The sequence below is a fragment of the Oncorhynchus tshawytscha genome, unplaced genomic scaffold (genome assembly GCF_018296145.1).
Source record: "Oncorhynchus tshawytscha isolate Ot180627B unplaced genomic scaffold, Otsh_v2.0 Un_contig_9030_pilon_pilon, whole genome shotgun sequence".
Lineage (NCBI taxonomy): Eukaryota > Metazoa > Chordata > Actinopteri > Salmoniformes > Salmonidae > Oncorhynchus > Oncorhynchus tshawytscha.
This window is the reverse complement of record NW_024609392.1, coordinates 2,458-146,636: the sequence shown is the minus strand read 5'-3', so window position 1 is coordinate 146,636 and position 144,179 is coordinate 2,458. Positions and strand designations below refer to the sequence as shown.

Sequence of the window (144,179 nt, the reverse complement as noted above, 5' to 3'; positions counted from 1 at the left end):
AGGTATATAGCGGAGGGTTATACACCAGAAGGTAATGGGTATCTGTAGGAGGAAGGTATATACTGGAGGGTCTACACCAGACGTTAAGGGTGGTAGGAGGAAGGGATATAGTGGGGGGTCTACACCAGAAGGTAATGGTTAAAGGAGGAAGGTATATAGTGGAGGGTCTTCACCAGAAGGTAATGGGTATCTGTAGGAGGAAGGTATATAGTGGAGGGTCTACACCAGAAGGTAATGGTTATAGGAGGAAGGTATATAGTGGAGGGTCTACACCAGAAGGTAATGGTTATAGGAGGAAGGTATATAGTGCAGGGTCTACACCAGAAGGTAATGGTTATAGGAGGAAGGTATATAGTGGAGGGTCTACACGAGAAGGTAATGGTTATAGGAGGAAGGTATATAGTGGAGGGTCTACACCAGAAGGTAATGGGTATCTGTAGGAGGAAGGTATATAGTGGAGGGTCTACACCAGAAGGTAATGGGTATCTGTAGGAGAAAGGTATATAGTGGAGGGTCTACACCAGAAGGTAATGGGTATCTGTAGGAGGAAGGTATATAGTGGAGGGTTATACACCAGAAGGTAATGGGTATAGGAGGAAGGTATATCATGGAGGGTCTACACTAGAAGGTAGTGGGTATCTGTAGGAGGAAGGTATATAGTGGAGGGTCTACACCAGAAGGTAATGGGTATCTGTAGGAGGAAGGTATATAGTGGAGGGTCTACACCAGAAGTTAATGGGTATAGGAGGATGGTATATAGTGGAGGGTCTACACCAGAAGGTAATGGGTATAGGAGGAAGGTATATAGTGGAGGGTCTACACCAGAAGGTAATGGGTATCTGTAGGAGGAAGGTATACAGTGGAGGGTCTACACCAGAAGTTAATGGTTATAGGAGGAGGGTATATAGTAGAGGGTCTAAACCAGAAGGTAATGGTTAGAGGGGGAATGTATATAGTGGAGGGTCTACAACAGAAATTAATGGTTATAGGAGGAAGGTATATAGTGGAGGGTCTACACCAGAAGGTAATGGTTAAAGGAGGAAGGTATATAGTGGAGGGTCTACACCAGAAGGTAATGGTTATAGGAGTAAGGTATATAGTGGAGGGTCTACACCAGAAGGTAATGGGTGTCTATAGGAGGAAGGTATATAGTGGAGGGTCTACACCAGAAGTTAATGGGTTTCTGTTGGGGGAAGGTATATAGTGGAGGGTCTACACCAGAAGGTAATGGGTATCTATAGGAGGAAGGTATATAGTGGAGGGTCTACACCAGAAGGTAATGAGTAAAGGAGGAAGGTATATAGCGGAGGGTCTACACCAGAAGGTAATGGGTATCTGTAGCAGGAAGGTATATAGTGGAGGGTCTACACCAGAAGGTAATGGGTATCTGTAGCAGGAAGGTATATAGTGGAGGGTCTACACCAGAAGGTAATAGGTAATTGTAGGAGGAAGGTATATAGTGGCGGGTCTACTCCAGACGTTAAGGGTTGTAGGAGGAAGGTATATAGTGGGGGGTCTACACCAGACGTTAATGGTATCTGTAGGAGGAAGGTATATAGTGGGGGGTCTACACCAGAAGGTAATGGGTTATAGGAGTAAGGTATATAGTGGAGGGTCTACACCAGAAGGTAATGGGTATAGGAGGAAGGTATATAGCGGAGGGTTATACACCAGAAGGTAATGGGTATCTGTAGGAGGAAGGTATATACTGGAGGGTCTACACCAGACGTTAAGGGTGGTAGGAGGAAGGGATATAGTGGGGGTCTACACCAGAAGGTAATGGTTAAAGGAGGAAGGTATATAGTGGAGGGTCTTCACCAGAAGGTAATGGGTATCTGTAGGAGGAAGGTATATAGTGGAGGGTCTACACCAGATGGTAATGGTTATAGGAGGAAGGTATATAGTGGAGGGTCTACACCAGAAGGTAATGGTTATAGGAGGAAGGTATATAGTGCGGGGTCTACACCAGAAGGTAATGGTTATAGGAGGAAGGTATATAGTGGAGGGTCTACACGAGAAGGTAATGGTTATAGGAGGAAGGTATATAGTGGAGGGTCTACACCAGAAGGTAATGGGTATCTGTAGGAGGAAGGTATATAGTGGAGGGTCTACACCAGAAGGTAATGGGTATCTGTAGGAGAAAGGTATATAGTGGAGGGTCTACACCAGAAGGTAATGGGTATCTGTAGGAGGAAGGTATATAGTGGAGGGTTATACACCAGAAGGTAATGGGTATAGGAGGAAGGTATATCATGGAGGGTCTACACCAGAAGGTAGTGGGTATCTGTAGGAGGAAGGTATATAGTGGAGGGTCTACACCAGAAGGTAATGGGTATCTGTAGGAGGAAGGTATATAGTGGAGGGTCTACACCAGAAGTTAATGGGTATAGGAGGATGGTATATAGTGGAGGGTCTACACCAGAAGGTAATGGGTATAGGAGGAAGGTATATAGTGGAGGGTCTACACCAGAAGGTAATGGGTATCTGTAGGAGGAAGGTATACAGTGGAGGGTCTACACCAGAAGTTAATGGTTATAGGAGGAGGGAATATAGTAGAGGGTCTAAACCAGAAGGTAATGGTTAGAGGGGGAATGTATATAGTGGAGGGTCTACAACAGAAATTAATGGTTATAGGAGGAAGGTATATAGTGGAGGGTCTACACCAGAAGGTAATGGTTAAAGGAGGAATTTATATAGTGGAGGGTCTACACCAGAAGGTAATGGTTATAGGAGGAAGGTATATAGTGGAGGGTCTACACCAGAAGGTAATGGGTGTCTATAGGAGGAAGGGATATAGTGGGGGGTCTACACCAGAAGGTAATGGGTTTCTGTTGGGGGAAGGTATATAGTGGAGGGTCTACACCAGAAGGTAATGGGTATCTATAGGAGGAAGGTATATAGTGGAGGGTCTACACCAGAAGGTAATGAGTAAAGGAGGAAGGTATATAGCGGAGGGTCTACACCAGAAGGTAATGGGTATCTGTAGGAGGAAGGTATATAGTGGAGGGTCTCCACCAGAAGGTAATGCGTATCTGTAGGAGGAAGGTATATACTGGAGGGTCTACACCAGACGTTAAGGGTGGTAGGAGGAAGGTATATAGTGGGGTCTACACCAGAAGGTGATGGTTAAAGGAGGAAGGTATATACTGGAGGGTCTTCACCAGAAGGTAATGGGTATCTGTAGGAGGAAGGTATATAGTGGAGGGTCTTCACCAGAAGGTAATGGGTATCTGTAGGAGGAAGGTATATAGTGGAGGGTCTACACCAGAAGGTAATGGTTATAGGAGGAAGGTATATAGTGGAGGGTCTACACCAGAAGGTAATGGTTATAGGAGGAAGGTATATAGTGCAGGGTCTACACCAGAAGGTAATGGTTATAGGATGAAGGTATATAGTGGAGGGTCTACACCAGAAGGTAATGGTTATAGGAGGAAGGTATATCGTGGAGGGTCTACACCAGAAGGTAATGGGTATCTGTAGGAGAAGGTATATAGTGGAGGGTCTACACCAGAAGGTAATGGTATCTGTAGGAGGAAGGTATATAGTGGAGGGTTATACACCAGAAGGTAATGGGTATAGGAGGAAGGTATATCGTGGAGGGTCTACACCAGAAGGTAATGGGTATCTGTAGGAGGAAGGTATATAGTGGAGGGTCTACACCAGAAGTTAATGGTTATAGGAGGAAGGTATATAGTGGAGGGTCTACACCAGAAGGTAATGGGTATCTGTAGGAGGAAAATATACAGTGGAGGGTCTACACCAGAAGGTAATGGTTATAGGAGGAAGGTATATAGTGGAGGGTCTACACCAGAAGGTAAGGGTTATAGGAGGAAGGTATACAGTTGGAGGGTCTACACCAGAAGTTAATGGTTATCTGAGGTAGGAGGGTATATAGTAGAGGGTCTACACCAGAAGGTAATGGTTAAAGGAGGAAGGTATATAGTGGAGGGTCTACACCAGAAGGTAATGGGTATCTGTAGGAGGAAGGTATATAGTGGAGGGTCTACACCAGAAGGTAATGGGTATCAGTAGGACGAATGTATATAGTGGAGGGTCTACACCAGAAGGTAAGGGTTATAGGAGGAAGGTATATAGTGGAGGGTCTACACTAGAAGGTAATGGGTATAGGAGGAAGGTATATAGTGGAGGGCCTAGACCAGAGGTTAATGGTTATAGGAGGAAGGTATATAGTGGAGGGTTTACACCAGAAGGTAATGGTTATAGAAGGAAAGTATATAGTGGAGGGTCTACACCATAAGGTAATGGTTATAGGAGGAAAGTATATAGTGGAGGGTCTACACCAGAAGGTAAGGGTTATAGGAGGAAGGTATATAGTGGAGGGTCTACACCAGAAGGTAATGGTTATAGGAGGAAGGTATATAGTGGAGGGTCTAGACCAGAAGGTAATGGTTATAGGAGGAAGGTATATAGTGGAGGGTCTACACCAGAAGGTAATGGTTATAGGAGGAAGGTATATAGTGGAGTGTGTAGACCAGAAGGTAATGGTTATAGGAGGAAGGTATATAGTGGAGGGTCTAGACCAGAAGTTAATGTGTATAGGAGGAAGGTATATAGTGGAGGGTCTACACCAGAAGGTAATGGTTATAGGAGGAAGGTATATAGTGGAGGGTCTACACCAGAAGGTAATGGTTATAGGAGGAAGGTATATAGTGGAGGGTCTACACCAGAAGGTAATGGTTATAGGAGGAAGGTATATAGTGGAGTGTGTAGACCAGAAGGTAATGGTTATAGGAGGAAGGTATATAGTGGAGGGTCTAGACCAGAAGGTAATGGTTATAGGAGGAAGGTATATAGTGGAGGGTCTAGACCAGAAGGTAATGGTTATAGGAGGAAGGTATATAGTGGAGGGTCTACACCAGAAGGTAATGGTTATAGGAGGAAGGTATATAGTGGAGGGTCTACACCAGAAGGTAATGGTTATAGGAGGAAGGTATATAGTGGAGGGTCTACACCAGAAGGTAATGGTTATAGGAGGAAGGTATATAGTGGAGTGTGTAGACCAGAAGGTAATGGTTATAGGAGGAAGGTACATAGTGGAGGGTCTACACCAGAAGGTAATGGTTATAGGAGGAAGGTACATAGTGGAGGGTCTACACCAGAAGGTAATGGTTATAGGAGGAAGGTATATAGTGGAGGGTCTACACCAGAAGGTAATGGTTATAGGAGGAAGGTATATAGTGTAGCACTAAGCTTGGAATGTGTGAAGTGCAGGGAAGCGATTACATGTGGCAGGCATTGATAAGGGGAGAGAGACATGATGTGATGGAGGGGGTTGAGGTCAGGTCACCTTAGGGGATAAATAAAAGCTTATGGCTCGTATCACTAGTGTCCTGCCGAGCATTAAAGAACGATGCTCGTACAGATCTTTTTTGAGGAGACTCAGACTATGAGGAACGATTAAATATTAGTGCTTGTGTGAAAATGTTTTTGTCAGAATGCAGCAGTATTGATCCTATGGGAAGAATAAACTTGGTTAAACTTTCATAATGTCTATTGAGTGTTTTACTCTGAGTATTAGAACCTAACACCAATAACAGAGGGGGTCTGATCTTTTTGTCCATGTAACTTTCTCAATCATCATCATTCACGACTCATTCATTATTATTCATCATCATGGTAGCATCCACATGAATGTAGAAGTGTTCAGAAACATATTCTATTCTTACTGACAATACAAGTGAAGTGACTCCAAAATGACAGGACATTATTCACCATTCAGTTTCTATTGAGAAAAACATCATCCAAAACACAACCAAGACAAACTGCAAATTAATTCAACAAGTTTTTATAATCACAAGCCTGATGTAATCACTGCAGGCATGGAACATGGGACCAAATACTAAACGTATGACTAAAATAATTTATCCAAAATATTAGAACTTTTTCAAATGGGAGAACTAGATACATCAAGTGTTTTCATTTATAAACAGTAAAATATATATCTATGAAAATACCTTTAAATAAAAGGTGACATTCTGTACTGTCACCTACACATTAATGAATGATTGACAGATCAACTTTACTTGAGGTAAACAAAAACAAATGTACATAACAGGACCACATACACTGAATATGGAGGCCAGGTCTGTTTGATGACTCTGGGAAGACTGACCACTGAGAATCTCTGACTCTGATCTCTCCTGTTGGTTTCTGTGGACAAAACATGAGATTACATCTCCTCATCCAGGGAGTACACACACACACACACACACACACACACACACACACACACACACACACACACACACAGGGAGGGAATGTTGTGTTTGTTTAATATTGTTTTAGGACTATGAAAATGGACAAAAGGATTAGCCTATGGATTATGAAAACAACAACAATAAATGGGAAAATGGGAGAGGAGAAATGACTAGAGACAGTGTTGTTTAACTCACTGACCAGGACCCATGAGTTCTTCTTACCTTTGTTCAGTAGAAAAGTCTCCCTCTCTAAACTCTATAGGTAGACCCATAGACCGGTCACTCTTCATGGACACACAGCTGGGAACAGGGGAGGCTGGTCTCTCCTGCTGGATTGGGCTTCAACACAACAGAGACAAACATTACATCTCTCATCTCCTCTGAGCTCAGATGGGGAAACAGAAGAAGAGTTTCACAAATAGAACGGACTTCCAGACGTTAGTTAATGGCGCGAGCAGTGTGTCATTTTTAATGACGAAATTAATTTATCGTCGCGAGCGTTGTAGTCAGTCTGTCAGCCCCGCTAAAAGGCTGGTGTCGTTACTCTGCTTCTCCGGGGGATGTTGAGGTAAATTTACTAACCGGGAGGGTTGAATGATGTAATTTATTGGAGGGCTGGAAGACGCACTCTCGAGGTTGTTTACTCACAATATCAGATATTAAGATGATTTTTATAATGAATGTAAACTGAGGTTGAGGTTCTGACTAGTGATTATTTACCCGGTGTTCAATAAACACTAAAGTTACCGTCCATCTGGTGAAGAGAGGAGAACCGGACAGAGGTAGCCAGCATCCGTCAACGAGAGAGGGAGAAGCCTCACCGGGATTTAACAGGTGGAAGAAACAAGATGCTGCTGGTAGAGTAGCTATGGTAACTAGGATGCTGCTGGTAGAGTAGCTATGGTAACTAGGATGCTGCTGGTAGAGTAGCTATGGTAACTAGGATGCTGCTGGTAGAGTAGCTATGGTAACTAGGATGCTGCTGGTAGTAACTATGGTAACTAGGATGCTGCTGGTAGAGTAGCTAGCTAGATTACCGAGCTGTACCGACTAGCTTGGTTAGTTAGTTAGTTAGCAGGTCGTTCGTCTGTCTCTCGTCTCGATATGAATCCGGTGAATCACAAAATGAAACAAGGATAGAGAGTGAAAAGGATCTGGCTACACTCACACTGTCCCTGACCGTAAAGAAAAAAGCAAATTGAACAATAAACTTCGGCGTCTCAACACTGTAACAAACTCCGTCGTTATTCCCCAAGATCACCTCAGTCCACTCTGCGCGTAACCGGCTTGGCGCCACACCGAACGGGGACGCGGACAGTTCTGTACGGGGACGCGGACAGTTCTGTACGGGGACGCGGACAGTTCTGTACGGGGACGCGGACAGTTCCAGAACGCGGACATGAGCAGTGGAACACAATCAACTAAACCCAGTCTTTACAGTGGGTTACATTAGTAATATTCATTTTTTATTATTATGAACGCGGACATGAGCAGTGCAACACAATCAACTAAACCCAGTCTTTACAGTGGGTTACATTAGTAATATTCATTTTTTATTATTATGTTAAACAAACATTTAAAAAAAAAATTATAACAACATTTTGAGATCAAACATTCAGTTGTTTTATAACAATATTTTGAGATCTGGGACCATATGGCCAAAGTGTCTCAGAGTAGAAAATTGGTTGCATAATTGCTGAAAATAAAGACATTTTACACTTATGGGTATAAATTACCTAGTTACCTACCCATTACCTAAATTACCTACCCACCTAGTCGGCAGATATTTAGGACACCTCGTGAGCTGTCCTAAGTAGTTAAGAGTTAACAGCAGGTGTCTTGATAATACTATAGAATAATGCAATAATGCAGTGAGTCAATGGTTCCTGTGCCACATGTAATTGCATTGCAGTAGTTAAAAATAATGTTTTTATATTTCTATGTGATCAACCCATAAATAATATAGACCTACATGCAACAGTATGTCTTGTGCTTTTGGCAACGATTTATGTGTAATAATTATGTATAACAAGTGATACCATGTTTGTCTGCATAGCATTTTGTCTTCATTTTGGCAGATTAACTCAGGCTTATTTCTGAAGATTAACTTTACAGTAAGTGCATTGGATTTTAAGATAGCTATTTATTTTGGGTGGAAATAAACTTTATAAATTATTCATAAAATTATCATCTTACCTCTTAGCTTTGGTGTCATGTCCCTCAGAGAGATTAATTTTAGAGGCAGGGCCACCCTTCTTTTCCCTCATTTTAGAGCACTGACCCTAAACAGAGTCCAACATGTTGGTTGTGGTTAACACAGTGACAACTAAACAGAGATCCAACATGTTGGTTGTGGTTAACACAGTGACAACTAAACAGAGATCCAAAATGTTGGTTGTGGTTATGTCAATCACAGTGACAACTAAACAGAGATCCAACATGTTGGTTGTGGTTAAACACAGTGACAACTAAACAGAGATCCAAAATGTTGGTTGTGGTTAACACAGTGACAACTAAACAGAGATCCAACATGTTGGTTGTGGTTAACACAGTGACAACTAAACAGAGATCCAACATGTTGGTTGTGGTTAACACAGTGACAACTAAACAGAGATCCAACATGTTGGTTGTGGTTAACACAGTGACAACTAAACAGAGATCCAACATGTTGGTTGTGGTTATTAACACAGTGACAACTAAACAGAGATCCAACATGTTGGTTGTGGTTAACACAGTGACAACTAAACAGAGATCCAACATGTTGGTTGTGGTTAACACAGTGACAACTAAACAGAGATCCAACATGTTGGTTGTGGTTAACACAGTGTCAACTAAGGTCATTGTTCTCTTTTATTCATTATCTCTTAGAAATAAAACATTTACTAACAGACACATCCAAACAGTCAGGTGATTTAAATGCATCACATGAATATGTAGTTGTGATTTATATTTACAAAATAAAAACCTTTTGTCCAGTAATAATAAAATTTAATAATAATAATAATATGTTCTCTTTTATATAATATATAAATAATATTAACTAATAGAACTAAAAGTCATATTAATAATCATGAATATGTATTTGATTTAATATTTATCACCTATAATAATATAATCATAATGATAATAATAATAATAATAATAATAATATAATATATAATAATATGAATAATAATGTCTTACTTTCTCTTTTAATAATTTCTCTCATTCTAGTGTGTTGCTTTGTTCAACAGGTATGATATTATGATGCTGTTACTGAATTCAGTTCATAATATTAATGTTAAGAAAAGTGTGTTCAGTGGTTTCATACCAAATTACACAGGAAGCAGGAGCTCATTGTAATTTAGAAAACAACAAATGTTCTGATATTCTGAAAGACGACTTACAATTTATACATAAAAAATATACAAATTGTAAAATAACCGCGATATACGAATATAGAAACAGCATGTTTTTGAATGTGACTTGACTACACCCAGTTAGCTATATGAACAACATGTTATAATGTGACTTGACTACACCCAGTTAGCTATATGAACAACATGTTATAATGTGACTTGACTACACCCAGTTAGCTATATGAACAACATGTTATAATGTGACTTGACTACACCCAGTTAGCTATATGAACAACATGTTATAATGTGACTTGACTACACCCAGTTAGCTATATGAACAACATGTTATTGAATGTGACTTGACTACACCCAGTTAGCTATATGAACAACATGTTATAATGTGACTTGACTACACCCAGTTAGCTATATGAACAACATGTTATTGAATGTGACTTGACTACACCCAGTTAGCTATATGAACAACATGTTATAATGTGACTTGACTGTTAGCTATATGAACAACATGTTTAATGTGAAGTGACTTGACTACACCCAGTTAGCTATATGAACAACATGTTATAATGTGACTGACTTATGAACAACATGTTATAATGTGACTTGACTACACCCAGTTAGCTATGATATACTACAGTTATAATGTGACTTGACTACACCCAGTTAGCTATATGAACAACATGTTATTAATGTTGACTTGACTACACCCAGTTAGCTATATGAACAACATGTTTAATGTGACTTGACTACACCCAGTTAGCTATATGAACAACATGTTATAATGTGATTGACTACACCCAGTTAGCTATCTGAACAACATGTTTTGAATGTGACTTGAACTACACCTTCACCCAGTTAGCTATATGAACAACATGTTATAATGTGACTTGACTACACCCAGTTAGCTATATGAACAACATGTTATAATGTGACTTGACTACACCCAGTTAGCTATATGAACAACATGTTATAATGTGACTTGACTACACCCAGTTAGCTATATGAACAACATGTTATAATGTGACTTGACTACACCCAGTTAGCTATATGAACAACATGTTATTGAATGTGACTTGACTACACCCAGTTAGCTATATGAACAACATGTTATAATGTGACTTGACTACACCCAGTTAGCTATATGAACAACATGTTATTGAATGTGACTTGACTCCACCCAGTTAGCTATATGAACAACATGTTATAATGTGACTTGACTACACCCAGTTAGCTATATGAACAACATGTTATTGAATGTGACTTGACTACACCCAGTTAGCTATATGAACAACATGTTATTGAATGTGACTTGACTACACCCAGTTAGCTATATGAACAACATGTTATAATGTGACTTGACTACACCCAGTTAGCTATATGAACAACATGTTATAATGTGACTTGACTACACCCAGTTAGCTATATGAACAATATGTTATAATGTGACTTGACTAAACCCAGTTAGCGCCATTTTGTATGATTGAACTGTCACGTAGCTGTCCCAGGTGAAATGGACTGTTAGATCTGAGTGTTTTACTGTCATTCACTATACTAAAATAACACCAGACATTTAATGTCTCTACACACTTTACAATAATCCCTGGGAAGATTCTTACCTTGTAGCCTGAATTCACAACCAGAACATGTCAAGTCATTGAGATATTTTCCGTTGTGCTGAGAGATCACCTTCCTGATGACAAGTGTCTCTGTATCTATATTCTAGGTACAGTTGATCTTTGGATGCAATAATATCTGGTCAAAGTCTAGTGACACAACACCATAGTATATCATAACCATAACAGCAGTTTAACCTTTGGCCAGTAAACACCATGGCATATTATAACATGTAGAATCATTATGATGATCCAGGTTCATATTATAACATGTAGAATCATTATGATGATCCAGGTTCATACTATAACATGTAGAATCATTATGATGGATCCAGGTTCATACTATAACATGTAGAATCATTATGATGATCCAGGTTCATACTATAACATGTAGAATCATTATGATGATCCAGGTTCATACTATAACATGTAGAATCATTATGATGATCCAGGTTCATACTATAACATGTAGAATCATTATGATGATCCAGGTTCATATTATAACATGTAGAATCATTATGATGATCCAGGTTCATACTATAACATGTAGAATCATTATGATGATCCAGGTTCATACTATAAATGTAGAATCATTATGATGATCCAGGTTCAACTATAAATGTAACTTATGATGATCCAGGTTCAACAATGGGGTAACCCAAAGGATTAATGGGGTCCAAATTATTGACCCATTGATAAAAAAGATTTGTAAAATGATGTTATAAAATAAATCATTCCAAGACTGAGCTATATTTTATGCTCAAACAAAATGGTGAAATTAAATGATTTTCTACTAATACAATATGGCTCAGAGAAAGAGATTGTGTTTAACAAGTAACTTTTTCTCTCTAAAGGTTCGGGGTCAAAATTGACACCCCTTTCAATACCTCACCTTGTGTGGATAACGGCACTGAGCCTTTTTCTAAAAGGTGTTATGAGTTGGAAACACATTGGGAGTGATCTTAGACCATTCCTCCATACAGAATCCTTACCCTAATCTTCCCAACCCCAACTTACCATGAACAAATGACAAACTAACAAAACTGTGTATTAGTCGCCCTCTAGTGGTAGGTGGTGATAATGTCCCTAACTCCCTCCCTCCTTCCCTGTCCCCCCCTACCCTAACCCAACCCTCCCTCTCCTAACCCCCCTAACCCAACTCCCACCCCTAACCCAACCCCCCTCTACAGTCCCAACCCAACCCTCCCCCCCTAAACCCTCTCCCCCCCTCAACCAGTTCTCCCGTCTCCCCCTCTCCCCAACCCAACCCAACTCCCTTCTCCCAACTCCCCCAACCCTAACCCAACCCTAACCCAACCCCTCCCAACCCCAACCCAACCCAACCTCCCAACTCTGTTCCTCTGTCTACAGTCTCCAACAACCCTCCCTGTCCATCACTCCCAACCCAACCCAACCCTAACCCATCTCCATCACTAACCCAACCCCTAACCTCCCAACTCCTCACAAACATAGACTATGACCTAACCGAATGAGCCATCCTGATTAAAGATTCCCAACCCAACCCAACCCAACCCATGTCCAACCCTCCCAACCCAACCCTAACCCATGTCCATCACTAACCCAACCCAACCCCAACCTGTCCATCACTTAACCCAACCCAAAACCCACTGAGAATCTGCCACTAACCCAACCCAACCCAACCCATGATTAAAATACATGAAACCCATGTTCAACACAACCCAACCCAACCATTGTTCTGTCTGTTTACAGGACTAAAGTCTGGTTAAAACACATCAATACAGAATGAACCCATGTCTTCAACCTAACCTCAACCATCACCATAACCCAACCCATCACTAACCCAACCCAACCCAACCCCAACCCATGTCCATCACCCAACCCAACCCAACCCAACCCTAACCCATGTCCATCACTAACCCAACCCAACCCAACCCACTCCACCTCTCTAAAGACCCAGACTCAGCATCCAGACTCCACCTCTCTAAAGACCCAGACTCAGCATCCAGACTCCACCTCTCTAAAGACCCAGACTCAGCATCCAGACTCCACCTCTCTAAAGACCCAGACTCAGCATCCAGACTCCACCTCACTAAAGACCCAGACTCAGCATCCAGACTCCACCTCACTAAAGACCCAGACTCAGCATCCAGACTCAACCTCTCTAAAGACCCAGACTCAGCATCCAGACTCCACCTCACTAAAGACCCAGACTCAGCATCCAGACTCCACCTCACTAAAGACCCAGACTCAGCATCCAGACTCCACCTCTCTAAAGACCCAGACTCAGCATCCAGACTCCACCTCTCTAAAGACCCAGACTCAGCATCCAGACTCCACCTCTCTAAAGACCCAGACTCAGCATCCAGACTCCACCTCTCTAAAGACCCAGACTCAGCATCCAGACTCCACCTCTCTAAAGACCCAGACTCAGCATCCAGACTCCACCTCTCTAAAGACCCAGACTCAGCATCCAGACTCCACCTCTCTAAAGACCCAGACTCAGCATCCAGACTCCACCTCTCTAAAGACCCAGACTCAGCATCCAGACTCCACCTCACTAAAGACCCAGACTCAGCATCCAGACTCCACCTCTCTAAAGACCCAGACTCAGCATCCAGACTCCACCTCTCTAAAGACCCAGACTCAGCATCCAGACTCCACCTCTCTAAAGACCCAGACTCAGCATCCAGACTCCACCTCTCTAAAGACCCAGACTCAGCATCCAGACTCCACCTCTCTAAAGACCCAGACTCAGCATCCAGACTCCACCTCTCTAAAGACCCAGACTCAGCATCCAGACTCCACCTCTCTAAAGACCCAGACTCAGCATCCAGACTCCACCTCTCTAAAGACCCAGACTCAGCATCCAGACTCCACCTCTCTAAAGACCCAGACTCAGCATCCAGACTCCACCTCTCTAAAGACCCAGACTCAGCATCCAGACTCCACCTCACTAAAGACCCAGACTCAGCATCCAGACTCCACCTCACTAAAGACCCAGACTCAGCATCCAGACTCAACCTCTCTGAAGACCCAGACTCAGCATCCAGACTCCACCTCACTAAAGACCCAGACTCAGCATCCAGACTCCACCTCTCTAAAGACCCAGACTCAGCATCCAGACTCAACCTCTCTAACTCCAGCCTCAACAAGGTGAACTGGACAACATCTACTCAAGGAGTTATAAAAAGACCCAGACTCAGCATCCAGACTCCACCTCTCTAACTCCAGCCTCAACAAGGTGAACTGGACAACATCTACTCAAGGAGTTATAAAAAGACCCAGACTCAGCATCCAGACTCAACCTCTCTAACTCCAGCCTCAACAAGGTGAACTGGACAACATCTACTCAAGGAGTTATAAAAAGACCCAGACTCAGCATCCAGACTCCACCTCTCTAAAGACCCAGACTCAGCATCCAGACTCCACCTCTCTAAAGACCCAGACTCAGCATCCAGACTCCACCTCTCTAAAGACCCAGACTCAGCATCCAGACTCCACCTCTCTAAAGACCCAGACTCAGCATCCAGACTCCACCTCACTAAAGACCCAGACTCAGCATCCAGACTCCACCTCTCTAAAGACCCAGACTCAGCATCCAGACTCCACCTCTCTAACTCCAGCCTCAACAAGGTGAACTGGACAACATCTACTCAAGGAGTTATAAAAAGACCCAGACTCAGCATCCAGACTCAACCTCTCTAACTCCAGCCTCAACAAGGTGAACTGGACAACATCTACTCAAGGAGTTATAAAAGACCCAGACTCAGCATCCAGACTCAACCTCTCTAACTCCAGCCTCAACAAGGTGAACTGGACAACATCTACTCAAGGAGTTATAAAAAGACCCAGACTCAGCATCCAGACTCCACCTCTCTAAAGACCCAGACTCAGCATCCAGACTCCACCTCTCTAAAGACCCAGACTCAGCATCCAGACTCCACCTCTCTAAAGACCCAGACTCAGCATCCAGACTCCACCTCTCTAAAGACCCAGACTCAGCATCCAGACTCCACCTCTCTAAAGACCCAGACTCAGCATCCAGACTCCACCTCACTAAAGACCCAGACTCAACATCCAGACTCCACCTCTCTAAAGACCCAGACTCAGCATCCAGACTCCACCTCTCTAACTCCAGCCTCAACAAGGTGAACTGGACAACATCTACTCAAGGAGTTATAAAAGACCCAGACTCAGCATCCAGACTCCACCTCTCTAACTCCAGCCTCAACAAGGTGAACTGGACAACATCTACTCAAGGAGTTATAAAAAGACCCAGACTCAGCATCCAGACTCAACCTCTCTAACTCCAGCCTCAACAAGGTGAACTGGACAACATCTACTCAAGGAGTTATAAAAAGACCCAGACTCAGCATCCAGACTCAACCTCTCTAACTCCAGCCTCAACAAGGTGAACTGGACAACATCAAGGAGTTATAAAAAGACCCAGACTCAGCATCCAGACTCCACCTCTCTAAAGACCCAGACTCAGCATCCAGACTCCACCTCTCTAAAGACCCAGACTCAGCATCCAGACTCCACCTCTCTAAAGACCCAGACTCAGCATCCAGACTCCACCTCTCTAAAGACCCAGACTCAGCATCCAGACTCCACCTCTCTAAAGACCCAGACTCAGCATCCAGACTCCACCTCTCTAAAGACCCAGACTCAGCATCCAGACTCCACCTCTCTAAAGACCCAGACTCAGCATCCAGACTCCACCTCTCTAAAGACCCAGACTCAGCATCCAGACTCCACCTCTCTAAAGACCCAGACTCAGCATCCAGACTCCACCTCTCTAAAGACCCAGACTCAGCATCCAGACTCCACCTCTCTAAAGACCCAGACTCAGCATCCAGACTCCACCTCTCTAAAGACCCAGACTCAGCATCCAGACTCCACCTCTCTAAAGACCCAGACTCAGCATCCAGACTCCACCTCTCTAAAGACCCAGACTCAGCATCCAGACTCCACCTCTCTAAAGACCCAGACTCAGCATCCAGACTCCACCTCTCTAAAGACCCAGACTCAGCATCCAGACTCCACCTCTCTAAAGACCCAGACTCAGCATCCAGACTCCACCTCTCTAAAGACCCAGACTCAGCATCCAGACTCCACCTCTCTAAAGACCCAGACTCAGCATCCAGACTCCACCTCTCTAAAGACCCAGACTCAGCATCCAGACTCCACCTCTCTAAAGACCCAGACTCAGCATCCAGACTCCACCTCTCTAAAGACCCAGACTCAGCATCCAGACTCCACCTCTCTAAAGACCCAGACTCAGCATCCAGACTCCACCTCTCTAAAGACCCAGACTCAGCATCCAGACTCCACCTCTCTAAAGACCCAGACTCAGCATCCAGACTCCACCTCTCTAAAGCCCCAGACTCAGCATCCAGACTCCACCTCTCTAAAGACCCAGACTCAGCATCCAGACTCCACCTCTCTAAAGACCCAGACTCAGCATCCAGACTCCACCTCTCTAAAGACCCAGACTCAGCATCCAGACTCCACCTCTCTAAAGCCCCAGACTCAGCATCCAGACTCCACCTCTCTAACTCCAGCCTCAACAACAAGGCGGTAAGAACCCCCACTGAGCAGCACATCGTCTCCTGCTGAAAACACACACCTGTCCGGTTGCTGCACGCTGTCCTGCCCCTACTAGGGAACGACACCCACCCTAACAGGTATAGGAAACCATGCTGTCCTGCCCCTACTAGGGAACGACACCCACCCTAACAGGTATAGGAAACCATGCTGTCCTGCCCCTACTAGGGAACGACACCCACCCTAACAGGTATAGGAAACCATGCTGTCCTGCCCCTACTAGGGAACGACACCCACCCTAACAGGTATAGGAAACCATGCTGTCCTGCCCCTACTAGGGAACGACACCCACCCTAACAGGTATAGGAAACCATGCTGTCCTGCCCCTACTAGGGAACGACACCCACCCTAACAGGTATAGGAAACCATGCTGTCCTGCCCCTACTAGGGAACGACACCCACCCTAACAGGTATAGGAAACCATGCTGTCCTGCCCCTACTAGGGAACGACACCCACCCTAACAGGTATAGGAAACCATGCTGTCCTGCCCCTACTAGGGAACGACACCCACCCTAACAGGTATAGGAAACCATGCTGTCCTGCCCCTACTAGGGAACGACACCCACCCTAACAGGTATAGGAAACCATGCTGTCCTGCCCCTACTAGGGAACGACACCCACCCTAACAGGTATAGGAAACCATGCTGTCCTGCCCCTACTAGGGAACGACACCCACCCTAACAGGTATAGGAAACCATGCTGTCCTGCCCCTACTAGGGAACGACACCCACCCTAACAGGTATAGGAAACCATGCTGTCCTGCCCCTACTAGGGAACGACACCCACCCTAACAGGTATAGGAAACCATGCTGTCCTGCCCCTACTAGGGAACGACACCCACCCTAACAGGTATAGGAAACCATGCTGTCCTGCCCCTACTAGGGAACGACACCCACCCTAACAGGTATAGGAAACCATGCTGTCCTGCCCCTACTAGGGAACGACACCCACCCTAACAGGTATAGGAAACCATGCTGTCCTGCCCCTACTAGGGAACGACACCCACCCTAACAGGTATAGGAAACCATGCTGTCCTGCCCCTACTAGGGAACGACACCCACCCTAACAGGTATAGGAAACCATGCTGTCCTGCCCCTACTAGGAACGACACCCACCCTAACAGGTATAGGAAACCATGCTGTCCTGCCCCTACTAGGGAACGACACCCACCCTAACAGGTATAGGAAACCATGCTGTCCTGCCCCTACTAGGGAACGACACCCACCCTAACAGGTATAGGAAACCATGCTGTCCTGCCCCTACTAGGGAACGACACCCACCCTAACAGGTATAGGAAACCATGCTGTCCTGCCCCTACTAGGGAACGACACCCACCCTAACAGGTATAGGAAACCATGCAGTCCTGCCCCTACTAGGAACGACACCCACCCTAACAGGTATAGGAAACCATGCTGTCCTGCCCCTACTAGGGAACGACACCCACCCTAACAGGTATAGGAAACCATGCTGTCCTGCCCCTACTAGGGAACGACACCCACCCTAACAGGTATAGGAAACCATGCTGTCCTGCCCCTACTAGGGAACGACACCCACCCTAACAGGTATAGGAAACCATGCTGTCCTGCCCCTACTAGGGAACGACACCCACCCTAACAGGTATAGGAAACCATGCTGTCCTGCCCCTACTAGGGAACGACACCCACCCTAACAGGTATAGGAAACCATGCAGTCCTGCCCCTACTAGGGAACGACACCCACCCTAACAGGTATAGGAAACCATGCAGTCCTGCCCCTACTAGGGAACGACACCCACCCTAACAGGTATAGGAAACCATGCAGTCCTGCCCCTACTAGGGAACGACACCCACCCTAACAGGTATAGGAAACCATGCAGTCCTGCCCCTACTAGGGAACGACACCCACCCTAACAGGTATAGGAAACCATGCAGTCCTGCCCCTACTAGGGAACGACACCCACCCTAACAGGTATAGGAAACCATGCTGTCCTGCCCCTACTAGGGAACGACACCCACCCTAACAGGTATAGGAAACCATGCAGTCCCTTATGAGTATAGTAACGCAGCAACGCAGTAGTAGAGCCCAACAACCCCTTAACAACAGAGTCTTACAACCCCCCACTAATAGAGTCCCACACCCCCCTCTCAGCAGACAGCCACGCCTAAACCAACCCCCTGATGAGGCGACCAGGCAAACATCAAAACTCTACTTCAAATTGATACAGGCCATCCATCATAAAGAAATCATTGGTAAAGCCATCTCAGGCCGAAGGTTCCCTAGTGGCATGATGAGACCGGTGAGCAGACTCACCAATTTGATCAAGCCATCCTCACCCACAGATTACACTGCAACCCAAGTACTACAGAACACACAGCAATGGATGAACAATAACATGAACATATTACAAATACACTACCAGACAGTTATCGAATCACTCACACAACCACCCAATACATTCAACACTCTTGCATTGCACATAGCTGTGGGCTGGGCGCATAAGAGATACACACACAAACTGACACACACTACCATCACTACAGTGGAAACAATTTTGAACCATTCCTTAGAAACTCGCAACAGACAACTCCCTAGGGCTACCCTTTCTTACCCCACTACAGAGCTCCCCTTCCCCTAAGCCTCCCCCCAGCCAATAACCACATTGGCTCCTGGTCCACTGGAACAACAACAGAACCCCTGGCATACAGCCTCAGCTCATTGGCTCCCGGTCCACTGGAACAACAACAGAACCCCTGGCATACAGCCTCAGCTCATTGGCTCCCGGTCCACTGGAACAACAACAGAACCCCTGGCATACAGCCTCAGCTCATTGGCTCCCGGTCCACTGGAACAACAACAGACCCCTGGCATACAGCCTCAGCTCATTGGCTCCCGGTCCACTGGAACAACAACAGAACCCCTGGCATACAGCCTCAGCTCAAATCCAGGCCCCACGACAGTTGATTTCTCTGCCCACCACTTCAGCACCAGTTCCTTTCTCATCCTCATTGGAGGACTTCCCTCCTTTACCCAAGTTCTCTCCTCTAGTTAAGCCTCAGGCTTCTCAAAAACGATCATCATCATTGGGGCCACGCCCTACCCCAGCACAGTGCTCTTTAAACCAGAAGCTAAATAATCAGTATCCTCCTCTTCCTCAGACACAATCTTCTACTGAGATAGGGATCCGTACCTCAACACCCTCTTCCCCTGTTGCACCTTCGCAGACACAGATAGATGTCAGCAATATTGCCCCAAACATCTCCCCATCTCATTCTAAGAACAACATGGCCCCCACTCCCTCCCCATCTCATTCTAAGAACAACATGGCCCCCACTCCCTCCCCATCTCATTCTAAGAACAACATGGCCCCCACTCCCTCCCCATCTCATTCTAAGAACAACATGGCCCCCACTCCCTCCCCATCTCATTCTAAGAACAACATGGCCCCCACTCCCTCCCCATCTCATTCTAAGAACAACATGGCCCCCACTCCTCCCCATCTCATTCTACGAACAACATGGCCCCCACTACCTCCCCATCTCATTCTAAGAACAACATGGCCCCCACTACCTCCCCATCTCATTCTAAGAACAACATGGCCCCCACTCCCTCCCCATCTCATTCTAAGAACAACATGGCCCCCACTACCTCCCCATCTCATTCTAAGAACAACATGGCCTCCCACTCCTCCCCATCTCATTCTAAGAACAACATGGCCCCCACTCCCTCCCCATCTCATTCTAATAACAACATGGCCTCCCACTACCTCCCCATCTCATTCTAATAACAACATGGCCTCCCACTACCTCCCCATCTCATTCTAAGAACAACATGGCCCCCACTCCCTCCCCATCTCATTCTAATAACAACATGGCCCCCACTCCCTCCCTTTCTTCCAAAGTAAAAGGAAAGGAGATTATGAGAACCCCTACCTCCACTTCCCCTCATGACCCACAGAGATTAAACAACCCAGGGACCACTCAGGAGAACAGTATTCAAAGTTTCATTGGTCCGCCATCGCCCACCATAGGCTCCAACCTTGAAATGATAAACACTAACACCTCTAATTTAATCCAGGCCCCAGTTGAGTTCCACCATAGGGCCTGCAGCCAGAAACCCTCAATGTTATAGCAACACTCCCCAATCCCCTGGTTAAAACTCCTAAACACAGCAATGTTTCAGTTAAAATCTTGGAAAGGATTTCACCTCTATCGCTCTCACCAACAGGAGGCGCCACATCAGGGGGTGAGACTAGGACTGGGCAGTTCCAGGGGCAAATGACGATTAGGGACAAAACAATGGGCAACAACCCAAAAACAACCAATCTGAGCCCTCCCAAAAAGACACGATGTCACTGCCAGTCCGAGGCCCCTGTATAACTGGAGCCTCAACATACTCACCCCAGTTTGAATTCCAACCCCAACCCCAGCCTCAGCCTCAGCCCCAGCATCAACCCCCAGAATTTATCTGCCCCCCCCCGTGGAACCCCAATGTTATCAATATATACTCTGTCATCAAAAGACCCAGATGGAGTACCACTTTTCTCCCGTTTGGCTAACTTCATGTCTTGGTGTTGAATGAGTGTGAAAGGCATTCCCAAATGTACAAGGGCCCATAATCCTGTACAATCTGTCGGTAATACTCGGCTATAACGTCATTCCCCCACACAACCACCACCAGATGTGAGCCCTGGGCCTCCTTATCTTACTGAAATCCCCAGATCTCCACCAGCCTGCCAAATCACTCATTCGTCGCATCAGAAGTAACATTATCTGTCCTATTGCAGGTACTGATTTCCCCACATATTTCCCAGAAGTACTGTACTGAATCAATAAGTAAACAGTCTCCCCTCTCCTCTGTGAAAGGAGGAAGCCTAGATTTCAGAGGAACATGTGGATATAAATAGTGTAAATCCATACAACTGTTATTATCTGGCTTTCCTGCTTCCATGAATAGCTTTACCATATAGGCCATTCCCTTAGGTGAATTAATTCCATTTAATGGAAAAGGGATGGTAGTCAACTGAGGTTTGCTGTGGCACAAGCATAGCATTCTTCTTTAGCTATTGATCTGGCCGTATATTGAATCCACGCTAATCAGAGGTTAGAATCCCCATAACCAGTTTTCATCTCAATTACTTCCTTAACCTCTAGCGTCGAGCAATCCCGTATCCGGGAGCGTAATCATAGCCTCAAGCTCATTACCATAACGCAACGTTTCCTATTCATGAAAATCGCAAATGAAATGAAATAAATATATTGAAACACAAGCTTAGCCTTTTGTTAACAACACTGTCATCTCAGATTTTCAAAATATGCTTTAACCAAAGCTACACAAGCATTTGTGTAAGAGTATTGATAGCCTAGCATAGCATTAAGCCTAGCATTCAGCATGCAACATTTTCACATAAACAAGAAAAGCATTCAAATAAAATCATTTACCTTTGAAGAACTTCGGATGTTTTCAATGACGAGACTCTCAGTTAGATAGCAAATGTTCATTGTTTCCCAAAATATTATTTGTGTAAGAGAAATAGCTCCGTTTTGTTCATCACGTTTGGCTAAGAAAAAAAAACGGAAATGCAGTCACTTACAACGCCAAACTTTTTTCCAAATTAGCTCCATAATATCGACAGAAACATGGCAAACGTTGTTTAGAATCAATCCTTAAGGTGTTTTTCACATATCTATTCAATAATCTATCAGTGGTGGCAGCTGGCTTCTCATCAGAAGAAAACGGAAAAATACTGCAGCTGGAGATTACGCAATAATTGCAACGGAGGACACCAAGCGACCACCTGGTAAATGTAGTCTCTTATGGTCAATCTTCCAATGATATGCCTACAAATACGTCACAATGCTGCAGACACCTTGGGGAAAACGTGGAAAAGGTAAGCTGACTCCTAGCTCCTCCACAGCCATATAAGGAGTCATTGCCATGAGGCGGTTTTAAAAAATGCGGCACTTCCTGATTGTATTTTTATCTGGGTTTTTTCTGTAACATCAGTTCTGTGGCACTCACAGACAATATCTTTGCAGTTTTGGAAACGTCAGAGTTTTTTCTTTCCAAAGCTGTCAATTATATGCATAGTCGAGCATCTTTTCGTGACAAAATATCTTGTTTAAAACGGGAACGTTTTTCATCCAAAAATTAAAAGAGCGCCCCCTATATCGAAGAAGTTAATATCTTTCATCTGAACTATCCACACCGGCTCGTGGCTCTGGACAACTCCACAGTCAGTATCTGCTTTGTCAGGGGGACTCTGCTTGTATTCCACTGACTATAGAGCAATTATATGCTCTAACTTTTTCTACCCAGAATGCATTAGATTATCAACTGAAACCCATACTTTCACTACACTCCATCTTCTTCCATACTGTATGTAGATTTATGTAGCCCTCTCACATGATGTGAGCTATAACCTGTTTCCATGAACTACACAGGGACTTGCATAGATGACTTCCATAATGGCTGCTCTTAGTCCTGAACTGCCAAGGAGTCAGAGGCCCCATTTGGTCTACCTAGAACTCCACTGAGACATCCTTCCCAATCCCACTCTCACTTCCTGTTTATCCAGATCAAGTGATCTCTTATGCTTGGTTAATACTAAATCCTCATTGTTTAACTATGTCAATATTACCCTCTGGCCTTCTCAGTGTTCATGGTGTATCAGGAATAAGGCTCCCACAACCAGACAGCTCAGGATGGACAGCCCACCCATAAAGCCCCACCCTCTTCCAGAGAACACATCATTAGCAAGAGCCAGACACACTTTCACTTCTATGAACAAAAACAGGGATGGAATGACGGAAAAGGAAATCTTCATTCGAGAGAAAACAGGGGTGATAGGACAGGGAGGATTACTTCATTAGAGAAAACAGGGCTGATAGGACAGGGAGGATTATTTCATTCGAGAGAAAACAGGGGTGATAGGACAGGGAGGATTACTTCATTAGAGAGAAAACAGGGCTGATAGGACAGGGAGGATTATTTCATTAGAGAAAACAGGGCTGATAGGACAGGGAGGATTATTTCATTAGAGAAAACAGGGGTGATAGGACAGGGAGGATTACTTCATTCGAGAGAAAACAGGGGTGATAGGACAGGGAGGATTACTTCATTCGAGAGAAAACAGGGGTGATAGGACAGGGAGGATTACTTCATTCGAGAGAAAACAGGGGTGATAGGACAGGGAGGATTACTTCATTAGAGAGAAAACAGGGGTGATAGGACAGGGAGGATTACTTCATTCGAGAGTAAACAGGGGTGATAGGACAGGGAGGATTACTTCATTAGAGAGAAAACAGGGCTGATAGGACAGGGAGGATTACTTCATTAGAGAAAACAGGGCTGATAGGACAGGGAGGATTACTTCATTAGAGAGAAAACAGGGCTGATAGGACAGGGTGGATTACTTCATTAGAGAAAACAGGGCTGATAGGACAGGGAGGATTACTTCATTCGAGAGAAAACAGGGCTGATAGGACAGGGAGGATTACTTCATTAGAGAAAACAGGGCTGATAGGACAGGGAGGATTACTTCATTAGAGAAAACAGGGCTGATAGGACAGGGTGGATTACTTCATTAGAGAAAACAGGGCTGATAGGACAGGGAGGATTACTTCATTTGAGATAAAACAGGGGTGATAGGACAGGGAGGATTACTTCATTCGAGAGAAAACAGGGGTGATAGGACAGGGAGGATTACTTCATTCGAGAGAAAACAGGGGTGATAGGACAGGGAGGATTACTTCATTCGAGAGAAAACAGTGCTGATAGGACAGGGAGGATTACTTCATTAGAGAAAACAGGGCTGATAGGACAGGGAGGATTACTTCATTAGAGAGAAAACAGGGGTGATAGGACAGGGAGGATTACTTCATTCGAGAGAAAACAGGGGTGATAGGACAGGGAGGATTACTTCATTAGAGAAAACAGGGGTGATAGGACAGGGAGGATTGCTTAAACAGGGGTGATAGGACAGGGATGATTACTTCATTAGAGAGAAAACAGGGCTGATAGGACAGGGAGGATTACTTCATTAGAGAAAACAGGGCTGATAGGACAGGGAGGATTATTTCATTAGAGAAAACAGGGGTGATAGGACAGGGAAGATTACTTCATTAGAGAGAAAACAGGGGTGATAGGACAGGGAGGATTACTTCATTTGAGAGAAAACAGGGGTGATAGGACAGGGAGGATTACTTCATTTGAGAGAAAACAGGGGTGATAGGACAGGGAGGATTACTTAATTTGAGAGAAAACAGGGGTGATAGGACAGGGAGGATTACTTCATTCGAGAGATGGCCCCCAGAATTCTGTTAATTCCAGTTCTCCTCTCGAACACTGTTATTGTTCGATAGTGTCATTGTGTCTTACCCTCCCGCAGTGTGATATGAATCCGGGAGCTCTTTCAGCTAGCTGTCACCAGGAGTCCTTGGTATTGTCCCCCCAACAGGCCTCTGGGACTGGATTGAGTGACTTCACCTGTAATTCACCTGTAGTGCATAAAATCTTGGACATACAGGTTTGGTTAACAAACAGTTTCTCATTTGTTCTATCTGATTATGTCTTTAATTAAGAAGGTTCCCAGCAAAGAGGATTGTCTGTTATGTAAAGGGTCAGAACCACTGAGTGAACTAAATATTAAGGATACCTTCCTAATATTGCGTTGCGCCTGGTCAGTTTGTCATGGAAAGAAAGGTGGCCTTAATGTTTTGTGTAAATTGCACAATAATTATACATTTATGCATTTTTTTAATGTAGCCTGTTTTCTCTTTTTACAACATGCCTGGGGACTGAGGGTTATGAGAGAACCCCCACATCACAAGCTTCTCTTTATTCAACCTGCCATCTACCCACCTGGGGACTGAGGGTTATGAGAGAACCCCACATCACTAGCTTCTCTTTATTCAACCTGCCATCTACCCACCTGGGGACTGAGGGTTATGAGAGAACCCTCACATCACTAGCTTCTCTTTATACAACCTGCCATCTACCCACCTGGGGACTGAGGGTTATGAGAGAACCCCACATCACTAGCTTCTCCTTATTCAACCTGCCATCTACCCACCTGGGGACTGAGGGTTATGAGAGAACCCCCACATCACTAGCTTCTCTTTATTCAACCTGCCATCTACCCAAAGGGGGACTGAGGGTTATGAGAGAACCCCACATCACTAGCTTCTCTTTATTCAACCTGCCATCTACCCACCTGGGGACTGAGGGTTATGAGAGAACCCCACATCACTAGCTTCTCTTTATTCAACCTGCCATCTACCCACCTGGGGACTGAGGGTTATGAGAGAACCCCACATCACTAGCTTCTCTTTATTCAACCTGCCATCTACCCAAAGGGGGACTGAGGGTTATGAGAGAACCCCACATCACTAGCTTGCATGTTCTGCAGCCTTGTAAAGATAAGGAGGGGATGACTGGGAGGCAGATTGGCATTTATTGTCATGAATCTTGCCCTGGAGGCAGGTTGGCATTTATTGTCATGAATCTTGCCCTGGAGGCAGTTCAGCATAATGGTCACTAACTGGAACAGACACAAAGTAATACAATTTGATTTTAATCCTAACCGTTGCCGGGGTAATCCCGTCAATGTAAATAAGTATTTGTTCATAACTGACTTGCCAAAATAGTTAAATAGACATTACATTTCCATGTTGTTTTTTTCTGATTAAAGAAACAAAAGCTGAAATAAATCATTCTTTCTACTATTATTCTGACATTTCACATTCTTTAAAAAAGTGGTGATCCTAACTGACCTAAAACAGATTTTACTAGGATTAAATGTCAGGAATTGTTTTGCTGGGGGCAGTATTGAGTAGCTTGGATGAATAAGGTGCCCAGAGTAAACTGCCTGCTACTCAGTTGCTAATATAAATATAAAGGTTTTTCATTTATAAACTGTAAAATATATGTATGAATAACTTTAAAAATAATGTGACATTCTGTACTGTCTCCTAATATGAAACTTAATATCTCAAATCCAAAATGCTGGAGCAAAGCACCAAATTTAAAACTGTAAGCTTCACTGTCCAAACACATATGTTGTGGACTATGTGTGTCTCGTAAACACATGTGGATCTGGTGAACAGTTATCACTTGTTGACCAACTACAGGAATACTGAGAGGGGAATGAGTCAGGTGTATGGCAGAGATCCACGAGCTGCAACTGGTGAACGCGCTTCGTGAGTTTGGATTTGTTTACCACATGCGCTAACACAAGAAGCTATTTGGACTTAAATGATGGACATTGTCGAACAAAACAAACATTTATTGTGGAACTGGGATTCCTGGGAGTGTAACGGCTTTCTGTGGAAGAAGGACCAAGATGCAGCGTTGTACGTCATATTTGTTTATTGTCACTGAACACTAAATACAAAAATAACAAAGGGAATAACCAAAACAGTCCTGAAAGGTGAAGAACACTAAACAGAAATTAACTACCCACAAAACCCGTGGGCAAGAGCTACCTAAGTATGGGTCCCAATCAGAGACAACGATAGACAGCTGTCCCTGATTGAGAACCATACCCTACCAAAAACAAAGAAATACAAAAACATAGAAAAAATAACATAGAATGCCCACCCTAGTCACACCTTGGCCTAACCAAAATAGAGAATAAAAGCCTCTATGGCCAGGGCGTGATAGGGAGGGCATTCTGATGACGGTAAGTGAATATTTATAATGTTATTTCTGACTTCTGTTGACTGCACAATATGGCGGACATCTTTTTGGCTTGTTTGGTCTCTAAGCGCCGTACTCAGATTATTGCATGGTTTGCGTTTTTCGTAAAGCTTTTTGAAATCTGACACAGCGGTTGCATTAAGGAGAAGTGGATCTAAAATTCCATGCATAACACTTGTATCTTTGATCAACGTTTATTATGAGTATTTCTGTAAATTGATGTGGCTCTCTGCAAAATCACAGCATGTTTTTGGAACTATTGAACATAACGTGCCAATGTATACTGAGATTTGTTTTATGTAAATATGAACTTTATCAAACAAAACATACATGTATTGTGTAACATGAAGTCCTATGAGTGTCATCTGATGAAGATCATCAAAGGTTAGTGATTAATTCTCTCTATTTCTGAATTTTGTGACTCCTCTCTTTGGCTGGAAAAATGGCTGTGTTTTTCTGTGACTTGACGGAACTAACATAATCGTTTGTCGTGCTTTCGCTGTAAAGCCTATCTGAAATTGGACACTGGTTGGATTAACAAGAAGTTTATCTTTAAAATGGTGTGAAATACTTGTATGTTTGAGCAATTTTAATTATGGGATTTTGTTATTGCCTAGACAATCATGTTGATTCTTCGTATTCGGTGGGGAGCTGCAACTCAATATTAGGAAGGTGTTGTTATTGTTTTGTACACACTGGAAACTGTTGAGCGTGAAAACCCAGCAGCGTTGCAGTTCTTGACATGAACAGGTGCATCTGGCACCTACTATCATACCCCGTTTAAAGGCACTTAAATCTATTGTCTTCACCCTCTGAATGGCACACACACAATCCATCTCTCAGTTGTCTCAAGGCTCCAAAATATTATTTTAACCTGTCTCCTCCCCTTTATCTACACTGATTAAAGTGGATTCACCTGGTCAGTCTAGGTCATGGAAAGAGCAGGTGACCTTAATGTTTTGTACTCAGTGTATATTTGCCAAAAGGATTAGGATACATTTGCCAACATGATATAGAATCAGTGTCAACATGTTTTTTGGTACATTGGAATCAGTGTCAACATGTTTTTTGTGCTTCGTCCTTGTGGCTTGGTGAGCTGCATGTATAAAAGTGTTCCTTTTCTCAAGCTGAACAGAACCATAAGATGAAACTGTGTGAGTTGCTAATCCTGACCATTGCTTAACTAGTTGTCATGGCACATCAGTTAGTCAATGGTAAGATATTATAAACTAGAATAAAGACAATCTCTCAATAACATGAACCTGATAAAACCTTATCATACTGTTAACAATGGTTAACCTTCTCAAACCATTTGTTTCTGAATGGTTTAGATGCAGATAGGGCAGAGACCTCACACAACAATAAGATAGAGAGACCCTCACACAACAATAAGATAGAGAGAGAGAGACCCTCACACAACAATAAGATAGGAGAGACCTCACACAACAATAAGATAGGGAGAGATAGAGAGAGACCCTCACACAACAATAAGATAGGAGAGACCCTCACACAACAATAAGATAGGAGAGACCTCACACAACAATAAGATAGGAGAGACCCTCACACAACAAGATAAGATAGGAGAGACCTCACACAACAATAAGATAGGAGAGACCCTCACACAACAATAAGATAGGGAGAGTCCTCACCTAGGAGAGACCCTCACACAACAATAAGATAGGAGAGTCCCTCACACAACAATAAGATAGGGAGAGACCCTCACACAACAATAAGATAGGGAGAGACCCTCACACAACAATAAGATAGGAGAGTCCCTCACACAACAATAAGATAGGGAGACCTCACACAACAATAAGATAGGAGAGATAGTCCCTCACAACAATAAGATAGGGAGAGGACCTGGGACTGGGATGTTCTCAGTGTCCCAGGCAAGGTCTCCCCGGATCTGGCTCAGACAGATAGTCTGTTATCAAAACACTAGACATATTGTTCCCAAACGTTGATTCTGACTAAATACACACAGTTTTATAATATAATCATCGAATGAGTCTAACACTTACACACATGTGTTATAATAATCTAATGATTCAAATTAATTTCATACAGTCACATGGTATCAGACCTATGGTTTCATACAATCACATGGTATCAGACCTATGGTTTCATACAATCACATGGTATCAGACCTATGGTTTCATATAATCACATGGTATCAGACCTATGGTTTCATATAATCACATGGTATCAGACCTATGGTTTCATACAGTCACATGGTATCAGACCTATGGTTTCATACAGTCACATGGTATCAGACCTATGGTTTCATACAGTCACATGGTATCAGACCTATGGTTTCATACAGTCACATGGTATCAGACCTATGGTTTCATATAATCACATGGTATCAGACCTATGGTTTCATATAATCACATGGTATCAGACCTATGGTTTCATACAGTCACATGGTATCAGACCTATGGTTTCATACAGTCACATGGTATCAGACCTATGGTTTCATATAATCACATGGTATCAGACCTATGGTTTCATATAAACACATGGTATCAGACCTATGGTTTCATACAGTCACATGGTATCAGACCTATGGTTTCATACAGTCACATGGTATCAGACCTATGGTTTCATACAGTCACATGGTATCAGACCTATGGTTTCATATAATCACATGGTATTATGGTTTCATATAATCACATGGTATCAGACCTATGGTTTCATATAATCACATGGTATCAGACCTATGGTTTCATATAATCACATGGTATCAGACCTATGGTTTCATATAATCACATGGTATCAGTCCTATGGTTTCATATAATCACATGGTATCAGACCTATGGTTTCATACAATCACATGGTATCAGACCTATGGTTTCATACAGTCACATGGTATCAGACCTATGGATTCATACAATCACATGGTATCAGACCTATGGTTTCATACAATCACATGGTATCAGACCTATGGTTTCATACAATCACATGGTATCAGACCTATGGTATCAGACCTATGGTTTCATACAATCACATGGTATCAGACCTATGGTTTCATACAGTCACATGGTATCAGACCTATGGTTTCATATAATCACATGGTATCAGACCTATGGTTTCATATAATCACATGGTATCAGACCTATGGTTTCATATAATCACATGGTATCAGACCTATGGTTTCATACAGTCACATGGTATCAGACCTATGGTTTCATATAATCACATGGTATCAGACCTATGGTTTCATATAATCACATGGTATCAGACCTATGGTTTCATATAATCACATGGTATCAGACCTATGGTTTCATATAATCACATGGTATAGACCTATGGTTTCATATAATCACATGGTATCAGACCTATGGTTTCATATAATCACATGGTATCAGACCTATGGTTTCATATAATCACATGGTATCAGACCTATGGTTTCATACAGTCACATGGTATCAGACCTATGGTTTCATATAATCACATGGTATCAGACCTATGGTTTCATGCAGTCACATGGTATCAGACCTATGGTTTCATACAGTCACATGGTATCAGACCTATGGTATCAGACCTATGGTTTCATACAATCACATGGTATCAGACCTATGGTTTCATATAATCACATGGTATCAGACCTATGGTTTCATACAGTCACATGGTATCAGACCTATGGTTTCATACAGTCACATGGTATCAGACCTATGGTTTCATATAATCACATGGTATCAGACCTATGGTTTCATATAATCACATGGTATCCGACCTATGGTATCAGACCTATGGTTTCATATAATCACATGGTATCAGACCTATGGTTTCATATAATCACATGGTATCAGACCTATGGTATCAGACCTATGGTTTCATATAATCACATGGTATCAGACCTATGGTTTCATACAGTCACATGGTATCAGACCTATGGTTTCATACAGTCACATGGTATCAGACCTATGGTTTCATACAGTCACATGGTATCAGACCTATGGTATCAGACCTATGGTTTCATACAGTCACATGGTATCAGACCTATGGTATCAGACCTATGGTTTCATACAGTCACATGGTATCAGACCTATGGTTTCATACAGTCACATGGTATCAGACCTATGGTATCAGACCTATGGTTTCATACGATCACATGGTATCAGACCTATGGTTTCATATAATCACATGGTATCAGACCTATGGTTTCATATAATCACATGGTATCAGACCTATGGTTTCATACAGTCACATGGTATCAGACCTATGGTTTCATACAATCACATGGTATCAGGCCTATGGTTTCATATAATCACATGGTATCCGACCTATGGTATCAGACCTATGGTTTCATATAATCACATGGTATCAGACCTATGGTTTCATATAATCACATGGTATCAGACCTATGGTATCAGACCTATGGTTTCATATAATCACATGGTATCAGACCTATGGTTTCATACAGTCACATGGTATCAGACCTATGGTTTCATACAGTCACATGGTATCAGACCTATGGTTTCATACAGTCACATGGTATCAGACCTATGGTATCAGACCTATGGTTTCATACAGTCACATGGTATCAGACCTATGGTATCAGACCTATGGTTTCATACAGTCACATGGTATCAGACCTATGGTTTCATACAGTCACATGGTATCAGACCTATGGTTTCATACAATCACATGGTATCAGACCTATGGTTTCATATAATCACATGGTATCAGACCTATGGTATCAGACCTATGGTTTCATATAATCACATGGTATCAGACCTATGGTTTCATATAATCACATGGTATCAGACCTATGGTATCAGACCTATGGTTTCATATAATCACATGGTATCAGACCTATGGTTTCATACAGTCATATGGTATCAGACCTATGGTTTCATACAGTCACATGGTATCAGACCTATGGTATCAGACCTATGGTTTCATACAGTCACATGGTATCAGACCTGGTATCAGACCTATGGTATCAGACCTATGGTTTCATACAGTCACATGGTATCAGACCTATGTTATCAGACCTATGGTTTCATACAGTCACATGGTATCAGACCTATGGTTTCATATAATCACATGGTATCAGACCTATGATTTCATAAAATCACATGGTATCAGACCTATGGTATCAGACCTATGGTTTCATACAGTCACATGGTATCAGACCTATGGTATCAGACCTATGGTATCAGACCTATGGTTTCATACAGTCACATGGTATCAGACCTATGGTTTCATACAATCACATGGTATCAGACCTATGGTTTCATACAGTCACATGGTATCAGACCTATGGTTTCATATAATCACATGGTATCAGACCTATGGTTTCATATAATCACATGGTATCAGACCTATGGTTTCATACAGTCACATGGTATCAGACCTATGGTTTCATATAATCACATGGTATCAGACCTATGGTTTCATACAGTCACATGGTATCAGACCTATGGTTTCATACAGTCACATGGTATCAGACCTATGGTTTCATACAGTCACATGGTATCAGACCTATGGTATCAGACCTATGGTTTCATACAGTCACATGGTATCAGACCTATGGTTTCATACAGTCACATGGTATCAGACCTATGGTTTCATACAGTCACATGGTATCAGACCTATGGTTTCATACAATCACATGGTATCAGACCTATGGTTTCATATAATCACATGGTATCAGACCTATGGTATCAGACCTATGGTTTCATATAATCACATGGTATCAGACCTATGGTTTCATATAATCAATGGTATCAGACCTATGGTATCAGACCTATGGTTTCATATAATCACATGGTATCAGACCTATGGTTTCATATAATAACATGGTATCAGACCTATGGTTTCATACAGTCACATGGTATCAGACCTATGGTATCAGACCTATGGTTTCATACAGTCACATGGTATCAGACCTATGGTATCAGACCTATGGTTTCATACAATCACATGGTATCAGACCTATGGTATCAGACCTATGGTATCAGACCTATGGTTTCATATAATCACATGGTATCAGACCTATGGTTTCATACAGTCACATGGTATCAGACCTATGGTATCATATAATCACATGGTGTCAGACCTATGGTTTCATATAATCACATGGTATCCGACCTATGGTATCAGACCTATGGTTTCATACAGTCACATGGTATCAGACCTATGGTTTCATACAGTCACATGGTATCAGACCTATGGTATCAGACCTATGGTTTCATACAGTCACATGGTATCAGACATGGTATCAGACCTATGGTTTCATACAGTCACATGGTATCAGACCTATGGTATCAGACCTATGGTTTCATACAGTCACATGGTATCAGACCTATGGTTTCATAAATCACATGGTATCAGACCTATGGTTTCAAAATCACATGGTCAGACCTATGGTATCAGACCTATGGTTTCATACAGTCACATGGTATCAGACCTATGGTATCAGACCTATACAGACCTATGGTTTCATACAGTCACATGGTATCAGACCTATGGTTTCATATAATCACATGGTATCAGACCTATGGTTTCATATAATCACATGGTATCAGACCTATGGTTTCATATAATCACATGGTATCAGACCTATGGTTTCATATAATCACATGGTATCAGACCTATGGTTTCATACAATCACATGGTATCAGACCTATGGTTTCATATAATCACATGGTATCAGACCTATGGTTTCATACAGTCACATGGTATCAGACCTATGGTTTCATATAATCACATGGTATCAGACCTATGGTATCAGACCTATGGTTTCATATAATCACATGGTATCAGACCTATGGTTTCATATAATCACATGGTATCAGACCTATGGTTTCATACAGTCACATGGTATCAGACCTATGGTTTCATACAATCACATGGTATCAGACCTATGGTTTCATATAATCACATGGTATCCGACCTATGGTATCAGACCTATGGTTTCATATAATCACATGGTATCAGACCTATGGTTTCATATAATCACATGGTATCAGACCTATGGTATCAGACCTATGGTTTCATATAATCACATGGTATCAGACCTATGGTTTCATACAGTCACATGGTATCAGACCTATGGTTTCATACAGTCACATGGTATCAGACCTATGGTTTCATACAGTCACATGGTATCAGACCTATGGTATCAGACCTATGGTTTCATACAGTCACATGGTATCAGACCTATGGTATCAGACCTATGGTTTCATTATGGTTTCATACAGTCACATGGTATCAGACCTATGGTATCAGACCTATGGTTTCATACAGTCACATGGTATCAGACCTATGGTTTCATATAATCACATGGTATCAGACCTATGGTTTCATATAATCACATGGTATCAGACCTATGGTTTCATACAGTCACATGGTATCAGACCTATGGTTTCATACAATCACATGGTATCAGGCCTATGGTTTCATATAATCACATGGTATCCGACCTATGGTATCAGACCTATGGTTTCATATAATCACATGGTATCAGACCTATGGTTTCATATAATCACATGGTATCAGACCTATGGTATCAGACCTATATAATCACATGGTATCAGACCTATGGTTTCATACAGTCACATGGTATCAGACCTATGGTTTCATACAGTCACATGGTATCAGACCTATGGTTTCATACAGTCACATGGTATCAGACCTATGGTATCAGACCTATGGTTTCATACAGTCACATGGTATCATACCTATGGTATCAGACCTATGGTTTCATACAGTCACATGGTATCAGACCTATGGTTTCATACAGTCACATGGTATCAGACCTATGGTTTCATACAATCACATGGTATCAGACCTATGGTTTCATATAATCACATGGTATCAGACCTATGGTATCAGACCTATGGTTTCATATAATCACATGGTATCAGACCTATGGTTTCATATAATCACATGGTATCAGACCTATGGTATCAGACCTATGGTTTCATATAATCACATGGTATCAGACCTATGGTTTCATACAGTCATATGGTATCAGACCTATGGTTTCATACAGTCACATGGTATCAGACCTATGGTATCAGACCTATGGTTTCATACAGTCACATGGTATCAGACCTGGTATCAGACCTATGGTTTCATACAGTCACATGGTATCAGACCTATGGTATCAGACCTATGGTTTCATACAGTCACATGGTATCAGACCTATGGTTTCATATAATCACATGGTATCAGACCTATGATTTCATAAAATCACATGGTATCAGACCTATGGTATCAGACCTATGGTTTCATACAGTCACATGGTATCAGACCTATGGTTTCATATAATCACATGGTATCACATGGTATCAGACCTATGGTTTCATATAATCACATGGTATCAGACCTATGGTTTCATATAATCACATGGTATCAGACCTATGGTATCAGACCTATGGTTTCATACAGTCACATGGTATCAGACCTATGGTATCAGACCTATGGTTTCATACAGTCACATGGTATCAGACCTATGGTTTATGGTTTCATACAGTCACATGGTATCAGACCTATGGTTTCATATAATCACATGGTATCAGACCTATGGTTTCATAAAATCACATGGTATCAGACCTATGGTATCAGACCTATGGTTTCATATCACATGGTATCAGACCTATGGTATCAGACCTATGGTATCAGACCTATGGTTTCATATAATCACATGGTATCAGACCTATGGTTTCATATAATCACATGGTATCAGACCTATGGTTTCATATAATCACATGGTATCAGACCTATGGTTTCATATAATCACATGGTATCAGACCTATGGTATCAGACCTATGGTTTCATACAGTCACATGGTATCAGACCTATGGTATCAGACCTATGGTTTCATACAGTCACATGGTATCAGACCTATGGTATCAGACCTATGGTTTCATATAGTCACATGGTATCAGACCTATGGTTTCATATAATCACATGGTATCAGACCTATGATTTCGTAAAATCACATGGTATCAGACCTATGGTATCAGACCTATGGTTTCATACAGTCACATGGTATCAGACCTATGGTATCAGACCTATGGTATCAGACCTATGGTTTCATACAGTCACATGGTATCAGACCTATGGTTTCATATAATCACATGGTATCAGACCTATGGTTTCATATAATCACATGGTATCAGACCTATGGTTTCATATAATCACATGGTATCAGACCTATGGTTTCATATAATCACATGGTATCAGACCTATGGTTTCATACAATCACATGGTATCAGACCTATGGTTTCATATAATCACATGGTATCAGACCTATGGTTTCATACAGTCACATGGTATCAGACCTATGGTTTCATATAATCACATGGTATCAGACCTATGGTATCAGACCTATGGTTTCATACAATCACATGGTATCAGACCTATGGTTTCATATAATCACATGGTATCAGACCTATGGTTTCATACAGTCACATGGTATCAGACCTATGGTTTCATACAATCACATGGTATCAGACCTATGGTTTCATATAATCACATGGTATCCGACCTATGGTATCAGACCTATGGTTTCATATAATCACATGGTATCAGACCTATGGTTTCATATAATCACATGGTATCAGACCTATGGTATCAGACCTATGGTTTCATATAATCACATGGTATCAGACCTATGGTTTCATACAGTCACATGGTATCAGACCTATGGTTTCATACAGTCACATGGTATCAGACCTATGGTTTCATACAGTCACATGGTATCAGACCTATGGTATCAGACCTATGGTTTCATACAGTCACATGGTATCAGACCTATGGTATCAGACCTATGGTTTCATACAGTCACATGGTATCAGACCTATGGTTTCATACAGTCACATGGTATCAGACCTATGGTATCAGACCTATGGTTTCATACGATCACATGGTATCAGACCTATGGTTTCATATAATCACATGGTATCAGACCTATGGTTTCATATAATCACATGGTATCAGACCTATGGTTTCATACAGTCACATGGTATCAGACCTATGGTTTCATACAATCACATGGTATCAGGCCTATGGTTTCATATAATCACATGGTATCCGACCTATGGTATCAGACCTATGGTTTCATATAATCACATGGTATCAGACCTATGGTTTCATATAATCACATGGTATCAGACCTATGGTATCAGACCTATGGTTTCATATAATCACATGGTATCAGACCTATGGTTTCATACAGTCACATGGTATCAGACCTATGGTTTCATACAGTCACATGGTATCAGACCTATGGTTTCATACAGTCACATGGTATCAGACCTATGGTATCAGACCTATGGTTTCATACAGTCACATGGTATCATACCTATGGTATCAGACCTATGGTTTCATACAGTCACATGGTATCAGACCTATGGTTTCATACAGTCACATGGTATCAGACCTATGGTTTCATACAATCACATGGTATCAGACCTATGGTTTCATATAATCACATGGTATCAGACCTATGGTATCAGACCTATGGTTTCATATAATCACATGGTATCAGACCTATGGTTTCATATAATCACATGGTATCAGACCTATGGTATCAGACCTATGGTTTCATATAATCACATGGTATCAGACCTATGGTTTCATACAGTCATATGGTATCAGACCTATGGTTTCATACAGTCACATGGTATCAGACCTATGGTATCAGACCTATGGTTTCATACAGTCACATGGTATCAGACCTATGGTATCAGACCTATGGTTTCATACAGTCACATGGTATCAGACCTATGGTATCAGACCTATGGTTTCATACAGTCACATGGTATCAGACCTATGGTTTCATATAATCACATGGTATCAGACCTATGATTTCATAAAATCACATGGTATCAGACCTATGGTATCAGACCTATGGTTTCATACAGTCACATGGTATCAGACCTATGGTTTCATATAATCACATGGTATCCGACCTATGGTATCAGACCTATGGTTTCATATAATCACATGGTATCAGACCTATGGTTTCATATAATCACATGGTATCAGACCTATGGTATCAGACCTATGGTTTCATACAGTCACATGGTATCAGACCTATGGTATCAGACCTATGGTTTCATACAGTCACATGGTATCAGACCTATGGTATCAGACCTATGGTTTCATACAGTCACATGGTATCAGACCTATGGTTTCATATAATCACATGGTATCAGACCTATGATTTCATAAAATCACATGGTATCAGACCTATGGTATCAGACCTATGGTTTCATACAGTCACATGGTATCAGACCTATGGTATCAGACCTATGGTATCAGACCTATGGTTTCATACAGTCACATGGTATCAGACCTATGGTTTCATATAATCACATGGTATCAGACCTATGGTTTCATATAATCACATGGTATCAGACCTATGGTTTCATATAATCACATGGTATCAGACCTATGGTTTCATATAATCACATGGTATCAGACCTATGGTTTCATACAATCACATGGTATCAGACCTATGGTTTCATATAATCACATGGTATCAGACCTATGGTTTCATACAGTCACATGGTATCAGACCTATGGTTTCATATAATCACATGGTATCAGACCTATGGTATCAGACCTATGGTTTCATATAATCACATGGTGTCAGACCTATGGTTTCATATAATCACATGGTATCAGACCTATGGTTTCATACAGTCACATGGTATCAGACCTATGGTTTCATACAATCACATGGTATCAGACCTATGGTTTCATATAATCACATGGTATCCGACCTATGGTATCAGACCTATGGTTTCATATAATCACATGGTATCAGACCTATGGTTTCATATAATCACATGGTATCAGACCTATGGTATCAGACCTATGGTTTCATATAATCACATGGTATCAGACCTATGGTTTCATACAGTCACATGGTATCAGACCTATGGTTTCATACAGTCACATGGTATCAGACCTATGGTTTCATACAGTCACATGGTATCAGACCTATGGTATCAGACCTATGGTTTCATACAGTCACATGGTATCAGACCTATGGTATCAGACCTATGGTTTCATACAGTCACATGGTATCAGACCTATGGTTTCATACAGTCACATGGTATCAGACCTATGGTATCAGACCTATGGTTTCATACGATCACATGGTATCAGACCTATGGTTTCATATAATCACATGGTATCAGACCTATGGTTTCATATAATCACATGGTATCAGACCTATGGTTTCATACAGTCACATGGTATCAGACCTATGGTTTCATACAATCACATGGTATCAGGCCTATGGTTTCATATAATCACATGGTATCCGACCTATGGTATCAGACCTATGGTTTCATATAATCACATGGTATCAGACCTATGGTTTCATATAATCACATGGTATCAGACCTATGGTATCAGACCTATGGTTTCATATAATCACATGGTATCAGACCTATGGTTTCATACAGTCACATGGTATCAGACCTATGGTTTCATACAGTCACATGGTATCAGACCTATGGTTTCATACAGTCACATGGTATCAGACCTATGGTATCAGACCTATGGTTTCATACAGTCACATGGTATCATACCTATGGTATCAGACCTATGGTTTCATACAGTCACATGGTATCAGACCTATGGTTTCATAGTCAGTCACATGGTATCAGACCTATGGTTTCATACAATCACATGGTATCAGACCTATGGTTTCATATAATCACATGGTATCAGACCTATGGTATCAGACCTATGGTTTCATATAATCACATGGTATCAGACCTATGGTTTCATATAATCACATGGTATCCGACCTATGGTATCAGACCTATGGTTTCATATAATCACATGGTATCAGACCTATGGTTTCATATAATCACATGGTATCAGACCTATGGTATCAGACCTATGGTTTCATATAATCACATGGTATCAGACCTATGGTTTCATACAGTCACATGGTATCAGACCTATGGTTTCATACAGTCACATGGTATCAGACCTATGGTTTCATACAGTCACATGGTATCAGACCTATGGTATCAGACCTATGGTTTCATACAGTCACATGGTATCAGACCTATGGTATCAGACCTATGGTTTCATACAGTCACATGGTATCAGACCTATGGTTTCATACAGTCACATGGTATCAGACCTATGGTATCAGACCTATGGTTTCATACGATCACATGGTATCAGACCTATGGTTTCATATAATCACATGGTATCAGACCTATGGTTTCATATAATCACATGGTATCAGACCTATGGTTTCATACAGTCACATGGTATCAGACCTATGGTTTCATACAATCACATGGTATCAGGCCTATGGTTTCATATAATCACATGGTATCCGACCTATGGTATCAGACCTATGGTTTCATATAATCACATGGTATCAGACCTATGGTTTCATATAATCACATGGTATCAGACCTATGGTATCAGACCTATGGTTTCATATAATCACATGGTATCAGACCTATGGTTTCATACAGTCACATGGTATCAGACCTATGGTTTCATACAGTCACATGGTATCAGACCTATGGTTTCATACAGTCACATGGTATCAGACCTATGGTATCAGACCTATGGTTTCATACAGTCACATGGTATCATACCTATGGTATCAGACCTATGGTTTCATACAGTCACATGGTATCAGACCTATGGTTTCATACAATCACATGGTATCAGACCTATGGTTTCATATAATCACATGGTATCAGACCTATGGTTTCATATAATCACATGGTATCAGACCTATGGTATCAGACCTATGGTTTCATATAATCACATGGTATCAGACCTATGGTTTCATATAATCACATGGTATCAGACCTATGGTATCAGACCTATGGTTTCATATAATCACATGGTATCAGACCTATGGTTTCATACAATCACATGGTATCAGACCTATGGTTTCATACAGTCACATGGTATCAGACCTATGGTATCAGACCTATGGTTTCATATAATCACATGGTATCAGACCTATGGTATCAGACCTATGGTTTCATACAGTCACATGGTATCAGACCTATGGTATCAGACCTATGGTTTCATACAGTCACATGGTATCAGACCTATGGTTTCATATAATCACATGGTATCAGACCTATGATTTCATAAAATCACATGGTATCAGACCTATGGTATCAGACCTATGGTTTCATACAGTCACATGGTATCAGACCTAAGGTATCAGACCTATGGTATCAGACCTATGGTTTCATACAGTCACATGGTATCAGACCTATGGTTTCATATAATCACATGGTATCAGACCTATGGTTTCATATAATCACATGGTATCAGACCTATGGTTTCATATAATCACATGGTATCAGACCTATGGTTTCATATAATCACATGGTATCAGACCTATGGTTTCATACGATCACATGGTATCAGACCTATGGTTTCATATAATCACATGGTATCAGACCTATGGTTTCATATAATCACATGGTATCAGACCTATGGTTTCATATAATCACATGGTATCAGACCTATGGCTTCATATAATCACATGGTATCAGACCTATGGTTTCATACAGTCACATGGTATCAGACCTATGGTTTCATATAATCACATGGTATCAGACCTATGGTTTCATATAATCACATAGTATCAGACCTATGGTTTCATATAATCACATGGTATCAGACCTATGGTTTCATATAATCACATGGTATCAGACCTATGGTTTCATATAATCACATGGTATCAGACCTATGGTTTCATATAATCACATGGTATCAGACCTATGGTTTCATACAGTCACATGGTATCAGACCTATGGTTTCATATAATCACATGGTATCAGACCTATGGTTTCATACAGTCACATGGTATCAGACCTATGGTTTCATACAGTCACATGGTATCAGACCTATGGTATCAGACCTATGGTTTCATACGATCACATGGTATCAGACCTATGGTTTCATATAATCACATGGTATCAGACCTATGGTTTCATATAATCACATGGTATCAGACCTATGGTTTCATACAGTCACATGGTATCAGACCTATGGTTTCATACAATCACATGGTATCAGACCTATGGTTTCATATAATCACATGGTATCCGACCTATGGTATCAGACCTATGGTTTCATATAATCACATGGTATCAGACCTATGGTTTCATATAATCACATGGTATCAGACCTATGGTATCAGACCTATGGTTTCATATAATCACATGGTATCAGACCTATGGTTTCATACAGTCACATGGTATCAGACCTATGGTTTCATACAGTCACATGGTATCAGACCTATGGTTTCATACAGTCACATGGTATCAGACCTATGGTATCAGACCTATGGTTTCATACAGTCACATGGTATCAGACCTATGGTATCAGACCTATGGTTTCATACAGTCACATGGTATCAGACCTATGGTTTCATACAGTCACATGGTATCAGACCTATGGTATCAGACCTATGGTTTCATACAATCACATGGTATCAGACCTATGGTATCAGACCTATGGTATCAGACCTATGGTTTCATATAATCACATGGTATCAGACCTATGGTTTCATACAGTCACATGGTATCAGACCTATGGTATCATATAATCACATGGTGTCAGACCTATGGTTTCATATAATCACATGGTATCCGACCTATGGTATCAGACCTATGGTTTCATATAATCACATGGTATCAGACCTATGGTTTCATATAATCACATGGTATCAGTATCAGACCTATGGTTTCATATAATCACATGGTATCAGACCTATGGTTTCATACAGTCACATGGTATCAGACCTATGGTTTCATACAGTCACATGGTATCAGACCTATGGTTTCATACAGTCACATGGTATCAGACCTATGGTATCAGACCTATGGTTTCATACAGTCATGGTATCAGACACTATGGTATCAGACCTATGGTTTCATACAATCACATGGTATCAGACCTATGGTTTCATACAGTCACATGGTATCAGACCTATGGTTTCATACAATCACATGGTATCAGACCTATGGTTTCATATAATCAATGGTATCAGACATGGTATCAGACCTATGGTTTCATATAATCACATGGTATCAGACCTATGGTTTCATATAATCACATGGTATCAGACCTATGGTATCAGACCTATGGTTTCATATAATCACATGGTATCAGACCTATGGTTTCATATCAGACATATGGTATCAGACCTATGGTTTCATACAATCACATGGTATCAGACCTATGGTTTCAGACCTATGGTTTCATACAGTCACATGGTATCAGACCTATGGTATCAGACCTATGGTTTCATACAGTCACATGGTATCAGACCTGGTATCAGACCTATGGTTTCATACAGTCACATGGTATCAGACCTATGGTTTCATATAATCACATGGTATCAGACCTATGGTTTCATAAAATCACATGGTATCAGACCTATGGTATCAGACCTATGGTTTCATATAATCACATGGTATCAGACCTATGGTTTCATCAGACACATGGTATCAGACCTATGGTTTCATACAGTCACATGGTATCAGACCTATGGTTTCATATAATCACATGGTATCAGTCCTATGGTTTCATATAATCACATGGTATCAGACCTATGGTTTCATATAATCACATGGTATCAGACCTATGGTTTCATATAATCACATGGTATCAGACCTATGGTTTCATACAATCACATGGTATCATACCTATGGTTTCATATAATCACATGGTATCAGACCTATGGTTTCATACAATCACATGGTATCAGACCTATGGTTTCATACAGTCACATGGTATCAGACCTATGGTTTCATACAGTCACATGGTATCAGACCTATGGTTTCATACAGTCACATGGTATCAGACCTATGGTATCAGACCTATGGTTTCATACAGTCACATGGTATCAGACCTATGGTATCAGACCTATGGTTTCATCAGTCACATGGTATCAGACCTATGGTTTCATACAGTCACATGGTATCAGACCTATGGTTTCATACAATCACATGGTATCAGACCTATGGTTTCATATAATCACATGGTATCAGACCTATGGTATCAGACCTATGGTTTCATATAATCACATGGTATCAGACCTATGGTTTCATATAATCACATGGTATCAGACTATGGTATCAGACCTATGGTTTCATATAATCACATGGTATCAGACCTATGGTTTCATACAGTCACATGGTATCAGACCTATGGTTTCATACAGTCACATGGTATCAGACCTATGGTATCAGACCTATGGTTTCATACAGTCACATGGTATCAGACCTATGGTATCAGACCTATGGTTTCATACAATCACATGGTATCAGACCTATGGTATCAGACCTATGGATTCATACAATCACATGGTATCAGACCTATGGTTTCATATAATCACATGGTATCAGACCTATGGTTTCATACAATCACATGGTATCAGACCTATGGTTTCATATAATCACATGGTATCAGACCTATGGTTTCATATAATCACATGGTATCAGACCTATGGTATCAGACCTATGGTTTCATACAATCACATGGTATCAGACCTATGGTTTCATATAATCACATGGTATCAGACCTATGGTTTCATACAGTCACATGGTATCAGACCTATGGTATCAGACCTATGGTTTCATACAGTCACATGGTATCAGACCTATGGTATCAGACCTATGGTTTCATACAGTCACATGGTATCAGACCTATGGTATCAGACCTATGGTTTCATATAATCACATGGTATCAGACCTATGGTTTCATACAGTCACATGGTATCAGACCTATGGTATCAGACCTATGGTTTCATACAGTCACATGGTATCAGACCTATGGTATCAGACCTATGGTTTCATATAATCACATGGTATCAGACCTATGGTTTCATACAATCACATGGTATCAGACCTATGGTTTCATATAATCACATGGTATCAGACCTATGGTTTCAGTACAATCACATGGTATCAGACCTATGGTTTCATACAATCACATGGTATCAGACCTATGGTTTCATATAATCACATGGTATCAGACCTATGGTTTCATACGATCACATGGTATCAGACCTATGGTATCAGACCTATGGTTTCATATAATCACATGGTATCAGACCTATGGTTTCATATAATCACATGGTATCAGACCTATGGTTTCATACAGTCACATGGTATCAGACCTATGGTTTCATACAATCACATGGTATCAGACCTATGGTTTCATATAATCACATGGTATCCTACCTATGGTATCAGACCTATGGTTTCATATAATCACATGGTATCAGACCTATGGTTTCATATAATCACATGGTATCAGACCTATGGTATCAGACCATGGTTTCATATAATCACATGGTATCAGACCTATGGTTTCATACAGTCACATGGTATCAGACCTATGGTTTCATACAGTCACATGGTATCAGACCTATGGTTTCATACAGTCACATGGTAGACCTGGTATCAGACCTATGGTTTCATACAAGTCACATGGTATCAGACCTATAGGTATCAGACCTATGGTTTCATACAATACATGGTATAGACCTATGGTTTCATACAGTCACATGGTATCAGACCTATGGTATCAGACCTATGGCATAATACAGTAGGCTACATCACATGGTATCAGACCTATGGTTTCTATAATCACATGGTATCAGACCTATGGTTTCATATAATCACATGGTATCAGACCTATGGTTTCATAGGCAGTACATAGACCTGGTTTCATGCCCATCAATGGTATCAGGCCTATGGTTTCATATGTTTTAATCACATGGTATCAGGCTACATAGACCTATTTTCCCATTAATCACATGGTATCAGACCTATGGTTTCTACATAGACCTGTTTATCCATTACCTATGGTTTCATATAACACAGTGGTATCAGACCTATGGTTTCATACCCACATGGTATCAGACCTAGGTTTCATACAGTCACATGGTATCAGACCTATGGTTTCATAAGTCACATGGTATCAGACCTATGGTATCAGACCTATGGTTTCCCATTAAGTCAATGGTATCAGACCTATGGTATCAGACCTATGGTTTCATACAGTCACATGGTATCAGACCTATGGTTTCATACAGTCCATGGTATCAGACCTATGGTTTCATACAATCACATGGTATCAGACCTATGGTTTCATATAATCACATGTATCACATATGACCTATTATCAGACCTTATCAGACCTAAAGTTTCATATAATCACATGGTATCAGACCTATGGTTTCCCATATAATCACATGGTATCAGACCTATGGTATCAGACCTATGGTTTCATATAATAATCAAATGGTATCAGACCTATGGTTTCATATAGTCACATGGTATCAGACCTATGGTTTCATACAGTCACATGGTATCAGACCTATGGTATCAGACCTATGGTTTCATAAGTCACATGGTATCAGGCCTATGGTATCAGACCTATTTTCATATAAGTCACATGGTATCAGACCTATGGTATCAGACCTATGGTTTCATACAGTCACATGGTATCAGACCTATGGTTTCATATAATCACATGGTATCAGACCTATGATTTCATAAAATCACATGTATCAGACCTATGGTATCAGACCTGGTTTCCTACAGTCATATATCCTAAGGAGTACAGAAACATGGTATCAGACCTATGGTTTCATATAATCACATGGTATCAGACCTATGGTTTCATATAATCACATGGTATCAGACCTATGGTTTCATATAATCACATGGTATCAGACCTATGGTTTCAGCTAATCACATGGTATCAGACCTATGGTTTCATACAATCACATGGTATCAGACCTATGGTTTCATATAATCACATGGTATCCGACCTATGGTATCAGACCTGGTTGTCATATAATCACATGGTATCAGACCTATGGTTTCATATAATCACATGGTATCAGACCTATGGTATCAGACCTATGGTTTCATATAATCACATGGTATCAGACCTATGGTTTCATACAGTCACATGGTATCAGACCTATGGTTTCATACAGTCACATGGTATCAGACCTATGGTTTCATACAGTCACATGGTATCAGACCTATGGTATCAGACCTATGGTTTCATACAGTCACATGGTATCAGACCTATGGTATCAGACCTATGGTTTCATACAGTCACATGGTATCAGACCTATGGTATCAGACCTATGGTTTCATACAGTCACATGGTATCAGACCTATGGTTTCATATAATCACATGGTATCAGACCTATGGTTTCATATAATCACATGGTATCAGACCTATGGTATCAGACCTATGGTTTCATACAGTCACATGGTATCAGACCTATGGTTGTCAGACCTATGGTAGACCTATGGTTTCATACAGTCACATGGTATCAGACCTATGGTTTCATATAATCACATGGTATCAGACCTGCTGGTTTCATATAATCACATGGTATCAGACCTATGGTTTCATATAATCACATGGTATCAGACCTATGGTTTCATATAATCACATGGTATCAGACCTATGGTTTCATACAATCACATGGTATCAGACCTATGGTTTCATATAATCACATGGTATCACCTAGTGGTATCAGACCTATGGTTTCATGGAATCACATGGTATCAGACCTATGGTTTCATATAATCACATGGTATCAGGAAGTCCCTATGGTATCAGACCTATGGTTTCATATAATCACATGGTATCAGACCTATGGTTTCATACAGTCACATGGTATCAGACCTATGGTTTCATTAAGGACCTCACATGGTATCAGACCTATGGTTTCATACAGTCACATGGTATCAGACCTATGGTATCAGACCTATGGTTTCAAAGTCACATGGTATCAGACCTGATGATCAGACCTGTGGTTTCATACAGTCACATGGTATCAGACCTATGGTTTCATACAGTCACATGGTATCAGACCTATGGTTTCATACAATCACATGGTATCAGACCTATGGTTTCTTGTCACATGGTATCAGACCTGGTATCAGACCTTGGTTTCATATAATCACATGGTATCAGACCTATGGTTTCATATAATCACATGGTATCAGACCTATGGTATCAGACCTATGGTTTCATATAATCACATGGTATCAGACCTATGGTTTCATCAGTCACATGATATCAGACCTATGGTTTCACCCGGGGCGGTGTCACATACAGTCACATGGTATCAGACCTATGGTTTCATATAATCACATGTATCAGACCTATGGTTTCATATAATCACATGGTATCAGACCTATGGTTTCATATAATCACATGGTCACTGTATTGTATCAGACCTATGGTTTCATTTAGTCACATGGTATCAGACCTATGGTATCAGACCTATGGTTTCTTCACATGGTATCAGACCTATGGTTCAGACCTATGGTTTCATACAGTCACCAGACTTGTGTCTGGTTTCATGACAGTCACATGGTATCAGACCTATGGTTTCATACAATCACATGGTATCAGACCTATGGTTTCATATAATCAGGTATCATGGTTTGCATATAAAAGCATGGTATCAGACCTATGGTTTCCATATAATCAGGTATCAGACCTATGGTTTCAGACCTGGTTTCATATAATCACATGGTATCAGACCTATGGTTTCATACAGTCACATGGTATCAGACCCTATGGTTTCATACAGTCACATGGTATCAGACCTATGGTATCAGACCTATGGTTTCATACAGTCACATGGTATCAGACCTAGGTTTCATACAGTCACATGGTATCAGACCTATGGTTTCATACAGTCACATGGTATCAGTCCTATGGTATCAGACCTGGTATCAGACCTATGGTTCTCATACAGTCACATGGTATCAGACCTATGGTATCAGACCTATGGCTTCATACAGTCACATGGTATCAGACCTATGGTATCAGACCTATGGTTTCATACAGTCACATGGTATCAGACCTATGGTTTCATATAATCACATGGTATCAGACCTATGGTTTCATACAGTCACATGGTATCAGACCTATGGTTTCATTTAATCACATGGTATCAGACCTATGGTTTCATACAGTCACATGGTATCAGACCTATGGTTCAGACCTCATGGTATCAGATGTGGTTTCATACAGTCACATGGTATCAGACCTATGGTATCAGACTGGTTTCATACAGTCACATGGTATCAGACCTATGGTTTCATACAGTCACATGGTATCAGACCTATGGTTTCAATAATCACATGGTATCAGACCTATGGTTTCATTTCATCACATGGTATCAGACCTATGGTTTCATTTAATCACATGGTTATCAGACCTATGGTTTCATCTGTCAGTCACATGGTAGAAACCCCTATGGTATCAGACCTATGGTTTCAGGACTGTAACATTCCAGTCATTTATTAAAACACATTTCCCCTTTTCAATCCACCCTTAAATGACTAGATGATACATCCTGAAACTAATATCCTACAAGGAAACATAACAAATAATCTAAATTAATACAAGGGAATATAATGTATGTACATCAGATATTCATTCATGACTGTTATCGGTCTAAATCCAATTGTAACACTTCCATTAGGATTTGTATTACAAGCTTCATAACAATACGGTCTCATCCCTCAAAAATAACAGTCTCATCCAACACTGGCTCCTCATAGCTGAAAGAAACGGAATCCTCTGCTGGCCCTTGAAGATCGAACTCGTCATCACACAGACCAGCGCTCGAAATCGGTCCATACCTCATCACCATCTGTTGCCCTACCGACCTCTCCAGAGTCTTGATAAGCAAAACTGTCACACAAGGTACCAAACAAACCCCACACAGAACCAAAACACTCATACAGGTGACCTGGTTTTACCCACAACACAGTGATAACTACACATTTTTCCATTTCCCAAACACAATGTCAAACCAATTTGTTAGAGAATTATCGACCCCAGAGTTCTCAGCCAATTCGTGAGCTAGGGTTGTTAATACAGTAGTGTAGACTACAGTAGGCTACGTAGACCTGTTTTACCCATTAATAAAGTAGTGTAGACTACAGTAGGCTACATAGACCTGTTTTACCCCATTAATAAAGTAGTGTAGACTACAGTAGGCTACATAGACCTGTTTTACCCCATTAATAAAGTAGTGTAGACTACAGTAGGCTACATAGACCTGTTTTACCCATTAATAAAGTAGTGTAGACTACAGTAGGCTACATAGATCTGTTTTACCCCATTAATAAAGTAGTGTAGACTACATAGACCTGTTTTACCCATTAATAAAGTAGTGTAGACTACAGTAGGCTACATAGACCTGTTTTACCCCATTAATAAAGTAGTGTAGACTACAGTAGGCTACATAGACCTGTTTTACCCCATTAATAAAGTAGTGTAGACTACAGTAGGCTACATAGACCTGTTTTACCCATTAATAAAGTAGTGTAGACTACAGTAGGCTACATAGACCTGTTTTACCCATTAATAAAGTAGTGTAGACTACATAGACCTGTTTTACCCATTAATAAAGTAGTGTAGACTACAGTAGGCTACATAGACCTGTTTTACCCATTAATAAAGTAGTGTAGACTACAGTAGGCTACATAGACCTGTTTTACCCATTAATAAAGTAGTGTAGACTACAGTAGGCTACATAGACCTGTTTTACCCATTAATAAAGTAGTGTAGACTACAGTAGGCTACATAGACCTGTTTTACCCATTAATAAAGTAGTGTAGACTACAGTAGGCTACATAGACCTGTTTTACCCATTAATAAAGTAGTGTAGACTACAGTAGGCTACATAGACCTGTTTTACCCATTAATAAAGTAGTGTAGACTACAGTAGGCTACATAGACCTGTTTTACCCATTAATAAAGTAGTGTAGACTACAGTAGGCTACATAGACCTGTTTTACCCATTAATAAAGTAGTGTAGACTACAGTAGGCTACATAGACCTGTTTTACCCATTAATAAAGTAGTGTAGACTACAGTAGGCTACATAGACCTGTTTTACCCATTAATAAAGTAGTGTAGACTACAGTAGGCTACATAGACCTGTTTTACCCATTAGTAAAGTAGTGTAGACTACAGTAGGCTACATAGACCTGTTTTACCCATTAATAAAGTAGTGTAGACTACAGTAGGCTACATAGACACAGTGTCTCCTGACCCCTCCTGTCTCAGCCTCCAGTATTTATGCTGCAGTAGTTTATGTGTCGGGGGGCTAGGGTAGGTTTGTTATATCTGGAGTATTTCTCCTGTCCTATTCAGTGTCCTGTGTGAATTTAAGTTTGCTCTCTCTAATTCTCTCTTTCTCTCTTTCTTTCTCTCTCTCGGAGGACCTGAGCCCTAGGACCATGCCTCAGGACTACCTGACATGATGACTCCTTGCTGTCCCCAGTCCACCTGGCCGTGCTGCTGCTCCAGTTTCAACTGTTCTGCCTTATTATTATTGGACCATGCTGGTCATTTATGAACATTTGAACATCTTGGCCATGTTCTGTTATAATCTCCACCCGGCACAGCCAGAAGAAGACTGGTCACCCCACATAGCCTGGTTCCTCTCTAGGTTTCTTCCTAGGTTTTGGCCTTTCTAGGGAGTTTTTCCTAGCCACCGTGCTTCTACACCTGCATTGCTTGCTGTTTGGGGTTTTAGGCTGGGTTTCTGTACAGCACTTTGAGATATCAGCTGATGTACGAAGGGCTATATAAATAAATTAGATTTTATTTTATTTGATAGACCTGTTTTTACCCACCAATCAACACACAGAGAAATAAACAAAACATTATAATTTAATAGAGATATTGGTGATTTTATAAACTAAATCTGATCAAAATTATATTTTGTCAATGAAATGAATGAATGTATTGTGTACTAATCAAATATATTAAACATGTCGTTAAATTAGTAGTGTAGACCTATTCACTGTGCAAATATTATATGTTAATTATGTTCTGACCCACCGACTTTAACTCAGAAAACAATTGTCCCGAAGCCAAACCTAGTTGACGAACCCTGTTTTATAGTATTCCATGGCCTTTACTGGCCAACTGCTGTTATGGTTATGATATACTATGGTGTTGTGTCACTAGACTTTGACCAGATGTTATTACATCCAAAGATCAACTGAACCTAGAATATAGATACAGAGACACTTGTCATCAGGAGGCGCTCCCTCAGCGCAACGGAAAATATCTCAATGACTTGACATGTTCTGGTTGTGAATTCAGGCTACAAGGTAAGACTCTTCCCAGTGATTATTGTAAAGTGTGTAGAGAAATTCAATGTCTGGTGTTATTTTAGTGTAGTGAATGACAGTAAAACACTCAGATGTAACAGTCCATTTCACCTGGGACAGCTACGTGACAGTTCAATCATACAAAATGGCGCTAACTGGGGCATAGGCAAGTCACATTCAATAACATGTTGTTCATACATCGTATTATGCGATTCGTATATTGTGGTTATTTAGTATCATAGTTCTAAATCATTTTTCATAATATCAGAACATTTGTTGTTTTCTAAATTACAATGAGCTCCTGCTTCCTGTGTAATTTGGTATGAAACCACTGAACATACTTTTCTTAACATTAATATTATGAACTGAATTCAGTAACAGCATCATAATATCATACCTGTTGAACAAAACAACACACTAGAATGAGAGAAATTATTAAAAGAGAAAGTAAGACATTATTATTCATATTATTATATATTATATTGTTATTATTATTATTATTATTATTATTATTATGGACAAAAGGTGATAAATATAAATCACGACTACATATTCATGTGATGCATTAAATCACCTGACTGTTTGGATGTGTCTGTTAGTAAATGTTTTATTTCTAAGAGATCATGAATAAAAGAGAACATATGACCTTCAAGAATTACTGTGAATTAGTTGTTACTGTGTTAAACACAACCAACATGTTGGATCTCTGTTTAGTTGACACTGTGTTAACCACAACCAACATGTTGGATCTCTGTTTAGTTGTTACTGTGTTAAACACAACCAACATGTTGGATCTCTGTTTAGTTGACACTGTGTTAACCACAACCAACATGTTGGATCTCTGTTTAGTTGACACTGTGTTAACCACAACCAACATGTTGGATCTCTGTTTAGTTGTCACTGTGTTAACCACAACCAACATGTTGGATCTCTGTTTAGTTGTCACTGTGTTAACCACAACCAACATGTTGGATCTCTGTTTAGTTGTCACTGTGTTAACCACAACCAACATGTTGGATCTCTGTTTAGTTGTCACTGTGTTAACCACAACCAACATGTTGGATCTCTGTTTAGTTGTCACTGTGTTAACTAAAAACATGAATCTCTGTTTAGGGGAACCAGAAAACATGTTGATCTCTGTTTAGGTCCCTGCCTCTAAAATGAGTCTCAACATGTTGGAGTCTCTGGGGGAGAGAAAGGAGGCATGGTCTCTAAAATGAGTCTCTCTGGGGAGAGAAAGGAGGGGTCCCTGCCTCTAAAATGAGTCTCTCTGGGGAGAGAGAGGAGGGGGTCCCTGCCTCTAAAATGAGTCTCTCTGGGGAGAGAGAGGAGGGGGGCCCTGCCTCTAAAATGAGTCTCTCTGGGGAGAGAAAGGAGGCGGTCCCTGCCTCTAAAATGAGTCTCTCTGGGGAACATGACTCCAAATCTAAGAGGTGAGCTGACAGTATTGTTTAAGAACTTTGTTTCTAAAACGTTATATCAACAATTTTTTCACATCTATTATTTTTAATCAGAAATGATTGGTTATGTACCTTTATGTGTCTGTAAAATATTGTTGTTTAAGAATTATTCAAGATTTATGTTTATGAAAAATGTTAAATACACAAGACATCTATAGAAGTTTTGCATGACACAATCATTTAGCCTACTATTAATTATTGCCTGATGTGTCATCATAACCTTGTTGTTTTGACTCATTCTGATCGTTGTTACAAGCTGAATTCTGACATTATTACCATCAACACTCTTCACTTTAATTATATCAACCAATCAATCATTATCAATCATCTTCCTTTAATATACAGAACCACTATATAGAACCCTTTATAGGGTTAGTTTTAGATCTATCTTCCTTTAATATACAGAACCATATATAGAACCTATCTTTATAGGAACCACTATAGAACCCTTGATCTATCTTCCTTTAATATACAGAATACTATGTTTTATCTATCTTCCTTTAATATACAGAACCACTATAGAACCCTGACCGATCTATCTTCCTTTAATATACAGAACCACTATAGAACCCTTTATAGGAGGTTAGGAAGTGTCTGAGTATACAGAACCAGAATATATATAGACCCCTTTATAGGAGGTTTCCTGAGTATACAGAATATATAGAATATATATAGAACCCTTTATAGGAGGTTTAATGTCTTAACCAGTATATATAGAACCCTTTATAGGAGGTTTTAGGAAGTGTCTGAGTATACAGTATATATATCTCCCTTTATAGGAGGTTAGGAAGTGTCTGAGTATACAGATATATAACCTGATATATTCATAAAACCCTTTAATCTAGGAGGTTAGCCTGTCTATCACAGTATACAGTATATATAGAATATATATAGAACCCTTTATAGGAGGTTACCTGTCTGATACAGTATATATAGAATATATATAGACCCTACAAAGCATAGGAGGTTAGGAACCACTGACTCATACAGTATTATAGAATATATAAGAACCTGCTTTATAGGAGGTTAGGAAGTGTCTGAGTGTCCTAAATACTATAGGTGGGACTAGAATATATATAGAACCCTTTTTAGGACCCATAGTGTAAAATGTCTGAGTTATTCTCAGTATATATAAAATATATCTGAGACACTTTGTAGCCGAGGTTAGGAACATATTGTTATAAAGAACTGTCCGCGTCCCAGAACTGTTTGTTTTACTTCCGCGTATACAGAACTGTCCGCGTCCCCGCAAGAACTGTCCGCTATTACAGAACTGTAACCCACTGTAAGAACTGTCCGCGTCCCCGTTCCGTTGAACTGTCCGCGTCCCCGTACAGAACTGTCCGCGTCCCCGTACAGAACTGTCCGCGTCCCCGTACAGAACTGTCCTCGTCCCCGTACAGAACTGTCCGCGTCCCCGTACAGAACTGTCCGCGTCCCCGTACAGAACTGTCCGCGTCCCCGTACAGAACTGTCCGCGTCCCCGTACAGAACTGTCCGCGTCCCCGTTCGGTGTGGCGCCAAGCCGGTTACGCGCAGAGTGGACTGAGGTGATCTTGGGGAATAACGACGGAGTTTGTTACAGTGTTGAGACACCGAAGTTTATTGTTCAATTTGCTTTTTGCTTTACGGTCAGGGACAGTGTGAGTGTAGCCAGATCCTTTTCACTCTCTATCCTTGTTTCAATTTGTGTTTCACCGGATTCATCATCATCTTCGAGATGAGGGACAGAAACGACCTGCTAGTTATCCTAGCTAGTCGGTACAGCTCGGTAAGCTAGCTAGATACTCTACCAGCAGCATCCTAGTTACCATAGCTACTCTACCAGCAGCATCCTAGTTACCATAGCTACTCTACCAGCAGCATCCTAGTTACCATAGCTACCACTACATCATCACCGGCTGTCTGCATTTCTTGTGGACCGATGGAGCTCCCCGGTTGTTTCTTCCACCTGTTAAATCCCGGTGAGGCTTCTCCCTCTCTGGTTGACGGATGCTGGCTACCTCTGTCCGGTTCTCCTCTTTCACTAGATGGACGGTAACTTTAGTGTTTAAACCCTCTGTGTCCAAGGACCAAACTTTTGAATTTATTTTCAGGGCGCCTCAATAGCAGGTATAAAATGAACCCCGTTTTTTTCTGATAATCACTAGTCAGCACCTCAACCATGTATACATTTCATAATAAAAAATAATCTTAATTTCTGATATTGTGGTAAACAACAGGGCTGGAGCCCTTATTTTAGCATCATTTTTCAACCCTCCAGCAGCATTAGTTGTATTGAGCATCCCCGTGAGAAGCAACTCACCTTCTGAACCAGCAATCTATTTACCCAGATCAGTTCTCAGTCACAATGGCAGCTATGCAATTGTTATCAATGAGACCTGCCGAAATGATTGATTTTCTAAAATGGTCTCATTACTTTAGTTACCTATATATCTCCTATTAGCCCTGTGTTGTTTTGGGAGAGCAAATAAAATAGTGACTATAGCACATTGAACCCTGGTAAATAATCACTAGTCAGAACCTCAACCAGTATACATGATTATAAAAATCATCTTAATATCTGATATTGTTAATAGAAACAACCTTGTAGATCTCCTTCCAGCCCTCTAATAAATTACATCATTCAACCCTGTCATCTTATTTAGTAAATGTAAACATAACTTAACATGACCATAACTTTTTAGCTGAGTAAAAGCTCATTTAGCAAACGTTTCTGAAAATGGATGTATAGCTTTTTTGAGGAATTTGACAATGAATGTACCTGGAAAATATGTTTTTCAACCATCTGAGCTGAATTAATGAGATCAGGCTTATTGTCTAATCGTTATAGTAATGAAGTATAAATTCAAAACATAACATAAAAATAATAATAATAAACCCTGAATGATCATTATATTACTATAGTATCTTTAAATGCTTTTTCACTCCTTCCTCTTGTGTTAGCAGTGGTAAGGGACAGAAAGGCACACAGGAGTCAGTGAGTTAGGACAACACTGTGTATCCAGGGAGAAAACTTAACAATTTCTGAAATGTCATTAGTGATCTTATGCTCCCATCTATTGGAATTATATAGTTTGCAGTAGTACTGAATATTGTGTAATTCTTTACTAAAGTAGTACTTAAAACTTCTTCCTTAAACCAGCGGATCCGGTATTGTGACTACAGCCATCAAGCTCAATACCATAACGCAAAATGAAAATATTCTTAGAAATATGTAACCTCCACACATTAACAAGTCCAATAGCTCAAATGAAAGATAAACACCCTGTTCATCTACCCAGCAAGTCAGATTTCTAAAATGTTTTACGGCGAAAACATAGCACATATTTATGTCAAACCACCACCAAGTTGAGCAAAATATGCAATAAACAAACGTTTAGGATAAAAAGAAAAATAATTCACTAACCTTTTGAAAATCTTCATCAGATGACAGTAATAGGACATGTTAACAGTCATTTATGTTTTTTTTCAATAATATGCTATTTATATCCATAAATCTCTCAGTACAAACTGACCATGTTCAAAAACTGGACGCAGTCCGGAGAACATTATGATAGCACCGGCAGATAATGTCAGATAACAAGCAATACACATCCTTTGACTAAATATAGAACTACTTCTACCATAGATAGAAAGATACACGTCTTCTTAATGCAACCGCTGTGTTACATTTATTTCAACGTTACAGAATTCAGACTAGGCTATAATACTGACACAGCAGCTCAGAAATTAGCATTATGTCTCCTCTGGTTTGGAGTCCACAGAAACCCCAAAATTACCACATAAATATTCCTCAGTTTGATGTTCTTCGAGCAGAAGATGGGAAGGAGTCATACTTACCAAAAACTGCATTTGGTTTTCAAGTCTGTGTCTTTGAGGTCAAACCCAAATTCACGGTTGACCAGCAGCCAAACTGGACCAGCGCATCAAAACTTCAAAATTACATATTATATGTCGTAAACTGGTCAAACTAGTGCAGAATCAGCTAGAATGTCTATAAGCAGCACAAAGTTATCAGCCTGAACAGACAAGTTCATATTTGGTGAAACCAACAAAGACTCCAGACCAGGCACATCAAGGTACATGTATTTTCTGCGTGACCCGAAGATTTTAGCCACCAAAGGGCGAAGGAGCCGACTCAAAATGAAACGCCCCATTGAAAGGACACATCCCGCTGAAGAGATAGAAACTGTTCCCAGATCCGTCATGGTCTTCAGGTGCAGATGACGTCAAAACTGGCCCAACTTTTCTGATGACTAGAGTAGAGTTTGGGAGAATGGCTGCCCTGAGAGTTCTTAGTTCTGCTTTACATACAGACATAATTTAAACGGTTTTAGAAGCTTTAGAGTGTTTTCTATTCAAAATAATTATTATATGCATATCTTAGCAATTTTGGACAGATTTTTGTTCTGTTTACTCATGGGCAGACCCTCCGAAACTGGAGTATTCTGCACAATCCCCATGTTCTAGTTCATTTTACCAATTACAAATATAAAATAACCATTTATAGCATAACAAACAATGAAACTGACATAAACCAACAACACCATACAATTAGTTAATTATATCTGGAAAAACTACATTCATATATTCTTTAAACAGAAAAGCTAATTTACCAACAGTGGATGAGAGATGCAATGTTTGTCTCTGTTGTGTTGAAGTCCAATCAAGCAGGAGAGACCAGCCTCCCCTGTTCCCAGCTGTGTGTCCATGAAGAGTGACAAGTCTATGGGTCAACCTATAAAGTTTAGAGAGGGAGACTTTTCTACTGAACAAAGGTAAGAGGAACTCATGGGTCCTGGTCAGTGAGTTAAACAACACTGTCTCTAGTCATTTCTCCTCTCCCATTTTCCCATTTATTGTTGTTGTTTTCATAATCCGTAGGCTAATACCATTTTCATAGTCCTAAACAACATCAAACAAACACAACAAGGTATCCCTGTGTGTGTGTGTGTGTGTGTGTGTGTTCATGTGTGTGTGTGTGTGTGTGTGTGAAACTGGACCATTTCTCCTCTCCCATTTTCCCATTTCTTTCTGTTGTTTTCAAATCTGTAGGCTAATCCTTTTGCCAATTTTCAGTAGACCAGTAAAACTGGACAAACACAACAAGGTATCCCTGTGTGTGTTTGAGACAGAGACAGAGACAGAGACAGAGACAGACCAGAGACAGAGACAGGAGAGACAGAGAGCACAACAAGGTAGAGAGAGAGAGAGAGAGAGAGGTCAGAGAGTTCAGATCCTCAGAGAGACAGAGAGACAGAGAGAGACAGAGAGAGAGAACAGAGGTATCACGTCTGGTGAGAGAGAGAGAGAGAGAGAGACCAGAGAGAGACAGAGAGACAGAGAGACAGAGAGACAGAGTAGACAGAGAGAGACAGAGAGAGAGAGGTAGGTAGGTAGGTTGGTTGAGACAGCAGGTGTGAGAGTTCAGAGAGAGAGAGAGACCAGTAGAAACTGGAGACAGAGAGACAGAGAGGGAGACAAGGTAGACAGAAAGACAGAGAGAGAGACAGGTCAGAGTTCAGAAAGACAGAGAGAGAGAGAGAAACTGGATCAGAAAGACAGACAAGGAGACAGAGAGAGAACAGGACAGAGAGAGAGATCCTCAGAGAGACAGAAAGACAGAGAGAAACTGGATCAGCAGAAAGACAGAGAGAGAGAGAGAGAGAGGTGAGAGACAGCAGGTTCGGGACAAGGTAACACATCGGGTGATAGGATCTAAAGAAGGGGATCGCTGCTCTCTGATCAATTTTATCCATTCAAATCTTTCCTTAATGTGAGAATATTTTTAAGATGAATACACAACGTAGATTTTGAGAGGACGAGAGTACTAGTGTACTAATGGTCAATAGCGAATTGTAAATAGGAGTTGTACATCTGTACATCTGTTAGAATCTGTGGAATGTCACTCCTGAACTCAGAGCTACGTGCTACGTGGGCCACGATGTCATCTGTCTGTACATTGAGTCAAGGATACATTCTAAATGGCCATTGGCCAAGTTGTCCTGCAAGGACATAAAGATTTCACTAAATCACAGATTTAGCACGTCATTGCGTACATGTTGTAAAATATATTATAATATAATATAATACAATTGTCAACTTTGTTTTTGTAGTCAAATTCGTTCTGAATTAATCTCCAGTCACAGAGAGACTGATAAACCATGTGATTCTATGTTTAGCAGAGATCTTCTGTGTATAAAGTCACGTGGAAGGGCAAAAAAACATTTAACAACACAATCAGCTGTTCTACGAGTGGTGTTAGATTACTCAGCTGTTCTAGTGGTCTGAGGCAGGTGTTAGATTACTCAGCTGTTCTAGTGGTCTGAGGCAGGTGTTAGATTACTCAGCTGTTCTAGTGGTCTGAGGTGTTAGATTACTCAGCTGTTCTAGTGGTCTGAGGCAGGTGTTAGATTACTCAGCTGTTCTAGTGGTCTGAGGTGTTAGATTACTCAGCTGTTCTAGTGGTCTGAGGCAGGTGGTAGATTACTCAGCTTTTCTAGTGGTCTGAGACAGGTGGTAGATTACTCAGCTGTTCTAGTGGTCTGAGGTGTTAGATTACTCAGCTGTTCTAGTGGTCTGAGGCAGGTGTTAGATTACTCAGCTGATCTAGTGGTCTGAGGCAGGTGTTATGTTACTCAGCTGATCTAGTGGTCTGAGGCAGGTGTTATGTTACTCAGCTGATCTAGTGGTCTGAGGCAGGTGTTATGTTACTCAGCTGATCTAGTGGTCTGAGGCAGGTGTTATGTTACTCAGCTGATCTAGTGGTCTGAGGCAGGTGTTAGATTACTCAGCTGATCTAGTGGTCTGAGTCAGGTGTTAGATTACTCAGCTGTTCTAGTGGTCTGAGACAGGTGTTAGATTACTCAGCTGATCTAGTGGTCTGAGGTGTTAGATTACTCAGCTGTTCAGTGGTCTGAGGCAGGTGGTAGATTACTCAGCTGTTCTAGTGGTCTGAGGCAGGTGTTACATTACTCAGCTGTTCTAGTGGTCTGAGGCAGGTGTTAGATTACTCAGCTGTTCTAGTGGTCTGAGGCAGGTGTTAGATTACTCAGCTGTTCTAGTGGTCTGAGGCAGGTGTTAGATTACTCAGCTGTTCTAGTGGTCTGAGGCAGGTGTTAGATTACTCAGCTGTTCTAGTGGTCTGAGGCAGGTGTTAGATTACTCAGCTGTTCTAGTGGTCTGAGGCAGGTGGTAGATTACTCAGCTGTTCTAGTGGTCTGAGGCAGGTGGTAGATTACTCAGCTGTTCTCGTGGTCTGAGGCAGGTGTTAGATTACTCAGCTGTTCTAGTGGTCTGAGGTGTTAGATTACTCAGCTGTCCAGTGGTCTGAGGCAGGTGTTAGATTACTCAGCTGTTCTAGTGGTCTGAGGCAGGTGGTAGATTACTCAGCTGTTCTAGTGGTCTGAGGCAGGTGGTAGATTACTCAGCTGTTCTAGTGGTCTGAGACAGGTGTTAGATTACTCAGCTGATCTAGTGGTCTGAGGTGTTAGATTACTCAGCTGTTCAGTGGTCTGAGGCAGGTGGTAGATTACTCAGCTGTTCTAGTGGTCTGAGGCAGGTGTTACATTACTCAGCTGTTCTAGTGGTCTGAGGCAGGTGTTAGATTACTCAACTGTTCTAGTGGTCTGAGGCAGGTGTTAGATTACTCAGCTGTTCTAGTGGTCTGAGGCAGGTGTTAGATTACTCAGCTGTTCTAGTGGTCTGAGAAAGGTGTTAGATTACTCAGCTGTTCTAGTGGTCTGAGGCAGGTGTTAGATTACTCAGCTGTTCTCGTGGTCTGAGGCAGGTGTTATATTACTCAGCTGTTCTTGTGGTCTGAGGCAGGTGTTAGATTACTCAGCTGTTCTAGTGGTCTGAGGCAGGTGTTATGTTACTCAGCTGTTCTAGTGGTCTGAGGCAGGTGTTAGATTACTCAACTGTTCTAGTGGTCTGAGGCAGGTGTTAGATTACTCAGCTGTTCTAGTGGTCTGAGACAGGTGTTAGATTACTCAGCTGTTCTAGTGGTCTGAGACAGGTGTTAGATTACTCAACTGTTCTAGTGGTCTGAGGCAGGTGTTAGATTACTCAGCTGTTCTAGTGGTCTGAGACAGGTGTTAGATTACTCAGCTGATCTAGTGGTCTGAGGTGTTAGATTACTCAGCTGTTCAGTGGTCTGAGGCAGGTGGTAGATTACTCAGCTGTTCTAGTGGTCTGAGGCAGGTGTTACATTACTCAGCTGTTCTAGTGGTCTGAGGCAGGTGTTAGATTACTCAGCTGTTCTAGTGGTCTGAGGCAGGTGTTAGATTACTCAGCTGATCTAGTGGTCTGACGCAGGTGTTAGATTACTCAGCTGTTCGCGTGGTCTGAGACAGGTGTTAGATTACTCAGCTGTTCTATTGGTCTGAGACAGCAGGTGTTAGATTACTCAGCTGTTCTAGTAGTCTGAGGCAGGTGGTAGATTACTCAGCTGTTCTAGTGGTCTGAGGCAGGAGGTAGATCAATCAGCTGTTCGCGTGGTCTGAGGCAGGTGTTAGATTACTCAGCTGTTCTAGTGGTCTGAGGTGTTAGATTACTCAGCTGTTCGAGTGGTCTGAGGCAGGAGGTGTTAGATCACTCAGCTGTTCGAGTGGTCTGAGGCAGGAGGTGTTAGATCACTCAGCTGTTCGAGTGGTCTGAGGCAGGTGGTAGATTACTCAGCTGTTCTAGTGGTCTGAGGCAGGTGTTAGATTACTCAGCTGTTCTAGTGGTCTGAGGCAGGTGTTAGATCACTCAGCTGTTCTAGTGGTCTGAGGCAGGTGGTAGATTACTCAGCTGTTCTAGTGGTCTGAGGCAGGTGTTACATTACTCAGCTGTTCTAGTGGTCTGAGGCAGGTGTTAGATTACTCAACTGTTCTAGTGGTCTGAGGCAGGTGTTAGATTACTCAGCTGTTCTAGTGGTCTGAGGCAGGTGTTAGATTACTCAGCTGTTCTAGTGGTCTGAGAAAGGTGTTAGATTACTCAGCTGTTCTAGTGGTCTGAGGCAGGTGTTAGATTACTCAGCTGTTCTCGTGGTCTGAGGCAGGTGTTATGTTACTCAGCTGTTCTAGTGGTCTGAGGCAGGTGTTATGTTACTCAGCTGATCTAGTGGTCTGAGGCAGGTGTTAGATTACTCAGCTGTTCTAGTGGTCTGAGGCAGGTGTTATGTTACTCAGCTGATCTAGTGGTCTGAGACAGGTGTTATGTTACTCAGCTGTTCTAGTGGTCTGAGACAGGTGTTATGTTACTCAGCTGTTCTAGTGGTCTGAGGCAGGTGGTAGATTACTCAGCTGTTCTAGTGGTCTGAGGCAGGTGTTAGATTACTCAGCTGTTCTAGTGGTCTGAGGCAGGTGTTAGATTACTCAGCTGTTCTAGTGGTCTGAGAAAGGTGTTAGATTACTCAGCTGTTCTAGTGGTCTGAGGCAGGTGTTAGATCAATTAGCTGTTCTAGTGGTCTGAGAAAGGTGTTAGATTACTCAGCTGTTCTAGTGGTCTGAGAAAGGTGTTAGATTACTCAGCTGTTCTAGTGGTCTGAGGCAGGTGGTAGATTACTCAGCTGTTCTAGTGATCTGAGGCAGGTGTTAGATCAATTAGCTGTTCTACCAGTGGTTGTAGATTACAAGCGTTTTAATTGCAACGCTAATATTATTACATCCTGATGTCATATTACTGTATTGAATAATTGTTTTTGAATTCTTAAATATTGATGTCACACGTGTATCATTTGTACAGTTCTTTATTAAAAATGCAGTTATTTGTATAAAACCTAGCAGAACTACTGATTCCTCTGAGAGTGAGGCAGATATATATTATTACTGTGTAAAACCTAGCAGTACTACTGATTTCTCTGAGAGTGAGGCAGATATATATTATTACTGTGTAAAACCTAGCAGTACTGCTGATTTCTCTGAGAGTGAGGCAGATTGAGGCAGTGAGGCAGACCACCATCATTTCCGACGCCGACAGAGATGGCCGTCTCGCTTCGCGTTCCTAGGAAACTATGCAGTTTTTTGTTTTTTTACGTGTTATTTCTTACACTAGTACCCCAGGTCATCTTAGGTTTCTTTACATACAGCCGAGAAGAACTACTGAATATAAGATCAGCGTCAACTCACCATCAGTACGACCAAGAATATGTTTTTCGCGATGCGGATCCTGTGTTCTGCCTTACAACCAGTGTAACGGAGTGGATCACATGCAGCGACCAAAAAAAAAAAAAGACTCAGAAAAAGAGGGAAACGAAGCGGTCTTCTGGTCAGACTCCGGAGACGGGCACACCGTGCACCACTCCCTAGCATTCTTCTTGCCAATGTCCAGTCTCTTGACAACAAGGTTGATGAAATCCGAGCAAGGGTAGCATTCCAGAGGGACATCAGAGACTGTAACGTTCTCTGCTTCACGGAAACATGGCTAACTGGAGAGACGCAATCCGAAGCGGTGCAACCAGCGGGTTTCTCCACGCATCGCGCCGACAGAAACAAACATCTTTCTGATAAGAAGACGGGCGGGGGCGTATGCCTTATGGCCAACGTGACATGGTGTGATGAAAGAAACATACAGGAACTCAAATCCTTCTGTTCACCTGATTTAGAATTCCTCACAATCAAATGTAGACCGCATTACCTACCAAGAGAATTCTCTTCGATTATAATCACAGCCGTATATACCCCCCAAGCAGACACATCGATGGCTCTGAACGAACTTTATTTAACTCTCTGCAAACTGGAAACGATTTATCCGGAGGCTGCATTCATTGTAGCTGGGGATTTTAACAAGGCTAATCTGAAAACAAGACTCCCTAAATTTTATCAGCATATCGATTGCGCAACCAGGGGTGGAAAGACCCTGGATCATTGTTACTCTAACTTCCGCGACGCATATCAGGCCCTGCCCCGCCCCCTTTCGGAAAAGCTGACCACGACTCCATTTTGTTGATCCCTGCCTACAGACAGAAACTAAAACAAGAAGCTCCCACGCTGAGGTCTGTCCAACGCTGGTCCGACCAAGCTGACTCCACACTCCAAGACTGCTTCCATCACGTGGACTGGGAGATGTTTCGATTGCGTCAGACAACAACATTGACGAATACGCTGATACGGTGTGCGAGTTCATTAGAACGTGCGTTGAAGATGTCGTTCCCATAGCAATGATTAAAACATTCCCTAACCAGAAACCATGGATTGATGGCAGCATTCGTGTGAAACTGAAGGCACGAACCACTGCTTTTAATCAGGGCAAGGTGTCTGGTAACATGACTGAATACAAACAGTGCAGCTATTCCTCCGCAAGGCTATCAAACAAGCTAAGCGCCAGTACAGAGACAAAGTAGAATCTCAATTCAACGGCTCAGACACAAGAGGTATGTGGCAGGGTCTACAGTCAATCACGGACTACAGGAAGAAACCCAGCCCAGTCACGGACCAGGATGTCTTGCTCCCAGGCAGACTAAATAACTTTTTGCCCGCTTTGAGGACAATACAGTGCCACTGACACGGCCTGCAACGGAAACATGCGGTCTCTCCTTCACTGCAGCCGAAGTGAGTAAGACATTTAAACGTGTTAACCCTAGCAAGGCTGCAGGCCCAGACGGCATCCCCAGCCGCGCCCTCAGAGCATGCGCAGACCAGCTGGCCGGTGTGTTTACGGACATATTCAATCAATCCCTATACCAGTCTGCTGTTCCCACATGCTTCAAGAGGGCCACCATTGTTCCTGTTCCCAAGAAAGCTAAGGTAACTGAGCTAAACGACTACCGCCCCGTAGCACTCACATCCGTCATCATGAAGTGCTTTGAGAGACTAGTCAAGGACCATATCACCTCCACCCTACCTGACACCCTTGACCCACTCCAATTTGCTTACCGCCCAAATAGGTCCACAGACGATGCAATCTCAACCACACTGCACACTGCCCTAACCCATCTGGACAAGAGGAATACCTATGTGAGAATGCTGTTCATCGACTACAGCTCGGCATTCAACACCATAGTACCCTCCAAGCTCGTCATCAAGCTCGAGACCCTGGGTCTCGACCCCGCCCTGTGCAACTGGGTACTGGACTTCCTGACGGGCCGCCCCCAGGTGGTGAGGGTAGGCAACAACATCTCCTCCCCGCTGATCCTCAACACTGGGGCCCCACAAGGGTGCGTTCTGAGCCCTCTCCTGTACTCCCTGTTCACCCACGACTGCGTGGCCATGCACGCTCCAACTCAATCATCAAGTTTGCGGACGACACAACAGTGGTAGGCTTGATTACCAACAACGACGAGACGGCCTACAGGGAGGAGGTGAGGGCCCTCGGAGTGTGGTGTCAGGAAAATAATCTCACACTCAACGTCAACAAAACTAAGGAGATGATTGTGGACTTCAGGAAACAGCAGAGGGAACACCCCCCATCCACATCGATAGAACAGTAGTGGAGAGGGTAGCAAGTTTTAAGTTCCTCGGCATACACATCACAGACAAACTGAATTGGTCCACTCACACAGACAGCATCGTGAGGAAGGCGCAGCAGCGCCTCTTCAACCTCAGGAGGCTGAAGAAATTTGGCTTGTCACCAAAAGCACTCACAAACTTCTACAGATGCACAATCGAGAGCATCCTGGCGGGCTGTATCACCGCCTGGTATGGCAACTGCACCGCCCCCTCAACCGTAAGGCTCTCCAGAGGGTAGTGAGGTCTGCACAACGCATCACCGGGGGCAAACTACCTGCCCTCCAGGACACCTACACCACCCGATGCTACAGGAAGGCCATAAAGATCATCAAGGACATCAACCACCCGAGCCACTGCCTGTTCACCCCGCTGTCATCCAGAAGGCGAGGTCAGTACAGGTGCATCAAAGCTGGGACCGAGAGACTGAAAAACAGCTTCTATCTCAAGGCCATCAGACTGTTAAACAGCCACCACTAACATTGAGTGGCTACTGCCAACACACTGTCAATGACACTGACTCTACTCCAGCCACTTTAATCATGGGAATTGATGGGAAATGATGTAAATATATCACTAGCCACTTTAAACAATGCTACCTTATATAATGTTACTTACCCTACATTGTTCATCTCATATGCATACGTTGATACTGTACTCTATATCATCGACTGCATCCTTATGTAATACATGTATCACTAGCCACTTTAACTATGCCACTTGGTTTACATACTTATCTCATATGTATATACTGTACTCGATATCATCTACTGTATCTTGCCTATGCTGCTCTGTACCATCACTCATTCATATATCCTTATGTACATATTCTTTATCCCCTTACACTGTGTATAAGACAGTTTTTTTGGGAATTGTTAGTTAGATTACTTGCTCGTTATTACTGCATTGTCGGAACTAGAAGCACAAGCATTTCGCTACACTCGCATTAACATCTGCTAACCATGTGTATGTGACAAATAAAATTTGATTTGATTTGATTTGAGATATATATTATTACTGTGTAAAACCTAGCAGTACTACTGATTTCTCTGAGAGTGAGGCAGATATATATTATTACTGTATAAAACCTAGCAGTACTACTGATTTCTCTGAGAGTGAGGCAGATATATATTATTACTGTATAAAACCTAGCAGTACTACTGATTCCTCTGAGAGTGAGGCAGATATATATTATTACTGTATAAAACCTAGCAGTACTACTGATTCCTCTGAGAGTGAGGCAGATATATATTATTACTGTATAAAACCTAGCAGTACTACTGATTTCTCTGAGAGTGAGGCAGATATATAGCATTTGGAAAAAAAACATGATTATTTGTCTCTCTGAAATGAAACCATCAAACTAATACATGTCTGTCATTGAACAATCCCATGCCGTGATTAGATAGTGGAAAAACACCAATCTTTTCATAATTTCTCTAAACAATAAAAGCTAATTGACCAACTTTTCTGAAAATGGATATATAGTGTTTTGGAATGAAAACGTTCAATTGCTTAGTTCATTCCCAACATTTACTATGTTGTATTTTAATAAAAATATATGTCATAAAATGTGGAACCCTGCAAAATGCAGAGCACCAGGCTGGAAACCACTGATCTTAAGCCTTTAGGATTTTCAGGAATGCACTGTGGGGGCACTGTGGGGACAATGTGGGGACAATGTGGGGACACTGTGGGGGCATTGTGGGGACACTGTGGGGACAATGTGGGGACACTGTGGGGTCACTGTGGGGACACTGTGGGGCACTGTGGGGGCACTGTGGGGACAACGTCACTGTGGGGACACTTGGGGACACTGTTTTACTGTAACTGTGGGGACACTTTGAGGTCACTGTGTGGACACTGTGGGGACACTGTGGGGACACTGGGGACCTGGCATGTTTTATTAACTAGTGACCTGGTATTAGTGACATGACATCATCTTTTAGTCTACATTAGACTAGAGACTGAAGGTCTGTGTCTGTTGTCTTGAAGCCCAATCCATCAGGAGAGACCAGACTCACCCAGCTGTCTGTCCATGAAGAGTGACGGGTCTATGGACCATTTCTATGATTGCGAAGATGGAGACTTTTCTGCATTTACAGGGTAAGTAGTACTCATGGTACATACCAGGTATGTATTCACAGAGAGACAGCAGTCTGTCCATGAAGACTCCACTCTATGATACTGCCAATTACATGCAACAAGGGAGACATTTCTTCACCACAGAGTAAATACTCCTGTTATATACCAGGTATCTACAAATCCTAGGGCACAAAACGGACAAGGTTTTAAAAATCTAACTTTTAAAAGTTTGGATTCTGTTAACTCATACCCAAATAATCAAATCAAATCAAATGTATTTATATAGCCCTTCGTATATCAGCTGATATCTCAAAGTGCTGTACAGAAACCCAGCCTAAAACCCCAAACAGCAAGCAATGCAGGTGTAGAAGCACGGTGGCTAGGAAAAACTCCCTAGAAAGGCCAAAACCTAGGAAGAAACCTAGAGAGGCACCAGGCTATGTGGGGTGGCCAGTCCTCTTCTGGCTGTGCCGGGTGGAGATTATAACAGAACATGGCCAAGATGTTCAAATGTTCATAAATGACCAGCATGGTCGAATAATACGAAGGCAGAACAGTTGAAACTGGAGCAGCAGCACGGCCAGGTGGACTGGGGACAGCAAGGAGTCATCATGTCAGGTAGTCCTGGGGCATTGTCCTAGGGCTCAGGTCCTCCGAGAGAGAGAAAGAAAGAGAGAAGGAGAGAATTAGAGAACGCACACTTAGGAAAAGGACAGGAGAAGTACTCCGGATATAACAAACTGACCCCAGCCCCCCGACACATAAACTACTGCAGCATAAATACTGGAGGCTGAGACAGGAGGGGTCAGGAGACACTGTGGCCCCATCCGATGACACCCCGGACAGGGCCAAACAGGAAGGATATAACCCCACCCACTTTGCCAAAGCACAGCCCCCACACCACTAGAGGGATATCTTCAACCACCAACTTACCATCCTGAGACAAGGCTGAGTATAGCCCACAAAGATCTCCGCCACGGCACAACCCAAGGGGGTGCCAACCCAGACAGGATGACCACAACAGTGAATCAACCCACTCAGGTGACGCACCCCTTCCAGGGACGGCATGAGAGAGCCCCAGTAAGCCTGTGACTCAGCCCCTGTAATAGGGTTAGAGGCAGAGAATCCCAGTGGAAAGAGGGGAACCGGCCAGGCAGAGACAGCAAGGGCGGTTCGTTGCTCCAGAGCCTTTCCGTTCACCTTCCCACTCCTGGGCCAGACTACACTCAATCATATGACCCACTGAAGAGATGAGTCTTCAGTAAAGACTTAAAGGTTGAGACCGAGTTTGTGTCTCTGACATGGGTAGGCAGACCGTTCCATAAAAATGGAGCTCTATAGGAGAAAGCCCTGCCTCCAGCTGTTTGCTTAGAAATTCTAGGGACAATTAGGAGGCCTGCGCCTTGTGACCGTAGCGTACGTGTAGGTAAGTACGGCAGGACCAAATCAGAGAGATAGGTAGGAGCAAGCCCATGTAATGCTTTGTAGGTTAGCAGTAAAACCTTGAAATCAGCCCTTGCTTTGACAGGAAGCCAGTGTAGAGAGGCTAGCACTGGAGTAATATGATCAAATTCTGTGGTTCTAGTCAGGATTCTAGCAGCCGTATTTAGCACCAACTGAAGTTTATTTAGTGCTTTATCCGGGTAGCCGGAGAGTAGAGCATTGCAGTAGTCTAGCCTAGAAGTGACAAAAGCATGGATTAATTTTTCTGCATCATTTTTGGACAGAAAGTTTCTGATTTTTGCAATGTTACGTAGATGGAAAAAGCTGTCCTTGAAATGGTCTTGATATGTTCTTCAAAAGAGAGATCAGGGTCCAGAGTAACGCCGAGTTCCTTCACAATTTTATTTGAGACGACTGTACAACCATTAAGATTAATTGTCAGATTCAACAGAAGATCTCTTTGTGTCTTGGGACCTAGAACAAGCATCTCTGTTTTGTCCGACTTTAAAAGTAGAAAGTTTGCAGCTATCCACTTCCTTTTGTCTGAAACACATGCTTCTAGCGAGGGCAATTTTGGGGCTTCACCATGTTTCATTGAAATGTACAGCTGTGTGTCATCCGCATAGCAGTGAAAGTTAACATTATGTTTTCGAATTACATCCCCAAGAGGTAAAATATATAGTGAAAACAATAGTTGTCCTAAAACGGAACCTTGAGGAATACCGAAATGTACAGTTGATTTGTCAGAGGACAAACCATTCACAGAGACAAACTGATATCTTTCCGACATATAAATCTAAACCAGGCCAGAACTTGTCCGTGTAGACCAATTTGGGTTTCCAATCTCTCCAAATAAATGTGGTGATCGATGGTATCAAAAGCAGCACTAAGGTCTAGGAGCACGAGGACAGATGCAGAGCCTCGGTCTGATGCCATTAAAAGGTAATTTACCACCTTCACAAGTGCAGTCTCAGTGCTATTGCATTTTGTATACATTGTTTGTCTGCAGGAAGGCAGTGAGTTGCTGCGCAACAGCCTTTTCTAAAACTTTTGAGAGGAATGGAAGATAGTTTTTATATTTTCTCGGTCAAGGTTGGGCTTTTTCAAGAGAGGCTTTATTACTGCCACTTTTAGTGAGTTTGCTACACATCCGGTGGATAGAGAGCCGTTTATTATGTTCGACATAGGAGGGCCAAGCACAGGAAGCAGCTCTTTCAGTACTTTAGTTGGAATAGGGTCCAGTATACATTTTGAAGGTTTAGAGGCCATGACTATTTTCATCATTGTTTCAAGGGATATAGTACTAAAACACTTGAGTGTCTCTTTTGATCCTAGGTCCTGGCAGAGTTGTGCAGACTCAGGACAACTGAGCTTTGAGGGAATACGCAGATTTAAAGAGGAGTCCGTAATTTGCTTTCTAATAATCATGATCTTTTCCTCAAAGAAGTTCATGAATTTAATACTGCTGAAGTGAAAGCCATCCTCTCTTGGGGAATGCTGCTTCTTAGTTAGCTTTGTGACAGTATCAAAAAGGAATTTCGGATTGTTCTTATTTTCCTCAATTAAGTTGGAAAAATAGGATGGTCGAGCAGCATTAACGGCTCTTCGATACTGCACGGTACTGTCTTTCCAAGCTAGTCGGAAGACTTCCAGTTTGGTGTGGCGCCATTTCCGTTCCAATTTTCTGGAAGCTTGCTTCAGAGCTCGGGTATTTTCTGTGTACCAGGGAGCTAGTTTAGAGAAATGAGAGAGAAATGAGAGAAATGTTTTTAGTTTTTAGGGGTGCAACTGCATCTAGGGTATTGTGCAAGGTTAAATTGAGTTCCTCAGTTAGGTGGTTAACTGATTTTTGTCCTCTGGCGTCCTTGGGTAGACAGAGGAAATCTGGAAGGACATCAAGGAATCTTTGTGTTGTCTGTGAATTTATAGCACGACTTTTGATGTTCCTTGGTTGGGGTCTGAGCAGATTATTTGTTGCAATTGCAAACGAAATAAAATGGTGGTCCGATAGTCCAGGATTATGAGGAAAAACATTAAGATCCACAACATTTATTCCATGGGACAAAACTAAGTCCAGAGTATGACTGTGACAGTGAGTAGGTCCAGAGACATGTTGGACAAAACCCACTGAGTCGATGATGGCTCCGAAAGCCTTTTGGAGTGGGTCTGTGGACTTTTCCACTTTTCCAAAAATTAGAATATTATCTGCTATGACTACAAGGTCCGATAGGAATTCAGGGAACTCAATGAGGAACGCTGTATATGGCCCAGGAGGCCTGTAAACAGTAGCTATAAAAAGTGATTGAGTAGGCTGCATAGATTTCATGACTAGAAGCTCAAAAGACGAAAACGTCATTTTTTTTTTGTAAATTGAAATTTGCTCTCGTAAATGTTAGCAACACATCCGCCTTTGCGGGATGCACGGGGATATGGTCACTAGTGTAGCCAGGAGGTGAGGCCTCATTTAAAACAGTAAATTCATCAGGCTTAAGCCATGTTTCAGTCAGGCCAATCACATCAAGATTATGATCAGTGATTAGTTCATTGACTATAATTGCCTTTGAAGTAAGGGATCTAACATTAAGTAGCCCTATTTTGAGATGTGAGGTATCGGGATATAGCCCACCTATAATTTAGCCCAAACAACTACCTCTTTCCCAACTGTATTTAATTTATTTTTTTATTTTGCTCCTTTGCACCCCATTATTTTTATTTCTACTTTGCACATTCTTCCATTGCAAAACTACCATTCCAGTGTTTTACTTGCTATATTGTATTTACTTTGCCACCATGGCCTTTTTTGCATTTACCTCCCTTCTCACCTCATTTGCTCACATTGTATATGGACTTGTTTATACTGTATTATTGACTGTATGTTTGTTTTACTCCATGTGTAACTCTGTGTCGTTGTATCTGTCGAACTGCTTTGCTTTATCTTGGCCAGGTCGCAATTGTAAATGAGAACTTGTTCTCAACTTGCCTACCTGGTTAAATAAAGGTGAAATAAAAAAATAAAATAAAATAAAATATGGTCACTAGTGTGGTGAGGCCTCATTTAACATAGTAAATTCATCAGGCTTAAGCCATGTTTCAGTCAGGCCAACACATCAAGATTATGATCAGTGATTAGTTCATTGACTATAATTGCCTTTGAAGTAAGGGATGTAACATTAAGTAGCGCTATTTTGAGATGTGAGGTATCATGATCTCTTTCAATAATGACAGGAATGGAGGAGGTCTTTATCCTAGTGAGATTGCTAAGGCGAACACCGCCATGTTTAGTTTTGCCCAACCTAGGTCGAGGCACAGACACGATCTCAATGGGGATAGCTGAGCTGACTACGCTGACTGTGCTGGTGGCAGACTCCACTATGCTGGCAGGCTGGCTAACAGCCTGCTGCCTGACCTGCACCCTATTTCATTGTGGAGCTAGAGGAGTTAGAGCCCTGTCTATGTTGGTAGATAAGATGAGAGCACCCCTCCAGCTAGGATGGAGTCCGTCACTCCTCAGCGGGTCAGGCTTGGTCCTGTTTGTGGGTGAGTCCCAGAAAGAGGGCCAATTATCCACAAATTCTATATTTTGGGAGGGGCAGAAAACTGTTTTCAAGCAGCGATTGAGTTGTGAGACTCTGCTGTAGAGCTCATCACTCCCCCTAACTGGGAGAGGGCCAGAGGCAATTACTCGATGCAGACACATTTTTCTAGCTGATTTACACGCTGAAGCTATGTTGCGCTTGGTGATCTCTGACTGTTTCATCCTAACATCGTTGGTGTCGACATGGATAACAATATCTCTATACTCTCTACACTCGCCAGTTTTAGCTTTAGCCAGCAGCATCTTCAGATTAGCTTCAACGTCGATAGCCCTGCCCCCTGGTAAACAGTGTATGATCGCTGGATGATTCGTTTTAAGTCTAATACTGCGGGTAATGGAGTTGCCAATGACTAGAGTTTTCAATTTGTCAGAGCTAATGGTGGGAAGCTTCGGCATCTCAGACCCCGTAACGGGAGGAGTAGAGACAAGAGAAGGCTCGGCCTCTGACTCCGACTAGCTGCTTAATGGGGAAAACCGGTTGAAAGTTTCTGTCGGCTGAATGACCAACACTGGTTGAGCTTTCCTACAGCATTTCCCTCCAGAAACCATGAGAAAGTTGTCCGGCTGCGGGGACCGTGCGAGGGATTTATACTAACGTTACCATCTGTACTTACTGGTGGCACAGACGCTGTTTCATCCTTTCCTACACTGAAATTACCCTTGCCTAACGATTGCGTCTGAAGCTGGGCTTGAAGCACAGCTATCCTCGCCGTAAGGCGATCGTTCTCCTGTATATTATGAGTATAGCGACTGCAATTAGAAGGCATCATGTTAATGTTACTACTTAGCTTCGGCTGTTGGAGGTCCTGACGAACCATGTCCAGATAACGCGTCCGGAGTGAAAAAGTTGAATGGGGAAAAAAGTATAAGGGATGGAAAAACCAAAAGTATAAACGGTAATTAAAAAGTAAAAACCGTAAAGTTGTCAGGTAGCAAAGTAAGTACATAAAACAGAAAGGAGCCGGTCGGTCACATTTGACTCTGTAAAACCAATATATATTATTACTGTGTAAAACCTAGCAGTACTACTGATTCCTCTGAGAGTGAGGCAGATATATATTATTACTGTGTAAAACCTAGCAGTACTACTGATTTCTCTGAGAGTGAGGCAGATATATATTATTACTGTGTAAAACCTAGCAGTACTACTGATTTCTCTGAAAGTGAGGCAGATATATATTATTACTGTATAAAACCTAGCAGTACTACTGATTTCTCTGAAAGTGAGGCAGATATATATTATTACTGTGTAAAACCTAACAGTACTACTGATTCCTCTGAGAGTGAGGCAGATATATATTATTACTGTGTAAAACCTAGCAGTACTACTGATTCCTCTGAGAGTGAGGAAGATATATATTATTACTGTGTAAAACCTAGCAGTACTACTGATTTCTCTGAGAGTGAGGAAGATATATATTATTACTGTGTAAAACCTAGCAGTACTACTGATTCCTCTGAGAGTGAGGAAGATATATATTATTACTGTGTAAAACCTAGCAGTACTACTGATTTCTCTGAGAGTGAGGCAGATATTATTACTGTGTAAAACCTAGCAGTACTACTGATTCCTCTGAGAGTGAGGCAGATATATATTATTACTGTATAAATCCTAGCAGTACCACTGATTTCTCTGAGAGTGAGACAGATATATATATATATTATTACTGTGTAGAACCTAGCAGTACCACTGATTTCTCTGAGAGTGAGGCAGATATATATTATTACTGCGTAAAACCTAGCAGTACTGCTGATTTCTCTGAGAGTGAGGCAGATATATATATATATAACATTTTGCAAAAAAACATGATCATTTGTCACTCTCAAGTGAAACCATCAAGTAATAGATTTTAAACAAATACATATCTGTCATTGAGCAACACCATGTCATGATTAAGTAGTGAAAAAACACAACAATCTCTTTCATATTTTCTTTTAGATAAAAAAGCTATTTTATGAACGTTTCTGAAAAATGGATATGTAGTGTTTTGTAATTGAACTATTCTTCTGTTTCCCCATCTGAGCTCAGAGTTGATGAGGGATGTAATGTTTGTCTCTGTTGTGTTGAAGACCAATCCAGCAGGAGAGACCAGCCTCCACTGTTCCCAGCTGTGTGTCCATGAAGAGTGACTGGTCTATGCGTCTACCTATAGAGTTTAGAGAGGGATACTTTTCTACTGAACAAAGGTAAGAAGAACTCATGGGTCAGTGAGTTAAACAACACTGTCTCTAGTCATTTCTCCTCTCCCATTTTCCCATTTATTGTTGTTGTTTTCATAATCCATAGGCTAATCATTTTGACCATTTTCATAGTCCTAAAACAATAATAAACAAACACTGTCACGCCATAGACCAATGAGAGCCATTTATTCTCTATGTTGGTTAGGTCGGGGTGTGACTAGGATGGGTCATCTAGGTGATTATATTTCTATGTTGGCCTGGTATGGTTCCCAATCAGAGGCAGCCGTTTATTGTTGTCTCTGATTGGGGATCATATTTAGGCAGCCATTTCCCCTTTGTGCTTTGTGGGATCTTCACTATGTATAGTTGCCTGTGAGCATTATAGCAGCTTCACGTTTCATTTTCTATTTGTTTTCTTTGAGTTTCACTTCATATTAAAGAGGATGGAACTAAACAACGCTGCATCTTGGTCTACTGACTATAACGATCGTGACAAACACAACATTCCCTCCCTGTGTGTGTGTGTGTGTGTGTGTGTGTGTGTGTGTGTGTGTGTGTGTGTCTGCATGTGTGTGCTCTCCTTGGATGTTGTGTCCACAGAAACCAACAGGAGAGATCAGAGTCAGAGATTCTCAGTGGTCAGTCTTCCCAGAGTCATCAAACAGACCTGGCCTCCATATTCAGTGTATGTGGTCCTGTTGTGTACATTTGTTTTTGTTTACCTCAAGTAAAGTTGATCTGTCAATCATTCATTAATGTGTTAATGAGAAGCATTTAGTCTCTTGCTTAACTGATTTATTTAATTACTTCAGTTGCTTGAAGAGAATATTATGACATTTGTGAAGAATGAGCTGAAGATGTTCAAGAGGATTCTTAGTCCAGAACTCCCAGAAGGCTTTGAGAGTCAGAAGCAGGACAAGGAAGTGGTGGATCCTGAAGATGAGAAGCAGGAGAGCAGTGCCAGAGAGGGGGCTCTGAAGATCACACTGCACATCCTGAGGAAAATGAACCAGAAGGAGCTTGCTGACACACTGGAGAAATGTAAGATCTGTCTGCCTCATGTTGAATGATGTTTTATAACATTTAAAAGCTGTAGCTAAAGTACAGCTAAAGTAGCTGTGTAACTCAATGATATTGTAGCAGTCTTAACGCAACACCTAGTGACCTCAACAAGTAGCAGCAGGAATGTGTTGTGGTGATTAATTTAGACAGAGAACAGGAGAGGGAGGGAGAGACAACATAAATAATACAATCAATAAGAATCATAAAACACGGGATGAGATGTTAAAAACTGTCCATTGTGCCAATAGATGGAATGCACTCGCATGAGATTTGCCGTGATGTTGACAGAGTGGCATGGGAGGTTTATTTCTTAGACTGGGGTAAGATGTCAATTTTTGGGACACATCCTCAGTAGTGTGCCTTCGAATCAGTGGGTGTTTCGGCCTTTAATCACTAAACACCCTCATCAAAGGTGGCCAGCTAAAGGGTGATCAAGCCTTAGCTTGTGTCCCATGCCCAATTAAGATGTCCCACGGGACTATGCAAGGCAGGGAGTCCTCTTCCCTGAGCCAGCCATACAGCTGACCGCATACCTCATATGCCCTCCTCAAGTTGGAGGGATCTGAATTGGGTTCTCAGGTGGGGGTGGGGGTCACGAAGTTATAGCCCAGCAAGGGTCCTTCCGTTTGATCCAGATCCACTGGCTGCCTCTTTCAGCTGCTTGAGAAACTGCTCTGACGGTCTGCCGCAGAGCCTGTCCATGGATTCCAAGTTCTTTCAGCAACCTGATGATGGAAGAAGCCACGAATCCTCTGCATCAAACTTCAACTGGCCAGACTTTTGCATTCCAGCCACGCTGAGTTGCGTCTGCTGCCAACTCTGTGTAACGCAGTTTCTTACGCTCGTAGGCCTCTTCAACAGAGTTTTCCCACTGGACTGTGAGCTCTATGATGTACACAGCCTTTCGTGAAGGGGACCAGAGTACCATGTCTGGCCTAAGGCTGGTAGAAGCAGTCTCAGGTGGAAAAATGAGTTGCTGGCCAATATGGACAAGCATCTTCCAGTCCCGGGCCATGGCTAGGTGTCCAGTTTCTGGCTTTGTAGGAGGATACTTGGGCCTTTTCTGTCCCTCCCGGATGAATGTTGTTGTTTTGACGGGATTGCTTGTTTTTGGAGGTAATGAATTGGTTGCACTCCTCTTGGTCTCAAGTGCTGCAGCCAGGCTCTTGAGGACCTGATTGTGCCTCCAGGTGTAGCGGCCTTGTGAGAGGCTGGTCTTGCAACCTGTCATTATATGCCTGAGAGTCGCTGGAGCTGGGCAGAGGGGGCAGGTCGAGTCCTCGCCATACCATTGATGTAGATTTTTGGTGATGGAAGCACATCATAAACAGCTCTTATGATGAAGCTGATGTTGCTTGCCTCCATTTGCCAAAGCTCACTCAATAATACCAATAATAATATAATCAGTCACACCAGTCAAAATAATAAATGATTAAATTAAAAATGTTATAACAGTCCAAATATACTGTAGTTATCAAAACAGACTAATATTAATATCCTCTGTGTTATTTCTAGATTCAGATGAGCTTGCTGTGATTTGCCAACGTGAACTCAAATCTAATCTAAAGAAGAAGTTTCAATGTGTATTTGAGGGAATCGCAAAACAAGGAAACCCAACACTTCTCAATAAGATCTACACAGAGCTCTACATGACAGAGGGTGGAACAGGAGAGGTCAATAATGAACATGAGCTGAGACAGATTGAGACAACAACCAGGAAACAAGCAAGACCAGAGACTGCAATCAAATGTAACGACATCTTCAAACCCTTAACTGGACAAGACAAACCTATCAGAACTGTGCTGACAAAGGGAGTCGCTGGCATTGGAAAAACAGTCTCTGTGCAGAAGTTCATTCTGGACTGGGCTGAAGGAAAAGCAAATCAGGATGTCCAATTTGTGTTTTCATTCCCTTTCCGGGAGCTGAATTTGATGAAAGGGGACAAACACACTTTTATTGAACTTCTTAATCACTTCTCAATGGAGACCAAACAATCAAGAATCTCCAACCTCGACAAGTACAAAGTGCTGTTCATCTTTGATGGTCTGGATGAGTGCCGACTGCCCCTAGACTTCCAGAAGAACAAGATCTGTTGTGACCTCACAAGGCCAACCTCAGTGGATGTTCTGCTGACAAATCTCATCAAGGGAAATCTGCTTCCCTCTGCTCTCCTCTGGATAACTACCCGACCTGCAGCAGCCAATAAGATCCCTGCAGCATGTGTTGACCAGGTGACAGAGGTACGAGGGTTCAATGACCCACAGAAGGAGGAGTACTTCAGGAAGAGATTCAGTGATGAGGACCTGTCCAGCAGAATCATCTTACACATAAAGACATCAAGGAGCCTCCACATCATGTGCCACATTCCTGTCTTCTGTTGGATTTCTGCAACAGTCCTTGAACACATGCTGAAACACAAGAGAGAAGAGATGCCCAAGACTCTGACAGAGATGTACACACACCTTGTGGAGTTTCATACCAAACAGAAGAATGAAAAGTATATTGGGAAAGAAGAGACAGGTCCACACTGGAATAAAGAGAGCATTCTGTCACTGGGAAAACTGGCTTTTCAACAGCTTGTGAATGGCAATCTGATTTTCTATGAAGAAGACCTGAAAGAGGCTGGCATTGATGTCAATGAAGCCTCAGTGTACTCAGGATTGTGCACACAGATCTTTAAAGAGGAATGTGGGCTGTACCAGGACAAGGTGTACTGCTTCGTGCATCTGAGCATTCAGGAGTTTATGGCTGCTGTATATGTGTTCCTCTCATTCACCAACAACAATGAGAATCTAATGGCCAAACCTCAATCAACATCCAGGAACCTTTCTGTGCTGTTCAGAGACAAGCATAAAGTTACTGTCTACAAGAGTGCTGTGGATAAAGCCTTACAAAGTGAGACAGGAAACCTGGACCTTTTCCTCCGCTTCCTTCTGGGCCTCTCCATGGAGTCCAATCAGAAGCACTTACGAGGTCTACTGACAAAGACAAGAAGCAGCTCACAGAGCCATGAAGAAACAGTCAAGTACATCAAGGAGAAGATCAGGGAGAATCCCTCTCCAGAGAGGAGCATCAATCTGTTCCACTGTCTGAATGAACTGAATGACCATTCTCTAGTGGAGGAGATCCAAAGCTACCTGAGCTCAGGAAGTCTCTCAGAACCCAACCTGTCACCTGGACAGTGGTCAGCTCTGGTCTTTGTGTTGCTAACTTCAGAAAAGGAGCTGGATGTGTTTGACCTGAAGAAATACTCCAGATCAGAGGAAGGTCTTCTGAGGCTGCTGCCAGTGGTCAAAGCCTCCAGAACTGTTCTGTGAGTAAATAAAATGACATATAATAACTAATCATCAGGAAGAAATATTCAGTTTAGAGAAAAATATGTATTGTAATATGTATATATTATTATGTTGGAAAACATATTGAATAAATTAATTGATTTTCACATTAGTTGTACAATATGACCATACAATTCTAGGAGACGGAAGATTAATCTATATCTTGTTTGAGAGAATAAACCAAATGCATCTACCATTGTTCTTCTACACTACTGGTGTTAAATTAACAGTGTGTTTGTGAAGTCATGATGATATCTTTGTCAGGCTGTCAGGCTGTGGAGTCACAGAGGAAGGCTGTGCTTCTCTGGTCTCAGCTCTGGAGTCAAACCCCTCACACCTGAGAGTGCTGGATCTGAGTAACAATGACCTGAAGGATTCAGGAGTGAAGCTGCTCTCTGCTGGACTGGGGAATCCTCACTGTAAACTGGAGACGCTGAGGTCAGTATTCCTGTAGTTGGTCAACAAGTGATAACTGTTCACCAGATCCACATTCACCAGATCCACATGTGTTTATCAGACAAACATAGTCCACACCATATGTGTTTGGACAGTGAAGCTTACAGTTTTAAATGTGGTGCTGTGATCCAGCATTTTGGATTTCAGATATAATGTTTCATAATCTAACATTTTATTTGAGGTTAAAGGTGAGAGGTTTTGTTGTAGCCGTTATTTGTTTTATCCATTATTATTCATGATTCATTAATGATCTTTCTCAATCATGGCAGTCACAGGCTGATGTAGTCATTACGTTCAAAGAATATGGGTCCAAATACTATACTTTTGACAACTTTAATACACTATAAGTGAATTGGTCAGATTTAGATGGGACCGATTCTGATTTTCAACGCCGATACCGATTAATTGGCCAAAACACAGTGTTGGAGAAGAAACTAAAAGTGCAACATGTGCCATGTAAAAACGCTAACATTTAAGTTCCTTGCTCAGAACATATGAATGGTTCAATATTCCCAGTTAAGAAGTTTTATGTTTTAGTTATTATAGGAATAATGACACATTGACTATTTCTCTCTATTGGTCCGTATTTTATCGAACGGGTGGCGACCCTAAGTCTAAATATTGCTGTTACATTGCACAACCTTCAATGTTATGTCATGATTATGTAGAATTCTGGCAAATCAGTTTGCAACGAGCCAGGCGGTCCAAACTGCTGCATATATCCTGACTCTGCACAACGCAAGAGAAGTGACACAATTACCTAATTAATATTGCCTTCTAACATGAATTTCTTTTAACTAAATATGCAGGTTTAAAAATATATACTTCTGTGTATTCATTTTAAGAAAGCCCTTGACGTTTATGGTGAGGTACATTTGTGCAAAGATTGTGCGTTTTTCGGCTATGCACTTTTGTTTAACCATCACAAGTTGAAGCAGGCTGTGATTCAATGATAAATTAACAGGCACCGCATTGATTATATGCAACGCAGGGCAAGCTAGTTAACCTAGTAATATCATCAACCATGTGTAGTTAACTAGTGAATATGTGAAGAGTGATTGTTTTTTATAAGAGAAGATTAATGTCAGCTAGCAACTTCCTGACAGGTGGTCAGCCTGTCACGCAGTTTCCTCGTGGAATTTAATCGGCCATAATTGACGTCCAAAAATGCAGATTACCGATTGTTATGAAGACTTGAAGTCGGCACTACTTCGTCGACCAGGCGAATTGTCGTCAACCTCTTTTCAGAATATTTATGACTTCTTCAAATAGGGGGACTTGATACATTTTTCTAATGGTGAAACAGATACAGTGGCTTGTGAAAGTATCCACCCCTTGGCATTTTTCCTATTTTGTTGCCTTACAACCTGGAATTAAAATGTCTATCATTTGATTTACACAACATGTCTACCACTTTGAAGATGCAAAATATTTTTATTGTGAAACAAACAAGAAATAAGACAGAAAAACTGAAAACGTGTGTGTGCATAACTATTCACCCCCCCTCCAGTGCATAACTATTCACCCCCTCCAGTGCATAACTATTCACCGCCCTCCAGTGCATAACTATTCACCCCCTCCAGTGCATAACTATTCACCCCCTCCAGTGCATAACTATTCACCCCCGCCAGTGCATAACTATTCACCCCCAAAGTCAATACTTTGTAGAGCCACCTTTTGCAGCAATTACAGCTGTAAGTCTCTTGGGGTATGTCTCTATAAGGTTGGCACATCCAGCTCCTTCAAGTTGGAATGGTTCTGCTGGTGTACAGCAATCTTTAAGTCATACTACAGATTCTCAATTGGATTGAGGTCTGGGCTTTGACTAGGCCATTCCAATACATTTAAAATGTTTCCCCTGAAACCACGAGTGTTGCTTTAGCAGTATGCTTAGGGGCATTGTCCTGCTGGAATGTAAACCTCCATCCCAGTCTCAAATCTCTGGAAGACTGAAACAGGTTTCCCTCAAGAATTCCCTGCTGGTGACACCCCACAGCATGATGCTGCCACCACCATGCTTCACTGTGGGGATGGTATTCTAGGGGTGATAGCGTTTTCTTGATGAACAAAAGGCTCAATTTTAGGCTCATCTGACCAGAGTACCTGTTTGGAGTCTCCCACGTGCCTTTTGGCGAACATCGAACATGTTTGCTTATTCTTTTCTTTTCTTTAAGCAATGGCCTTTTCTGTCTGCTCTTCCATAAAGCCCAGCTCTTTGGAGTGTACGGCTTAAAGTGGTCCTATGGACAGATACTCTCCACTGTGGCGCTTTGCAGCTCCTTCAGTGTTATCTTTGGTCTCTTTGTTGCCTCTCTGATTAATGTCCTCCTTGCCTGGTCCGTGAGTTTTGGTGGGCGGCCTTCTCTTGGCAGGTTTGTTGGATTTAATGGTGCTCCGTGGAATGTTCAAAGTTTCAGATATTTTTTTATAACCCAACCCTGATCTGTACTTCTCCACAACATTGTCCCTGACCTGTATGGAGAGCTCCTTGGTCTTCATGGTGGTGCTTATTTGGTAGTGCCTCTTGCTTAGTGGTGTTGTGGCCTTTCAGAACAGGTGTATATGTAACAGTATAGCTTCCGTCCCTCTCCCCACCCCTACCTGGGCTCGAACCAGGGACCCTCTGCACACATCAACATCTGACACCCACGAAGCATCGTTACCCATCGCGCCACAAAAGTTGCGGCCCTTGCAGGGCAAGGGGAACAACTACTTCAAGGTCTCTGAGCGAGTGACGTCACCGTTTGAAACGCTAGCGCGCACCACCTCCAACTAGCTAGCCATTTCACATCGGTTACATATCTATACTCAGATCATGTGACCGATCATGTGACACTTAGATTGCACACAGGTGAACGTCAACTAATTATGTGACTTCTGAAGGTAATTGGTTGATTGGTTAATTGGTTGCACCAGATCATATTTAGTGGCTTCATAGCAAAGGGGTAAATACATATGCAAGCACCACTTTTATTTATTTTTTTAAATTTTTATAAGTAATTTTTTCATTTCACTTCACTTCAACTATTTACATTGTCCATTACATTAAATACAAATACAGTCTACTCAAATATTCGTTCAATAACTTTTTCTGTCTACAAGTTACATTATGATAAATCATAATAATGATACATTAATTTATGAATAGATATTGCACGTTTCAGGACAGTGATCAATCTGAAAATGTTGAAAAATATACTGCCACTATTTTTTAAACCACCAAAGAATAGCAGTGTGATTTTAATATGATTTTACTCTTTGTCAGGCTGTCAGGCTGTGGAGTCACAGAGGAAGGCTGTGTTTTCTGGTCTCAGCTCTCAGGTCAAACCCCTCACACCTGAGAGAGCTGGACCTGAGTAACAATGACCTGAATGAATCAGGAGTGAAGCTGCTCTCTGCTGGACTGGGAATCCCCACTGTAAACTGGAGACTCTGAGGTCAGTATTCCTGTAGTTGGTCAATAAGTGATAACTGTTCACCAGATCCACATGTGTTTACCAGACACACATAGTCCACACCATATGTGTTTGGACAGTGAAGCTTACAGTTTTACATGTGGTGCTGTACTCCAACATTTTGGATTTGAGATATAATGTTTCAAATTATTACATAGTCCACACTGTATGTGTTTGGACAGTGAAGCATACCATTTTTGTTACTATGACCGACAAAGACAAATGACAGAGGGAGTATATATACAGTGATAGAGTGGGGATTGGAACCAGGTGAGTATAATGATGACGAGACAAGTCCGGGGTTGATGAGTGAAGGGTATTTGCCAGCAGCAGGTTCGGCAGCAGCTAGAAGGCCGGCGACGCCGAACGCCTGAGCTGAACAGGAAGGGGACCCTTCTTTTTCAAGACCTTTTGTGACAGTTTTAAATTTAAACAGAATTTTGGATTTGAGAAAGAACGTTCCATAGTAGGTGACAGTACAGTCGTGGCCAAAAGTTTTGAGAATGACACAAATATTAATTTTCACAAAGTCTGCTGCCTCGGTGTTTTTAGATATTTTTGTCAGATGTTACTATGGAATACTGAAGTATAATTACAAGCATAATTGCAAGTGTCAAAGGCTTTTATTGACAATTACATGAAGTTGATGCAAAGAGTCAATATTTGCAGTGTTGACCCTTCTTTTTCAAGACCTTTTCAATCCGCCCTGGCATGCTGTCAATTAACTTCTGGGCCAAATCCTGACTGATGGCAGCCAATTCTTGCATAATCAATGCTTGGAGTTTGTCAGAATTTGTGGGTTTTTGTTTATCCACCCCCTCTTGAGGATTGACCACAAGTTCTCAATGTGATTAAGGTCTGGGGAGTCTCCTGGCCATGGTCCCAAAATATTGATGTTTTGTTCCCCAAGCCACTTAGTTTTGCCTTATGGCAAGGTGCTCCATCTTGCTGGAAAAGGCATTGTTCGTCACCAAACTGTTCCTGGATGGTTGGAAGAAGTTGCTCTCGGAGGATGTGTTGGTACCATTCTTTATTCATGGCCATGTTCTTAGGAAAAATTGTGAGTGAGCCCACTCCCTTGGCTGAGAAGCAACCCCACACATGAATGGTCTCAGGATGCTTTCCTATTGGCATGACACAGGACTGATGGTAGCGCTCACCTTGTCTTCTCTGGGCAAGCTGTTTTCCGGATGCCACAAACAATCAGAAAGGGGATTCATCAGAGGAAATGACTTTACCCCAGTCCTCAGCAGTCCAATCGCTGCACCTTTTGCAGAATATCAGTCTGTCCCTGATGTTTTCCTGGAGAGAAGTGGCTTCTTTGCTGCCCTTCTTGACACCAGGCCATCCTCCTAAAATCTTCGCCTCACTGTGCATGCAGATGCACTCACACCTGCCTGCTGCCATTCCTGAGCAAGTTCGTTACAGATGGTGCCCCGATGCCGCAGCTGAATCAACTTTAGGAGACGGTCCTGGCGCTTGCTGGACTTTCTTGGGCGCCCTGAATCCTTCTTCACAACAATTGAACTGCTCTCCTTGAGGTTCTTGATTATCCGATAAATGGTTGATTTAGGTGCAATCTTACTGGCAGCAATATCCTTGCCTGTGAAGCCCTTTTGTGCAAAGCAATGATGATGGCACGTGTTTATTTGCAGTTAACCATAATCAACAGAGTAAGAACAATGATTCCAAGCACCACCCTCCTTTTGAAGCTTCCAGTCTGGTATTCGTATTCAATCAGCATGACAGAGTGATCTCCAGCCTTGTCCTCGTCAACACTCACACCTGTGTTAATGAGAGAATCACTGACATGATGTCAGCTGGTCCTTTGTGGCAGGGCTGAAATGCAGTGGAATTTTTGGGGGGGGGATTAAGTTAATTTGCATGGCAAAGAGGGACATTGCAATTAATTTAAATTGATCTGATCACTCTTCATAACATTCTGGAGTATATGCAAATTGCCATCATACAAACTGAGGCAGCAGACATTGTGAAAATTAATATTTTTGGCTTTTGGCCACGACTGTACATTCTGTATAACATATAACAAACTGAGGCACCTTTTATTTAACGGGTTCCATAAACATTTGACTGTTTAGAATTTAAAGTCGCAAGTATTTGGACAAATTAATTTAGTCAAAAGTTTAGTGTTTGGTCCCATATTCCATGCATCTAATTGAAGTAGATGCTACTATGAATAATCATGAATGAATTGTGAATAATGATGAATAACAAAGTTATAGAGGCACAAAGATCAGAATAAATGCTAACCTCCTCTATTATTGGTAATGGTGAGAGGTTAGCATGTTTTGTTGTAGTCTCTGTTATTGGTAATGGTGAGAGGTTAGCATGTTTTGTTGTATCCTCTGTTATTGGTAATGGTGAGAGGTTAGTATGTTTTGTTGTAGTCTCTGTTATTGGTAATGGTGAGAGGTTAGCATGTTTTGTTGTAGTCTCTGTTATTGGTAATGATGAGACGTTAGCATGTTTTGTTGTAGCCTCTGTTATTGGTAATGGTGAGAGGTTAGCATGTTTTGTTGTAGCCTCTGTTATTGGTAATGGTGAGAGGTTAGCATGTTGTTGTATCCTCTGTTATTGGTAATGGTGAGAGGTTAGCATGTTTTGTTGTAGCCTCTGTTATTGGTAATGGTGAGAGGTTAGCATGTTTTGTTGTAGCCTCTGTTATTGGTAATGGTGAGAGGTTAGCATGTTTTGTTGTAGCCTCTGTTATTGGTAATGGTGAGAGTTTGGCATGTTTTGTTGTAGCCTCTGTTATTGGTAATGGTGAGAGGTTAGCATGTTTTGTTGTATCCTCTGTTATTGGTAATGGTGAGAGGTTAGCATGTTTTCTTGTAGTCTCTGTTGTTGGTAACTGTGAGAGGTTAGCATGTTTTGTTGTAGCCTCTGTTATTGGTAACTGTGAGTGGTTAGCATGTTTTGTTGTAGCCTCTGTTATTGGTAATGGTGAGAGGTTAGCATGTTTTGTTGTAGCCTCTGTTATTGGTAATGGTGAGAGGTTAGCATGTTTTGTTGTAGCCTCTGTTATTGGTAATGGTGAGAGTTTGGCATGTTTTGTTGTAGCCTCTGTTATTGGTAATGGTGAGAGGTTAGCATGTTTTGTTGTATCCTCTGTTATTGGTAATGGTGAGAGGTTAGCATGTTTTGTTGTAGCCTCTGTTATTGGTAATGGTGAGAGGTTAGCATGTAACTTTCTCACTCATTATATTATTCATGATTCTGTCACGCCCTGACCTTTATTTCTCTATTTGGTTAGGTCAGGGTGTGATTTGGTGGGCATTCTAGTTTTCTATTTCTTTGTTGGCCGGTATGGTTCCCAATCAGAGGCAGCTGCCTATCGTTGTCTCTGAATGGGAATCATACTTGATTCCGTGATATGCAACTGTTCAGGGAAGTCAGGAACCAATACACGCAGTCAGTCAGGAAAGCTAAGGCCAGCTTCTTCAGGCAGAAGTTTGCATCCTGTAGCTCCAACTCCAAAAGTTCTGGGACACTGTGAAGTCCATGGAGAACAAGAGCACCTCCTCCCAGCTGCCCACTGCACTGAGGCTAGGTAACACGGTCACCACCGATAAATCCATGATTATCGAAAACTTCAATAAGCATTTCTCAACAGCTGGCCATGCCTTCCGCCTGGCTTCTCCAACCTCGGCCAACAGCTCCGCCCCCCCCGCAGCTCCTCGCCCAAGCCTCTCCAGGTTCTCCTTTACCCAAATCCAGATAGCAGATGTTCTGAAAGAGCTCCAAAACCTGGACCCGTACAAATCAGCTGGGCTTGACAATCTGGACCCTCTATTTCTGAAACTATCCGCCGCCATTGTCGCAACCCCTATTACCAGCCTGTTCAACCTCTCTTTCATATCGTCCGAGATCCCCAAGGATTGGAAAGCTGCCGCAGTCATCCCCCTCTTCAAAGGGAGACACCCTGGACCCAAACTGCTACAGACCTATATCCATCCTGCCCTGCCTATCTAAGGTCTTCGAAAGCCAAGTCAACAAACAGGTCACTGACCATCTCGAATCCCACCGTACCTTCTCCGCTGTGCAATCTGGTTTCCGAGGCGGTCACGGGTGCACCTCATCCACACTCAAGGTACTAAACGATATCATAACCGCCATCGATAAAAGACAGTACTGTGCAGCCGTCTTCATCGACCTTGCCAAGGCCTTCGACTCTGTCAATCACCATATTCTTATCGGCAGACTCAGTAGCCTCGGTTTTCGGATGACTGCCTTGCCTGGTTCACCAATTACTTTGCAGACAGAGTTCAGTGTGTCAAATCGGAGGGCATGCTGTCCGGTCCTCTGGCAGTCTCTATGGGGGTGCCACAGGGTTCAATTCTCGGGCCGACTCTTTTCTCTGTATATATCAATGATGTTGCTCTTGCTGCGGGTGATTCCCTGATCCACCTCTATGCAGATGACACCATTCTATATACTTTCGGCCCGTCATTGGACACTGTGCTATCTAACCTCAAACGAGCTTCAATGCCATACAACACTCCTTCCGTGACCTCCAACTGCTCTTAAACGCTAGTAAAACCAAATGCATGCTTTTCAACCGATCGCTGCCTGCACCCGCATGCCCGACTAGCATCACCACCCTGGATGGTTCTGACCTTGAATATGTGGACATCTATAAGTACCTAGGTGTCTGGCTAGACTGCAAACTCTCCTTCCAGACTCATATCAAACATCTCCAATCGAAAATCAAATCAAGAGTCGGCTTTCTATTCCACAACAAAGCCTCCTTCACTCACGCCGCCAAGCTTACCCTAGTAAAACTGACTATCCTACCGATCCTCGACTTCGGCGATGTCATCTACAAAATGGCTTCCAACACTCTACTCAGCAAACTGGATGCAGCCTATCACAGTGCCATCCGCTTTGTCACTAAAGCACCTTATACCACCCACCACTGCGACTTGTATGCTCTAGTCGGCTGGCCCTCGCTACATATTCGTCGCCAGACCCACTGGCTCAGGTCATCTACAAGTCCATGCTAGGTAAAGCTCCGCCTTATCTCAGTTCACTGGTCACGATGGCAACACCCATCCGTAGCACGCGCTCCAGCAGGTGTATCTCATTGATCATCCCTAAAGCCAACACCTCATTCGGCCGCCTTTCGTTCCAGTACTCTGCTGCCTGTGACTGGAACAATTGCAAAAATCGCTGAAGTTGGAGACTTTTATCTCCCTCACCAACTTCAAACATCAGCTATCTGAGCAGCTAACCGATCGCTGCAGCTGTACATAGTCTATCGGTAAATAGCCCACCCATTTTCACCTACCTCATCCCCATACTGTTTTTATTTATTTACTTTTCTGCTCTTTTGCACACCAATATCTCTACCTGTACATGACCGTCTGATCATTTATCACTCCAGTGTTAATCTGCAAAATTGTAATTATTCGCCTACCTCCTCATGCCTTTTGCACACATTGTATATAGACTCCCCCTTTGTTTTCTACTGTGTTATTGACTTGTTAATTGTTTATTCCATGTGTAACTCTGTGTTGTCTGTTCACACTGCTATGCTTTATCTTGGCCAGGTCACAGTTGCAAATGAGAACTTGTTCTCAACTAGCCTCCCTGGTTAAATAAAGGTGAAATAAAAAAACTTAGGCATGCTGTTTTCCACCTAGTTTGTGGGATCTTGTTTTTGCACAGTATGCAGAACTTTACGTTCGTTGATCTTTTGTTGTTTTTCATCTAAAATAAAGTAAGACACTTTCCAGGCCTCATTGGTCTCATTCCGACGACGGACGTAACAGATTCATTCATGATTTGTATTAATCATGGCATCATCAATATTAATTTGGTAGTGTTTAGAAACATGTTATCTACTCACTTAGATTGAAAATTACTCCAGTCATCATCCACATTTCAGTTACTATTGGGCAAAACACAACCAAAACAAACTGCAAATGAATATCATATCGAACATTTGATCTCAAATCTAAAATTTTGGAGTATAGAGCCACATTTAAAATGTTAGCTTCACTGTCAAAATAGATATGGTGTGGACTGTATACTCAATACAATCTAAATCTGTTACTTCACAGTATGTCTTGACTGATACTGATTTATAAACTAGTCTGGTCAGTCTACTCAAATATTTGTAGTATACAGTTGATGTCGGAAGTTTAAATACACTGAGGTTGGAGTCATTAAAACTCGTTTCTCAAGCACTCCACAAAGTTCTTGTTAAACAAGTTTTGGTAAGTCAGTTAGGACATTTTGTCACGTCTAATCAAGGTGGGTGGAATCAGGCACAGAGAGCAGATAGCGATATGAAAGTTTATTCTCCGGTGAACAAGAAACACGGTCAACCCAATACACACAGGATGAACAATCCAACACAGGATAAAAGACGAACCGGAGAAATAAGAACACAAGAAACACCGACAGACATAGATGACAAATAAACAATCCCGCACAAAACAAGGGCGGGACAACCTATTATATATACAGACACTAATAAACTAAACAACACACAGGTGAAACCAATCAGACAAAACCAACAGATACACGAAAAGGGATCGGTAGTGGCTAGTAGGACGGTGACGACGACCGCCGAGCACCGCCTGAACGGGCAGGAGAGCCAACCTCGGTGGAAGTCGTGACACATTTACTTTGTGCACGACACAACAATTGTCCAACAATTGTTTAAAGACAGATTATTTAACTTACAATTCACTTTATCACAATTCCAGTGGGTCAGAGGTTTACATACACTAAGTTGACTGTGTCTTTAAACAGCTTGGAAAATTCCAGAAAAGGGTGTCAAGGCTTTAGAAGCTTCTGATAGGTTAATTTACATCATTTGAGTTAATTGGAGGTGTACCTGTGGATGTATTTCAAGGGCTACCTTCAAGCTCAGTGCCTCTTTGCTTGACATCATGGGAAAATCAAAAGAAATCAGCTAAGACCTCAGAAAAAAAATTGTAGACCTCCACAAGTCTGGTTCATCCTTGGGAGAAATGTCCAAATGCCTGAAGGTACCACGTTCATCTGTACAAACAACAGTACGCAGGTATAAACACCATGGGACCACGCAGCAATCATACCGCTCAGGAAGGAAATTAGTTCTGTCTCTTAGAGATGAACGTACTTTGGTGTGAAAGCGCAAATCAATCCCAGAACAACAGCAAAGGACCTGAAAGGCCACTCAGAAAAGAAGAAGCCACTGCTCCAAAACTGCCATAAAAAAGCCAGACAACGGTTTGCAACTGCACATGGGGACAAAGATTGTACTTTTTGGAGAAATGTCCTCTGGTCTGATGCAACAAAAATAGAACTGTTTGGCCATAATAACAATTGTTACGTTTGGAGGAAAAGGGGAGAGGCTTGCATGCCGAAGAACACCATCCCAACCGTGAAGCACGGGGTGGCAGCATCATGTTGTGGGGTGCTTTGCTGCAGGAGGGACTGATGCACTTCACAAAATAGATGGTGTCATGAGGGAGTAAAATTATGTGGATATATTGAAGCAACATCTCAAGATATCAGCCAGGAAGTTAAAACTTGGTCGCAAATGGGTCTTCCAAATTGACAAGGACCCCAAACATACTTCCAAAATGGCTTAAGGACAACTTAAGGACAACAAAGTCAAGGTTTTGGAGTGGCCATCACAAAGCCCTGACCTCAATCCCATAGAACATTTGTGGGCAGAACTGAAAAGTGTGTGCGAGCTAGGAGGCCTACAAACCTGACTAAGTTACACCAGCTGTCAGGAGGCATGGGCCAAAATTCACCCAACTTATTGTGGGAAAGTGGGGAAGCTTGTGGAAGGCTACCCAAAACGTTTGACCCAAGTTAAACAATTTAAAGGCAATGCTACCAAAATCTAATTGAGTTTATGTAAACTTATGACCCACTGGGAATGTGATTAAAGAAATAAAGCTGAAATAAATAATTCTCTCTACTATTATTCTGACACTTCACATTCTTAAAATAAAGTGTTTATCCTAACTGACCAAAGACAGGGAATTTTAACTTGGAAAAAATGTCAGAAATTGTGAAAAACTGAGTTTCAATGTATTTGGCTAAGGTGAATGTAAAGCTCCGCCTTCAACTGTCTCTGCAGGAAATACTTTGATAATTTGTCATTTCTAAGTAATGAACATGCACCTGTGGAACGGTTGTTAACTTCTCTGAGATAGGTGGCAGTATTTTCACATCCGGATAAAGAACGTGTCCAAAGTAAACTGCCTGCTACAGGCCCCGAAGCTAAGATATGCATATTATTCTTAGTAGTAGATTTGGATAGAAAACACTATGAAGTTTCTTAAACTGTTTGAATCATGTGAGTGTAACAGAACTTATTTGGTTGGCGAAACCCAGAGGACAAACCTTTCAGAATTTTTTTAAATTGAAATTTCATTGGGAATCCAGATTTCTAAGTGACCTTATTGCAGTTCCTATCGCTTCCACTGGATGTCAACAGTCTTTAGAAATTGGTTGAGGTTTTCCTTTAAGAAATGAAGAAGTAGCACTGTTCAGAACGAGGGTAGAGGGAAGTGTACTCTTTGTTAGAGGCGCTTGACCTGAAAGCTAGCTTCACTTTGTTTTCCTCTGGTATTGAACACATCCCATCTTTAATTTGATCAATTATTTACGTAAAAAAATACCTAAAGTTCTATTACAAAAGTAGTTTGAAATGTTTGGACAAAGATTACATGCAATAATTTGTAGTAATGTTGGGTGAGTTGGAACCAGTGTTTTTCTGGATTTCAAAATTGACATTTTGGATATATTTCAACATAATTAATTGAACAAAGGACCATTTGTGATGTTTATGGGACATATTGGAGTGCCAACAGAAGAAGCTCATCAAAGGTAAGACATTAATTGTATCTTTATTTCTGTGTTTTGTGTCGCGCCTGGAGGGTTGAAATAGGATAGTCTGTGTTTGTTTGCTGGGGTGATACACTCAGAAAATAGCATAATTTGCTTTCACCGTAAAGCCTTTTTGAAATCTGACACCTTGGCTGGATTCACAAAAAGTGTAACTTTAATATTGTATATTGTGTATTGCATGTGTGATTTCATGAAAGTTTAATTTGTATAGTAATTTATTTGAATTTGGCGCTATACATTTTCACTGGATTTTGGCCGGTGGGACTCGTCCCACATATCCCAGAGAGGTTTAAGACACTAATAGCTTACAGACAGTAGGCAATTAAGGTCACAGTTATGAAAACTTAGAACACTAAAGAGGCCTTTCTACTGACTCTGAAAAACACCAAACGAAAGATGACTGGTTCCCTGCCCAGCTGAAAATAAACGCAATTGACAGTGAGAAGAGTATGTTTCTTTTTTTGCTGAGTTGAGATATGGCAGGTTTCAGGACACTGATGTATCTGCAAATGTTGAAAAAAATGTACTGACACTATTTTCACCACCAAAGAAGAGCAGTGGAATTTGAATATGATTTGACTCTTTGCAGGCTGTCAGGCTGTGGAGTCACAGGGAAAGGCTGTGCTTCTCTGGTCTCAGCTCTGAGGTCAATCCCCTCACACCTGAGACAGCTGGACCTGAGTAACAATGACCTGTACGATTCAGGAGTGGAGCTGCTCTCTGCTGGACTGGGGAATCCCCACTGTAAACTGGAGACTTTGAGGTCAGTATTCCTGTAGTTGGTCAACAAGTCATAACTGTTCACCAGATCCACATGTGTTTACCAGACACACATAGTCCACATCATATGTGTTTGGACAGTGAAGCTTAGCATTTTTTTAAAGTGCTGCTATGCTCCAGTATTTTGCATTTGAGATCAAATGTTTCATATTAGGTGACAGTACAGACTGTCTCCTTTTGTTTAAAGGTATTCATAGATATATATTTTAACATTTAGAAATTAAAGCACTTTATGTACGTAGTTCTCCCATTTGAAAAAGTCGTAATTATTTGGACAAATTAATTTAGTCAAAAGTTTAGAATTTGGTCGCATATTCTATGCCTGCAGCGATTACATCAATCTTGTGATTCTATAAACTTAAACTTGTTGAATCCATTTCCAGGTTGATTTGGTTGTGTTTTGGATTATGTTTTTCCAAATAGTAACTGAATGGTGAATAATGCCCTGTCATTTTGGAGTCACTTCACTTGTATTGTCAGTAAAAATAGAAGATTTTTATGAACACTTCTACATTCATGTGGATGCTACCATGATTATGAATAATTATTAATGAATTGTGAATAATGACAAAAAACTGAGTTATAGAGGCACAAAGATCAGAAACAATGCTAATCTCTCCAGTTCTTGGTAATGGTGAGAGGTTAGCATGTTTTGTTGTAGCCTCTGTTATTGGTAATGGTGAGAGGTTAGCATGTTTTGTTGTATCCTCTGTTATTAGTAATGGTGAGAGGTTAGCATGTTTTGTTGTAGACTCTGTTATTGGTAATGGTGAGAGGTTAGCATGTTTTGTTGTAGTCTCTGTTATTGGTAATGGTGAGAGGTTATCATGTTTTGTTGTAGCCTCTGTTATAGGTAATGGTGAGAGGTTAGCATGTTTTGTTGTAGCCTCTGTAATTGGTAATGGTGAGAGGTTAGCATGTTTTGTTGTAGCCTCTGTTATTAGTAATGGTGAGAGGTTAGCATGTTTTGTTGTAGACTCTGTTATTGGTAATGGTGAGAGGTTAGCATGTGTTGTTGTAGACTCTGTTATTGGTAATGGTGAGAGGTTAGCATGTTTTGTTGTAGACTATGTTATTGGTAATGGTGAGAGGTTAGCATGTTTTGTTGTAGCCTCTGTTATTGGTAATGGTGAGAGGTTAGCATGTTTTGTTGTAGACTCTGTTGTTGGTAATGGTGAGAGGTTAGCATGTTTTGTTGTAGTCTCTGTTATTGGTAATGGTGAGAGGTTAGCATGTTTTGTTGTAGCCTCTGTTATAGGTAATGGTGAGAGGTTAGCATGTTTTGTTGTAGCCTCTGTAATTGGTAATGGTGAGAGGTTAGCATGTTTTGTTGTAGCCTCTGTTATTGGTAACGTGAGAGATTAGCATGTTTTGTTGTAGCCTCTGTAACTTTCTCATTCATTATTATTCATGATTCATTCATGATATGTATTAATCACGGCATCTTCAGGATTAATTTAGTGTAGTAGTGTAGTTGTGTTCAGAAACATCTACTCAGTTGAAAGAAAATGACTTGGGTGGCGCAGTGGTTTACAGCACTGCACTGCAGCGCTAGCTGTGCCACCAGAGACTCTGGGTTCGCGCCCAGGCTCTGTCGCAACCGGCCAGGACCGGGAGGTCCGTGGGGAGAAGCACAATTGGCCTAGTGTCGTCCGGTTTACGGAGGGCTTGACCGGTAGGGATATCCTTGTCTCATTGCGCACCAGGGACTCCTGTGGCGGGTGGGAACAGTGCATGCTAACCAAGGTCGCCAGGTGCACAGTGTTTCCTCTGAGACTTTGGTGCGGCTGGCTTCCAGGTTGGATGCGCTGTGTTAAGAAGCAGTGCGGCTTGGTTGGTTTGTGTTTCGGAGGACGCATGACTTTCGACCTTCGTCTCTCACGTGCCTGCACGGGAGTTGTAGCGATGAGACAAGATAGTAGCTCCTAACAATTGGATACCACCAAATTGGGGGAGAAATAGGGGGTCAACTTTTTTAAAGAAAATGACTTCACCATTGGGCAAACATAACCCAAAACACAACCAAAACAGACTGCAAATGCAAATGCAACCAACAAGTTTGAGTCACAGGCTTGATGCGTTCAAGGAATATCTGACTAAATGCTTAACTTTGATTTAAGTGAATTGGTCAGAAAAAGGGGATGACTTATGACTTCTTCAAATGGGGGAATGGGGGAGTGGAAAGTGATAGAAAGTGATAGAAAGTGATATAATTTCTAAGCAAGAAACAGATATGTATGAAAATACCCTCAAATAAAAGGTGACATTACATACTGTCATTTCATATGGCACATTTGATCTGAAATCCAAACCGTTGGAGTAGAGAGACACATTTAAAATGTTAGCCTCATTGTCAAAATAGATACAGTGCCTTGCGAAAGTATTCGGCCACCTTGAACTTTGCGACCTTTTGCCACATTTCAGGCTTCAAACATAAAGATATAAAACTGTATTTTTGTGAAGAATCAACAACAAGTGGGACACAATCATGAAGTGGAACGACATTTATTGGATATTTCAAACTTTTTGAACAAATCAAAAACTGAAAAATTGGGCGTGCAAAATTATTCAGCCCCCTTAAGTTAATACTTTGTAGCGCCACCTTTTGCTGCGATTACAGCTGTAAGTCGCTTGGGGTATGTCTCTATCAGTTTTGCACATCGAGAGACTGACATTTTTGCAAAACAGCCCGAGCTCAGTGAGATTGGATGGAGAGCATTTGTGAACAGCAGTTTTTAGTTCTTTCCACAGATTCTCGATTGGATTCAGGTCTGGACTTTGACTTGGCCATTCTAACACCTGGATATGTTTACTTTTGAACCATTCCATTGTAGATTTTGCTTTATGTTTTGGATCATTGTCTTGTTGGAAGTCAAATCTCCGTCCCAGTCTCAGGTCTTTTGCAGACTCCATCAGGTTTTCTTCCAGAATGGTCCTGTATTTGGCTCCATCCATCTTCCCATCAATTTTAACCATCTTCCTTGTCCCTGCTGAAGAAAAGCAGGCCCAAACCATGATGCTGCCACCACCATGTTTGACAGTGGGGATGGTGTGTTCAGGGTGATGGGCTGTGTTGCTTTTACGCCAAACATAACGTTTTGCATTGTTGCCAAAGAGTTCAATTTTGGTTTCATCTGACCAGAGCACCTTCTTCCACATGTTTGGTGTGTCTCCCAGGTGGCTTGTGGCAAACTTTAAACAACACTTTTTATGGATATCTTTAAGAAATGGCTTTCTTCTTGCCACTCTTCCATAAAGGCCAGATTTGTGCAATATACGACTGATTGTTGTCCTATGGACAGAGTCTCCCACCTCAGCTGTAGATCTCTGCAGTTCATCCAGAGTGATCATGGGCCTCTTGGCTGCATCTCTGATCAGTCTTCTCCTTGTATGAGCTGAAAGTTTAGAGGGACGGCCAGGTCTTGGTAGATTTGCAGTGGTCTGATACTCCTTCCATTTCAATATTATCGCTTGCACAGTGCTCCTTGGGATGTTTAAAGCTTGGGAAATCTTTTTGTACCCAAATCCGGCTTTAAACTTCTTCACAACAGTATCTCAGACCTGCCTGGTGTGTTCCTTGTTCTTCATGATGCTCTCTGCGCTTTTAACGGACCTCTGAGACTATCACAGTGTAGGTGCATTCATACAGAGACTTGATTACACACAGGTGGATTGTATTTATCATCATTAGTCATTTAGGTCAACATTGGATCATTCAGAGATCCTCACTGAACTTCTGGAGAGAGTTTGCTGCATTGAAAGTAAAGGGGCTGAATAATTTTGCACGCCCAATTTTTCAGTTTTTGATTTGTTAAAAAAGTTTGAAATATCCAATAAATGTCATTCGACTTCATGATTGTGTCCCACTTGTTGTTGATTCTTCACAAAAAAATACAGTTTTATATCTTTATGTTTGAAGCCTGAAATGTGGCAAAAGGTCGCAAAGTTCAAGGGGGCCGAATACTTTCGCAAGGCACTGTATGGTGTGGACTGTATACACAATACAATCTAAATCTGATACCTCACTGTCTGTCTTTTGACTGATACTGCTTTTTAAACTGGTCTGGTCAGTCTACTCAAATATTTGTTTATATGCATGTTTCTCTCTACAAGCAATACTTTGATAATTTGACATTTCTAATAATTATTCATTAATTTAAAATATACTGCCACTATTTTCACCACCAAAGAATAGCAGTGTGATTTGAACGTGATTTGACTCTTTGCAGAATTTCAGGCTGTCTAGTCACAGAGGAAGGCTGTGCTTCTCTGGTCTCAGCTCTGAGGTCAAACCCAACACATTATTTGTGAACGGGTAACAGTGTAAGCAGGGAAAGCTAAGCGTAGCATTTGAATACCATCTGTCTGTCATTGTATTTATTCTGTGTTTCAGACTCACTGGCTGTAAACTCACAGACACATCCTGTAAAGTGTTGGCCTCAGTTCTCAGTTCCAACCCCTCACACCTGAGAGAGCTGGACCTGAGTAACAATGACCTGAAGGATTCAGGAGTGAAGCTGCTCTCTGCTGGACTGGGGAATCCCCACTGTAAACTGGAGACTCTGAGGTCAGTATTCCTGTAGTTGGTCAACAAGTGATAACGGTTCACCAGATCCACATGTGTTTTCCAGACACACATAGTCCACACCATATGTGTTTGGACAGTGAAGCTTACAGTTTTACATGTGGTGCTCCAGCATTTTGGATTTGAGGTAGAATGTTTCATATTAGGAGACAGTACAGAATGTCACCTTTTATTTAAAGATATTCAATGCATATGATATTTTACTGTTTAGAAATGAAAGCACTTTATGTATGTTCTCCCATTTGAAAAAGTCGTAATAATTGGATCAAATTAATTTAGTCAAAAGTTTATTGTTTTGTCCTTCTTTGGCTTCAGTGATTACAAAAAGCTTGTGATTCTACAAAGTTGTAGAAAAGCATTTGCAGTTTGTCTTGGTTGTGTTTTAGATGATGTTTTTCCTAATATAAACTGAATGGTGAATAATGTCCTGTCATTTTGGAGTCACTTCACTTGTATTGTCAGTAAGAATAGAAGATGTTTCTGAACACTTCTACATTCATGTGTCATGTTCGTTATAAGGATCGGACCAAGGCGCAGCGTGGTAATGGTACAATCTTATTTAATTAAAAAAATGAAACACTGAACAAACTAACAAAATAACAAAATGAAACGTGAAGCTATACAAACGAGTGCTGACAGGCAACTACGCATACACATTTTACCACAGGTTATAAATGTAAAATGACGTCATTAGTTTTAGTACCAACCCGTGCCATCTCCGTTCCAGTACAAAGGCTGTATGGTTCTCACATCGTCTCTCCCTATTAAGATAATATACGACCGAGCCAAGGACATGCTTCTGAAGATAAGCCTCTGGTGATATAGTTCATTCATTTCTACCATGGTACAGACAGTCATTGTTCTAATTCTTGATTATATTTACACACATTATATTCAGTACTAGGATTAAAAAGAAAATTCATACATATATAATAACATAATAGTATTCTGATTAGCACATATACAGTAACATAATAGTATTTTGATTAGTCAGTCCTGATTGAAATGTATACATAATTAGTCATCATTGATCATTATACATAATTAGTCATCATTAAAATTCCCTTAACCTCTAGCGTCGAGCAATCCCGTATCCGGGAGCGTAATCATAGCCTCAAGCTCATTACCATAACGCAACGTTAACTATTCATGAAAATCGCAAATGAAAATCGCAAATGCCTTTTGTTAACAACACTGTCATCTCAGATTTTCAAAATATGCTTTTCAACCAACACTACACAAGCTTTGTTTAAGAGTATTGATAGCTAGCATAGCATTAAGCCTAGCATTCAGCAGGCATTCAGCAGGCAACATTTTCACAAAAGCAAGAAAAGCATTCAAATAAAATAATTTACCTTTGAAGAACTTCAGATGTTTTCAATGACGAGACTCTCAGTTAGATAGCAAATTGTCACGCCTTGGTCTTAGTATTTTGTGTTTTCTTTAATTATTTGTTCAGGCCAGGGTGTGACATGGGGTTATTGTATTGTCGTATTGTTTTTTTTTTTTGTAGGCATTGGGATTGTGGTTGATTAGGGGTGTGTCTAGTATAGGCTTGGCTGCCTGAGGCGGTTCTCAATCAGAGACAGGTGATTCTTGTTGTCTCTGATGGGGAACCATATTTAGGTAGCCTGGGTTTCACTGTGTATTTCGTGGGTGATTGTTCCTGTCTCTGTGTAGTTTCACCAGATAGGCTGTATTAGGTTTCACGTTCCGTTTGTTGTTTTGTATTTTGTATAGTTATTTCATGTATCGCTTTTTTTCATTAAAGTCATGAGTAACCACCATGCTGCATTTCGGTCCGACTCTCTTTCAACAAACGAAGAACGCCGTTACAGAATCACCCACCACATACGGACCGAGTGGCGTGGTAACAGGCAGCAAGAGCAGCGAAGGGAGGGACGTTATGGACAGCAGAGGCTTGGAGTATACGACGTGGGAAGAAATAGACAGGTGGGCGGCCGACCCAGAGAGAATGCCGGAGCCCGCCTGGGATTCGCTGGAGCAATGCGAAGAGGGCTATAGGAGAATGGAGTCGAAGAGAAAGACACGGCGGCGCAGAAAGAAACCCGAAAGTCACCCCCAAATATTTATTGGGGGAGGGCTCAGAGGGAGAGAGGCTGAGTCAGGAGTCAGACCTGAGCCAACTCTCCCTGTTAATCGTGAGGAGCAGCTGCAGTGGGAGAGGCTGCACCACTTGGAGAATTGGACATGGGAGGAGGAACTGGACGGAAAAGGACCCTGGGCTCAGCCTGGAGAATATCGAGAGGCGCAGATAGGAGGAGGCAGCACAGCGTAGCGGATGGAAGCCTGAGAATCAGCCCCAAAAATGTATTGGGGGGCTCAGGAAGAGTGTGGCAGAGTCAGTAGTCAGACCTGAGCCAACTCTCCCTGTTTATCGTGAGGAGCCAAGGAGGAGACCAGAACCAGAGCCGGTGTTGGAGGTGAGCGAAACAGAGACTGTGAAGGAGTTAATGGGGAAATTGGAGGAGAGAGAAATGAGGGAGTTGCTGTGTTGGTGCTTTTTGCATGGAATTCGCCCGACGGAACGTGCTGGGGATTTGATGGCACCTGGGTCAGCGCTCCATACTCGTCCTGAGGTGCGTGTTAGTCGGCTGGTGAAAAATGTGCCAGCCTCACGCACTAGGCCTCCTGTGTACCTACCTAGCCTTGCACGTCCTGTGCCAGTCCTGCTCTCAGGCTCTCCAGTACACCTTCACGGTCCAGTCCATCCTGTGCCACCTTCACACACCAGTCCTCCGGTAGCAGCTCCCCGCACCAGGCTTCCTGTGCGTGTCCTCGATGCTGTAGCACCAGTTCCAGCACCACGCACCAGGCCTTCAGTGCGCCTCGCCTGTTCAGCGCAGCCAGCGCTTTTCTCCTCTACAGCGCTGCCGGAGCCTCCCGCCTGTTCAGCGCAGCCTCCCGCCTGTTTAGCGCAGCCAGAGCCTTTCTCCTCTCCTGCGCTGCCGGAGTCTCCCGCCTGTTCAGCGCAGCCAGAGCTGCCAGCCTGCATGGAGAAGCCAGAGCTGTCAGTCTGCATGGAGCAGCCAGAGCTGCCAGCCTGCATGGAGCAGCCAGAGCTGCCAGTCTGCCCAGCGCCGCCAGTGCTCCCAGTCTGCCCAGCGCCGCCAGTCTGCCCAGCGCCGCCAGTCTGCCCAGCGCCGCCAGTCTGTCAGGATCAGTTAGATCCACCAGTCAGCCAGGATCCACCAGTCTGCCAGGATCCGCCAGAAGTGCCAGTCAGCCAGGATCCGCCAGAAGTGCCAGTCAGCCAGGATCCGCCAGAAGTGCCAGTCAGCCAGGATCCGCCAGAAGTGCCAGTCGGCCAGGATCTGCCAGTCGGCCAGGATCTGCCAGTCGGCCAGGATCTGCCAGTCGGCCAGGATCTACCAGTCAGCCAGGATCCGCCAGTCAGCCAGGATCCGCCAGTCAGCCATGATCTTCTAGATCTGCCAGTCAACCGGATTCTTCCAGATCTGCCAGTCAACCAGTTTCTTCCAGATCTGCCAGTCAACCAGAATCTTCCAGATCCGCCAGCCAGCCAGGATCTACCGGAGCCTACTACCTGCCTGAGCTTTATCTCAGTACTGGGCTTCCTCTCAGTACTGGGCTTCCTCTCAGTACTGGGCTTCCTCTCAGTACTGGGCTTTCACTCAGTTCCGGGCTGCCCCTCAGTTCCGGGCTGCCCCTCAGTTCCGGGCTGCCCCTCAGTTCCGGGCTGCCCCTCAGTCCCGAGCTGCCCCTCAGTCCCGAGCTGCCCCTCAGTCCCAAGCTGCCCCTCTGTCCCGAGCTGCCCCTGAGTCCCGAGCTGCCTCAGTCCCGAGCTGCCCCTCAGTCCCGAGCTGCCCCTCAGTCACGAGCTGCTCCTCAGTTCAGTGGGGTTCTGGGTGAGGACTATTAGGCCATGGTCGGCGGCGAGGGTGGATTATCCCAGGACGCGAAGGGGAGGAACTAGGACATTAATGGAGTGGGGTCCACGTCCCGAGCCGGAACCGCCACCATGGACAGACGCCCACCCGGACCCTCCCTATGGTTTTGAGGTGCGTCCGGGAGTCCGCACCTTAGTCTTGGTCTTAGCCTTGGGAACCGTATTTAGGTAGCCTGAGTTTCACTGTGTATTTCGTGGGTGATTGTTCCTGTCTCTGTGTAGTTTCACCAGATAGGCTGTAATTAGGTTTCACGTTCCGTTTGTTGTTTTGTATTTTGTATAGTTATTTCATGTATCGCTTTTTTCATTAAAGTCATGAGTAACCACCACGCTGCATTTCGGTCCGACTCTCTTTCAACAAACGAAGAACGGCGTTACACAAATGTTCAGTTTTTCCCAAAATATTATTTGTGTAGGAGAAATCGCTCCGTTTTGTTCATCACGTTTGGCTAAGAAAAAAAAAAAACGAAAATTCAGTCATTACAACGCCAAACTTTTTCCAAATTAACTCCATAATATCGACAGAAAGATGGCAAACGTTGTTTAGAATCAATCCTCAGGGTGTTTTTCACATATCTATTCGATGATAAGTCATTTGTGGCAGTTGGGTTTCTCCTCTGTAGCAAATGGAAAATTCACGCAGGTGGAGATTACGCAATAATTGCAATGAAGGATACCAAGCGAGCACCTGGTAAATGTAGTCTCTTATGGTCAAACTTCCAATGATATGCCTACAAATACGTCACAATGCTGCAGACACCTTGGGGAAACGACAGAAAGTGTAAGCTCATTCCTGGCGCATTCACAGCCATATAAGGAGACATTGGAACACAGCGCCTTCAAAATCTGGGGCATTTCCTGTTTGAAATTTCATCTTGGTTTCGCCTGTAGCATCAGTTCTGTGGCACTCACAGATAATATCTTTGCAGTTCTGGAAACGTCAGAGTGTTTTCTTTCCAAAGGCACAGCGTGGTAATGGAAGAATCTTATTTATTAAAAGAATGAAACACTGAACAAACTAACAAAATAACAAAATGAACCGTGAAGCTATACAAACGAGTGCTGACAGGCAACTACACATAGAGAAGATCCCACCAACACCAAAGGAAAATGGCTGCCTAAATATGATCCCCAATCAGAGACAACGATAAACAGCTGCCTCTGATTGGGATCCATATCAGGCCACCATAGACATACAAATCTAAGTTATAAGTTATAGAGGCACAAAGATCAGAAAAAATGCCAACCTCCCCTGTTATTGGTAATGGTGAGAGGTTAGCATGTTTTGTTGTAGCCTCTGTTATTGGTAATGGTGAGAGGTTAGCATGTTTTGTTGTAGTCTCTGTTATTGGTAATGGTGAGAGGTTAGTATGTTTTGTTGTAGCCTCTGTAACTTTATCACTCATTATTATTCATGATTCATTCATGATTTTTCTTAATCATGGCATCATCCGGATTAATTTAGTAGTGTTCAGAAACATTTTCTCTACTCACTTACTAAGAAAATGACTCTTGTCACCATCCATCATATTAATATTTGGCGAAACATAACACAAAACACAACCAAAACAAAATGCAACCAACGAGTTTGAGTTTGAGTCACAAGGTTGAGGTAGTCATTGAGTTCAAGGAATATCTGACCAAATACTACACTTTTCACAACTGTAATACACCATTTGTGAATTGGTCAGAATTCTTATGACTTCTTCAAATAGGGGGAATGGAAAGTGATATAATTTCTAAGCAAGAAACAGATATGTATGAAAATACCCTCAAATAATGGTGACATTATATACTGAAAGCCAAGCGTAACATTTTAATACAATCTGTCTGTCATTGTATTTCTTCTGTGTTTGCAGACTCGCTGGCTGTAAACTCACAGACACATCCTGTAAAGTGTTGGCCTCAGTTCTCAGTTCAAACCCCTTACACCTGAGAGAGCTGGACCTGAGTAACAATGACCTGAAGGATTCAGGAGTGGAGCTGCTCTCTAATGGACTGGGGAATCCCCACTGTAAACTGAAGACTCTGAGGTCAGTATTCCTGTAGTTGGTCAACAAGTGATAACTGTTCACCAGATCCACATGTGTTTACCAGGCACACATAGTCCACACCATATGTGTTTGGACAGTGAAGCTTACAGTTTTAAATTTGGTGCTATGCTCCAGCATTTTGGATTTGAGATAGAATGTTTGCGCAACTGTTGGCGCAATTATTAGAAAATGGAAGAAGTTCAAGATGACGGTCAATCACCCTCGGTCTGGGAGTCAATCACCCTCGGTCTGGGGCTCCATGCAAGATCTCACCTTGTGGGGCATCAATGATCATGAGGAAGGTGGGGGATCAGCCCAGAACTACACGGCAGGACCTGGTCAATGACCTGAAGAGAGCTGGGACCACAGTCTCAAAGAAAACCATGAGTAACACACTACGCCGTCATGGATTAAAATCCTGCAGCGCACGCAAGGTCCCCCTGCTCAAGACAGCGCATGTCCAGGCCCGTCTGAAGTTTGCCAATGACCATCTGGATGAGCCAGAGGAGGAATGGGAGAAGGTCACACAGTGTATGCAAACCTGGTCAAGAACTACAGGAAACGTATGAACTCTGTAATTGCAAACAAAGGTTTCTGTACCAAATATTAAGTTCTGCTTTTCTGATGTATCAAATACTTATGTCATGCAATAAAATGCAAATTAATTACCTTAAAATCATACAATGTGATTTTCTGGATTTTTGTTTTATATTCGAAACCTACAGAGGAACCAGGCTATGAGGGGTGGCCAGTCCTCTTCTGGGTGTAACGGGTAGAGATTATAACAGATTATATCAGCACGGCTAGGTTGACTGGGGACAGCAAGGAGTCATCAGACCATGTAGTCCTGAGGCGTGGTCCTAGGGCTCAGGTCATATATATTTATATATATATATGAGAGAGAGAGAGAGAGAGAGAGAGAGAGAGAGAGAGAGAGAGAGAGAGAGAGAGAAAAAAGCCCACGATGCATAAACTACTGCAGCTAAGACAGGAGGGGTCAGAAGACACTGTGCCCCCATAATAAATCAAATCAAATCAAATCAAATTTTATTTGTCACATACAGATGGTTAGCAGATGTTAATGCGAGTGTAGCGAAATGCTTGTGCTTCTAGTTCCGACAATGCAGTAATAACGAGCAAGTAATCTAACTAACAATTCCAAAAAAAACTACTGTCATACACAGTGTAAGGGGATAAAGAATATGTACATAAGGATATATGAATGAGTGATGGTACAGAGCAGCATAGGCAAGATACAGTAGATGATATCGAGTACAGTATATACATATGAGATAAGTATGTAAACCAAGTGGCATAGTTAAAGTGGCAAGTGATACATGTATTACATAAGGATGCAGTCGATGATATAGAGTACAGTATCAACGTATGCATATGAGATGAACAATGTAGGGTAAGTAACATTATATAAGGTAGCATTGTTTAAAGTGGCTAGTGATATATTTACATCATTTCCCATCAATTCCCATGATTAAAGTGGCTGGAGTAGAGTCAGTGTCATTGACAGTGTGTTGGCAGTAGCCACTCAATGTTAGTGGTGGCTGTTTAACAGTCTGATGGCCTTGAGATAGAAGCTGTTTTTCAGTCTCTCGGTCCCAGCTTTGATGCACCTGTACTGACCTCGCCTTCTGGATGGCAGCGGGGTGAACAGGCAGTGGCTCGGTGGTTGATGTCCTTGATGATCTTTATGGCCTTCCTGTAGCATCGGGTGGTGTAGGTGTCCTGGAGGGCAGGTAGTTTGCCCCCGGTGATGCGTTGTGCAGACCTCACTACCCTCTGGACAGAGATGGCCGCCTCGCTTCGCGTTCCTAGGAAACTATGCAGTTTTTTGTTTTTTTACGTGTTATTTCTTACACTAGTACCCCAGGTCATCTTAGGTTTCTTTACATACAGCCGAGAAGAACTACTGAATATAAGATCAGCGTCAACTCACCATCAGTACGACCAAGAATATGTTTTTCGCGACGCGGATCCTGTGTTCTGCCTTACAACCAGTGTAACCGAGTGGATCACATGCAGCGACCAAAAAAAAAAAAACGACTCAGAAAAGAGGGAAACGAAGCGGTCTTCTGGTCAGACTCCGGAGACGGGCACATCGTGCACCACTCCCTAGCATTCTTCTTGCCAATGTCCAGTCTCTTGACAACAAGGTTGATGAAATCCGAGCAAGGGTAGCATTCCAGAGGGACATCAGAGACTGTAACGTTCTTTGCTTCACGGAAACATGGCTCACTGGAGAGACGCAATCCGAAGCGGTGCAGCCAGCGGGTTTCTCCACGCATCGCGCCGACAGAAACAAACATCTTTCTGGTAAGAAGAGGGGCGAGGGCGTATGTCTTATGGCCAACGTGACATGGTGTGATGAAAGAAACATACAGGAACTCAAATCCTTCTGTTCACCTGATTTAGAATTCCTCACAATCAAATGTAGACCGCATTATCTACCAAGAGAATTCTCTTCGATTATAATCACAGCCGTATATATCCCCCCCCAAGCAGACACATCGATGGCTCTGAACGAACTTTATTTAACTCTCTGCAAACTGGAAACGATTTATCCGGAGGCTGCATTCATTGTAGCTGGGGATTTTAACAAGGCTAATCTGAAAACAAGACTCCCTAAATTTTATCAGCATATCGATTGCGCAACCAGGGGTGGAAAGACCCTGGATCATTGTTACTCTAACTTCCGCGACGCATATAAGGCCCTGCCCCGCCCCCTTTCGGAAAAGCTGACCACGACTCCATTTTGTTGATCCCTGCCTACAGACAGAAACTAAAACAAGAAGCTCCCACGCTGAGGTCTGTCCAACGCTGGTCCGACCAAGCTGACTCCACACTCCAAGACTGCTTCCATCACGTGGACTGGGAGATGTTTCGTATTGCGTCAGACAACAACATTGACGAATACGCTGATACGGTGTGCGAGTTCATTAGAACGTGCGTTGAAGATGTCGTTCCCATAGCAACGATTAAAACATTCCCTAACCAGAAACCGTGGATTGATGGCAGCATTTGTGTGAAACTGAAGGCACGAACCACTGCTTTTAATCAGGGCAAGGTGTCTGGTAACATGACTGAATACAAACAGTGCAGCTATTCCCTCCGCAAGGCTATCAAACAAGCTAAGCGCCAGTACAGAGACAAAGTAGAATCTCAATTCAACGGCTCAGACACAAGAGGTATGTGGCAGGGTCTACAGTCAATCACGGACTACAGGAAGAAACCCAGCCCAGTCACGGACCAGGATGTCTTGCTCCCAGGCAGACTAAATAACTTTTTTGCCCGCTTTGAGGACAATACAGTGCCACTGACACGGCCTGCAACGGAAACATGCGGTCTCTCCTTCACTGCAGCCGAAGTGAGTAAGACATTTAAACGTGTTAACCCTCGCAAGGCTGCAGGCCCAGACGGCATCCCCAGCCGCGCCCTCAGAGCATGCGCAGACCAGCTGGCCGGTGTGTTTACGGACATATTCAATCAATCCCTATACCAGTCTGCTGTTCCCACATGCTTCAAGAGGGCCACCATTGTTCCTGTTCCCAAGAAAGCTAAGGTAACTGAGCTAAACGACTACCGCCCCGTAGCACTCACATCCGTCATCATGAAGTGCTTTGAGAGACTAGTCAAGGACCATATCACCTCCACCCTACCTGACACCCTTGACCCACTCCAATTTGCTTACCGCCCAAATAGGTCCACAGACGATGCAATCTCAACCACACTGCACACTGCCCTAACCCATCTGGACAAGAGGAATACCTATGTGAGAATGCTGTTCATCGACTACAGCTCGGCATTCAACACCATAGTACCCTCCAAGCTCGTCATCAAGCTCGAGACCCTGGGTCTCGACCCCGCCCTGTGCAACTGGGTACTGGACTTCCTGACGGGCCGCCCCCAGGTGGTGAGGGTAGGCAACAACATCTCCTCCCCGCTGATCCTCAACACTGGGGCCCCACAAGGGTGCGTTCTGAGCCCTCTCCTGTACTCCCTGTTCACCCACGACTGCGTGGCCATGCACGCCTCCAACTCAATCATCAAGTTTGCGGACGACACAACAGTGGTAGGCTTGATCACCAACAACGACGAGACGGCCTACAGGGAGGAGGTGAGGGCCCTCGGAGTGTGGTGTCAGGAAAATAACCTCACACTCAACGTCAACAAAACTAAGGAGATGATTGTGGACTTCAGGAAACGGCAGAGGGAACACCCCCATCCACATCGATGGAACAGTAGTGGAGAGGGTAGCAAGTTTTAAGTTCCTCGGCATACACATCACAGACAAACTGAATTGGTCCACTCACACAGACAGCATCGTGAGGAAGGCGCAGCAGCGCCTCTTCAACCTCAGGAGGCTGAAGAAATTCGGCTTGTCACCAAAAGCACTCACAAACTTCTACAGATGCACAATCGAGAGCATCCTGGCGGGCTGTATCACCGCCTGGTATGGCAACTGCACCGCCCTCAATCACTCAATCACCGCCCTCAATCACTAATACGATACCTCCGGACAGGGCCAAACAGGCAGGATATAACCCCACCCACTTTGCCAATGCACAGCCCCCACACCAACACCACCAACCTATCACTCTGAGACAAGGCCGAGTATAGCCCACAAAGATCTCCACACGGCACAACCCAAGGGGAGGCGCCAACCCTGACAGGAAGACCATGTCAGTGACTCAACCCACTCAAGCGACGCACCCCTCTCAGGGACAGCATGAAAGAGCACCAGTAAGCCAGTGACTCAGCCCTTGTAATAGGGTTAGAGGCAGAGAATACCAGTCGAGAGGGGAACCGGCCAGGCAGAGACAGCAAGGGTGGTTCGTTGTTCCAGTGCCTTTCCGTTCACCTTCCCACTCCTGGGCCAGACTACACTCAATCATATGACCCACTGAAGAGATGCGTCTTCAGTAAAGACTTAAAGGTTGAGACTGAGTCTGCGTCTGCGTCTCTCACATGGGTAGGCAGACCATTCCATAAAAATGGAGCTCTATAGGAGAAAGCCCTGCCTCATTTAACACAGTAAATTCATCAGGCTTAAGCCATGTTTCTGTCAGGCTAATCACATCAAGATTATGATCAGTGCCTTGGAAGTGAGGGATCTAAAATTGAGTAGCCCCATTTGGAGATGTGAGGTCTCACGATCTCTTTCAATAATGGCAGGAATGGAGGAGGTCTTTATCCTAGTGAGATTGCTAAGGCGAACACCGCCATGTTTAGTTTTGCCCAACCTAGGTCGAGGCACAGACACGATCTCAATGGGGATAGCTGAGCTGACTACACTGACTGTGCTAGTGGCAGGCTGGCTAACAGCCTGCTGCCTGGCCTGCACCCTATTTCATTGTGGAGCTAGAGGAGTTAGAGCCCTGTCTATGTTGGTAGATAAGATGAGAGCACCCCTCCAGCTAGGATGGAGTCCGTCAATCCTCAACAGGCCAGGCTTGGTCCTGTTTGTGGGTGAGTCCCAGAAAGAGGGCCAATTATCTACAAATTCTATCTTTTGGGAAAAAAAAAATGTTTTCAACCAGAGATTAAGTTGTGAGACTCTGCTGTAGAGCTCATCACTCCCCCTAACTGGGAGGGGGCCAGAGACAATTAGTCGATGATGACACATCTTTCCAGCTGATTTACGCGCTGAAGCTACGAGTGTGATTTTAACATGATTTTACTCTTTATCAGGCTGTCAGGCTGTCTAGTCACAGAGGAAGGCTGTGCTTCTCTGGTCTCAGCTCTGAAGTCAAACCCCTCACACCTGAGAGAGCTGGACCTGAGTAACAATGACCTGAAGGATTCAGGAGTGAAGCTGCTCTCTGCTGTACTGGGGAATCCACACTGTAAACTGGAGACTCTGAGGTCAGTATTCCTGTAGTTGGTCAACAAGTGATAATTGTTCACCAGATCCACATGTGTTTACCAGGCACTCGAAGTCCACACCATATGTACATACCTTTGTTACTGTTTAGAAATTAATAGTGAATAATAACAAAGTTGTAACTTTGCCTGTTATTGGTAATGGTGAGAGGTTAGTATGTTTTGTTGTAGCCTCTGCCATTGGTAATGGTGAGAGTTTAGCATGTTTTGTTGTAGTCTCTGTTTTTGGTAATGGTGAGAGGTTAGCATGTTTTGTTTTATCCTCTGTTATTGGTAATGGTGAGAGGTTAGCATGTTTTGTTGTAGCCTCTGTTATTGTAATGGTGAGAGGTTAGCATGTTTTGTTGTAGCCTCTGTTATTGGTAGTGGTGATAAGTTAGCATATTTTGTTGTAGTCTCTGTTTTTGTAATGGTGAGAGGTTAGCATGTTTTGTTGTAACCTCTGTTATTGGTAATGGTGAGGTTAGCATGTTTTGTTGTATCCTCTGTTATTGGTAATGGTTAGAGTTTGGCATGTTTTGTTGTAGCATCTGTTATTGGTAATGGTGAGAGTTTGGCATGTTTTGTTGTAGTCTCTGTTATTGGTAATGGTGAGGTTAGCATGTTTTGTTGTAGTCTGTTATTGGTAATGGTGAAAGGTTAGCATGTTTTTTGTATCCTCTGTTATTGGTAATGGTGAGAGTTTGGCATGTTTTGTTGTAGTCTCTCTCATTCTATCTCATTATAAGTAATGATTCGTTAATGATGATTCTTAATCAGTTTAGAAACATTGTATCTACTCACATAGACAGAAAATTACCATCACCATTCAGTTACTATTGACAAAAACAAACTGTAAATGCGTCAATGTCACCTCATATGAAACATTTGATCTGAAATCCAAAATGTTGGATTAGAGAGCCACATTGAAAATGCTAGCTTCCGTGTCAAAATAGATAAGTTGTGGACTGTTTACTCAATTCAATCTAAATCTGATACCTCACTGTCTGTCTTTTGACTGATACTGCTTTTAAACTGGTCTGGTCAGTCTACTCATATATTTGTACCTTACATTTTTCTATCTTCAAGTAATATTATGATAATTTAAAATAATGAAATATTCATTTATGAATAGATATGGCAGGTTTCAGGACACTGCTGTATCTGAATATGTTGAAAAAATATACTGCCACTATTTTCACCACCAAAGAATAGCAGTGTGATTTTAATATGATTTGACTCTCTGCAGGCTGTCAGGCTGTTTAGTCACAGAGGAAGGCTGTGCTGCTCTGGTCTCAGCTCTGAGGTCAAACCCCTCACACCTGAGAGAGATGGACCTGAGCTACAATCACCCAGGAGACTCAGGAGTCAGACTGCTCTCTGCTGGACTGGAGGATCCACACTGCAGACTGGAGAACCTCAAGTATGTAGAGGGTTAACTTCTTGACGCTACCCATCCCGGGATAATTGTCATCAGAAACCGCTGAATAGCATAGCGCCACAGTCAAATAATATGACTAAAAATATTCATATTCATGAAATCACAAGTGCAATATTGCAAAACACAGCTTAGCCTTTTGTTAATCCACCTGTCGTCAAGTAATATTATGATAATTTAAAATAATGAAATATTCATTTATGAATAGATATGGCAGGTTTCAGGACACTGCTGTATCTGAATATGTTGAAAAATATACTGCCACTATTTTCACCACCAAAGAATAGCAGTGTGATTTTAATATGATTTGACTCTCTGCAGGCTATCAGGCTGTCTAGTCACAGAGGAAGGCTGTGCTTCTCTGGTCTCAGCTCTGAGGTCAAACCCCTCACACCTGAGAGAGATGGACCTGAGCTACAATCACCCAGGAGACTCAGGAGTCAGACTGCTCTCTGCTGGACTGGAGGATCCACACTGCAGACTGGAGAACCTCAAGTATGTAGAGGGTTAACTTCTTGACGCTACCCATCCCGGGATAATTGTCATCAGAAACCGCTGAATAGCATAGCGCCACAGTCAAATAATATGACTAAAAATATTCATATTCATGAAATCACAAGTGCAATATTGCAAAACACAGCTTAGCCTTTTGTTAATCCACCTGTCGTCTCAGATTTTGAAATTATACTTTACAGCGAAAGCAATCAAGCGTTTGTGTAAGTTTATCGATAGCATAACACAACTTTAAGTACACTTAGCATCAGGTAGCTTGGTCACGAAAATCAGAAAAGCAATCAGAAAAGCAATCAAAAAAATCAGAAAAGCAATCAAATCGTTTACCTTTGATGATCTTCAGATGTTTTCACTCACGAGACTCCCAGTTACACAATAAATGTTCCTTTTATTCCATAAAGATTATTTTTATATCCAAAATACCTCCGTTTGTTTTTCGCGTTATGTTCAGAAATCCACAGGAAATAGAGGTCACAACAACGCAGATGAAAATTCCAAATAATATCCATAATATCCACAGAAACATGTCAAACGTTTTATAAGCAATCCTCAGGTTGTTTTTAAAATATATATTCAATAACATATCAACCGGGTAGCAGGACAGCAGGAACAATGGCCGCTTTTTTTTCTCTTTTTTTTCTGTATCGCAAAACTCACTCTCACTCTGAGAGCCCATCCATTTACGCAATATGATCTTTCTCGCTCATTTGAAAAAAAAGCCTGCAACTATGTCTAAAGACTGTTGACACCTTAGAAAAAAGAATCCTTTAAATGGAGGATAGGCATGCATAGGAACAGAGAGGTTTCAAAATAAGAGGCACTTCCTGATTGGATTTTCCTCAGGTTTTTGCCTGCAATATCAGTTCTGTTATACTCACAGATAATATTTTGACAGTTTTGGAAACTTTAGAGTGTTTTCTATCCTAATCTGACAATTATATGATATAATCTACTTTTTGGGGCTGAGAAATATGCAGTTTCAAATGGGTACGTTTTTTACATGAAAATACTGCCCCCTACATGCAAAAGGTTGTCAATGTTCATATCAGACATGACTTATCAGGATAGTTAAGACAAGCATTCTAACCACCACTTGGACAAAGTTATATGCTGACTGTGTGTGTCCTGTATTTGTGTCCTGTGTGTCAGTCGTGTGTGTGTATGTGTCCAGTGTCCAGTGTGAAACAAACACACTCTCACACACAGGATACACACACACAAACAGGACACACACACACACACAGGACACACACACACAGGACACACACACAGGACACACAGGACACATACACAGACAAACATTCTTACCAAAACTTGACTGTGTATGTGTGTGTGTGTGTGTGTGTGTGTGTGTGTGTGTGTGTGTGTGTGTGTGTGTGTGTGTGTGTGTGTGTGTGTGTGTGTGTGTGTGTGTGTGTGTGTGTGAGTTCAGGTGTATCCCTCAATGACTGTCTGTTCTTCTGCTTACCACTACAGTGTGGAACATGGTGGAGAGAACAGAATGAAACCTGGGCTTAGAAAATGTGAGTGTTGACTGCTGTGAAGAATATGACTAAGAATAAGTCTTAATTCAAGTTAAGTCAAAGTCAAAGACCAACATCATTACTGACTTGGTCATATTAAATATAAGCTGTAGTTCTACAGAAGCAGAAATCAGGGACACCAACGTCTACAAAGAGTTTATATTACTGTGTGTGTGTGTGTGTGTGTGTGTGTGTGTGTGTGTGTGTGTGTGTGTGTGTGTGTGTGTGTGTGTGTGTGTGTGTGTGTGTGTGTGTGTGTGTGTAATTAATGGGAATAAGTGTGTTTTATATTACCATACAGTATAACATATGATCATTCAACAAGTCTCAAGTTACCTTAACTTCTCCTTTTGATACCTAGAAACATCTACATTAAATGAATTAGTGAAAAGTGAGTTAACATTCTAATGTGAATGATGATGATTTCTAATATTGTGTCTGGTTTCATCCATCAGATGTCTGTGATCTCACAATGGACCCAAATACAGCACACAGACAACTCTCTCTGTCTGAGGAGAACAGAAAGGTGACATGGAGGACAGAGGAGCAGCCGTATCCTGATCACCCAGAGAGATTTGATAAAGACTGTAGACAGGTGCTGTGTAGAGAGGGTCTGACTGGGCGCTGTTACTGGGAGGTAGAGATGAGTGGGTGGGATGATATAGGAATGACATATAAAGGAATCAGCAGGAGAGGAGACCTTCATAAATGTTGGCTTGGATCAAATGACAAGTCCTGGAGTCTGGAATGTTCTGACAACCGTTACAGAGCCTATCACAATAGTCACCCTACTACCATAGACGTCCCCTCCTCCAGCTCCCACAGAGTAGGAGTGTATCTGGACTGGCCAGCCGGCACTCTGTCCTTCTATAGAGCCTTCTCTTACACACTGACCCACCTGCACACATTCACCTCCACATTCACTGAGCCCCTCTATCCAGGGTTTAGGCTTTATGATGATGAATACTCCTCATTGTCCCTGTGTTAGGCTTTATGATGATGAATACTCCTCAATGTCAGAAACACTGAAACACACTGACACACACACACACACACACACACACACACACACTGAACACACACACTGAACACACACACACACACACACACACTGAACACACACACACACTGAACACACACACACTGAACACACACACGCACTGGACACAGACACGCACTGGACACAGGCGCACACACTGGACACACAAACACACACACACACTGGACACACACACTGGAAGCACACACTGGACACTGGAAACACACACTGGACACTGGACACACACACTGGACACACACACACTGGACACTGGACACACACACTGGACACACTGGACACTGGACACACACAAACTGGACACAAACACACACACACACACACTGGACACACTCACACACACTGGACACACACACTGGACACACACACATTGGACACACACACACATACGTGTTTATATCACCTAGTGGGGACACCTGTTCTCACACCACATTCTGGGGACTCGACTTTCCTGACAACCTGGAGACAAAACTAAAACATATAAAAATCTAGAAAATAATCTATAATAAATACACCCCTTCAAATGTAATTGATTCATTGATATAAGGGTAGATGACATTGTGGGGACTGGGAAGGTGAACAATGTGGGGACCCAAGAGGAAACTCCTTATTTGGCGTCAACAGGAAATCCCATCTGGGGACCAAGTTCCGACCAACTAGTACCATTTTGGGACAATAGTGTCGGCTGTTGTTTAGGGCACAAGGGGAAGATAGATTCTAATCTAGATCAGTTTGAATGGCCTTTCAGCATATCAGAACCACTAGAGAATGTTGCTGGGTGTTTCTCTTTAGCATATCAGAACCCACTAGAGAATGTTGCCAGGTGTTCTCTTTAGCATATCAGAACCCACTAGAGAATGTTGCCAGGTGTTCTCTTTAGCATATCAGAACCACTAGAGAATGTTGCCAGGTGTTCTCTTTAGCTTATCAGAACCACTAGAGAATGTTGCCAGGTGTTCTCTTTAGCATATCAGAACCACTAGAGAATGTTGCCAGGTGTTTCTCTTTAGCATATCAGAACCACTAGAGAATGTTGCTGGGTGTTTCTCTTTAGCATATCAGAACCACTAGAGAATGTTGCTGGGTGTTTCTCTTTAGCATATCAGAACCACTAGAGAATGTTGCCAGGTGTTTCTCTTTAGCATATCAGAACCACTAGAGAATGTTGCCAGGTGTTTCTCTTTAGCATATCAGAACCACTAGAGAATGTTGCCAGGTGTTCTCTTTAGCATATCAGAACCACTAGAGAATGTTGCCAGGTGTTCTCTTTAGCATATCAGAACCCACTAGAGAATGTTGCCAGGTGTTCTCTTTAGCATATCAGAACCACTAGAGAATGTTGCCAGGTGTTCTCTTTAGCATATCAGAACCACTAGAGAATGTTGCCAGGTGTTCTCTTTAGCATATCAGAACCCACTAGAGAATGTTGCCAGGTGTTCTCTTTAGCATATCAGAACCACTAGAGAATGTTGCCAGGTGTTCTCTTTAGCATATCAGAACCACTAGAGAATGTTGCCAGGTGTTCTCTTTAGCATATCAGAACCACTAGAGAATGTTGCTGGGTGTTTCTCTTTAGCATATCAGAACCACTAGAGAATGTTGCCAGGTGTTTCTCTTTAGCATATCAGAACCACTAGAGAATGTTGCCAGGTGTTCTCTTTAGCATATCAGAACCACTAGAGAATGTTGCCAGGTGTTTCTCTTTAGCATATCAGAACCACTAGAGAATGTTGCCAGGTGTTTCTCTTTAGCATATCAGAACCCACTAGAGAATGTTGCCAGGTGTTCTCTTTAGCATATCAGAACCACTAGAGAATGTTGCCAGGTGTTCTCTTTAGCATATCAGAACCACTAGAGAATGTTGCCAGGTGTTTCTCTTTAGCATATCAGAACCACTAGAGAATGTTGCCAGGTGTTTCTCTTTAGCATATCAGAACCACTAGAGAATGTTGCCAGGTGTTCTCTTTAGCATATCAGAACCACTAGAGAATGTTGCCAGGTGTTCTCTTTAGCATATCAGAACCCACTAGAGAATGTTGCCAGGTGTTCTCTTTAGCATATCAGAACCACTAGAGAATGTTGCCAGGTGTTCTCTTTAGCATATCAGAACCACTAGAGAATGTTGCCAGGTGTTTCTCTTTAGCATATCAGAACCACTAGAGAATGTTGCTGGGTGTTTCTCTTTAGCATATCAGAACCACTAGAGAATGTTGCCAGGTGTTCTCTTTAGCATATCAGAACCACTAGAGAATGTTGCCAGGTGTTTCTCTTTAGCATATCAGAACCACTAGAGAATGTTGCTGGGTGTTTCTCTTTAGCATATCAGAACCACTAGAGAATGTTGCTGGGTGTTTCTCTTTAGCATATCAGAACCACTAGAGAATGTTGCCAGGTGTTCTCTTTAGCATATCAGAACCCACTAGAGAATGTTGCCAGGTGTTCTCTTTAGCATATCAGAACCCACTAGAGAATGTTGCCAGGTGTTCTCTTTAGCATATCAGAACCACTAGAGAATGTTGCCAGGTGTTCTCTTTAGCATATCAGAACCACTAGAGAATGTTGCCAGGTGTTTCTCTTTAGCATATCAGAACCACTAGAGAATGTTGCCAGGTGTTCTCTTTAGCATATCAGAACCACTAGAGAATGTTGCCAGGTGTTCTCTTTAGCATATCAGAACCACTAGAGAATGTTGCTGGGTGTTTCTCTTTAGCATATCAGAACCACTAGAGAATGTTGCTGGGTGTTTCTCTTTAGCATATCAGAACCACTAGAGAATGTTGCCAGGTGTTTCTCTTTAGCATATCAGAACCACTAGAGAATGTTGCCAGGTGTTCTCTTTAGCATATCAGAACCACTAGAGAATGTTGCCAGGTGTTTCTCTTTAGCATATCAGAACCACTAGAGAATGTTGCCGGGTGTTTCTCTTTAGCATATCAGAACCACTAGAGAATGTTGCCAGGTGTTCTCTTTAGCATATCAGAACCACTAGAGAATGTTGCCAGGTGTTCTCTTTAGCATATCAGAACCCACTAGAGAATGTTGCCAGGTGTTCTCTTTAGCATATCAGAACCACTAGAGAATGTTGCCAGGTGTTCTCTTTAGCATATCAGAACCCACTAGAGAATGTTGCCAGGTGTTCTCTTTAGCATATCAGAACCACTAGAGAATGTTGCCAGGTGTTCTCTTTAGCATATCAGAACCCACTAGAGAATGTTGCCAGGTGTTTCTCTTTAGCATATCAGAACCCACTAGAGAATGTTGCCAGGTGTTTCTCTTTAGCATATCAGAACCACTAGAGAATGTTGCCAGGTGTTCTCTTTAGCATATCAGAACCACTAGAGAATGTTGCTGGGTGTTCTCTTTAGCATATCAGAACCCACTACAGAATGTTGCCAGGTGTTCTCTTTAGCATATCAGAACCCACTAGAGAATGTTGCCAGGTGTTCTCTTTAGCATATCAGAACCACTAGAGAATGTTGCCAGGTGTTCTCTTTAGCATATCAGAACCACTAGAGAATGTTGCCAGGTGTTTCTCTTTAGCATATCAGAACCACTAGAGAATGTTGCCAGGTGTTCTCTTTAGCATATCAGAACCACTAGAGAATGTTGCCAGGTGTTCTCTTTAGCATATCAGAACCACTAGAGAATGTTGCCAGGTGTTTCTCTTTAGCATATCAGAACCACTAGAGAATGTTGCCAGGTGTTCTCTTTAGCATATCAGAACCACTAGAGAATGTTGCCAGGTGTTTCTCTTTAGCATATCAGAACCACTAGAGAATGTTGCCAGGTGTTCTCTTTAGCATATCAGAACCACTAGAGAATGTTGCCAGGTGTTCTCTTTAGCATATCAGAACCACTAGAGAATGTTGCCAGGTGTTCTCTTTAGCATATCAGAACCACTAGAGAATGTTGCCAGGTCTTCTCTTTAGCATATCAGAACCCACCTTCCGGTTACTAGTCCAACGCTCTAACCACTAGGCTACCCTGCCGCCAGGGAGAGTGTGATGTCATATCGGTGACATATCGGTGACTGAAGAGTCATTCTCCCAACACGTTTAGAAAAAGAGGGAATATGAGCAACTGTAAGCACACAGATGATGTTGGCAGGTGTTCCATAGGGATTATCCCTTTACAATACTAGTTGTTTGCTCTGAGTCTCGCCGCTCTCGAGTAGCACCTACTGAAGAATAGAGTTTAAATATGTGGCTTGGCAGGAAGTGTTAACCCCTCCAATTCCCAGACCACAGGATACACACAAGGACTAATATGTCCATACTAACCATTTTGGTGTTAGTCAGCAATCTGGTGTTAAACTATGTTGACATGAAAAAGTGCTGGAAAAGCATGCAGACATTTCGGAATAGCAGAGACTAAAGAGACAAGTGGAGACAGGAACACCAAATCAGTCCATTTATCTGGGCAGGTTTCTAACCTGATCTTCCTGCCACTGCCTTCCGTATCATCACTGGTATGCTATGATGCTTGCATATACAGGATCTATTAAACTGTCTACTCATATGTCGTACCTGCAGAACCGTTGTCTGTGTTGTCTGTTGTGTTGTTCTCCACTACCTACAGAACCGTTGTCTGTGTTGTCTGTTGTGTTGTTCTCCACTACCTACAGAACCGTTGTCTGTGTTGTCTGTTGTGTTGTTCTCCACTACCTGCAGAACCGTTGTCTGTTGTCTGTTGTGTTGTTCTCCACTACCTGCAGAACCGTTGTCTGTTGTCTGTTGTGTTGTTCTCCACTACCTACAGAACCGTTGTCTGTGTTGTCTGTTGTGTTGTTCTCCACTACCTACAGAACCGTTGTCTGTGTTGTCTGTTGTGTTGTTCTCCACTACCTACAGAACCGTTGTCTGTGTTGTCTGTTGTGTTGTTCTCCACTACCTACAGAACCGTTGTCTGTGTTGTCTGTTGTGTTGTTCTCCACTACCTACAGAACCGTTGTCTGTGTTGTCTGTTGTGTTGTTCTCCACTACCTGCAGAACCGTTGTCTGTTGTCTGTTGTGTTGTTCTCCACTACCTACAGAACCGTTGTCTGTTGTCTGTTGTGTTGTTCTCCACTACCTGCAGAACCGTTGTCTGTGTTGTCTGTTGTGTTGTTCTCCACTACCTGCAGAACCGTTGTCTGTGTTGTCTGTTGTGTTGTTCTCCACTACCTACAGAACCGTTGTCTGTGTTGTCTGTTGTGTTGTTCTCCACTACCTGCAGAACCGTTGTCTGTTGTCTGTTGTGTTGTTCTCCACTACCTGCAGAACCGTTGTCTGTGTTGTCTGTTGTGTTGTTCTCCACTACCTACAGAACCGTTGTCTGTGTTGTCTGTTGTGTTGTTCTCCACTACCTGCAGAACCGTCTGTGTTGTCTGTTGTGTTGTTCTCCACTACCTACAGAACCGTTGTCTGTGTTGTCTGTTGTGTTGTTCTCCACTACCTGCAGAACCGTCTGTGTTGTCTGTTGTGTTGTTCTCCACTACCTACAGAACCGTTGTCTGTGTTGTCTGTTGTGTTGTTCTCCACTACCTGCAGAACCGTTGTCTGTTGTCTGTTGTGTTGTTCTCCTGAAGTCCCTGAAACACATGTCCATACATGTTCTATACATGTGCTTTTGTTGCTAAACTCAATTCATGTGTAATAACTGGATACTAAACTAAAGTCATGTGTTATAACTGGATACTAAACTAAAGTCATGTGTAATAACTGGATACTAAACTAAAGTCATGTGTTATAACTGGATACTAAACTCAAGTCATGTGTTATAACTGGATACTAAACTCAAGTCATGTGTTATAACTGGATACTAAACTAAAGTCATGTGTTATAACTGGATACTAAACTAAAGTCATGTGTTATAACTGGATACTAAACTAAAGTCATGTGTTATAACTGGATACTAAACTCAATTCATGTGTTATAACTGGATACTAAACTAAAGTCATGTGTTATAACTGGATACTAAACTAAAGTCATGTGTTATAACTGGATACTAAACTAAAGTCATGTGTTATAACTGGATACTAAACTAAAGTCATGTGTTATAACTGGATACTAAACTAAAGTCATGTGTTATAACTGGATACTAAACTAAAGTCATGTGTTATAACTGGATACTAAACTAAAGTCATGTGTTATAACTGGACACTAAACTAAAGTCATGTGTTATAACTGCACACTAAACTAAAGTCATGTGTTATAACTGGACACTAAACTAAAGTCATGTGTTATAACTGGATACTAAACTAAAGTCATGTGTTATAACTGGATACTAAACTAAAGTCATGTGTTATAACTGGATACTAAACTAAAGTCATGTGTTATAACTGGATACTAAACTAAAGTCATGTGTTATAACTGGATACTAAACTAAAGTCATGTGTTATAACTGGATACTAAACTAAAGTCATGTGTTATAACTGGATACTAAACTAAAGTCATGTGTTATAACTGGATACTAAACTAAAGTCATGTGTTATAACTGGATACAAACTAAAGTCATGTGTTATAACTGGATACTAAACTAAAGTCATGTGTTATAACTGGATACTAAACTAAAGGCATGTGTTATAACTGGATACTAAACTAAAGTCATGTGTTATAACTGGATACTAAACTAAAGTCATGTGTTATAACTGGATACTAAACTAAAGTCATGTGTTATAACTGGATACTAAACTAAAGTCATGTGTTATAACTGGATACTAAACTAAAGTCATGTGTTATAACTGGATACTAAACTAAAGTCATGTGTTATAACTGGATACTAAACTAAAGTCATGTGTTATAACTGGATACTAAACTAAAGGCATGTGTTATAACTGGATACTAAATTATTTTTACATTTTAGTAGATACTCTTATCCAGAGCAAATAGGATTCAGTGTTTTGCTCAAGGAACAAACACATCAATAAGATGTATCTGGGCAGGTTTCTTTACTGATCTTCCTGCCATGGCCTCCCGTATCATCTCTGGTGAGGGAAATACATTTATACCACATTCCACTGGTCTCTACTGAAATCCTACGACATGCTGTTTGCATATATAGTTTCTATTAAACTGTTTGCTCAAAATGTGTTTGTGTTAATTAACATGTTATGGCTGAAAATGTCAATTAAACAGGTTCCTAAATCAGCTGTGTCTGAAATTATTTCATTCCACATTTACATTTACATTTACACATTCACATTCACACAACCTTCAAGGAGTTTCTGCAGTCAAGTCTGTATCACCCTCTTCATCTGGCTCAACAAACTATGAAATACAAGCAATAATGTATGTTAGCAGGGAGGGAGAAATAGGCTAGTTGGTCAGAAGAAGTCACCATGAGATTGTTGAGGTACCAGATTTAACTTGAATTAGTTTAACCTTCTGGTCCAGACCTTTACCCTTGAATAAGTTGATCCTTCCCTGCTCCATCACCATGAGGACTTTGGTGATGTTTGCCAGCTGAAGTGTTCCCTCTGGTAACCTGTATCATTTCCTGTGTATCCGTGTATCATGTTCCAGGAAATCTGCTAGCTGGTCTATTTAAGTTGAGTACTGTAGACATCGTGGTGATGTGTTTACACAACTTGGTGGATGAGAGGGATTCTGGGCATTTAGCCCCACAATTCATGGCAAAGAGACACAGGCAGTCTGATCCGCAGAATGATGTTGGACAGTCTGGAATGGTGAACATGTAGAACACTCATCTGAACAAGCAGCGCCATTGATCTGATCACCCATCTGAACAAGCAGCTCCATTGATCTGATCACCCATCTGAACAAGCAGCGCCATTGATATGATCACCCATCTGAACAAGCAGCTCCATTGATCTGATCACCCATCTGAACAAGCAGCGCCATTGATCTGATCACCCATCTGAACAAGCAGCTCCATTGATCTGATCACCCATCTGAACAAGCAGCGCCATTGATCTGATCACCCATCTGAACAAGCAGCTCCATTGATCTGATCACCCATCTGAACAAGCAGCTCCATTGATCTGATCACCCATCTGCACAAGCAGCTTGGAAAAGAGACCCTGAAAACTGAGAATTGTGACCACACCCACTCCACTGAGTGATTGCTTTGCAATGCTTGCAGATAGACACTGATTTCTTCCAACCACTCATTGCTGAATTTGCGATTTCCAACTTGTTGTGTAATCTTTCTGTCCAATGGCCGATGAGCACTGACACGTTGTATCTATGATTTCTCTTCATATGACAAAGATTAAAAAGGATTTGCCAGTAGATTGTCGACGTGATTAATGATGATGACAACTAGCTAAGATTGTGAAGGTATGATGGTGACATGATCAGTCCAATCAAAGCGGCTGTAGATATAACGTGATTTGATGTCATTTTATCTATGGCCAATGACCTTGAGCCTTCTTGGATGGGCAATTCTAATGTAACTATGGCAGCACCCAAGGGGCTTGAATTTTTCTAGCTCTACTCTTAGATTTGGCAGTGACATAGTGTGACCATGAGTGACAGAACACTGAGCCGATCACAGCGCACTAGAGAACATTACCAACCCCTACACTCCATATTTCCTGCTGGCTGCCCCACCACTACAGAACATTACCAACCCCTACACTCCATATTTCCCGCTGGCTGCCCCACCACTACAGAAAGCACTGAGTTAGGCTGAAACACCTGCATTTTAGAGCTGCCTTACTGGAGAAAGCATTAAAGAGACCTGGTTTGTATGGAGGCTTTATGAACTCAATGATGTTTTATTTGTTTGCAAACTGATATGTGATAATGCTAAAATAACATGCAAAACAGTATACCCCAAAAATAAAATAATATTTTTTTGTTTGCTAGAAATGTGTGACCCCACCTGCCCTGAATGTCGTGTCGCCACTGTGTGCAGTTTATACTAATTCTTATTTACATATTGATGTGGTTCATCTCTACCTCAACAGGTATTGTCACTGTATATGACAGTTAATATCTAAAAACAGGGTTTTTATTGAAAGTTCACGGCTTTTTGCAATCCTCTGGTACCCAGCGAAGTAGCACATTCCCACCGTTAGTAAGTCTCAATGCATTGAAGTATACAGGACACTCCCTAACAGGACACTCCCTAGCAGGACACTCCCTAGCAGGACATTCCCACCGTTAGTAAGTCTCAATGCATTGAAGTAAACAGGACACTCCCTAACAGGACACTCCCGAACAGGACACTCCCTAGCAGGACACTCCCTAGCAGGACATTCCCACCGTTAGTAAGTCTCAATGCATTGATGTAAACAGGACACTCCCGAACAGGACACTCCCTAGCAGGACACTCCCTAGCAGGACATTCCCACCATTAGTAAGTCTCAATGCATTGAAGTATACAGGACACTCCCTAACAGGACATTCCCACTGTTAGTAAGACTCAATGCATTGAAGTATACAGGACACTCCCTAACAGGACATTCCCTAACAGGACACTCCCTAACAGGACATTCCCACTGTTAGTAAGTCTCAATGCATTGAAGTATACAGGACACTCCCTAACAGGACATTCCCACTGTTAGTAAGACTCAATGCATTGAAGTATACAGGACACTCCCTAACAGGACACTCCCTAACAGGACACTCCCTAACAGGACACTCCCTAACAGGACACTCCCTAACAGGACACTCCCTAACAGGACACTACCTAACAGGACACTCCCTAACAGGACATTCCCACTGTTAGTAAGACTCAATGCATTGAAGTATACAGGACACTCCCTAACAGGACATTCCCTAACAGGACACTCCCTAACAGGACACTCCCTAACAGGACATTCCCACCGTTAGTAAGACTCAATGCATTGAAGTATACAGGACACTCCCTAACAGGACACTCCCTAACAGGACACTCCCTAACAGGACACTCCCTAACAGGACACTCCCTAACAGGACACTCCCTAACAGGACATTCCCACCGTTAGTAAGACTCAATGCATTGAAGTATACAGGACACTCCCTAACAGGACACTCCCTAACAGGACACTCCCTAACAGGACACTCCCACTGTTAGTAAGTCTCAATGCATTGAAGTATACAGGACACTCCCTAACAGGACACTCCCTAACAGGACACTCCCTAACAGGACACTCCCACTGTTAGTAAGTCTCAATGCATTGAAGTATACAGGACACTCCCTAACAGGACACTCCCTAACAGGACACTCCCTAACAGGACACTCCCACTGTTAGTAAGTCTCAATGCATTGAAGTATACAGGACACTCCCTAACAGGACACTCCCTAACAGGACACTCCCACTGTTAGTAAGACTCAATGCATTGAAGTATACAGGACACTCCCTAACAGGACACTCCCTAACAGGACACTCACTAGCAGGACATTCCCTCCGTTAGTAAGACTCAATGCATTGAAGTATACAGGACACTCCCTAACAGGACACTCCCTAACAGGACACTCCCTAGCAGGACATTCCCTCCGTTAGTAAGACTCAATGCATTGAAGTATACAGGACACTCCCTAACAGGACACTCCCTAACAGGACACTCCCTAACAGGACACGCCCTAACAGGACACTCCCTAACAGGACACGCCCTAACAGGACACTCCCTAACAGGACACTCCCTAACAGGACACTCCCTAACAGGACACTCCCTAACAGGACACTGTGTATTTCTTCCTTCTGTCACTATTTCTGCTGTTGATATTTAACTGCGTTGTTGGAAAATGACCCATAAGTCAGCATTTCACTATTAGTCCACACCTCTGGTTTACGAAGCATGTGACAAGTAAAATTTGGTTTGATTTTGACGCAGTGTCCTCTGTGTCGACCTTCTACTACCATGTGGTGGAGCCAGTAGTCTTCCTCTGTGTTGACCTTCTACTACCATGTAGTGGAGCCAGTAGTCTTCCTCTGAGGGGTGTTTCTGATGGCAGTGTCCTAGGTGTTGACCTTCAACTGCCATGTGGTGGAGCCAGTAGTCTTCCTCTGTGTCAACCTTCAACTGCCATGTGGTGGAGCCAGTAGTCTTCCTCTGTGTCGACCTTCAACTGCCATGTGGTGGAGCCAGTAGTCTTCCTCTGTGTCAACCTTCAACTGCCATGTGGTGGAGCCAGTAGTCTTCCTCTGTGTCGACCTTCTACTACCATGTGGTGGAGCCAGTAGTCTTCATCTGTGTCGACCTTCTACTACCATGTAGTGGAGCCAGTAGTCTTCCTCTGTGTCGACCTTCTACTACCATGTGGTGGAGCCAGTAGTCTTCCTCTGTGTCAACCTTCTACTACCATGTAGTGGAGCCAGTAGTCTTCCTCTGTGTCGACCTTCTACTACCATGTGGTGGAGCCAGTAGTCTTCCTCTGTGTCGACCTTCTACTACCATGTGGTGGAGCCAGTAGTCTTCCTCTGTGTTGACCTTCTACTACCATGTGGTGGAGCCAGTAGTCTTCCTCTGTGTCGACCTTCTACTACCATGTGGTGGAGCCAGTAGTCTTCCTCTGTGTTGACCTTCTACTACCATGTGGTGGAGCCAGTAGTCTTCCTCTGTGTCGACCTTCTACTACCATGTGGTGGAGCCAGTAGTCTTCATCTGTGTCAACCTTCTACTACCATGTAGTGGAGCCAGTAGTCTTCCTCTGTGTCGACCTTCTACTACCATGTGGTGGAGCCAGTAGTCTTCCTCTGTGTCAACCTTCTACTACCATGTAGTGGAGCCAGTAGTCTTCCTCTGTGTCGACCTTCTACTACCATGTGGTGGAGCCAGTAGTCTTCCTCTGTGTCGACCTTCTACTACCATGTGGTGGAGCCAGTAGTCTTCCTCTGTGTTGACCTTCTACTACCATGTGGTGGAGCCAGTAGTCTTCCTCTGTGTCGACCTTCTACTACCATGTGGTGGAGCCAGTAGTCTTCCTCTGTGTTGACCTTCTACTACCATGTGGTGGAGCCAGTAGTCTTCCTCTGTGTCGACCTTCTACTACCATGTGGTGGAGCCAGTAGTCTTCCTCTGTGTCGACCTTCTACTACCATGTGGTGGAGCCAGTAGTCTTCCTCTGTGTTGACCTTCTACTACCATGTGGTGGAGCCAGTAGTCTTCCTCTGTGTTGACCTTCTACTACCATGTGGTGGAGCCAGTAGTCTTCCTCTGTGTTGACCTTCTACTACCATGTGGTGGAGCCAGTAGTCTTCCTCTGTGTCGACCTTCTACTACCATGTGGTGGAGCCAGTAGTCTTCCTCTGTGTCGACCTTCTACTACCATGTGGTGGAGCCAGTAGTCTTCCTCTGTGTCGACCTTCTACTACCATGTGGTGGAGCCAGTAGTCTTCCTCTGAAGGGTGTTTCTGATGGCAGTTTAACTTTCCATCCAAACTGTTCACCAGTCTTCCTCATTAATGTGCAGATAGGTAGAGATGTTTATGAAAACACTTTTAGATAGGTAGAGATGTTTATGGAAACCCTTTTAGATAGGTAGAGATGTTTATGGAAACCCTTTTAGATAGGTAGAGACACATTCTGCCCTCTATTATAGGGAAACAAGTGACATAAGGTTCCTATAGGGGGTTCCTTCCTAGAGAACTGCTATACATTCTGCCCACTATTATAGGGAAACAAGTGACATTTCAATAAAAAGTGTTTATTTAGAATTAAAAACAATGAGTTCAGCCTTGGAGCTTTCATTAGGGCCGTGCACCTTGGTTGGACTGAACATAGAGACAGACTGTATACTTCTATTATACATGAGTCAGTTAGAGTCAGAGATCACATCTCAGTCAGATGTTTAACATTAGTGGAGGGGTCTCAGTTAGAGTCAGAGATCACATCTCAGTCAGATGTTTAACATTAGTGGAGGGGTCTCAGTTAGAGTCAGAGATCACATCTCAGTCAGATGTTTAACATTAGTGGAGGGGTCTCAGTTAGAGTCAGAGATCACATCTCAGTCAGATGTTTAACATTAGTGGAGGGGTCTCAGTTAGAGTCAGAGATCACATCTCAGTCAGATGTTTAACATTAGTGGAGGGGTCTCAGTTAGAGTCAGAGATCACATCTCAGTCAGATGTTTAACATTAGTGGAGGGGTCTCAGTTAGAGTCAGAGATCACATCTCAGTCAGATGTTTAACATTAGTGGAGGGTCTCAGTTAGAGTCAGAGATCACATCTCAGTCAGATGTTTAACATTAGTGGAGGGGTCTCAGTTAGAGTCAGAGATCACATCTCAGTCAGATGTTTAACATTAGTGGAGGGGTCTCAGTTAGAGTCAGAGATCACATCTCAGTCAGATGTTTAACATTAGTGGAGGGTCTCTGGATATACACTGACTGGTAACAGTGAGAGAAGGGCTGACGTGGTGCTTCAGCCCTTTTTAATGTGCACATGATCTGGCTCCTCTAAGCTGCCCAGTTGACGGTGAGCCAGCTGAACCTGGTGTCCCACAGCGTGGTGTCTGCTCCCTACCAGTGGGAGTACCCCTATCTGCTCAGTACCATCCCCTCCCTCTTCATCTACCTGGTGTCCCACAGCCTGGTGGCTGCTCCCTACCAGTGGGAGTACCTCTATCTGCTCAGTATCATCCCCTCCCTCTTCATCTACCTGGTGTCCCACAGCGTGGTGGCTGCTCCCTACCAGTGGGAGTACCTCTATCTGCTCAGTACCATCCCTCCCTCTTCATCTACCTGGTGTCCCACAGCCTGGTGGCTGCTCCCTACCAGTGGGAGTACCTCTATCTGCTCAGTACCATCCCTCCCTCTTCATCTATCTGGTGTCCCACAGCGTGGTGGCTGCTCCCTGCCAGTGGGAGTACCCCTATCTGTTCAGTATCATCCCCTCATCTGCAGCTTCATGGCCCTGCCCAGAAACAGCATCAGCTTCCTGGTGATCTCCATGATTAGGCCTCTTCTGCATAGTGCCGCTCATCTACGGGGGTATGGAGACGTTCCCGGAGGCCAAACAGCTGTACCGCTTCATCTTCGTCTTCTCTGCTGTGTCCGTCATGTACCTGGTGATGGTGATGGTGGTGCAGGTGCACGGCTGGCAGATCTACTACAGCAAGAAGCTGCTGGACGCCTGGGTCACCTCCACACAAGACAAGAAGCTGCTGGACGCCTGGGTCACCTCCACACAAGACAAGAAGCTGCTGGACGCCTGGGTCACCTCCACACAAGACAAGAAGCTGCTGGACGCCTGGGTCACCTCCACACAAGACAAGAAGCTGCTGGACGCCTGGGTCACCTCCACACAAGACAAGAAGCTGCTGGACGTCTGGGTCACCTCCACACAAGACAAGAAGCTGCTGGACGCCTGGGTCACCTCCACACAAGACAAGAAGCTGCTGGACGCCTGGGTCACCTCCACACAAGACAAGAAGCTGCTGGACGCCTGGGTCACCTCCACACAAGACAAGAAGCTGCTGGACGCCTGGGTCACCTCCACACAAGACAAGAAGCTGCTGGACGCCTGGGTCACCTCCACACAAGACAAGAAGCTGCTGGACGCCTGGTTCACCTCCACACAAGACAAGAAGCTGCTGGACGCCTGAGTCACCTCCACACAAGACAAGAAGCTGCTGGACGCCTGGGTCACCTCCACACAAGACAAGAAGCTGCTGGACGCCTGGGTCACCTCCACACAAGACAAGAAGCTGCTGGACGCCTGGTTCACCTCCACACAAGACAAGAAGCTGCTGGACGCCTGGGTCACCTTCACAACAGACAAGAAGCTGCTGGACGCCTGGGTCACCTCCACACAAGACAAGAAGCTGCTGGACGCCTGGTTCACCTCCACACAAGACAAGAAGCTGCTGGACGCCTGGGTCACCTCCACACAAGACAAGAAGCTGCTGGACGCCTGGGTCACCTCCACACAAGACAAGAAGCTGCTGGACGTCTGGGTCACCTCCACACAAGACAAGAAGCTGCTGGACGCCTGGGTCACCTCCACACAAGACAAGAAGCTGCTGGACGCCTGGGTCACCTCCACACAAGACAAGAAGCTGCTGGACGCCTGGGTCACCTCCACACAAGACAAGAAGCTGCTGGACGCCTGGGTCACCTCCACACAAGACAAGAAGCTGCTGGACGCCTGGTTCACCTCCACACAAGACAAGAAGCTGCTGGACGCCTGGGTCACCTCCACACAAGACAAGAAGCTGCTGGACGCCTGGGTCACCTCCACACAAGACAAGAAGCTGCTGGACGTCTGGGTCACCTCCACACAAGACAAGAAGCTGCTGGACGCCTGGGTCACCTCCACACAAGACAAGAAGCTGCTGGACGCCTGGGTCACCTCCACACAAGACAAGAAGCTGCTGGACGCCTGGGTCACCTCCACACAAGACAAGAAGCTGCTGGACGCCTGGGTCACCTCCACACAAGACAAGAAGCTGCTGGACGCCTGGTTCACCTCCACACAAGACAAGAAGCTGCTGGACGCCTGGGTCACCTCCACACAAGACAAGAAGCTGCTGGACGCCTGGGTCACCTCCACACAAGACAAGAAGCTGCTGGACGCCTGGGTCACCTCCACACAAGACAAGAAGCTGCTGGACGCCTGGTTCACCTCCACACAAGACAAGAAGCTGCTGGACGCCTGGGTCACCTTCACAACAGACAAGAAGCTGCTGGACGCCTGGGTCACCTCCACACAAGACAAGAAGCTGCTGGACGCCTGGTTCACCTCCACACAAGACAAGAAGCTGCTGGACGCCTGGGTCACCTCCACACAAGACAAGAAGCTGCTGGACGCCTGGGTCACCTCCACACAAGACAAGAAGCTGCTGGACGTCTGGGTCACCTCCACACAAGACAAGAAGCTGCTGGACGCCTGGGTCACCTCCACACAAGACAAGAAGCTGCTGGACGCCTGGGTCACCTCCACACAAGACAAGAAGCTGCTGGACGCCTGGGTCACCTCCACACAAGACAAGAAGCTGCTGGACGCCTGGGTCACCTCCACACAAGACAAGAAGCTGCTGGACGCCTGGTTCACCTCCACACAAGACAAGAAGCTGCTGGACGCCTGGGTCACCTCCACACAAGACAAGAAGCTGCTGGACGCCTGGGTCACCTCCACACAAGACAAGAAGCTGCTGGACGTCTGGGTCACCTCCACACAAGACAAGAAGCTGCTGGACGCCTGGGTCACCTCCACACAAGACAAGAAGCTGCTGGACGCCTGGGTCACCTCCACACAAGACAAGAAGCTGCTGGACGCCTGGGTCACCTCCACACAAGACAAGAAGCTGCTGGACGCCTGGGTCACCTCCACACAAGACAAGAAGCTGCTGGACGCCTGGGTCACCTCCACACAAGACAAGAAGCTGCTGGACGCCTGGTTCACCTCCACACAAGACAAGAAGCTGCTGGACGCCTGAGTCACCTCCACACAAGACAAGAAGCTGCTGGACGCCTGGGTCACCTCCACACAAGACAAGAAGCTGCTGGACGCCTGGGTCACCTCCACACAAGACAAGAAGCTGCTGGACGCCTGGGTCACCTCCACACAAGACAAGAAGCTGCTGGACGCCTGGGTCACCTCCACACAAGACAAGAAGCTGCTGGACGCCTGGGTCACCTCCACACAAGACAAGAAGCTGCTGGACGCCTGGGTCACCTCCACACAAGACAAGAAGCTGCTGGACGCCTGGGTCACCTCCACACAAGACAAGAAGCTGCTGGACGCCTGGTTCACCTCCACACAAGACAAGAAGCTGCTGGACGCCTGGGTCACCTCCACACAAGACAAGAAGCTGCTGGACGCCTGGGTCACCTCCACACAAGACAAGAAGAAGAAATTAGCACAGAGGAGGTCGTCATTATTGGAACATCTGACAAAGAACAAGTAGTGCTGCCTGCCACTGTCTGCCACTACTTCTAGGCTTATCTTCCATCTATATTTGAATTCTACATCCCTAATTGATAGTAGGACACATTGGAATCCTTAATACCAGTCAGGAGGCTGTTCTGTCCTCTTCTCAGTATCTGAAAGTGACCTACGAAAGTAAATGGGGGCCCCCCAGTCGGTAATTTGAGCATGATTACTACAAGGTTAGATAGCTGGCTAGATTATTTTACCAATATAAAATATTAATCCAATTCTTTTAGATTTGTGGGTAAAGTAGTGAACGAGTGTACAGTTCAGGAGGAAGGTGATAAAATTGGGACACACCCACAGACTAGGTCAGGCCATGATGTGGCCTTGTTCAGAAGGAAGGTGATATAATTGGGACATACCCACAGACTAGGACAGGCCATGATGTGGCCTTGTTCAGGAGGAAGGTGATATAATTGGGACACACCCACAGACTAGGTCAGGCCATGATGTGGCCTTGTTCAGGAGGAAGGTGATATAATTGGGACACACCCACAGACCAGGTCAGGCCATGATGTGGCCTTGTTCAGGAGGAAGGTGATATAATTGGGACATACCCACAGACCAGGTCAGGCCATGATGTGGCCTTGTTAAATAACAATAAAATAGCTATACTGCAGCAGCTTTGCATCTATTGTCTCTTATTATTTAATGAATTACATGAATTAATGATAATTCACCACTATCACTACAGAAAATAAGATTATTGTTGTCAGGTTTGACAACAGCTAAAATGATGTTGGAACTAAGATGGCACCACCTCACCTCATTGGATCAGCACTTTCTACACTGCTAGGATCCATGGGTCCACGACCTCACCTCATTGGATCAGCACTTTCTACACTGCTAGGATCCATGGGTCCACCACCACACCTCATTGGATCAGCACTTTATACACTGCTAGGATCCATGGGTCCACCACCTCACCTCATTGGATCAGCACTTTCTACACTGTTAGGATCCATGGGTCTACCACCACACCTCATTGGATCAGCACTTTATACACTGTTAGGATCCATGGGTCTACCACCACACCTCATTGAATCAGCACTTTCTACACTGTTAGGATCCATGGGTCTACCACCACACCTCATTGGATCAGCACTTTATCCACTGTTAGGATCCATGGGTCTACCACCACACCTCATTGGATCAGCACTTTATCCACTGTTAGGATCCATGGGTCTACCACCACACCTCATTGAATCAGCACTTTCTACACTGTTAGGATCCATGGGTCTACCACCACACCTCATTGGATCAGCACTTTATACACTGTTAGGATCCATGGGTCTACCACCACACCTCATTGAATCAGCACTTTCTACACTGTTAGGATCCATGGGTCTACCACCACACCTCATTGGATCAGCACCTTTATACACTGTTAGGACCCATGGGTCTACCACCACACCTCATTGGATCAGCACTTTATACACTGTTAGGATCCATGGGTCTACCACCTCACCTCATTGGATCAGCACCTTTATAGATATAATTTATTAACAACCATCCACTGCTGGGATCTTTGCGGCCAAACAACAATTGACAGCTGGTTCTCTGCAGCTGAAACCATAAAGTGTTTTTTATTCAACAGATTGACCTTCATTATAATTTTAATCCAAATGTGGCCTTACTGATTTTATCACATCTTCATTTAGTATTTATTTTAATGGTTGGGTGGGTTGGGGTGGTCCCAGGAGGGGTTGGAGGGTGGGTTGGAGTGGTCCCAGTAGGATTGGAGTGGTCCCAGTAGGATTGGAGTGGTCCCAGTAGGATCGGAGTGGTCCCAGTAGGCTTGGAGTGGTCCCAGTAGGGTTGGAGTGATCCCAGTAGGGTTGGAGTGGTCCCAGTAGGATTGGAGTGGTCCCAGTAGGCTTGGAGTGGTCCCAGTAGGGTTGAAGTGATTCCAGTAGGGTTGGAGTGGTCCCAGGAGGGGTTGGATGGTGGGTTGGGGTGGTCCAGGAGGGGTTGGAGGGTTGGTTGGGGTGGTCCCAGGAGGGGTTGGAGGGTGGGTTGGTGTGGTCCCAGGAGGGGTTGGGGGGTTGGTTGGGGTGGTCCAGGAGGTGTTGGAGGGTGGGTTGGAGGGGTCCCAGTAGGTTTGGAGTGGTCCCAGTAGGGTTGGAGTGGTCCCAGGAGGGGTTGGAGGGTGGGTTGGGGTGGTCCCAGGAGGGGTTGGAGGGTGGGTTGGGGTGGTCCCAGGAGGGGTTGGAGGGTGGGTTGGGGTGGTCCCAGGAGGGGTTGGAGGGTGGGTTGGGGTGGTCCCAGGAGGGGTTGGAGGGTGTGTTGGAGTGTTCCCAGGAGGGGTTGGAGGGTGGGTTGGGGTGGTCCCAGGAGGGGTTGGAGGGTGGGTTGGAGTGGTCCCAGTAGGATTGGAGTGGTCCCAGTAGGATTGGAGTGGTCCCAGTAGGCTTGGAGTGGTCCCAGTAGGGTTGGAGTGATCCCAGAAGGGTTGGAGTGGTCCCAGTAGGATTGGAGTGGTCCCAGTAGGCTTGGAGTGGTCCCAGTAGGGTTGAAGTGATTCCAGTAGGGTTGGAGTGGTCCCAGGAGGGGTTGGAGGGTGGGTTGGGGTGGTCCCAGGAGGGGTTGGAGGGTGGGTTGGGGTGGTCCCAGGAGGGGTTGGTGGGTGGGTTGGGGTGGTCCCAGGAGGGGTTGGAGGGTGGGTTGGAGTGGTCCCAGGAGGGGTTGGAGGGTGGGTTGGGGTGGTCCCAGTAGGGTTGGAGTGGTCCCAGTAGGGTTGGAGGGTGGGTTGGGGTGGTCCCAGAAGGGTTGGAGGGTGGGTTGGGGTGGTCCCAGTAGGGTTGGAGTGGTCCCAGTAGGGTTGGAGGGTGGGTTGGGGTGGTCCCAGAAGGTTTGGAGGGTGGGTTGGGGTGGTCCCAGAAGGGTTGGAGGGTGGGTTGGGGTTGTCCCAGTAGCGTTGGAGTGGTTCCAGAAGGGGTTGGAGGGTGGGTTGGGTTGGTCCCAGGAGGGGTTGGAGAGTGGGTTGGGGTGGTCCCAGAAGGGTTGGAGGGTGGGTTGGGGTGGTCCCAGGAGGGGTTGGAGGGTGGGTTGGTTTGGTCCCAGGTGAGTGATTGTATATGTGGTTAATTATATTTTTGTATTTCCCGCAATAACTGATTTACATAACACACTGATATATATATACCCCCCAAAAAAAAAAAAAAATATATATACATCATATATAAAAATACATATATATATATATTAACAGTATTGTGTCTCTAGCTGTATAACCATTCCTGCTGCTATTTGTTCTTGTCTTTGTTCCTTTAAAATAAATAATAAGTTGATCACAAAAAAAAGGAAAAGAGTTTCAACTGAAAATCAGAGAGTGTCAGTCACATGCTTCCACTGTGGCACGGTGGGACATCAGCCTTCTACATGCTGGAGTAAGGACATGCTTCCACTGTGGCAAGGTGTGACATCAGCCTTCTACATGCTGGAGTAAGGACATGCTTCCACTGTGGCAAGGTGTGACATCAGCCTTCTACATGCTGAGGTAAGGACATGGTCCAGCCTGTGGTAAGGTGTGACATCAGCCTTCTACATGCTGAGGTAAGGACATGCTTCCACTGTGGCAAGGTGGGACATCAGCCTTCTACATGCTGAGGTAAGGACATGCTTCCACTGTGGTAAGATGGGACATCAGCCTTCTACATGCTGAGGTAAGGACATGCTTCCACTGTGGTAAGGTGTGACATCAGCCTTCTACATGCTGAGGTAAGGACATGCTTCCACTGTGGCAAGGTGGGACATCAGCCTTCTACATGCTGGAGTAAGGACATGCTTCCACTGTGGCACGGTGGGACATCAGCCTTCTACATGCTGAGGTAAGGACATGCTTCCACTGTGGCACGGTGGGACATCAGCCTTCTACATGCTGAGGTAAGGACATGGTCCAGCCTGTGGCAAGGTGGGACATCAGCCTTCTACATGCTGAGGTAAGGACATGGTCCAGCCTGTGGTAAGAAAATGCACATTTGACAAAACCTCTAGAAACAAAAAGAGAACAGAAAATGAATAATCACACTGGACTGGTCATCAGTGCAGACAATGACACATGGAGACACAGACCTACCTGTCATCTTAAAGAATCACACTGGACTGGCCATCAGTGAAGACAATGACAGACCTACCTGCCATCTTAAAGAATCACACTGGACTGGTCATCAGTGAAGACAATGACAGACCTACCTGCCATCTTAAAGAATCACACTGGACTGGTCATCAGTGAAGACAATGACAGACCTACCTGCCATCTTAAAGAATCACACTGGACTGGTCATCAGTGAAGACAATGACAGACCTACCTGCCATCTTAAAGAATCACACTGGACTGGTCATCAGTGAAGACAATGACAGACCTACCTGCCATCTTAAAGAATCACACTGGACTGGTCATCAGTGCAGACAATGACAGACCTACCTGCCATCTTAAAGAATCACACTGGACTGGCCATCAGTGCAGTCAATGACAGACCTACCTGCCATCTTAAAGAATCACACTGGACTGGCCATCAGTGCAGACAATGACACATGGAGACACAGACCTACCTGCCATCTTAAAGAAACACATTTAATGGACAGCAGGGTAGTATGAATAGGTATAGGTAGTATGAATGGGTATAGGTAGTATGGATGGGTATAGGTAGTATGAATGGGTATAGGTAGTATGAATGGGTATAGGTAGTATGGATGGGTATAGGTAGTATGAATGGGTATAGGTAGTATGAATGGGTATAGGTAGTATGAATGGGTCTAGGTAGTATGAATGGGTATAGGTAGTATGAATAGGTATAGGTAGTATGAATAGGTATAGGTAGTATGAATGGGTATAGGTAGTATGAATGGGTATAGGTAGTATGAATGGGTATAGGTAGCATGAATAGGTATAGGTAGTATGAATGGGTATAGGTAGTATGAATGGGTATAGGTAGTATGAATAGGTACAGGTAGTATGAATAGGTATAGATATAGTATAGGTAGTATGAATGGGTATAGGTAGTATGAATGGGTATAGGTAGTATGAATGGGTATAGGTAGTATGAATGGGTATAGGTAGTATGAATGGGTATAGGTAGTATGAATAGGTATAGGTAGTATGAATGGGTATAGGTAGTATGAATAGGTATAGGTAGTATGAATAGGTATAGATATAGTATAGGTAGTATGAATGGGTATAGGTAGTATGAATGGGTATAGGTAGTATGAATGGGTATAGGTAGTATGAATGGGTATAGGTAGTATGAATAGGTATAGGTAGTATGAATAGGTATAGGTAGTATGAATGGGTATAGGTAGTATGAATGGGTATAGGTAGTATGAATAGGTATAGGTAGTATGAATAGGTATAGGTAGTATGAATAGGTATAGGTAGTATGAATAGGTATAGGTAGTATGAATGGGTATAGGTAGTATGAATAGGTATAGGTAGTATGAATAGGTATAGGTAGTATGAATGGGTATAGGTAGTATGAATGGGTATAGGTAGTATGAATGGGTATAGGTAGTATGAATGGGTATAGGTAGTATGAATGACATTACAGGGAAGCTTGGCATTAAGTCAGACAACAAACCAAAGGTTCTGAAAGCAGGACCTGCCCTGCACACAGTTCAACTATGAACATCCCAGTAGTGATGGATAGTCTCCCTTCACAACATAGAGTTGGTCTGTTTACCTGAACTGTGACATCAGTGATGCCTCTCACAGCGACAGATTCACCTGTATAAGTCTTTAACACGACCAAAAGTCAATGCTGACTTGGAGGCATTAGTCAAGAACAAAGTACTGGAGCCGGTCAGCATGAGTGAATGCATGACCAACACTCATCTACCTTTCCTTAACACTAGAACCACCTGGTCTTTCAGCCTATCAGAACACCCATCTACCAGTCCTTAATAACACTAGAACCACCTGGTCTTTCAGCCTATCAGAACACCCATCTATCCAGTCCTTAATAACACTAGAACCACCTGGTCTTTCAGCATATAAGTCCACGCTAGAGAAAGTTGCCAGGCGTCCACTTTATCACATGCATCAGATGCATATCAACCAGCAAGGTGCCAGGTGTGAAGGCATGGTTTGTTAAATAAACACTTGATAAATAGTGTATACACTTTTGTAAAGGATTAATTACATGAAGACAAATTAGTGGAAATATATCAATAAAATAACAATTGTTAATTCTACAAAGTAGAAAATAAATCGTCCTACAGCCTATTTCTGTTTCCCTGACATTAAAAACATTACAGTGTAATCCATTTGATCAACTTTATTTGTATATTTGATTAGTAATACAGTTATAGTACTTAATAAGTCCATTTACTTTATTTTGACAAAAATATATCATATTTGAATAATATAACCAGCCAGGTGCACAGGAGGAATGTATTCTGTATTCCTAAACAAAAGCACCAGAACAATTGTAAAGGATGAATTGCATAAATAAATATTTGTGGAAAAATATTTATGACAAGGTATTAAAACAATAATGTGTTGATTGTATCAGACACTGTAGATCACCTCTTCTCTTCATGCTATCAGACACTGTAGATCACCTCTTCTCTTCATGCTATCAGACACTCTAGATCACCTCTTCTCTGTATGCTATCAGACACTGTAGATCACCTCTTCTCTTTATGCTATCAGACACTGTAGATCACCTCTTCTCTTTATGCTATCAGACACTGTAGATCACCTCTTCTCTTTATGCTATCAGACACTGTAGATCACCTCTTCTCTTTATGCTATCAGACACTGTAGATCACCTCTTCTCTTTATGCTATCAGACACTGTAGATCACCTCTTCTCTTTATGCTATCAGACACTGTAGATCACCTCTTCTCTTTATGCTATCAGACACTGTAGCTCCTTTACACATGAATCAATCCCCTCTTCTCTTTATGCTATCAGACACTGTAGCTCATTTACACATGAATCAATCCCCTCTTCTCTTTATGCTATCAGACACTGTAGCTCCTTTACACATGAATCAATCCCCTCTTCTCTTTATGCTATCAGACACTGTAGCTCCTTTACACATGAATCAATCCCCTCTTCTCTTCATGCTATCAGACACTGTAGATCACCTCTTCTCTTTATGCTATCAGACACTGTAGCTCCTTTACATATGAATCAATCCCCTCTTCTCTTTATGCTTCAGGTCCACAAACAAGTCAAATCGGTTGCCCTGCACACCGTGTTCATTGGCCTTGTTCGGTGTGAATCTGCCGACTTGACATTGTGTCTCTTTTCTCACCAGTGGGAGATGTGGTGCTTGGGGAAGAGGGAGAGCAGTACCTGCTGCCTGGGAGGCCTGCTTGGTGACTGTAGCTTCTTTCTCTGCGTTCATGTGGTTCTCATGAAGCTCACATGCCAGATCCATGATGAAATCTCTCCTGCTGACTGTCTTGACAAGGCATTGCTTGTACAACACGTGTTGATAGCAGCCATGTCGAGCACATTGTAGAACAGCACAACAGACCAGCGGCAAGTACCTCCTTTTACAGAGTCTTGCCATGTAATAGTAATAATATGAATGTAATATAATGAAAGGGGGGATACTAGTTGGTGTCTGTCAGATGGAAGGCTGTTTGTATATGGTAGAGATACTGTATAAACTGTAATGACCTGGCTAGGCTAGTCTTCTTTGTGTGTTCACTGTTCATAGCAGGCTAGTCTTCTTTGTAATCAACTTGTCTGACAGGGAAATTGATGTGAAGAAGTTGTCCATGGTTACATGTCTGCCTTTGTCCATGTCAGGCTCCACGTGACTCAAAACCACAGTCTCAGACAGTCAACCACCACTGGCCTGGTTTCATTTCCCAGACATGGAAAGACATTGAGCAAGTTGGTTTCGACGTCTAACCACAACTGAAGTCACATGCACTATTATCAGTTTCTATCTGGTTTATATTGTCCGTTCATCCATTGACGACAGAATATCAGATTTTAATTTGATTGTGTTACTAGTTTCTGCTTAGTTGCAGATCAATACTGCTGCTGCAGGGGTCCTGTGATAAATACATGGACAACATGGATGTTGATCAATGCTGCTGCTGCAGGGGTCCTGTGATAAATACCTGGACAACATGGATGTTGATCAATACTGCTGCTGCAGGGGTCCTGTGATAAATACCTGGACAACATGGATGTTGATCAATACTGCTGCTGCAGGGGTCCTGTGATAAATACCTGGACAACACGGATGTTGATCAATGCTGCTGCTGCAGGGGTCCTGTGATAAATACATGGACAACACGGATGTTGATCAATACTGCTGCTGCAGGGGTCCTGTGATAAATACCTGGACAACACGGATGTTGATCAATGCTGCTGCTGCAGGGGTCCTGTGATAAATACCTGGACAACACGAATGTTGTTGAAGAAAAAGTGAACTTTGGAAATAAAGCTGCACCTCCTGAATGTTGAGAGTTATTTGATAAAGGTACGTGTCAATGAACCTGCAGAATCTGATCTCTGTTACAGTATTATATAGAAACCACAATGTTTAACCTGCAGAATCTGATCTCTGATACAGTATTATATAGAAACCACAATGTTTAACCTCTGATACAGTATTATATAGAAATCACAATGTTTAACCTGCAGAATCTGATCTCAGATACAGTATTATATAGAAACCACAATGTTTAACCTCTGATACAGTATTATATAGAAATCACAAGGTTTAACCTGCTTGTGACTCTGAAGGAGGATTTGATAAAGAGAGGCTCCTTTCACTGCATCTGTCAATTACTAGATGCTCCCATCTCTTCATGTAATATTTGACAACTGATATTGTCACTCATCAGATTATTGGAAATGTAATCTTGTCTACAGGCTGACTCCTATAATGTGTGAAATTAGTAGTTTTACTACGATCTGTAGTGACAAATAGAAGTAGAAAAGTCTTAAAAATATGTTTTCTGTGACATAAAAGTAAAAAACAGTGATTTTCAAAACCTGGAATAGTTTAGGTTTTGTATGGCTCCCAAACACCACTGACAATCTAATTGTGTTTGAAAACCACTGGTTTTAAATGTTATAACTTTTGATGATGTCATCGGGTAGAACTTTTTAACTTTATACTTTTTTTCTACAAAACTTAGAAATCATTTACACATTTTATTTTACTTTATTTTTATGGCTGAATAGGACCTTTAAAGGTAGTGTTTTATATATATTCTGATGTTATTTTATTTTTATGGCTGAATAGGACCTTTAAAGGTAGTGTTTTATATATATTCTGATGTTATTTTATTTTTTATGGCTGAATAGGACCTTTAAAGGTATTTTTTTTAAATATAATTATGGCTGAATAGGACCTTTAAAGGTAGTGTTTTATATATATTCTGATGGTATTTTATTTTTACGGCTGAATAGGACCTTTAAAGGTAGTGTTTTATACATATTCTGATGGTATTTTATTTTTATGGCTGAATAGGACCTTTAAAGGTAGTGTTTTATATATATTCTGATGTTATTTTATTTTTATGGCTGAAAAGGACCTTTAAAGGTAGTGTGTTATATATAATTTGCCTCCACAGCAACATCAACACCTGAATACTTTCACATACACACCAGAGGAGGCTGGTGGAGGAGCAATAGGAGGACAGGCTCAGTGTAAAGACTGGAATGGAATAAATGGAACATCAAACACTTCATTAATTTATTCCATTTCAGCCATAAAAATGAACCCGTCCTCCTATAGCTCCTCCTATAGCTCCTCCCACCAGGCTATAGCTCCTCCCACCAGACTCCTCTCTAAAATGTCTCTGTTCTGTTAAAAGAGAAGTTGAGAATACCACATGTTGATTCTGTTGTATCTACATTAAACCACATGTTGATTCTGTTGTATCTACATTAAACCACATGTTGTTTCTGTTGTATCTACATTAAACCACATGTTGATTCTGTTGTATCTACATTAAACCACATGTTGATTCTGTTGTATCTACATTAAACCACATGTTGTTTCTGTTGTATCTACATTAAACCACATGTTGATTCTGTTGTATCTACATTAAACCACATGTTGATTCTGTTGTATCTACATTAAACCACATGTTGTTTCTGTTGTATCTACATGTATCTACATTAAACCACATGTTGTTTCTGTTGTATCTACATTAAACCACTTGTTGTTTCTGTTGTATCTACATTAAACCACATGTTGATTCTGTTGTATCTACATGTATCTACATTAAACCACATGTTGTTTCTGTTGTATCTACATTAAACCACATGTTGTTTCTGTTGTATCTACATTAAACCACATGTTGTTTCTGTTGTATCTACATTAAACCACATGTTGATTCTGTTGTATCTACATGTATCTACATTAAACCACATGTTGTTTCTGTTGTATCTACATTAAACCACATGTTGTTTCTGTTGTATCTACATTAAACCACATGTTGTTTCTGTTGTATCTACATTAAACCACATGTTGATTCTGTTGTATCTACATTAAACCACATGTTGATTCTGTTGTATCTACATTAAACCACATGTTGATTCTGTTGTATCTACATGTAAACTACATTAAACCACATGTTGATTCATTAAACCACATGTATCTACATGTATCTACATTAAACCACATGTTGATTCTGTTGTATCTACATTAAAACACATGTTGATTCTGTTGTATCTACATGTATCTACATTAAACCACATGTTGTTTCTGTTGTATCTACATTAAACCACATGTTGTTTCTGTTGTATCTACATTAAACCACATCTACATTAAACCACATGTTGATTCTGTTGTATCTACATGTATCTACATTAAACCACATGTTGATTCTGTTGTATCTACATGTATCTACATTAAACCACATGTTGATTCTGTTGTATCTACATTAAACCACATGTTGATTCTGTTGTATCTACATTAAACCACATGTTGATTCTGTTGTATCTACATGGATCTACATTAAACCACATGTTGTTTCTGTTGTATCTACATTAAACCACATGTTGATTTGTATCTGTTGATTCTGTTGTATCTACATTAAACCACATGTTGATTCTGTTATCTACATTAAACCACATGTTGATTCTGTTGTATCTACATTAAACCACATGTTGATTCTGTTGTATCTACATTAAACCACATGTTGATTCTGTTGTATCTACATTAAATTAAACCACATGTTGTTTCTGTTGTATCTACATGTATCTACATTAAACCACATGTTGTTTCTGTTGTATCTACATTAAAACCACATGTTGATTCTGTTGTATCTACATTAAACCACATGTTGATTCTGTTGTATCTACATTAAACCACATGTTGTTTCTGTTGTATCTACATGTATCTACATTAAACCACATGTTGTTTCTGTTGTTCTGTTGTATCTACATTAAACCACATGTTGATTCTGTTGTATCTACATTAAACCACATGTTGATTCTGTTGTATCTACATTAAACCACATGTTGTTTCTGTTGTATACATTAACATTGAACCACATGTTGATTCTGTTGTATCTATTAAACCACATGTTGATTCTGTTGTATCTACATTAAACCACATGTTGTTTCTGTTGTATCTACATTAAATTAAACCACATGTTGATTCTGTTGTATCTACATGTATCTACATTAAACCACATGTTGATTCTGTTGTATCTACATTAAACCACATGTTGATTCTGTTGTATCTACATTAAACCACATGTTGTTTCTGTTGTATCTACATGTATCTACATTAAACCACATGTTGTTTCTGTTGTATCTACATTAAACCACATGTTGTTTCTGTTGTATCTACATTAAACCACATGTTGATTCTGTTGTATCTACATTAAACCACATGTTGATTCTGTTGTATCTACATTAAACCACATGTTGTTTCTGTTGTATCTACATGTATCTACATTAAACCACATGTTGATTCTGTTGTATCTACATTAAACCACATGTATCTACATTAAACCACATGTTGATTCTGTTGTATCTACATTAAAAACCACATGTTGATTCTGTTGTATCTACATGTATCTACATTAAACCACATGTTTCTTTCTGTTGCTGTTGTATCTACATTAAACCACATGTTGTTTCTGTTGTATCTACATTAAACCACATGTTGATTCTGTTGTATCTACATTAAACCACATGTTGATTCTACTATTAAACCACATGTTGATTCTGTTGTATCTACATGTTGATTCTATCACATTAAACCACATGTTGATTCTTGTTGTATCTACATTAAACCACATGTTGATTCTGTTGTATCTACATTAAACCACATGTTGATTCTGTTGTATCTACATGGATCTACATTAAACCACATGTTGTTTCTGTTGTATCTACATTAAACCACATGTTGATTCTGTTGCATCTACATTAAACCACATGTTGATTCTGTTGTATCTACATTAAACCACATGTTGATTCTGTTGTATCTACATTAAACCACATGTTGATTCTGTTGTATCTACATGGATCTACATTAAACCACATGTTGTTTCTGTTGTATCTACATTAAACCACATGTTGATTCTGTTGTATCTACATTAAACCACATGTTGTTTCTGTTGTATCTACATGTATCTACATTAAACCACATGTTGTTTCTGTTGTATCTACATTAAACCACATGTTGTTTCTGTTGTATCATTAAACCACA

General features: G+C 42.6%; 1 protein-coding gene, 1 long non-coding RNA gene and 2 pseudogenes across 2 annotated transcripts; 3 read left to right on the top strand and 1 right to left on the bottom strand.

Moving 5' to 3' along the window:
• Positions 1-6,112: 6,112 nt before the first annotated feature.
• Positions 6,113-8,479, bottom strand: LOC121844706. Its single transcript, XR_006082122.1, has 3 exons — positions 8,415-8,479; positions 6,441-6,557; positions 6,113-6,171 (listed from the first exon to the last, which is right to left on the bottom strand). It is a non-coding gene; the product is annotated as an uncharacterized LOC121844706 (long non-coding RNA).
• A 50,236-nt stretch (positions 8,480-58,715) lies between these two features.
• On the top strand, positions 58,716-114,676 carry LOC121838804 (annotated as a pseudogene).
• Positions 114,677-115,070: 394 nt separating this feature from the next.
• Positions 115,071-121,857, top strand: LOC121844704 (keratin-associated protein 4-7-like). Its single transcript, XM_042315117.1, has 2 exons — positions 115,071-118,603; positions 118,647-121,857. The coding sequence occupies exon 2, from the start codon at positions 119,206-119,208 to the stop codon at positions 120,292-120,294; it is 1,089 nt and encodes a 362-aa protein (XP_042171051.1). The 5' UTR covers positions 115,071-118,603; positions 118,647-119,205; the 3' UTR covers positions 120,295-121,857.
• A 5,409-nt stretch (positions 121,858-127,266) lies between these two features.
• LOC121844705 lies at positions 127,267-138,862 on the top strand (annotated as a pseudogene).
• The last annotated feature ends 5,317 nt before the right edge of the window (positions 138,863-144,179 follow it).

Excerpts from the sequence above, each read along its gene's own strand:
- LOC121844704 (XM_042315117.1), top strand. The coding sequence starts at position 119,206 with ATGATGCTTGCATATACAGGATCTATTAAACTGTCTACTCATATGTCG.